The 133,649-nt window shown below is 55.7% G+C and overlaps 8 protein-coding genes across 20 annotated transcripts; 6 read left to right on the top strand and 2 right to left on the bottom strand.

Moving 5' to 3' along the window:
• The first annotated feature begins 1,468 nt into the window (after positions 1 to 1,468).
• On the top strand, positions 1,469 to 31,186 carry SEMA4G (semaphorin 4G). Of its 6 annotated transcripts, none has more exons than XM_064663164.1 (17): positions 1,469 to 1,586; positions 22,421 to 22,661; positions 23,834 to 23,982; positions 24,541 to 24,603; positions 24,682 to 24,780; positions 25,972 to 26,065; positions 26,300 to 26,413; positions 26,606 to 26,772; positions 26,921 to 27,090; positions 27,259 to 27,403; positions 27,481 to 27,703; positions 27,790 to 27,905; positions 28,202 to 28,353; positions 28,568 to 28,629; positions 28,724 to 29,988; positions 30,198 to 30,316; positions 30,399 to 31,186. In XM_064663164.1, exons 2-15 carry the CDS (start codon positions 22,535 to 22,537, stop codon positions 29,569 to 29,571), a joined length of 2,529 nt encoding a protein of 842 aa, XP_064519234.1. In that variant the 5' UTR covers positions 1,469 to 1,586; positions 22,421 to 22,534; the 3' UTR covers positions 29,572 to 29,988; positions 30,198 to 30,316; positions 30,399 to 31,186. The 6 variants fall into 6 exon arrangements, with proteins under 6 accessions (XP_064519234.1, XP_064519233.1, XP_064519230.1 ...); XM_064663163.1 differs by lacking the exon at positions 1,469 to 1,586 and adding an exon at positions 18,325 to 19,587; XM_064663160.1 differs by lacking the exon at positions 1,469 to 1,586 and having other exon boundaries at positions 21,508 to 22,661.
• A 55-nt stretch (positions 31,187 to 31,241) lies between these two features.
• Positions 31,242 to 32,327, bottom strand: MRPL43 (mitochondrial ribosomal protein L43). Its single transcript, XM_064663172.1, has 3 exons — positions 32,149 to 32,327; positions 31,661 to 31,767; positions 31,242 to 31,474 (listed from the first exon to the last, which is right to left on the bottom strand). Exons 1-3 carry the CDS (start codon positions 32,277 to 32,279, stop codon positions 31,260 to 31,262), a joined length of 453 nt encoding a protein of 150 aa, XP_064519242.1. The 5' UTR covers positions 32,280 to 32,327; the 3' UTR covers positions 31,242 to 31,259.
• Positions 32,328 to 32,379: 52 nt separating this feature from the next.
• TWNK (twinkle mtDNA helicase) lies at positions 32,380 to 37,501 on the top strand. The gene is made up of 5 exons (XM_064663167.1): positions 32,380 to 33,758; positions 34,271 to 34,511; positions 35,159 to 35,266; positions 35,621 to 35,762; positions 36,358 to 37,501. Exons 1-5 carry the CDS (start codon positions 32,504 to 32,506, stop codon positions 36,610 to 36,612), a joined length of 2,001 nt encoding a protein of 666 aa, XP_064519237.1. The 5' UTR covers positions 32,380 to 32,503; the 3' UTR covers positions 36,613 to 37,501.
• A 1,103-nt stretch (positions 37,502 to 38,604) lies between these two features.
• On the top strand, positions 38,605 to 45,058 carry LZTS2 (leucine zipper tumor suppressor 2). 2 transcript variants are annotated; one of them, XM_064663146.1, is made up of 6 exons: positions 38,605 to 38,629; positions 40,145 to 40,213; positions 41,271 to 41,717; positions 42,074 to 42,589; positions 43,074 to 43,343; positions 43,434 to 45,058. In XM_064663146.1, the coding sequence occupies exons 3-6, from the start codon at positions 41,310 to 41,312 to the stop codon at positions 44,106 to 44,108; spliced, it is 1,869 nt and encodes a 622-aa protein (XP_064519216.1). In that variant the 5' UTR covers positions 38,605 to 38,629; positions 40,145 to 40,213; positions 41,271 to 41,309; the 3' UTR covers positions 44,109 to 45,058. The 2 variants fall into 2 exon arrangements, with proteins under 2 accessions (XP_064519216.1, XP_064519215.1); XM_064663145.1 differs by lacking the exon at positions 38,605 to 38,629 and adding an exon at positions 39,294 to 39,359.
• Positions 44,923 to 52,947, bottom strand: PDZD7 (PDZ domain containing 7). 3 transcript variants are annotated; one of them, XM_064663141.1, is made up of 17 exons: positions 52,811 to 52,947; positions 51,761 to 52,168; positions 51,446 to 51,586; positions 50,867 to 51,041; positions 50,362 to 50,538; positions 49,994 to 50,141; positions 49,705 to 49,765; positions 48,839 to 49,264; positions 48,160 to 48,363; positions 47,931 to 47,972; positions 47,585 to 47,742; positions 47,317 to 47,408; positions 47,077 to 47,168; positions 46,908 to 46,979; positions 45,962 to 46,453; positions 45,589 to 45,689; positions 44,923 to 45,436 (listed from the first exon to the last, which is right to left on the bottom strand). In XM_064663141.1, the coding sequence occupies exons 2-17, from the start codon at positions 51,951 to 51,953 to the stop codon at positions 45,287 to 45,289; spliced, it is 2,724 nt and encodes a 907-aa protein (XP_064519211.1). In that variant the 5' UTR covers positions 51,954 to 52,168; positions 52,811 to 52,947; the 3' UTR covers positions 44,923 to 45,286. The 3 variants fall into 3 exon arrangements, with proteins under 3 accessions (XP_064519211.1, XP_064519213.1, XP_064519214.1); XM_064663143.1 differs by lacking the exon at positions 47,931 to 47,972; XM_064663144.1 differs by lacking the exons at positions 51,761 to 52,168; positions 52,811 to 52,947 and having other exon boundaries at positions 50,867 to 51,036; positions 51,446 to 51,527.
• A 263-nt stretch (positions 52,948 to 53,210) lies between these two features.
• Positions 53,211 to 59,078, top strand: SFXN3 (sideroflexin 3). 5 transcript variants are annotated; one of them, XM_064663151.1, is made up of 11 exons: positions 53,211 to 53,342; positions 54,708 to 54,874; positions 55,093 to 55,263; positions 55,419 to 55,517; positions 55,788 to 55,863; positions 56,320 to 56,405; positions 56,746 to 56,873; positions 56,999 to 57,048; positions 57,198 to 57,247; positions 57,737 to 57,784; positions 58,075 to 59,078. In XM_064663151.1, the coding sequence occupies exons 1-11, from the start codon at positions 53,211 to 53,213 to the stop codon at positions 58,169 to 58,171; spliced, it is 1,104 nt and encodes a 367-aa protein (XP_064519221.1). In that variant the 3' UTR covers positions 58,172 to 59,078. The 5 variants fall into 5 exon arrangements, with proteins under 5 accessions (XP_064519221.1, XP_064519218.1, XP_064519219.1 ...); XM_064663148.1 differs by having other exon boundaries at positions 53,214 to 53,342; positions 54,694 to 54,874; XM_064663149.1 differs by lacking the exon at positions 53,211 to 53,342 and adding an exon at positions 53,852 to 53,937 and having other exon boundaries at positions 54,694 to 54,874.
• A 6,043-nt stretch (positions 59,079 to 65,121) lies between these two features.
• Positions 65,122 to 70,133, top strand: KAZALD1 (Kazal type serine peptidase inhibitor domain 1). The gene is made up of 5 exons (XM_064663140.1): positions 65,122 to 65,227; positions 66,734 to 67,334; positions 68,406 to 68,566; positions 69,572 to 69,719; positions 69,934 to 70,133. Exons 2-5 carry the CDS (start codon positions 66,827 to 66,829, stop codon positions 70,017 to 70,019), a joined length of 903 nt encoding a protein of 300 aa, XP_064519210.1. The 5' UTR covers positions 65,122 to 65,227; positions 66,734 to 66,826; the 3' UTR covers positions 70,020 to 70,133.
• A 38,831-nt stretch (positions 70,134 to 108,964) lies between these two features.
• On the top strand, positions 108,965 to 115,103 carry TLX1 (T cell leukemia homeobox 1). Its single transcript, XM_064663853.1, has 3 exons — positions 108,965 to 109,433; positions 111,071 to 111,272; positions 114,756 to 115,103. Exons 1-3 carry the CDS (start codon positions 108,965 to 108,967, stop codon positions 114,976 to 114,978), a joined length of 894 nt encoding a protein of 297 aa, XP_064519923.1. The 3' UTR covers positions 114,979 to 115,103.
• Positions 115,104 to 133,649: the final 18,546 nt, after the last annotated feature.

Here is a 133,649-nt window from a genome sequence, read left to right as displayed (position 1 = left end):
TACCTTCATGTTTTGCCTTGTGGATGTTTTGCCAGCTTTACTGCTGGGGCCTCTTCTTATCTCATGTTGAAAAGGGCTTTCAGTGCTGGAGAATGGCGTGGGCTGCTGATGGGGAGGATCCTAGAGGAAGTATATTCCTCGAAGGGCTTCTCCTTGTAGAGATGCTTTTAGTTTTGCCTAACTGATGCTTTTTTCAGCCAGTGCTTCCTCGCCTTTGCAGTCAGGAATTTGAAAAGGAGTGTTTTATCTGGTATCAAAAGCAGGGCTGGGTGGTAAGAGAAGAAAAACATTTGCATTTTCCCATCGTGATATTTTGGTCTGGATGGTGAAAACCAGTCCCAATGCTTTCAGGCTGCTTTTAAGTGGCATTCGGTTATGTTGTACTTTTTTCATGCCTCCCATGTCTTCCTGAGGTGAGCTGCTGCTAATGTTTCACCTCCTTCAGCTTTCCTGATGCCTCCCAGTTCCTTGTAGGGAGCTCATAGGGGAGGGGATGGAAACTCCACTGGAATTGCTCCCTTCCTTGTCATCAAGGCAATGTTGCCACCAGCCTGGAGGAAAACCTAAAGCTTTTCAAGGCAGGTTTAGCCCGTATGGTGTGTTAGGGTGGATAAAGGGGCCATTTTCACAAACCCTCCTCCCAGTGCTTCCATTTGGGTTTGCATTTGCGGCTGCAGCTGTTCTGAAGCTGGGTGAGTGATGCTCCTTCTCTCTTGCAGAGAGAAGCAAAAAGGGTAAATGGATTTATGCTGCTTTTGTGCTACGGGGCGAGTCTTCCACCTGAGCAGTGAGTGAGCTGCAGGCTCAGTGACTGTGCCTCTGGGTCTCAGGCACTCTTCTCTCGAAGCCTGCTTGAAGAAGAGGCAGGAGCAGAGGGTCCCTTTCCTCTCCAGACTGACCAACAGGCTGCAGCTGGAATAAAAACAATAGCTTAAAGCTGCCAGGCACAGCGGTGGGGAGAGGGTGGCTAGGCGTTGTTTCATGCTTTATTGACACTGCTGGCTTTTATAAAGGCAGTGTAAATCATGCAGGGCAGTCACGGGCTCTTCAGACAGCATCATTCAGGCTCTCAGACATATGGATCTGCTTGCTGGAAACTAAGCCTGTCCCATTTGCCCTAAGCCAGGCTGCAGGGACAGGCCTGCCAGGTGAGGATGCCGAGATGCTGCACTGCATATCAGCTCTTCTCCACATTTGTGGAGCGTTGCCTGCCTCCCATGTGTACTAACCCATTTTTTTCCCCCTGTATTTTAGGCTCCAGCATTGTTATGGTAAGCTTTGCACAGCACAACATGTTTTTCTCTCCAGTTGATTTTCTCTTATTAGCCCATTTTTCCTCTTGCCCTCATTCTGTTTTTCCCTGCAGTATGTGAACGCCGTTTGCTGAAAAACTGTGTCAGCCTTCCTCTAATTAAGAGTCTGGCAGGAGCCAGCGCAACAGTAATTTTGGAGATGACGCTTCCAGTTTGGAGCTGACACTAAGCTGAGGTGCTGCAGCAGGGGCTTGTGCTGGGGATGCAGGAATGTTCTCCGGCTGAGCAGGGCAGCGGGACAGGGGGACCCACGAGGAGCCCGGTGCAGGAGCAGTGAGTACCTTGTGTACATCTCAGCTGGGGTATTTAAACTGTGTCCTCTTGAAAAGCAGCTTTGGGAATGGTTAAATCCCAGGCTATATCACAGGTTTATCCCTTTGTGAGGGTGTCTGTATGTGTGTGTAAAGGACAGGAATAAATTGCAGTGGCCCTAAGTTGGCTGCATCTCTTGGAAATAGTTGTCATGTTGGAAAGTAAGATGGAGAGCTCGACAATCAAATGGCCTGAAAAAGGGCAAATAAGGAGAAGCTATTCAATGGCACTCTGTAATATGGCTTCAGACTCCGTAGTTCTTTTATTAGCAAGAAAGCTCAAAGCAAACAAAAGGAGACAGGAACTGGGGATCTGCTTGCCTCAGGATGTTGTGGATGCTAAAAGCTTAGAGGTTCAAAGAGCATTTTGTGGCAGAAAAATGCAGCAGGGGTCTATGAAATGAAAGCAGCTCTCCCTGGCTGAGAAGGCTTCAGGCTGCTGATCCCTGGAGGGTGGAGTGTGTGCTGGGGAGATATCCTAGATGTCCATCCTGTTCCTGCATCCCCTGCAAGGTGCTAGGACTTCGGTCCAGCGTGGTGTGCTGCCTGTATGCTTTATGTGAACAGCTGAGGGATTTCATGTCAAGTCATCTCATAGTTTCCAAATTGTCTGTCGTGTCCACGGTTGTGTCTCTCCTTCCACTCCTGAGACAGAAGTTGCTGTTGAAGGTGGTGCCAGCCCTTGCTCTGAAGGAGCCTAGTGAGGTGTATGGGATCAAATGTCTCGTGGCTGAAGAAAACTCAGCAATATTTTTTTATCTTTCTAATGACCCTGTGAGCGAGACTAGGAAGATGAGTTGTGTGGTTCAGGAGCTCCAGCAGAACACAGCCAACCACATGCCAAAGCTGACCTCCTTCCTCTCCCCTCCCATCCCATCTATAGGTATTTGCAGCTGGAGAGAAGTACAAATAAGAGCAGATGAGGTGACTTTTTTAAAAAAATCCTTCCTATGTAGTTGGTACCTTTAGAGCAGAATTCAGCATTTTGCCTCTCTACTTGCTGTGTCAGATTTGCCTCTTGGGGGCAACCTCACCCTACTCCTGCTGAGACCAAAGGGAGTTCAAGCGCTTGGGGGGCGATGACTCACTGCACATCTCTCGCTGCCATTGCATTATCTGATCATTTTTAGCAGTCGAGGTCATTATTTGCTGAAAGGATTTCAGGATTTAAGGCATCTAGGTTGATTGTTCATGGCTTTTCAGAAATGATGCGATTGGTTCTTGAAGGTCCCTTTCCAGACTTGGAGTCCTTCAAAGTTTTTTCCTGCCCTAGTGTCCTTCGGAGAGAGGAGGACAGCATGGAAGGACGTGTGTTTTGTGGTTCTGGTTTAATGGATAGAGCATAAATCTCCGTGAGGAAGATTTACAGCGTTCTCCTGGCTCTTTCGCCTGGGATCGCTTGAGCTGTCACTAAGCCTGTTAGTGCTGCGGATGTTCTGACCTGTGATAGGGAAGAGAGCAAACTTACTGCTCCAGCTCTGCTTCAGCCCTGTGTTCCTGAGCAGGCGTCTTGTACAAACCTCGTCCACACATAACCATTTGCATTTATTTAAGGGGCGTTGAGGTATATGATGGAATAAAGGAAGTATTATTCATGCTTCGTGTTGTGGTTCCTAATGGTACTTTACACGCTGATATGACCTACAAAGCTTGTTGTTTCGTGCCTGCAGTGCTCTGATGTTCCTCCTACCCTGAGGGTCAGAAATGACAAGAATAAACGACTGTGATGAGTGTCTTGCAATTTCCTGCTCTCTTACCTTGGAAGTGTCCTTGCCAGGGCGCAGCTCAGTGACCTTGCCGGCGCAGGCAGCAGAGGAGGCAGTGCTTTTGTCCGGCCGTGGGAGCGAACGGGGAGGCCTTTGCATGAGACGTGAGGACAGATGGATTTATCCACACTCGTGTTTCACCTTCTCTCCAAAGCACAGGGATTCAGCTGGGGCTGGGCACAGGGATTGGCCCAAGTCCAACACACAGGACCCCTCCACAGGATTGGTGGAAAATACCAGTGGATGAGGCTGGAGCAAGAGGGGTTAACCATGGACCCCAGAGCACAGGGACTACATGAAAGAGGGGTGCAGGACACTGCAGTGTGTTTCTGCCCAGTGAAGGAGTGAGTCAGTCCTGCTGGGACAGCAGTTCCTGGCTCCAGCCAGCCTGGGTGCTTGGACAGCAGCAACCATGCAACTCATTAACCCAGCCCTCTGGCACTCGCTCTGCTGGCCTTGACACTGTCCTTCTTAATAGCTCCTCTTCTTTCCTTTTTTTTTCTTAATATTTAATAAAGGTAAATTAGCTATATGGATATGCAGGCACATGAATCAAAGGAATTCAGCTGACTCTTGAACATACTGTTTGTACAGAGATGGGCTAAAGCACCAGGACGTGATGGACGCAGCCTGCTCAGAAAACACCTAAGGACGAAAACCGCTTGTAAGGCATCTCACTGCAGCTTCCCAAAATCTGATTATGTAGGGGGAGGGGAAAAAAAAATCAGATTTTGGAATACATTAACTTAGGTGAACAGCACAGGGAGAAGGTACCAGCAAGAAGTAAATCAATTCCCAAGGGCTGCTGGGAAATTTCACTGACTCGGAGCTTCAGAGAGAGGCTGGCTGCACTTAGAAGAGTTATGTTTCACCTGAAATATTTAACATTGGACATTTGAAATGCTTCGTGTATCTAAAGAGCCCACCAAAAATATGCTTACAATGAGCTTTTAGAGGAACCTTGGGCCCATGCCATGCTGTCGATGGATTAACCTAGATTTGGCTTGTTTGGTTTTGTTGGTTTTTTTTTTAAGGAAAAGCATGGGAAGGATAAGTTTCTGGCCTCCATCATAGGGAAGCAAAAATTACCATGTAATGAATGCTGGGCTGCTTTTGGGACATGTGCTGATAGATCTGTTGTTAGGAGGGATATGTTTCCATGGCAAAACCATCATCCTAAATGGCACTGTAACTCATCAGAGATGCTGTGGTGGCCCCAGGGACCATCTTCCCCGTCCATTCAGAGCATCCTTCAAGGGAATATGGGAGTGCAATGATGGGGGGGGGAACAGGGCAGCTCATGGTGATGCTCCCCACAGTACTGCTGCAGCACTAGGGCTATGCTGGTGAGGCTGTCAGCTCAGCGTTTTTCAGTCCTTTCTGACTTTAAAAGAAAACTACAACAAAAGGCAAGCTTGAAATAGCTCATTTTACCTCAGCAGACAAACAGCTTGCTTTGAGCATCATTGTCACTCAGGCTAAATTACTTTTAGATGTTTTTAATGACCGGGTAACGTTTTTCAGCTGTTCATTCTGCAGCACCCTGCTGGGGGACAGTCCATCTATAAAGACCAAGGACTCCAATATTGCAGTTGTTCTTCCTGACATTTGTTTGGGTTTATTATTTGATATGTGATTCTCTGTGGCAGGGATGTTTTTAGCTAAATTTACAGCTACAAGCTCTTTTATTTGCACAAAGGGGATCTGTTTCCAAAAGGGTTGGGATGCTGGATATGCATGTAGCAGTGCAAGGTCACAAATGTAGAGGAGAAACTCTGGGAGACTGAAGGTGACAGTCCAAATCCTGTTTGCTCTGAGGGTGACATTACCTTTGGGCTGGAGGGATTTTTACCCATCATTTGTTACTCCTACCTTTCATTTCACTTGTAATGCACGGCACGGAGAGCTGTGACTTGCAAAATGATCCCAACGGGAACACAGTTTGCGACATCAACCATGCAGGTCTCCCAGATCCCTCTTTCAGAAGCAGGCATAGCTTTTGCATTCATTCCTGAAGGCAACTTTTAAGCCACTCGCCTTCGCCATCTCCGGGTTTTGCATTGCTTCTAGGAGATGTATTTTTAAATCCAAGCTCATAAATTTTGGAAGCTCCTCTCCTTCCCCCACCCCCTCACCCCTATCAAAGTGTCAGAGCTGAAGAAAAACTGTGAGAATGATGGATGCGCCCAGCACTGCTTGCCAGTGCTCTGCCTGTGTGTGGGGGGGTTATTTACTGCACTGCTGAGTTGTTTCTTCTCTGGTGGCAGTGATGGCAGCATTGGGGTTTGGTGCCTGGGAAGGACAGGCAGGATGCCCGTGGGTCTGGCTGAGCTTTGTGCTGGAGCAGGCAGGGCTGGGGAGGTCACTTGGGCACAGGGACACAGAGGACCAAAAGGTCCCTGGGGACATGGATCCTGGCTGGTGGCTTGGTCCAGAGGGTGGATGCTGGGGGCCATAACACCTTACTGGCTTTAGCTCTGGGTGGTGCAGGTTAGCTCACCCAAAAGAGCAGCTTTTAAAAGCCACAAATCTTATCCCAGCCCTCATGCAATCCCAGGGATGTATGTTGCTATTCTAGGCAGTTTGTGGCAGGGACCTGACCTGCCGTGCAGGGGAAAACATAAGGCACTGTGCCCCACTGCAGAAACAAGAGAGACACCCCTGTGCTCCCTGACCAGGCTGGAGCCCGTCTGCTTTTACTGGGAGCAGCTGGGATGATGGGCAGAGGGGTTGCCTATGTCTAGCTGAGCCAGTCACTTCTCCTGGACCCGGAACTGGAGCTGTGTCTGTGCCTCCTCCCTCCCTGCAGCCACCTTAGTCCTGCTCCTGCCCCAGAGCTGGGACAAGACCCCATGTTGAGCCCCAAAACTCCACTCTCCTATAGGATTTCCAGTGGTTGCTGGCATTTGACCCCCATTCTTCCAGGAGCATCCCAAAGCAGCTCTGCCAGTTGAAAGGCAGGTCAGGACCCTTCCCTACCACAGTCTCACCAGCCCTTCCCTTCGGGCATGCTGCCGACAGATCCTGAGCCAGGAAGATGCTTTCCACTGGCTCAGAGAGTTTTGCAGACAAGCAAACCAAATCCTGCCAGCTCCCTGTGTGAGCGCCTGTCCTCTGTGAACTCCCGTGCATCTCTTGCAGCCGGGCTTGTGGGAACGGATCGGAGGCTGCTGTGACTCAGCTGCTTCTCCCTTGAGAAAATCTGCCCTGGCACCGTGCTTGGCTCTGCGGCTGGGGCTGCCGACACCTGGCAGCCTTCATCAACAAATGGCCTTGGGCAAAACATCCCAGTTTCCACTGCCAAACATTTACTGAGGGGAAATGCAGCATCTGATCTTGCAGGAAGTTGAGGCAGCAACTCTGTTGCTGTACTGAACTGAGGGGAAAAGTCCCATCCCTACCTGAAGCTGAGCCCTGGGCTGGATGGGCTGTAGCATGGTCTGGCTGTTCTGGTCTGCCCCTGTCTTTTTCCATCTCCTTATAACTTTCTCAGACAAATTCTTCTGCAATTGTAATTTTCCCTGCTGGCTCTCAGCCTGAAGAAACAGTGGTTTGGAAAGTTTGCTCAATGACTTGAAGGGAAGAGGCTCCCAAGCCTTTCATGCTCTGTGCCCACTGGAATATTTTTTTCTCCAGGGCTAATCTGTGGAGCATCACGCTTGGCTTGACGAGTCCATGACGCTCTCAAGGAACAAAGCCAAGCTTGATGAGCGTGTACTCAGCTGCTGCAAAGCCCCAAGTGCTGTTAGACTCCAGTCACCACCATCAGATCTTTTCTGCTCCTCCGCTCCACACAACACTGCTGGCCTAGAGTCCGTGCAGGCTGATCCTGGGGCAGGCAAAGGGGACTGACGAGATAGCGAGTGCTGGAGCAGTGAGATTGACCCCATGGTGTGGGGCTGGTGTGCTCCCTGCTGGGCTTTTTTTCCATGGAGGCAGGTAAAGCAGTGATGTAGGTCTCACAGCATAGTTGATGGATGGAGGAGCCTGGAGAAAGGCAGGTTTGCTTATTGCTTTCTCATGTCGAAAGGGAAAAGTACCCGTTTTTCCGCTGGTGGTTTTGACTTTATAACACGCCTCTCATCATGGTGCGAGCTGGCACGGCTTTAGCATGAGTTTCACAACTCTTTTGTGGGTTTCATAAATCCCCAGCTGGAGTGCTATGATTGTAACTCCCAACTGGCTTTTAGACCAGTCTGGAGAGCAGCTTGAAACGGTCAGATGCCTGCTGCCTCTTGGACCACAGAGGCCAGCAAACCAAATCTCAGATCTGGGGCTTTATCTCACTTTTCTGGCTTGGTGCAAGGGAAAGGCAGGCTGCAGGCACTGCTGAGCAGAAGCCGGGCCTGCCTTGGGAAGCAGTTTCCTACCAAAGGCTGGAGATCCTGGTCAACCCCATGGGTTTGATAGGTGATGACATCCCATCGGTGCTGCAACCCCCAAACTGGGCCCTTTGTGACATAGTGCTCTTGTGTTGTGCACCCCTGCCAGTGTATTTCTAATTTAATTCTGGCTGCTATTTGATCCTGCTAAGTTGTTTGTATTTACACCTCTGTGATCCATAATGAAATCCTCTGTCTGACCAAGCCTGGTTCCCAGCAGTGGGGGAGGGGACATACAGCAATGGGGAGGGCAGGGGTCTTCTGCCAGTCACCCAGGACACCCCTGTGTATGGGATATCCCCTAAGGTCTTGACTGTGCAGCATAAACTTGAGAGGGAGCAGGGGGGCTGGAGCCTGGGAGCTGGCATGTTTTGGGGCTGCAGGCAGAGTGGGGGTCCCTTGGAGTCTAGGGTGACAATGGGCGCTGAGTTACAACCAAACCAGACAATGCTGCATCCCCAGCAGAGCCTGAGGCACAGTGGTGTTGTGCATTAAGCACCTAAAATCCTGTTGTGTGCTCTGACTGGGTCCCCATGTCCCTCCAGGAAGGCTGCATGCTGGCGGTGGCTGAGAAGTGTCTCTGGCAGGGAGCACCTGGCAGCGCTGCAGCCCCAGGCACTAAGCTGCAACCTGAGTGCACGCAGGTTGCTGTCTCCCAGGCTCGAGGGAAGTGCAGCATGTGCGCTGGGAGAGCTGATCCGTGCTAATCCCATCAATATTTCACGGTGTTGTGGCCCTGTTATAATTCCTCGCATCATTTGGGATGCTGGCTGGGACGTGGGTGCGGTGCCAAGTGAAACATGAGAGCTGCCATTGCTTTGCCCTGGCTCCCTGGGCATCAGAGGGGTGAAAGGGGCTGTCTGTGGTCATTTCTACCTGCTGCTGTGGGTAGAGTTGTGTAGTAGAGACAAGTGAACCCAAACGTGCCGGTTGAGCGTGGGCATCCGCCTGGTTTTGCCATGTGTTGGAGTGATGGGGCTGTGCTCTGACGGGCAGCTGGCCCTGACATGGATGAGGCCGTGACATGGGAAGAGCCTGCTCTGCCTGGCCCTCTCTCTGTGGAACAGGGTGTTTAAGAAGAAATTAAACAGTAACCAGTCTCTGGGCTGGTGATCAGAGCACAAAAACATTTCCTTTTCCTTAAGGCTGTTTGGAGTAACAGGGAGAGAGTATTACAGATAAAATCTTGCGTGGTTTTGGGGAGGGTGGTTTCCCAAGATGCCATGTCATGACCCGTGGGGTCCCCTGCTCTGGGCTGTTTTCTGGGCTAGGACAGGGGTTATAGGGCTGTAAGTCATATGAGGAGTGGTTGAGGGACCTGGTGTTGTTTAATCTGGAGAAAAGGAGGTTCCAAGGAGACCCTATTGCTCTTTACAACTACCTGAAAGGAGGTTGTAGCAAGGTGAGGGTCAGGCTCTTCTCCCAGGCAACCAGTGAGGACAAGAGGAAATGGCCTCAAGCTGCACCAGGGGAGGTTCAGGCTGGACATCGGGAACAATTTGTTCTTTGTAAGGGTGGTTAAATATTGGAACTGGCTGCCCAGGGAAGTGGTGGAGGCACCATCCCTGTAAGTGTTCAAGAAACAACTGGATGTGGCACTTAGTGCTACGATTTAGTTGACCGGGTGTTGTTTGGTCAAAGTTTGGACTCAATGATCTTGAAGGTCTTTTCCAACCTTAATGATTCTATGATTCTAGGCTGCTCCAATAGGATATTTCTCTTCCAGCCCCCTGCTGGCTCTGGGGTGAGGTTGAAGCAGAAGCCAGACCTCCACAATCGACAGCATGATCGCCTCCGTGGGGCAGAGGGATGCAGGTGCGAGAGATGGCTGGGTCTGGAACCCACTCTGACTCTTGGGAAAGCTGTACAAATAAGAGGAAAGCCCTGGCCTTCAGCCTCGTGGAGCCCTAAATTCCTTCAGTTAATCTCATGGGGGCAGCAGAGCAGGCAAAGCTCTGAAAATAGATCTGTTTCCAGCTGCTGATGACTCGTGTTAATTAATTAAAGCTTCGCAAGCTTGGGCCTGTAAAAGCACACTGCTGGTCGCGCCAGGCTCAGCTTGCTCTGCACTCATGCACTAATTATCCCGCTGCCAGGCCAGCAGCTAATGAAGCTTCAATTTGTGCTGGGTTCGGCTTCCAGCCACGTGGGAGGCAGGGAGTGCTGTTGCAGGACAGGACAGACACAGCACCCTGGAAAAGGGGGGAGCCTTAGGGAGCCCCATCTCAGCCCTGGCACCCCCTTCTCCAGCACTCACGGACCAGTTCTCCCCATAATTGGCCCCGCAGCCTTCAGCTGCACCTCTGCTAAGGTAGGGAACGGGGTTCAGAGAGGGTGTGAGGGACCGGCTGCCTTGCAGCACCTGAACCCCCCAATCCCTGGGTAAGACAGGCTAGCCAAGAACATCCCTGCCTCACCATCCCTGCCTGGCTCTCAGTGCGTGGGCATCGCACTTCCGCAGGGTAGGCAGAGAGGCAAGGCGAGGTGAGGCGTGGAGGAGATGCTGGAGTTTTGCCCAAGGACAGGAGGAAATGCTAATTATTCTCTGGAGCATAGAGAAGGTGAGGGCGGGAAGACAGAGAGTACCAGAGTAGTTTGGTAGTGTCTCTGCTTTGTTCTTCTGGGGTCCCTGGGAGTGCGAATAGGTCTTGGCATATCGTACTGGGCAAGGGAATAGTGGCTGCTTGGTGAGTGTGTGCAAGGGTGACAGAGCCACCGGTCAGCAGGAGCACCCAGATGGGTCCCTCCTCAGCTGAGGACTGGGGGGGATTCAAACCTCTGCTACCCTCCTTCCCACCCACAGTGTTTGTAGGAGGCAGGCTCCTGACAGTTAGAGGCTTTGAAAACAGCATATGAGTCAGGTTCCCCCTGGGAACACCCTGGCCCTTCCACCTTTAGTGATGCTAAAGGGTCCAAGAGTGGTGGGAACACAACTGGGGCTGATCCTTATTCCCAGACTCCCAGTGCTCAGCAACTTCAGCACAGCCTACTCAACTCTAAGCCCTGTTGTAGGTCTGGCTCCAGGTCTGCAGGGTATGGGGTCAGGGTGGCCCTTCCTGGAGACCTCACCCCTTGGAGGGGTTGGTGTGGAGTGGAGGGGTTGAGCCAGGATGGTGCTGGGACTGGGCACCACATGGCTTTGTAACCATGGGCTGGCAGCACCCCACCACGCCACCAGCATGCACAGGTACAGCATCTCCCCACCTCCCACTCCAGCTGATTTCCAACTGCCCTAGATCCAACCTGCTGATTACACACAGCTTTCAGGAGGCCTGCTGAAGCTGTGAGGGGTGAGGAGGGAGGGTTGGCCAGGTGCTGGAAGCTTGCGAAAGGTAAGCAAACACAGGCCTGAACCTGGCAGCTCCTGCTTGTGGGGAGGAGCTACAGAAGCCACCCAGGATAAAAAGGCTCCACACAGGCCCCCAGAGAAACCATTACCTGCCTGTGTTTCCAAACAAGCTTCCACCATGGGTAAATGGGGAGACGCATACTGAGAACAGAGAGAAGATGGGGCATGGTGCCTGAGTCAGGCATGTGGTGCAGGATTGCCAGGGTGGCTTTGGGGAGCAAGGAACCTTGGCAAGCACCGTGGCACCAGCTGAGGGCTGCACTGTGCTGACACTGGTGGCACTGACTGGGGGTTGCAGTGTGATGGAACTGGTGGCATGTGCTGTGTTGCCAGAGCAGGATGATGCTTATCCTTGTTTGGTCACACTTTTTCATAGTCATCAGCCCACAATACCGGCCCTCTGCCTCCCAGGTCTCGCAAAGGGCTTGCACACAGACCTTTTTGGGGCTGCATCACCCAAACCACCCGTGCTGAGTGAGTCCCCAGCCCACCCCACGTGTTGGGTGCTGACCAGAGGCTGCACGGCAGCATCCCCTCCCTGTCTGCCGAGGGACATGCTGCCACCTGGTTCCACCCAGCGCAGGCAGGAGCAGCCCCGTCCCTCTTCCCTTCTTTTCCTCCTCCTCCTCCTCGGCGCGGCCCCGCGTCGGCGGCTGCGGGCCGGGCACGGCCGGCAGAGGGCGGTGCGGGGGCCCCGGCGCGGCTCGGTCCGGCTCGGCGGGGTCGCGCACAGCCGGGCTGCGCTGCCGAGCCGAGCCCTGTCGAGCCCTGTCGAGCCGTGTCGTGCCGCCGTACCGAGCCGCGCCGTGCCGCCCGCACCGCCCGCACCTGCTGCGCCACCGCAGCACCAGGCAAGTGCCGGGGAGACGCGAGCGGGGCCAGCCCGGCTGGTGCGGGTGCGGGGTGCGGGTCCGCAGGCCGGCAGTGCTGGGTTTGGGCGCCGTGTCCGCCGGCAGGATCCGGAAAGCTGGATCGTGCTGCGGGGTGCGGGTGCTGCGTGCACAGGGAAGGGGGCTGGGGCTCGTTGCTGAGTCCACAGGCGAGATCTGGAGTGCTGGGTGCGGGTGTTGAGTCCCTTAGTAAGGCCGGGGGTGCTGGTCTGGGTCTGCAGGCAGGGTTTGGGGTGCTAGATCCGAGTGCTGAGTCTGCAGGCAGGATCTGGGGTGCGGGGTACGGGTGCTGTGCACACAAGCAGGATCATGGGCGCCGAGTCTTGGTTCAGGTCCACAGGAGCATTAGGCGTGCTGGGTCCAGGTGCTGAATCCACAGGCAGGGTTGGGGGTGTTGGACCTGGAGTGCTGGGTCTCAGTCCGGGTCCACAGGCAGGATTGGAGGTGCTGGGTCTGCGTGCTCGGGTGCTGGGTTGGGGTGCTGAGTCCACAGGCAGAATCTGGGGTGCTGGATTTGGGGTGCTGGGTCAGGGTCCCTTGGTAGGACCTGAGGTTCTGTGTCTGGGTCTGCAGGCAGGGTTTGCAGTGCTGTATCTGGGTTCTGAGTCTGCAGGCAAGGTCTCAGTTCAGGGTGGTGGGTTTGGGGTGCTGGGTCTTGGTCTGGTTCCACAGGCAGGATTGGGGGTGCTGGGTCTGGGTTCTGAGTCCATAGGCAGAATCTGGGGTAGTGGATCCGGATGCTGAGTCCACAGGCAGGATGTAGGGTGCTGGGTGTGAGTGCTGCACGCACAGGTAGGGTCCGGAGAAGGAGGAGCAGGGTTCTGACCTGCAGAGGTTGAAGTTTATGCCTTGGGGAAAACAAGAGGGCAGAGCCTTGGAGACAGGATGGAGAGGGGTTCAGGGTAGGTCTGATGCAGAGTGAGGATTTGGGGGTTATGAGCGGGAGGGGAGGTGGGATATGCTGGATCTGGTGGCAGTGTGGGGAGTTTTCTCTGAGGACAGTTTGGGGTGTGGGGTGAGATGGGGCTGGGGGACCTGAGTGGGAGTGACAGGGGGACATGCTGAGGGTGTGAGGGAACACAGTGATGAGAACTGCAGACAGACAGGGCACCAGCTCCAGGAGGAGAGGGCTGGATACAGCCCTTCCCTTCCCCAGCCAGCTAGGGGGATCACGGGTCTGCAGGGAAGGGGACTACTGGGGAGGCTGAGTGTTACTTGGGGGCAGCTGGAGTTTCAGATGGCTGGGACAAGATACAAAACCGGTGCAGATGGTGCAGTGCAATCCCTGTCCCCCTCTGCTTCCTTTTGGGAATCAGGGGGTGATCATAGAATGTGGCTTGTCTGAGCCTTGACTCTTTGGGATTCATCTCCTTGGGTTGCACTGCTGTGGGGGCTGCAGATGCCCCTGGGTGAAGCAGACCAGCTTATGCTGGGGGCTTCTCTGCATTGGGGTTGAGCTGCATCTCTGTGCCAGTCTGAGGGTAGAAGGTGCCTGCTGTGCAGTCAGGCAGCTCTGGGATTTGGGGCTCTTGTTTCCCTTTCCATCCCTACCCACGTGGGCCGGTGACTTGCCCCTGGCCTTTAAAACCGAGAGCATGAAGTGGGAGGGGGAACCATGATAAGGCTCTTCAGGTGCCAAGAAAAACGGTCTCCAAAGACAAAGAGGCTTCCCAAAATGGATGAGGAGTGCAGATTCACTCAGATGGAGGGAAATTATTAATAACAACAGCGGTGTTTTTGGTGCTAGTTGTCCTGCCACTGTGGGCTCTGGCTGCTTTGCCTCCCCCTGCAGCGGGCACAGGCTGGGGCCCCCCCAACCTGAGCCCCAAACCTGGGGCAGGATGACCATCGCGGCTGCGGGGATGCTGCCCCGCAGGACAGGTCTCTCCTTCATCTCGGTTTGGCCAGGCTTGTTCTGCCCAGAGGGATGAGGGGCAGGGAGCTGCCCCCAGCAGGAAAGATCCCTATCATGTCTTTGTTTTTGTGTTGCAACCTGAGGGGAACAAAAAACCCCAAACCCCAACACCCTTTCGGTTCCTGCAGATGAGGCTTTGTGTTGTAGTTTTGTTCTCCCCCCCTGCCTTTTCCAACATCCATTTGAACCTTTCACCACTTTACCCACCAGGAATGCAGAGGGTTTGCCGGAGCTGGGAGGTTTATTCAGCAAATCTGGCAGGTCATGTGCTGGGAAAAAGCATCCAGGTGTGCTCAGCAGGGCTGGCAAGGGGGGCTCCTCCAGCAACCTGTGCAGGAGGGCAGCAGTGGGTGCATTGGAGACGTGGTGCCAGCCTCGCCTGGCCGCAGGTGGGGAATTTCCCTCCCTGTGCTTGCCCGCCGGCTCTGCTTGGCATCTTGACGAGACCTGTTGGGAAGCGGCTCATGTGATGGGCGGTTTTGTGGTGGGGGGAGCCTGTCCCGGGGGACCTGCTGCCTCTTGGAGGGGTGGGGATGATGCCCTCAGAGCTTTTTATGTATCCCTGCTGCGAAAGCCCCCTTCCCTCCCCCCCCTCCCCCCCCCCCCCCCCCCCCCCCCCCGGCAGTGGTGCGGCCCTGTTCCTGTTCAAAGGTGAGAGCTCCCTGCTGGGTTGGTGCTTCAGGAGGAAATGCTGCTGCCGTCATCCCTCCCTGCCTGGCTGTGCCACCAGCTCCTGGTGATTTACAAGCATGAGGGCTTTGCAATAACAAGGTCATCACCAAATCCACCCCTCCTTCTTCCCAGGGCCCGAGCTCTGCTGTTTGGAGATGAAGGAGGATGAGGATTTCAGGTACCAAGTTACCGACTGGTGCGGGGGCCGAGATGCAGCTTGTCGATTCAGGGTGTGCTCTGGGTTCTGCTTTTCTTGTTGCTTAAAAGCTCCCTCAAGGTACAATCCCTCCTCCGTTACCTGATGGAAGGATCTTTTTTGCCTGTTGCAAAGCCCAGCCCATGTAAATAATGTGGGGATTTGGTTTGGGGGCAGCAAAGCTGGTGGTATGCAAACGACTGTGGGAAAGGCCAGATACTACTGCTTTGTGCTGTGCAGTTTTGAATGCAAACTTGAATATCAAAATTGGGTTTGACCCCATATTGAAGCTTTGTTGGAGGAAAAGTGAAAGAAACAAGAAGAGGTTGATGAAGCTGGAAGCCCTAAAACTGCTCCCATCGTCTGGTTTTGCTGGATGTTGGAAAAGAAAACAGTTTATCTTTGGAATAAATAAAAGGCAGAGGGACAAACTTGCAGCAGAAAGCCCCACTTTCACGCCAGACAAGCTGGGTTGTGCTCCACCTCTTGCCCCCGCTTCCAAGGGGAACCTAGGTTGTGTATGATTTCTGAGCCTCTGTTTCCCCTTGGGAAAGCCCCACACCACACCACACCAGCGGTGGGAACCCCAGGCATTGCCAAGAAGTGTCTTTGAAACTCAAACCTGGCTTTGGAAAAAAAACTGGAAGACAAACCGGCTCTAAACAAACACCCGAGTTAATTCCGTGTCTTGCATTGTACGAGCCCAGTGAAATGAAACACAGTGCAGCCATAGGGACGAACAAATGGATTCAGATGCCTCAAAAAGCCCTGAAATCTGCTGGCTTTGAGTTGTCCTTTTACATTTAAGGTTGGGATTTTTCTCTCATTTTCTTTCTAATTGTTCCTGGGAATTTAATTCTACAATTATTTTGCTGCTTCTGCCGAGGAGACAATGTGCTTCAGCCACAAAGCCTTTGAAGGCTGAATTGCAGATTGCATACAGCACTGAGCCACTTGGATGCAGACGCCCCCTCGCTGGGAGAATTTGCTGTGATGTGGAGGGCTGTCTGTCTGTCTGTCCAGGCTGCTGGCAAGCGGTCATGCTGCAAATCAGGCAGGAAAGGATAGAAGATGTTGGGGTTTGGGGTGATGTTGTTAGCATTGAGCCTGCCTCTTCCTCACAGTGGAGGAGGTGGGACCCCCAGGGATGTGCACCCCACATACCAGGGCTTGCTAGCTACACTCTGCCTCCCCCCTGGCCTGGTGTGGAGGTGTGCTGGTGGTAGATGAAGTCAGAGCCAGGCCACTGAGTCTCGGCAGCATCTGGTTACACTTCCCATTTCCTGCACGACTCCCTGCTGGGCTCTCAGGTGCTCCCGCGCTGCAGGGTCACCCCAGGGCTCTGGTGTGGGGTTTCCACAGGGGAGATATGGGCTTTAAAGGAGGGAAAAGCCATGGGGACTGTGTCCTCCTTTCTGTCTTTCAAGAACCAAATGGCCTCCAGCATATGGGGAATTGCTCGGGTGAGGGGAGATTTGCTGCTCTGTCCGGGGGTTCTGTATCTAATCTGGCTGTGGCATTCTTTAGTGCTCTTGGTCCCACCACTGAGCTGCAAGGGTTTGGCCTTCAGCCTCCTCTCCTACCCTTCCCTCCGAGGCCAGCTCTGAGCAAGGGTTCTGGAGCTAGTCAAGGAACTGTTTCAACTAACAGCTGGTGTCGGTGGGTTTTCCATTAGGGTGAGCAGTGGAGGAGTGCTCTGTTCTGCCATCCTGGGCACTGTGCTCTTGCCATCTGCTTGTGGCATGTCAGGAGCAGCTGAAGTGAAGCCGTCCCCGTGCCTGGCAGGGACAGCTTTAGGCAGGTGATGCCTGCCCATGGCACAGGCTGGAGCAGCTTTCTTTATTTTCTCAGTTGGATTTTTTGGAATGGGTTTGGATGGGAATGGCTGGAGAACTGTCATGGAGACTTGGCTGTGAGCTCTGTTGCTGCCTGGCAGCCTCTTTGAACCTCCTGCTCCGCATCAGACTCGACCTGATGGAGGAGAGGAACAAGTTCTTGTGAGATTAGTGAAAACAGGGAGCCTGGGAGAAGCTAACACACCCCGATCCCTGCAGCCATGCAGAGGAGACAGAATCACTGGTCCCTGCACCTCGTTGGGTGGGCAGCATTCCCCAGAGGAATGCTGCAGGGGGATGTGGTGCTAGGGGCCAGGAGGGTGAATTTGTCGGAAATTGGGCTGTTGTTGTTTTTATTGCAGAGGGATCAGTTTGTCTTTTCAGGGTTGTTTAGATGTCTGGCTCCCATCAGCACTGGTGCCCCTTAAACTGGCCCACATCCCTGACTGTCCCTGCTCACTCTCCCATCCATCACTTTTCTCCTTCATGTGTCTCCTCCCTGCAGTGACGTTGCTGGGATCAGAGCTGGGTGCTCTCCTCTGCCGGATGTGCTGGGCTCTGCTGATGGCAGATGGGGGCTGTGCTGTGGAAATTCGGAGCCCGTTCCCATGGCCTGGAGCGTACCACCCGCCTCCCTGGCTCCGTGATGGCTGTGCTGTGCGTGGGGGCTTTGCGCAGGGAGCACGGCAGGATGCTCCGTGAGAAGAGCCGATGTTGCAGCTCTTCTTCCCTTCCTCTGTGCCCAAATCCCAAATTTGGGTAAAGGAGAGATATATATGCTTCCTAAATAGCGGAAGCTCTAGTGTGTGTCTGCTGAAGCACCTCAGGGTCAAGCATGGTTTTGTTTAAAGAAAGCAACTAAAATAAACCCAGTGAGGGGCTCCCAGGAGGTCACTGTGCTCCTTCCCTCCCCGACCCAGCATGGATCCCCTCTTCCTGGAGGGCTTTCAGCAAGTTCACATTTTTTTCTCGCTGTTGTTGACAAAAATCCTGGCTGGTTGAGAAATATCTGTGCAGCAGCGCCAGTCCAGTCCCACGGGTCAAATCCTGCCCCTGCAAATCTGTGCCGGGAACAGTGGTTCATCTCAGGCTTCGGGAATGCTGCCGGGGGGACCAATGTCCTTGCAGGGCAGCCCAGGCATGAGGCCATGAGCCTTGAATAGATGGATGGACAGATGGACACCACTGGCTTGAGGTGGATCTGATGTTTTATCATTTGCTGGTTGGGCTCTGCAGCAGAAGCAAAGTGCTGGAAGTTCGTCAAGGGCTGAATTAAAGTTGCCTGGCAACCTCCATCCCGTCTCCTCTTCCCGCATCTCGCAGGATTTCCCACCCAAGGTCTGCCGCCTCCGGGAAAGAGGGGCCCAAAACGCATTGCGCTTGCAGCCAGGCCGGTGCCAGGCTTGTCTCCCATCCCCGATGGCTCCTTTCCCATAACTCAATGGCTGTTCCCACGCCTGGGAGCTCTCCCCACCTCATCCCTTGGGGCTGGTGCCTTTCCCCCCACCCGTACCCGGAAGGAGTTGGGCTGTTTTGGCTGAACCTGAGGGCAATTCGTGCGGGTCCCTGGGGGGAGGTAAAATAGTGCAGGGCCAGTGGGAATGTGGCAGGGGGAGTGAGTGGTGGGGGAGCCGAGGGGGCTGCGGGGGCACGTGCCATGGTTGGCCCCAGTGAGTAAAGTTGAGTCAGCTACATGGGGTTTGGAGTGACTGGGCTGGGCTGCCATGAAAAAGCCAAGTGTAAGTGGTATCTTCTGGTGCAGTCCCTGATGGGTATTTTGTTAAGGCTGATTTGCAACCCCATAACCTGTAGGAGACCTACTGGAAATGTCTGGCTCCCACTGGGAAGCCAGCAGTGCTTGCTTGTGGTGGTCTGTGATGCTAAGAGGAGCAGCCCATGAGAGGGGAGAAATGTTCAGCAGCCATTCTGGGAGCTTACTTGGGCTTTACTAGATCTTTGTGGAGCAACCACGAGCTGTTTAGGGAGCGGTGGGATGGGAAAGACCGATCTCACTCTGCAAATCTCTGTCCTGCCATCCAGAATGGATGCTGAGGGTAAGCCGGAGAAATGCTGCTCCCACCCAACATTTCCACTCTTTCTCCTGAGTTCCTTTGAAATTAAAAAGCTGACATAATTTTTAGCTGTTCTGCCAAGGAAACAGCCATGGGGGTCCATAAGACCCCGTCTGAGGTTTCTCCATGTTTGCCAGCCCCACAGACAGTGCAGCTTCCCTGCACTGCAGCTTGCAGACTGCTTTTGCTCCTAGGTTTTGCTGCCTTTTGACTTTGGGGGCCACGGGGCAGTGGGAAGGGGCCACCATGTGCTGCAGAAGCTCCTGATGCAGTTGCTGTCGAGGCGTGTGGCAGCTTTGGCTGGTTTCCTTGGCCAGTTTCTTTGGTCAGATCCAGGTTGGCGAGACCTGCCACCGTGAAATTCACTCATCAAAAGCTTTTTACTCCTCCGGAGACACTGGTCATGGGGTTTTTAAGGAGGTGCCGGCTGGGCCAGCCCGTTTGGGTGTGCTGTGCCGGCTGGCTGCCGGTGGGAGGCTGATGCCGGCACAGTCATGCTCACACAGCTTCCGTCGTGACCCAGTAAACCCAGTCAGACCTGACCGGGGCTCGCTCGCTCCCCTGCGCGCTCGCCCACGCCGGCACGCCTCCGCCGCCCCGCTGCTTTCCTGGTGTTCCCAAGGGACCAGCAAACCCACCCCACTGGTGAGAGATGGTGCCTGGGTCTGGCTCCATGCTGGGAGCTGCGGCTGAATCCTGTAGAAGTACCGGTAGCCAGCCGTAGGAGGGTGAGCTTTTGCCTCCATGGATGTTACACGCTGCGACTAGAGTGGCTGGTTCCAGGCTGTGTCCTGCTTCCACCATCCTCCTTCAGTGTCGCCAGCCAGGGTGAGAGCTGAGGTCGGATTTGAGGTCCTATGTCGGCCCCCGCTGTTCTGGGAAGTAGGTGAGGTGCCAAGGGGCTTGGGAGCTCACTCCTGGGTGGGGGGGCTGGGCTTTTCTGGGCAGTTTTTCTCTGAACCCCCTGGTTTCGTTTGAGCTGCTGCTGCTTTTCAGCCTCTCCCTCTCTGCTTTTTGTTTCTCTCCGCTAGAAAAAACTCTGTGGCTTTTCCATTTCCAGCTTTTCTTGATTTCCCATTGAAGTGCTGTACTTGAGCAACTCAGCTGCCCCCAGCCCTACCAGTGTGTCCCATGGACCATGACCTCCTTTGCTTCCTGCCTGGGCCCTTGGCTTCACCCTGAGCTTAGAACTTGCATCCTGACAAGAGGGAAATGATGCATTTGGGGGTGTTTGGTGTGGGTGCAGCCCGGGGTGATGACCTGAGGGGAGCCAAGGATGGTTTCAGTTCCTTCTTGCTCTTTCTCCCCCACTCTAGGTATGAAAAATAAAAACTTGAAAATAAAAAAAATAGGGAAGCTTGGAACAGCCCTTCCCTTTGAGTAAAATATTAACTAGCTCTTACAACGTAACTGATTAAATGTTCTTTAGGACAAAGTTACATCTGATCTCGGGCAAAGGAGTCTTTGGAAATGGGTGTAGCTGCTTCTCCGAAAAAGCAGAGGATCCAGCCCTGGCCGCATGGGAGGCTGCTGCCCCCTGCCTGGCTAGGAATCCTGCACAGACCCCCAGCTTAATTTATTATTTTTCTTTTCCTCCCCCTGTGCTGGCTCGGTGCTCTCAATGGTTAAATGTTAGCCGGGGCTGGCTCACAGCACAGTGCTTGCCCTGCGATAAGCACCATCCCTGCCTCCCTGCCCAGCCCTGCTCCCAGCTCCAATCCCCACCGCATCAGGAGCCAAGCAGCAGGCAAAGTTCAGGGATTGTTTGTCCAGGGCAGATAGGGTGAGGACGCCTGGCAGCATGTAGGGTTGTTACTTGTTTATTAGAGATCATTGTTTGCCTTGTCATAAAAAGTTTCATACTACCCTCTACCTTCCCATCCCAGGTCCAGCAGCTGTTGTGGCTTATGCGTGATTCCAGGCTCCTCTCCCTGTGTGGGGTCCTGAGGAAGGGTCCCTGCAGCTGCCAGAGTGGTCCTCTGGTGGAATGGAGAGGTGTCAGCATAGGGCTGGCCAGTGGCTTTGGTGCTTCAGGTGTGACCCCACCACTTGTTTTGCTCACAAAGCCTGGTGGGTTTGGCTCATGCTAGACGTGATATCACCAAAGCAACTGCTTTCTCTTTGACCTCCATCTGCACTCACCTGCCTTGCATTGTCCTGCCAGGCCCATTGTTCATGGGCAGACCCTCGGTCTGGACAGGGCTTGTCCCAGAAACAGGAGTTACTTAGAGGGAGGATGCTCTGGGATCTGCTCTCCATGGAGCTCAGTCCCACAGGCAGCACCCTACCTGCACCCAGGGTGGGGTGCTCTTTGGGTACTCTGTGCTTGTCTGGTTCCTGGGGGGCAGGGAGGTAGCAGGGAGCAGGGGGACACATTTCCTGTCTGCCCCATTCCTGAAATGCTCTGGAGCAGTGGCCAGTGCAGGTGTGAGGTCTGGGTCTGAACCCACTTTGATGCAAGCTGCAGAACTATGACTGAATCCACATGCAGCCCTTTGCTTCTCCTTTTTGGCCCCAAAGCTCTTTTCACTTTGGTTTCACATTAGTTTTACCTCCCCTTTACCTGAGACACAGCAAAGTATTTGCTTCAGGGAAATCGTCTGCACTGAGCATGTTTGAGCAGCTTCTCTACAGGGCCAGGTATTTGGTTTTTATAAATATATAAATGTGTATATATATATATATATATATAAGCAAACATAGAGGTGCTTGTTGCTTCTGGGGAGCTCTGTCTCAGAGATACACAGTTGTCTTTTAATGCCTGCAAGATGAACTGGTGGCTTTGCTCAGTGCAGCTGGGAGAGGTGGGGGCTTATTTGTGAGGAATCAAAAATGCATGAAAGTGAGAGCCAAAGTAGATGCTGAGCTTGGGATGAAAGAGAAACTGAAATCTCATTGAAAAACACTGTGGGGGAAAAACTGTTTCAGCTTGAAAAGGCTTGATGGAGATGCCAAATAGTTCCTGTATGGGTTTTTCTTCACCTTGCGTCTCTGCATGCCTGAAGCGTCCTTCCCATGCCTCTGTCCTCGGGAGTCTCATCATTTCAGGAGGGGCAAAACTGGGGACAAGTATCTTGCATGGCAGGAGATGGCCAGCTGGCCTTTTGGGAAGGAATGGAGACCTTGGGCTTCCCAGGACCCCCACTGCTGCCCATCCTGCTGCAGCCACTCTGGGGAGCAGGACTTGGGGTACCCAAGTGTACCAATGACCCACAGAGGGGCTTGGCCCTGAGCTCCATTCTTTGCTTTTGGAGGGCAAATGTGCCTGCTGTTTGGGTGTGAAATGCAATGGGGGATCAGCCGGCTGTGCCAAAGCATATCCTTCTGTCAGGAGGAGCTGTAAAAGCAGAAGTTTGGGAGCAAAGGAGGGAGTAGCCTGGAGGAAAATGAGTCTCTGAGCAGCTGACCCAAGCAGTCAGTAAGCGACTGCCCCCACTGTGACAGAGGGGAGGGAGGTCATCCTCAGGGGGATGCTGCAGGAGGTCCCTCCACTCCAGCTCCCTTCCATGGCTTGTGCTGGCTGCAGGCTCGATGCCTTGTGCCATGCCTTTGTTTCCCCTTTGGCTAATGAGGGTTTGTTTCTCCCTGAAGCTGTCTCTGGTATGAGGCCATGCCTGGTCAAGCATCCATGCATCTATGCAGCTGGCTGCTTCTCAAGCCAGCTTGCTTGTGAGGTGCTGGGACAGCAAGAGTGTCTGACTTGGTGTTCTGTGTTTCAGGAGGGTTTGGTGGCCAGCCCTGTCCCAGGGAGCTGGAGAGCCTGTCCCGAGGATCAGCTGTGCCAACCTGCTGGCAGTGGCTGGGGCAGCTGCCCTTGCCACAAGAGCAGGAAGATGAATGGAGATACGGCACATGTCATGACAACTCTTGTCATGGCAGTGGTGGCAGCGATGGGATACCCATCACGGCGGTCTGCCACCGACCTGGATGCCACTCCCAGGACAACAGTCACCTTTGATGGTAAGGGGGTGCGGGTCCTGGTGGCAGCAGTGAGGTTTGGGATCTTGCTAGCACTGGCTTTGGTGCACCATGACTGCATCTAATCTTTGCCACCCTGCTGGAGTGGGGGGCTCAGCATGGACTGGTGGCTACAAGGGGTCCTCTGATCCCCTGTGCTCCAGAAATTGGAGACCACATGGCTGTCTAGCACTTGGTACCTCAAGTCATTTCCCCAAAAGCCAGAAGGGGACAAGGACATGCAGGGAGCCAGCCTTGGCCAGCCCCTGGCCCTGCCCAGCAGCCCTTGGAGGGTGTCCTTAGCTGGGCATCACACCTGGGCTGGGCTCTTATGGCCCAAATAGTTGGAGCTTTCTTCCTGATTTTCTCTAATTGCCATTGGGCTTTTGACATCCAGCCTGTGTGTTGTCAGTGAGCTCAGAAGTGTCATTGTCCCTTAGGCATCCACACAACTTCATTGACCTCGTTAGTGAAGCTCAACTCAACAATCAGTGGTGGGAGAGAGTTTCATTAGCAGTTGGGGTGCCCTTTTCTCTCCAGGCAATGCCTCCTTTTTTGGTGGGGGGTAGTAATTACCTTTGCAGCTGCCTCCAGAGTCCCAAGTCTCATGGGATTTTCTCTTCCTGCTGTGGGAGGGTCCAAGTCTTATTTGGGGTCCCTGTGGCCAGGGCTGAGTCCCACCTCACAATTCTCAGCACCTCAAATTTGGTGGTTTCTTTGGTTTGGTGGGCAGGAGTGCCCAGCCTCACTGCAGAAGCCCTCCTCTTCCATGGCAGTTTTGGTTCAGGTTTTTTTATCCTTCCCTTTGGGCTAGCTGGGCTCAGTTCAGAGCCAGGGGCACTGCCGGGATGTTTTTGCTTCCTTCAGCAATTCCCTGAACACCATGGCAGGTTCGTGCTGGGCATGGATATCGCAGCTCCCGCCTCTGAGCTGTGCTTTAATTAGTGGGGAGAAATTTCTGCAGTAAGCCTGAGCCCAATTAGTGCCTTTTGCCTCCTACCAAGCCTCCTCTCTTCCTTTCCTCCTGCTGTAACTGCTGGCACCAAGCACTGTCTACCTGATAACTTCAGCGGGTGCCTTCCCTCCCACTTCCAGCTCCGTCCTCTTGTCTTTTCCCAGTGGCTTGCGCCGTGCCTGCCCCGGGGTCCCCCCTCAGACCCCTGTTCCCTTTGCAGAGCTGTCGGACGTCCGGCGCTTCAACGCACACACCCTCAACTACAGCACCCTGCTGCTGGAGGACGACCGGGGCATCCTCTATGTGGGCGCCAGGGGAGCCATCTTCGCCCTCAACTCCAGTGACGTGGCTGACGGCTCCCACCGCACGGTGAGCCCGGCCTCTGCCTGCTGCTGGCTGGTTGTCCTCTCCTGTCCCACGCTACCCGATCCCTGTCTGAATCATGACCACTCTATCCCTGCTCATCCTCCCGCTCTCCATCTCAGGTCTTGCCTGAAGGGGATGTCTCCAGGTCTGTCCCCAGATCTCCTGTGGACTCCTGGTGCTTCTCCCCAGCCAGGCAGTGTGGGAACAGCGGTGGGAGACATCCCCAAGCTCAGAACTGCCTGCTTCAGGGATACCCCAGCAGAACATGAGGCAGGGGGAAAACTGCACCCCTTTGCTCCCCCAGGGAGGGACACCCCAAAATCCTCCAGGCTCCTACAGATGCTCTGGGGTGTCTGCCCACTGGTTGGGGGGTGGGACCACTCTCAACCTGGGCTGGTTGGATGTGTGCAGTGTCATCTTGTGCTCTGAGGAACCGTACCCTCTCTAAATAAAGGAGGATTTTGTCATTTCTGATGGCTCTGATAGAGGCTGGAGCCTGCAGAGACAGGGCACCACACAGCAATGGGGATCACACAATAGCAAACGCTCTTCCCCTTTTAGATCCACTGGGAAGCCTCCCCGGAGAAGCAGATGGACTGCCAGCAGAAGGGCAAAAACAACAAGGTAGAGCCAGTGGGTGGGTGCTGGGAGGGGCTGCTGTTGCTTTCCCTGGCTTGTAATGCCTGTGCTCCCCGTTCACAGACCGAGTGCTTCAACCACGTGCGGTTTCTGCAGCGTCTGAACAGCACCCACCTCTACGCCTGTGGGACCTACGCCTTCCACCCGCTCTGTGCTGCCATCGTGAGTACTGCTCAGCCCCACAGCTGTCACCTGTCCCCTGCCACGATGTCACCCTGGGGAGGTGCAGCCCCCTGTCCTCTCCTACTGTCTCATCCTGCAGCCCCACTCCCTTTCTGCCCCTGTCCCAGCCCCTCTCTGGCTCATGGGGGAGGCAAGTGATCCCCAGGCTAGCCTGAGCAGGTTTCAGGACACGGCCACCACAATGCAGATGCGCAAAGTCCCCACCTCGGCACTGAGGTTGGACTCTGACCCCATAATGAGAGAGCTGGGGGTGGATTGGTGCCATGGAGGACGCATGTGGGCTCAGCAGGATGGGCTGTGCCAGCCCTGGAGCTGGCTGGTCCCCAGCACCTGCTATTGCAGGGTCCCTCCTCAAAGCAGGGGCTGCAGAATGGCTGATAGCCAGTCATAAGCGTGCCCAGGAAGGGTGACAGTGGTGGGGCTGACTCAGAAGCCCCTCCCCAGGGATTTTCTGGGCCAGGCTGGGAATTCCCACATGGCTGTGACTCAGGGCAGAGTGTCCAAGAGCAGCCTTGTTCACTGGCAATGGGACTTTGACCCCCTTTCAGTAGATCCTTGAGTCAGTGGAGACTTAATTGCCCTTTGTTCACCTCCCTCCCTGGGTTGGGGGAGAAAGGGTCCTGGGGCCATGTCCCCAGTGTGTTCAGGGAGCCCTGGAGAGGCCATGCTTGTTCCCATGGCTGTGCTGCTGGTCCGGTTTGGCCATCGCGCATACTGGAAATCAGGTGGAGGAGCTACCAAGCTGGAAGGGCCCCATCATTATTTGACATGCTTTGAACTGCAAACCCCAAAGAAAATAACTCCTGCCATGACAGGGACAGCACCTGGGGGAGCCCAGCCTGTCTGAGCAGCGTCTGCCAGCCAGGCATAGCCTGGGAACATTGGCTGCGCTGACTGGCTCGTGCCCAGTGCCCACGTGATGCCTAAGTGGGGTGCCAGGTCTCCCCTCCCCTGCAGAGCCCTCTCCCTGCTGTTGGCTGGAGGCTCTGGCTGTTCATGTGGTTTCTGACCAGCTGGAGGGTGCGGGGGGGCATTTGTCTTGCCTGGACAAGGGCATGGCTGGTGGGCATTGCTTTGTCCCTGCTAGCAGCCTCTGCAAAGAGCGTGAGGCTGGCAGGTAAGGCGCGTCTGTCCCCTCCTGTTTAACCAGGTTCCCTTTCCCCCCCAAAGGATGCCAACAGGTTCATGTTGCCGTCTCACTTTGAGGAAGGCAAGGAGAAGTGCCCATATGACCCTGCCCGTGGCTACACCGGCCTCATTGTGGGTAAGTGGCACCTTTCCAGGGCTGGCGGGGACATGTGGGATGCCAACAAATCCTGGCCCCATCCCCAGCACCCCTGCAGGTGGTGCCAGCCAGGTAGGCCCTGCGTGCAGCGGCCTTACCAGGCCAGGACTTGATCCTCCTCTGCCTCATCTGCCTGGGGCATGGGGATGCTGGTGGCCTGTGGGGCTGTCCCCAGGGTGCAGGGCCATGCTGATGGGTACCTGCCCTGCTCAGACGGCGGCTTGTACACGGCCACGCGCTACGAGTTTCGGAGCCTTCCTGACATTCGGAGGAACCTGCACCAGCGACCACTGAAGACAGAGGAGTCCCCACTGCACTGGCTAAATGGTGAGATGTCCATGTCCCCCCCAGTCCTGTGACCAGCATCATGGGCTGGGGGATGCTTTGGAGCGTGTGGAGCAGGGGTGGGGAGTGGTCCTGGAGTCCTGTGTGGTTTGCAATGAGAGGAAATCGAGGCAGGGAGGGATTCCCCATCCTGTGGTTGGTCCCCAATCTCCACTTCTTGTTCCGTGTCCCCAGATGCCGAGTTCGTGGCATCTGTGCTGGTCCGGGAGAGCAGGGACAGCCCTGTAGGTGATGATGACAAAATCTACTACTTCTTCACGGAGAGGGCGGGAGAGGAGACCACATCCTTCTTTGACAAGAGTCATGTGGCCCGAGTGGCTCGGGTTGCCCGTGTCTGCAAGGTAGGCATGTTCCCAGCCAGAGGGAGCCAAGCACTGCTCCTCTTGGTGCAGGAGCAGCATGCCTCCATTTGGGGGGGAACTGAGGCATGGGTAGAGGGGAATGCACCCCCCACCAGCCTGTGCAAAAATGCTCCCCGCACCCTCCCAGAGTGATGTGGGGGGGAAGAAGATCCTTCAGCGCAAGTGGACGTCCTTCATGAAGGCGCGCCTGGTCTGCTACATCCCCTACTACGAGGTGCTGCGCAGCGTCTGCAGCCTGGATGGAGGTGGCTGGGCCAGCACTGTCTTCTATGCTGCTTTCACGCTCTCAGCACAGTGGTGAGTGCGGCAGCAGCCGAAACAACTGGGGCTACAAATCTACAGCACGGGGGGGATGGAACCAGAGATGCTTGAGGGCATACACAGGCATGTGCTGCACACCTGTGGGTGCATTAATTGGGAGCAGTCATGTGTCTGTCCAGACTCAGGTGAGGTTCTGCCCCTCAGGAGGACCATGGAGGCCTCGGCTGTGTGCCGCTACAGCATCTCGGCAGTGCAGCGTGCCTTTGAGGGCCCCTACATGGAGTACCAGGACTCGACTCGCAAGTGGGCCCGCTATGATGGTGCAGTGCCCGAGCCCCGGCCCGGCTCTGTGAGTGCCAGGGGGTGCAGAGCAGGGGGGGCACGGGGCAGCCACATTCCCCTCTGACCCCCATCTCCCCTGGGCAGTGCATCACGGACCACTCCCGCAGGAAGGGCTACAACTCCTCGCAGGACTTGCCCAACAGCGTCCTGGACTTTGTCAAGCTGCACCCGCTCATGTTTGAGGAGGTGAAGCCGGCTGGCGGGGAGCCGCTCCTGGTGAAGAAGAGCGTGGCGTACAGCCGGCTGGCCGTGGACAGAGTGCAGGCCCTGGATGGCCGCTCCTACGATGTGCTCTTCATGGGGACAGGTGAGTGTGGGGTAAGTTTGCCAGGTCTGTGCTGGACAGGGGGCACACCACACATTCCCTCCTGAACCCCCCGCTCTGCTCTCCAGGAGACGGCTGGCTTCACAAGGCTGTGGTGGTGGGCTCTGGCATCCACATCGTGGAGGAGGTGCAGGTGTTTAGGGACCTGCAGCCCGTGGAGAGCCTGGTGATCTCTCACGCCCAGGTGAGGGAGAAGAAGTAGGGGGCCATCACACATGGGGTATGCTTGTGCTGTGAAGCTGCCATTGGGCTCTTTGTGGGAGTGGGGGGATGTGACTCCTTGGTCAGCCCAGCTTGGGATATGTGCTGGAGTGCAGCAGGGCAGCCTGGCCTCCTTGCCAGCTCCACCCATTGGCACTGACTGTGATCTGGGGATCCTCTCGTGCATCCCCATCAAGGGAGAGCTCTGCTGGGGGGTCTCTGGGCACCATGGGGCACCCCATGGCCAGATCAATGCTGAGCCAGTCTTTTCCCCATCAGAGAAGCCTGTATGTGGGGGCAGCCAGTGGGATCGTGCAGGTGCCCCTGGCCACCTGTGCCAGGTACACCTCCTGCTATGACTGCATCCTCGCCCGGGACCCCTACTGTGCCTGGGATGGCAGGGCCTGCCGTGCCACCGCCACCACGGACAGGTAGGGATGGGTGCCTGTCCCCAGCCGGGTCCCCACAACCCTTCCACCTGCCCCATCCTATGCTGCTGTGCATCACTCCATGGCACAGTCACCCCAGAGCCACCCCCAAAGGTCTGGCCAGTGTCTGGTGGTAGGTCTTCTGGTGGCCATGACCTCGTAAAGGGTGGGCTGTATGCACCGAGGCTGTATGGCTGAAGCTCCCCCTGCCTTGCAGCACAGGGCTGGTGCAGGACATTCAGAGCGGCAACAAGGGATGCCGGAGCATCTCCGGGCGAGGTAAGTCTGCCACCCCTTGGGACCATGGGGATGCTGGTGTCCAGCGTCCCTTAGGGTGGCCAGGACAGGTGTGAGGCGTTGTGTGTCCCCACAGGCTCCCTGCCATGGAAGAACCGGACAGTGCTGCAGGGAGACGATGTGCTGCTGCCCTGCGACCAGCGCTCCAACCTGGCCCGAGCCGTGTGGCTGCTGAATGGCAGTGAGGTGCTGGGCATGGGGCAGGACCGGCTGCGTGTGGGGGTGGATGGGCTGCTGGTGACAGACACGCTGCCCCAGCACAGTGGCGAGTACCGCTGCTACGGGGAGGAGCGGGGTCTTCAGACGCTGCTGGCTGCCTACAGCCTCACTGTGCTGCCCGAGATACCCCGCAGCCCTACAGCTGCCACCCCACCCCACGCTGCCAGCCAGGCAGCCAACGACATGAAGGTGGCTTACATCTCTGCCATTGTCACCTTGGTGGTGCTCTGCGCTGTGCTCAGCACCGTCCTCCTCTACATGTCCTGCCTGGAGAAGCGCAAGGGCAAGTATGTGCTGGGGGAGCCACGGCCATCCAGCGTGGAGCTGCAGACCGTCTCAGCCAACTGCCTGCGCAAGGGCCACCGGGAGGAGGAGGAGGAGGAGGAAGAGCTCACGTACCCTGATGGCTGCCTGCGGATCATCCCTGGTGAGGCGCCCACGGCTGCCACTTCCCCCGTCAAGGAGCTGCCGGTTGCTGTGCCCCCGCTGCCGCCCCCGCTGCCGGCTGAGCTCACCAACGGCATGGGGGCTCTGCCCAACGTCCTCCGCAAGATGAACGGCAACAGCTACATGCTGCTACAGCAGCAGGAGGAGCCTCTAGTCTCCCCGCTCTACAGTGCATCTTTCACTGAGGAGCTCAGCAAGATTCTGGAGAAGCGGAAACACACACAGCTGGTGGAGAAGCTGGACGAGAGCTCCGTGTAGGGGCTGGGGAGGGGGGTTCTGCCAGCGGGACCCTCCTCCCCTTCAGCCCCTTCTCCCACCCCTTTGCCAGCAGTGTTACAAGACTCAGGCGAAACTACCTCCTGGATGGCAGAGCCGGGCCGGGCCCGGGCTCAGCCGTTCCTTTGGCTTTTACTCACTTTTGAGACTTGCTGTACAGAAAAAAAAAAAGAAAGAAGCATCTATTTAAATTTAGAAGCTCTATTTATGTATAAAAACCCACTGATGGTGGCCACAAACTGGAGATAGGAGCTGGCACCTGGCTGAAAGTGGACACTGGGAGGGAGGGCGAGTTTGTCTCTTCATCCAGGCGTGACAGAGACACTGTCATGGACGTGTGGACTTGGCTGGCCCTGCTGGGTGTCCCTCGGCACATGGGAGCTGGACAGCTGCTGAGAGGTGGGTGAGGAACAGGGAGGGGGGCTGGGGGCTGACGCACTGTGCCTGTGCCTCTTGCAGGGTGCAGGATCCCTTTCCGGCATGGGGCTGGCGGGTTTCTCCTGCTGCCCGCTCTCAGGCAGGAGAGGGGCAGTGGATACATCTCACATTGTGGGGGCTGGCCTCGGTGGCTGCCAGCCTCTGCCCGCTCTCCCACATCTGCCCCCCAGGGTTTCCTCTCTGGGAGAGGATGGTTTGGCAAGGAACAGAAACATGTCGAGGAGCTCGCTACCCGAATGCATTGGAGCAGCTGGTGAAGGGGTGTGTGCCCCCTGCAAAGAGGCCACAGGTGAAATATCTGGCTGGATGCCCTGGGGAGGTGGCATCCCCAGGCCCTCTGATCCTGACAGGGCTCTGCCCCCTCTCCCCAGGGCGCTGGATGCAGCAGGAGGCAGCAAGATGCACTAGCAGCAGGACTGGCAGCCACCACAGTGCCCTACAGCATGACAAGGGACCAGCGCAGCACCCACATCCCCTTGATGTCCACAGTGCCCCTGTGGCCCCAAGCACGTGTTTCTGCCCTCCTGTGTGGTGCCGTTGGAGAACTGGGGTTCAAGCACAGCCCTGTCACCTGTGAGACAATCCTTGGGTGGGGAAATGTCCTCATACAGTGAGGAAGAAGAGCCCTGGACAAGGGTCTGCCGGTCTGCCTCCCTCTGGAGCATCCTCCTCTTCATGGCACTTTCCAGGAGCAGCCATGGTCCCTAAATTCCCCCAGCTATTTCTGCTCCTGCCACCTCCTGGGGGAAGCTGAGAGACTGGTGACAAAAACATTTCATATGGTGACACAGGAGAAGCTGTGGAAGGAGAGACTTGCTGGGGTGTGTGTCCTCCCGTGTGTTCCTTGCTGGCACCTCTATGATCAGGACATTGCCAGCTCAGCCCTGCAGGGGAGACAAGAGGGGGGTGGCAGCCCCTGGGGTCCCTCATGGGCTACAGCCTAGGCCTCCTATTTCAGGAGAGCGATGCTTAGTGGGAAAAGGCAAGAATTGCACACCTGGCTTCTCCCATCCTGCCCCCACTGTTTTTGCTGCAAGAAGGGGACATGAGCCACCACCAAGGACCACCCCCACCCTCCAAGGAGGGGTATCACCCTGTGTCTGACACCCCTCGTGCACAGCTCCACGTCCCCTTGGCAATAAACATGGCTCTGTCTGGACATGGTGTGACGGTGTCTCTCTGCAGGCAAAAGAGATGGATGCAGACACATAGGGTTGCAGGTGGAAGAGGCTTTATTGGGGCTGCAGGCGTGGGCCTTGGACAGTGAGGATGGAAGGTTTGTTGGTGAGGGGGTGCCACTGGCCCTGGACACTGGGATTGTCGGTGTGGAAGGGCTTGCGGATGCGGATGATGTCCAGGCCGGACTGGTTGGCCAGCTTCGTGACCAGCTGCACGATCTCCTCACTTGTCTTGCTGGCGATGAGCTCCTCCCGCACTGTCCCGTTCACTGCAGCAGAGCGAGGGGGTCAGGCCAGGATCCCCCCACTCCACAGGCCTCCGGGGGGCAGCTGCTGATCCCCCATCCCACAGCAGCTGCCTCAGCACCGCCTGTGCCAGGCAGAGGTTGCGCAGAGCCAGGGCACGGCAGGGACAGCCCCATCCCCATTCTCTCCCCGTGTCCCCAAGCACTCACAGTACTCAGCCCGCACCAGCGGGGCCGTGCCCGAGCCGGGGCTCACGTAGAGAACAACATCGGGGTGCTGCCGAGCAAAGTCCTGTGCTGCCTCCTCTACGAACTGCCTGGGGAACAGGGGGACCGTGAGCCCCGGCCCGGCCAGAGATGGGGGAGGGTTGTAGCCCCCACCCCAGGGCGAAGGTCACAGGTGGGGTCACCCCTCCCATGCCCTGCCCACGGGAGGGGTCACAATGCAGAGGTTGGGGTGATGCCCCCTGTGCCAGGGCGGAGCTCAGGGGTCACCGGTGCCGCCTTCCAGCCCCAGTCCCGTCTCGCAGGAGGTTCGTCGTCCCACTCCGCCGCTCCACTGTGGTCATGGGGCTGCAGCCCCGTCCCCTCCCCACGCTGACAGGGCAGGGGGGAGAAGACCCCCCTCCCCTAGTTAAAGGGGCTACCCGGCTCCCCACTCCCAACCCAGGAAGGCGGACGGGCGCCTCCGGCGGTACCTGGCGCCGCGGGCGTCGGCTGCGGTGGGGCTGAAGAGGAACTGCAGGCGCTGGAGCTGCCGCACGTACCGACCCACGCCGTTGTGCAGGACGGCGGTGAGGAACCGGCTGGGCGACCCGCGGCCCGTCATGGTTCCGCGCTCACCCGGAGCCGGAACCGCCGGAGAGGCGGGACAGGGAACAGCCGCCCCCGCCCCGCCGGGAAGTGACGCTTGGGGAGCGGGACCAGGTAATGGCGGTGTCCGTGTGGCCCCACGTGGGGGCGGCGGCCTGAGCGGCTCTGCGGGGCCGGGGGCCGCGGGGTAGCCGCCCATGCGGAGCGGCAGCGGCGCGGGAGGGCGCAGGGGCGGTCAGGATGGCGCTGGTGCCCCTGCGGCCCGGCAGAGCCGCCGGCCGCCTCCTGCCGGTGTTCTGCGGGGGGACCAGGAGCAAGGGAGCCTCGCTGAGCCCTGGGGCGCCGGGCCGCCTCGGCCAGCGGCGCTACAAGAAGGACGTGCTGCCCTCCCCCGAGGGGCCCGCGCCCTCCGTCTCCGTCACCGAGATCCGGCAGTACCTGCGGGCCCACGACATCCCCTTCCACGACGGGTACAGCTGCCTGCACACCCCCAGCCTCTTCACCGCCGGCCACGCGGACCAGCCGCCGCAGAGAGCCGGCAGTGCCCCGTACACGCTTTTCATTGACAAGACCACGGGCAGCTTCCTGTGCACGGCCACCCTGGCCGAGGGCACCTGGCAGGACTTCCAGGCCAACGTGGAGCTGCAGCACCGTGGTATTCCCCCCGCCAGCTCGGAGGAGATGGAGGAGGACATGCGACAGGCTAGCGAAGATGCCCGCTGCATCTGGGACCGGGCTCTGCCGCTCTGGGAGCTGCTGGATGAGGAGGAGACCAACAAGACCAAGGCCATGTTTGGTATCTCCCTGGTGTCAAATGCCACCCTGAAACGCTTTGGGGTGCGTTATCTGAGGACTGCCAAGTCCCTGGTCTTCCCCTGGTTCAGCCCCCGCAATGCAACCCTGAAAGGCCTGAAGCTTGTGAGGGTGGAGAAAAAGGGGAACACAATAGCTTACTTGGAAGAGACTTTACCCCGCATCGATTCCTATCACAATCTTTTTGGGCTGCCCCTGATCGGCTGCCGAGACACAGAGCTGGTCTTAACTGGGTGGGAGCTGGATGCCCTGGCCTTGCACCAAGCAGGGGTGGCCAGCCTGGCCCTGCCGCGGGGGACCACCTGCCTGCCTCCCGCCCTCCTCCCCTACCTGGAGCAGTTCAAACGCATCACCCTGTGGCTCGGTGAGGACCTACGCTCCTGGGAAGCTGCCAAGCTCTTTGCCCGCAAGCTGAGCCTCAAGCGCTGCTCCCTGGTGCGCCCTGGGAACCTGCAGCCCCGGCCCTTGGAAGTTCTGAACCAGGGCCTGAACTTCACCAAGATCCTGCGTGCTGCCCTGCCCGCCAGCCACAAATCCATCATCTCCTTCCGGCAGCTGCGTGAGGAAGTGTTTGGGGAGCTAGCCAACACCGAGCAGGTGGCTGGCATCAAGTGGGTGCGCTTCCCCGAGCTCAACAAGCTCCTCAAAGGGCACCGCAGAGGGGAGCTTACCGTCTTCACAGGTAGGGGGCACAGTGGTAGACAAGGGGAGCAGAAGGCTCTTTGGTGGCTTCACCCTTCTGGGGTTGATGCCTCATGCGTCTTCCAAGTCTCTCAGCTCTTGGGTTTGGCTGAGCCTGTCTCGAAGGAGTGTGAGAGGCTGGGGTGCATTCCTCAGTTCGGTGGGACTGGGCATGCCGATGTGGTGATGGGCTCCCTGCCTGGGGCAGCACAGGAAGTCCTGGACTGTCCCTTACGCCTGCTCCCGCCTGCCACCTCCTGTCTGAGCCCTCCCTGTGCCCACCCACCGGCTGCCCAGCCCTCCCCAGGGACCCACAGGCTATGGGAGGCAATGTCCGTGCACCCAGGTGTGCAGTGTGGCATGAGACGTTGTTTATTTATGATGTGAGTACTGTGGATGGGCCTCTCTTATCCCACTCCCTGGCGCTTCCACCTCTCAACAGCCTGCCAGCACGTTCAGGATGGGTAGGATCATCTCCCCAGCTAATTCCTTCTGTTTCTGTTCTTGCACCAGGCCCGACGGGCAGCGGGAAGACCACCTTTATCAGTGAGTACGCGCTGGACCTGTGCATGCAGGGAGTGTGCACGCTGTGGGGCAGCTTTGAGATCAACAACGTCCGCCTGGCCAAGATCATGCTGACGCAGTTTGCGGGTCGGCGCCTGGAGGACCAGCTGGAGCTGTATGATGAGTGGGCCGATCGCTTTGAGGACCTCCCACTCTACTTCATGACCTTCCATGGCCAGCAGAACATCAAGTATGGTCCTGCACCTCCATCCCCAGTGGCATTTACCCCTCACGGCATGTGCTGCAGGGCCTTTGGGAACTGGGGCTCTTCCCCTTCAGTGAGTCACAGATTTGGGGCTGGCAGGAGGCATGTTGGGACTGTTCAAGTCCTGGAATTGGCTTGTGGGGACCTTATGGCTCAATCAGCTGCATTCCTCCTATTGTGGAAACTGTCACAGCCTCCCTCTGGGGTGGGGGTGAAAGGAGGATATGTGTCCCTGTGCTAGGATGTGACCCTCCACACCCTGCTCACCTGGCAGCACTGTCCTTTGCTGAAGAGGTAGGACAGGCACCTCCAGCTCCTTCTATTCATCAGGTGCTGCGGCACCTTCACATATCCTCGTGTGCTCTTAGGGTCTCTGTGGGCTGGGGGGATTGCAGGGCAGTGGGCAGGGGCTGTGTGGGCAGCAGCTCCTGATCCCAACTGCCTTTAATTGTGTGGATGGGGCTTTGCCTGTCCTGCAGTGGGGAAGATGCAGAGGTGGGATGGGCTCAGCGCTCATCAGGACCCAGCCTGGTACCTCCCAGCTCTGTTTCTCTGTGTCTCTGTGCCTGGTTCAGCATCCCCACCCCCACCTCTGCTAATCCCTGGGGCTGATCCTGGTCTCCTCTGTCCAGGACGGTGATTGACACCATGCAGCACGCTGTCTACATGTACGACATCACCCACGTGATCATCGACAACCTCCAGTTCATGATGGGACAGGACCACCTCTCTGTGGACAGGTAGCCCTTCTCCAGTCTGACCTCTCATTCCTCTGCCACCCTCACCTCTGGAGCTGTCCCTGTCAGGTGTCATGATAGGGGCTGGGGACCCACTCAGGGTGTTTCCTTTACTACTGTCTGGCCACCCTGTTTCTTTAAAGGGTGATCACTGCCCTAGGGAGGAAGAGATGGGAAAGGGTGAGCAGGTTACCAGCCATCCCTGCTGTGCCACATCCCTTTGCCTATGTGGGCTCGGCTGTCTCACAGAGAGTGATCCCACATTCCTGGGTGCTTCCTGCTGTGGGGATGAGGACCTTGCTGCACCCCGCCACCGAGCAGTGCCAGCCCCTAACCGTGTTCTTGCTGCTGTGGCAGGCTCATTGCCCAGGACTACGTTGTTGGTGCCTTCCGCAAGTTTGCCACGGACAACAACTGCCACATCACCCTGGTCATCCATCCCCGCAAGGAGGATGATGAGAAGGAGCTGCAGACAGCCTCCATCTTTGGCTCTGCCAAGGTGAGCTGGGCCAGTGTGTTCCCAGGAGGGGCTGGGATACTTTGGGCAGTTGTTCCCGGCTTCCATCAGCACCCTGAGTCATCACTGGGGACTTGAAAAGAGCTGAAAGGGATGGGATGTCCCCAGGAGTCCTCATGCAGGCAGGGAGCAAACCCATTGCCAGCTAAAGCTCTGTTGGGGCTTTAGGTGGAGTTAATTAATAGTCATTGACTGTGAGTGGGATGTACTAGAAGATAATTAAAGAAGGAGGCAGGGAGGGTGCAGGGATGGGCTCTCTGAGTACTCTGGTCTCTTCCGTGATGCTGAACAACCTGCAGTGGTGGGCAGGAGGTGCTGTCTGTGCACGGCCCTCGTGTGTTCCCATTTCCCCAAGATGTCCTGTGGCTTCAGCTCAAGCCTGTCTGCCTCGTGGGTCACTGGGGTGTCCCGGAGGAACACAAGGGGTTGGTTTTGGGGAAGTGCTGGAGTTGCTGTGGCCTGGAGTGCCCCATAACAGGGCTTGAAAGAGCTGGGCAGGCTGTCTGTGAGCAACTCTAAGCCCTGTGATTCTGGCTGTATCCCTGGCACTCTCCTGGAGATGTTTTCTTCTCCCCAGGCCAGCCAGGAGGCCGACAACGTCCTCATCCTGCAGGAGCGTAAGCTGACGTCAGGGCCCGGGAAGCGCTTCCTGCAGGTGTCCAAGAATCGCTTTGATGGGGACGTGGGCATCTTCCCTCTGGAGTTCAGCAAGACCTCGCTCACTTTCTCGTCCTCCAAAAGCAAGTCCAGGCTGAAGAAGGTGAAGGAGGAGAAGGAGCTTTTAGCCAAGAAAGCTCTGGAGGGAGGCGTAGGAGCCTCCAAGAAGCCATGAGCCCATCAGGTCTCTTCCTCTGTTCGTCTGGAGGGATGGGGACTAGTGCTGGCAGCACAGGGCTGGAGTATGCCAGCTCCTCTCCCTGGGAGCAGCAGCCACGTGCCACTGTGGCCCCTCTTCCTGCCTGAACCAACCTCTTGGCCACCAGCACAGTGTCTCTGAGTACTACTGTGAGAGGAGGAGTGGGCTAATCCTGGAAAAGAGTGACCTGGGGAAGGTGCTTTGACAAACACTGGCTGCTCCATACTGGTGCTAAGTGCTGGGAGCACAGTGGGAATGGAGTCAGCCTAGGCTGGATGATGGTGGGTATCACCTCTGGCCCAGGGACTTGGGTATCTCTGAACCTCTGACAGGTTGTTACATTGTGGATAAAATGGAGCCGAAATCATGAGTTGTTGCTAAGTGGGAGGGACTGAGGGGGGCAGCTGTGTAGAGGGACACATTCTGGAAAAACTCCCATCATGAGTGGGGTCTGAGGGCTCAGTCCTGGCTGGGATGGAGTCAGTGAAGGAAAGATGGTGAAGTGTGAGAGATGTGGATGGCTCATGCCCTGGAATTGTGTGCTCTTGGTGGGACATGGTGGGAGTGGGTGCGATGTGGCACTCTCCAGCTCTGCCCCCTCGGCTGGCACCTGACCTGGCTCCCTTTGCTCAGGATCTCCCAAGCCCCATTCTCCGGGCATCACCAGCAATAAAACCTCACAGGGAGCAGCCCTGCCTTGCTCTGCTGTGTTGGGGGAGCTGCCACCCCCCTGCCCTCTGGGCTGCAGGCAGCAAATACTGTGACCTGGCCAGTCCTTGCCTTGGTAGGATGAGTCCACAGCTGGATCTTGGTCTAATCCCTTCAATTTTTTTCCCTTCCTATTTTTATTAAAGAATAAATGTGAGTGCCTTTTCTGTCTCTCTGGCTGGAGGACCCTGGGGCTGAGGGGGGTACCCTGGCCAGGGGGTGCCCCCCCGAGGACATCTGTGCTGCACCCAGCATCCTGCCCCGGCCCTGGCACACGGGTTATTAGCAGCCTCCGTGCTGGGCATAGTTTTAACCTGAGCCATAATGAGGGGCTGGAGCAGGCAGGCGGTACACACCCAGCCCTGGGTTTCCGGGGTGCACCTGCTCTCCCAGAGAGCACCCCGGGTGCTGTCAGTGCAGGTGTGAGCACCTGCAGGGCAGGCTGGGGGCAATGGTTGAGGATGGTCCTGGGGAAGCGGAGGTAAGATGGGAGAGCAGAGCTGGGTCAGGATTTGCATGGCAGTGTGGAGTGGGGGGTGTGTGTGGGTGTACCTCCTCAACCCAAGGGCCCCCTCCAGCTCACTGGTCTCCTTTCTCCAGTCTTACTCAGGTCAGATGTTGTCACGGGGCTCTGGAGTGAAAGTGAAGCAGTGAGGTAGCCCAGGACCCCCATCTCCCACCCATCTCTCCTTGGGGCTGGGAGGGGATGGAGGAGCTGAGCCTGTGGGAGGACCCTGGGTGACCCCAGGCTTTGGAGGACAGGTGGGCACCCATGACTCCCTGAGGTGGGTGAGTTGGTGAGGGTTTATTTTATTCTCATTTTTCTCCCAGTTTGGGTCTCTCCAAAAGTTTGGGGGGTGGCATTACCTTTAACATCTCATGGAGAGGGGGGGTGCAACGTCAAGTGGAGCAGAGCCCCCCAGCCTCCTTAGCAGAGTGCTGAGCTCACCGAATAATTGGAGAAGAGTGAGAGGGGCATAAGCTCGAGAGCGACCTTCATCCCAAAGGCCTGGGGGTGCTTTGGAGGTGAAGAGCCCCGACCTGGGGGGCTTGGCTGGGGCAAAGAAGCAGATGAGCTCTGGGAATACCCCGGAACAGAGGTGACTGGGAATGTACCGGGCGAGGGTGGCCCGCGCGGGGGGTGCCCCACGTACCCCACTGTCCCCTCGGCCCCTTCCCGCGGGGGGCGGGGCCCGCAGGGGGGCGGGGCCTCGCAGGAGGGGCGGGCCCGCGGCGGGGCGGGGCCGGGGCGCGGCGCGGCGCGGGAGGCGGCGGCGGGGCCGCGGTGAGTGCGGGGGCCGGGCCGGGGCCGCCCGGGGGTCCCGCGGGGCCGGGGGGGCGCGGCGGCCGCGGCGGCGCTTCGGGGAGTTGGGTTGGAGGGCGCTTCGGGGGGAGCTGCCAGGACTTGGGGTCTTGTAGGGCCGGGCCCCCCGGGGCCGATTTGGAGGGGTCCGGGGCGCTCTGGGGGGCTGCGGGGGCGGCCCTGGGGCGCCGTGAGGTGCTTTGGGGGTGCTTCGGGGCATGTGGGGAGGCCCTGCGAGTGCAGAGGCCCAGAGGGTTTTTGGGGCAGTTGAGGGATTCTCGGGGCACTTTGGGGGTGCTTTAGGTGCGAGCTGTGGGGCAGTGAAGGCCCAGGCGCGCTGTGGGGCACTTTGGGGGTCTTTTGCAGCACTTTGGGGGTGGTTTAGGAGCACTTCGGGGAGGTGTGGGGCAGCAGAGGCCCAGGAGTGCCGTGGAGCATTTTGGGGGTGTCGTGAAACTTTGGGGACGGTTTATGGCACTGTGGGGGAGCTGTGGGGCAGCGGGGCTCACGGGCGCCTTGGGGCGGTTCAGGATGCTGTGGGGTTGGGGTGGGTGGAAGCACCGTGGGGCAGGCTGGGTGCTGTGGGGCTCAGTGGGGCGGGGTGGCTCCGAGCGAGCAAGGGGAGCAGCACCATCGAAGGAACCTCAGGATCCTGGGGGAACCAGAGAGGGGCACAGCTGGGCATGGAGGGTGTCCATCCCACATGTGCCAGGTGTGTGGGGAGGGATGAGGGGCTGATTCCCCCTGCTCTGGAGTGGTCCTTTGGTGCCGTCGAGTCATGGGGGTCCCTGGGGGCCTGGAACCCCCAGCTGCTCAGAGTGGGGATCTGGCTGAGCAGGGGCCGAGCCTTCCCTTGACATTTCGGGGTTGGAACGGTGGGATCCGGCAACGCTGTGGTCCAGCCGGAGTGGCTGGTGGTGACGCCACCCCAGTTGCTGACTGGTTTTACTGGGCGGCTGGGCAGCCCCTCCCTCCCCGGACAGTGGTGGGACCCTCTCGGCGGACCCGGGGGCTGGCGGGAGGGAGAAGATGGAGTCTGTTCCCACCACCTGCTTGGCAGGGCCCCGTCAGAGGCAGTGCCCCCTCCGGGCTCTGTGGGGCCCCACTGTCCCCGGGGGCGTCCGTCCCCCTGACCCGCACGTCCCAGGGGCGTTTCGCTGGGGTGGGGTACTGCGCCTTGGCTGGCTGCCGCTGGCGGGCCATGAGATGTCCCTCTGAGGGTCTTGATCCCTTATTCCTGCTCTTCCGGCAGCAGCAGGTCCCTATGGCGGGCTGTTGTCCCCACCCCCCTCCCGGGGTAACCGCAGCCCACCCGGGGTTCCACCCTGGAACAGCGGACCCGACGCCGGGCTCCCCTGCCACCCTCAGTGACACGCTGGCACCATCTGCCCTGGCCCCGCCAGCCGGGGGGGCTTGGACGGGGAGGCAGCGGGGACACAGGAACCCCTACTGCCGTTCTGTGCCCTGACCCCCTCCTCTTCCTCCTTCCTGCTCCAGGGGCCGGCGGAGCCGTGTTTATGGTGTGGAGGCCTGAGTGGACCGGACGGATGGGCAGCGGCTGGCGAGGTGAGCGGAGCCAGTGGTGGGGGTCACCCATCTTCCCACCCAAGGGTATCAGGAGCATGGTGTGAGGTCACGGTGCCTGGGGATGGCACGTGCCGGTGGGGGTGACGGTGGCGGGGGGGTGGCTCGCCGGCATCTCTCCGCTGCTCGCCCCTCCCCGGGCGCTGGCAGGCAGATTGATTTCAGGTGACAGCTCGGCGGGAGAGACCGTGCGGGCAGCGGCCCCCCCCGCCCTCGCCCTGTGCCAGCCGCAGCCCTGTGCGAGATGCAATGAGGCAGCGGGGGATGGATCTGGCCTGTCGGCCGGCTCCCGTCACGCAGGCGTATGGCATGGGTTGGAGCAGGGGGGGCACGGAGGTCACAGCAGAGCACTGGCAGAGCCCCCCAGCTGGAGGGGATGGGAACAAGCCCCCATGTGTTAGGGCTGGGAAAGAGCCTGGTGCCCACCAGACAACTTCCCCCTTGGTTGCCCTCTCCAGGGGACCCTGTGCCCCACTGTGGTTGGTTGGGGGTGGGGGGCACCCTCTATGGGGTCACTGCAGAGAGGTGAGGGTTGTGGGGCCGAGGAGGTGGCTGACACTGGAGTGTGAGTCTGTCCCTCACTCTCTGCAGGGCTGCACTGGTGAGTGCCATGGGGCAGGCAGGCAGCAGGCTGCACATGAGCTGGCTCTCTGCAGGCCTCTTGGGATTCGCCTCCAGTCTTGGCACTCTTCCCATGGCAGGGTCACGCCAGGGCATGGCAGGAGGCAGGACCGCATCACTGCTGCCCTACAGTGCTACCAGCACCCCACAGCCCCTGGCAGCCCCACGCTGCTCCACTGGGGTGCTGAGCACAACTTGGGGGGTGCTGGTACTGCTCCTCCAACTAATCCTGATTTTGTTCTGGCTCATTTGGCATCTCCTTCTGACTGCTTCCCCTTGGGCCAGCCCATGCCCACAAGTTAGGGGATGGTGGCTGGGAACCTGGGAGTGCCCTTGTGCCCAGCTGGGGATGCTGGCAGCTGGTGGGGCACGGCCGGTGGTGCCCACAGCTCTAATACCCTGTCTCCCTTGCCTGCAGGCTGCCCGTGTGCCCCTGCCTGCCGGGGGCCCCCCCGTCATGGCCATCGTGCAGACTCTGCCAGTGCCCCTTGAGGCCGCTGCCGAGGGAGCCACACAGCTCCGTGCCGCTGCCTGCTCGCCCCCTGCCACCATGGGCAGTGTGGGCAGCCTCCTGCCCGTCCGGCCTCGCCATGACCACACCAGCCAGCCCTGTGATGGGGATCCCTCCACCACCTTCTGCAAGCAGGAGGGGCTGCTCCAGGCCACTCCTGAGGAGCCCCGTGTGTCTGTGCCCATCGTCACCCACTCCTATGCCAACGGTGGCTTCTGTGGTGACTGGCTTGATGCCTCCTCTCCTGCCAGCCCCTGCAGTGACTCAGATGAGCTCCGTGATGACCAAGCACCGAGTGATCACCTTCGAGGGCCGCCCCCCAAGCTCATCCCCGTCTCTGGCAAGCTGGAAGAGGTGGGGGGGGCAGCAGCAGGGTGGGTGGGTGCTGGGGTCTTGACTTTACTCCCCATGCCATGCTGGGACTGTTGGCTCAGATGTATGAACTGGGGTCACATGGCCACACTTATGGTGTCCTTTGGGAAGTGGTGGTCCCCATGCTCTTAATGTCCTCTCTGTGCCAGGGGGTTTGGGGAACCCACTTGGGCACCCCATGGAAAAGGGATGGAGTGAGTGAGTGGTGACTGGCCTTTGTCTTCTTTGGGATGTGAAGGCATCTGGGCTGGGAGCACCCCTCATCACAGTCCAAGGCAGCCTTTCTTGAGGGTGGTGGGTCCTCCCCAACCCCTCGCTCTCCCCTGTTTTCCTGACAGAATGTGGAGAAAACCCTGATCCGCCCCATGGCCTTCAAGCCAGTGGTATCCAAGCTTCGGAGTGCCCAGCCAGGCACACGCTTGGGGCTCTCGGAGAGCCAGGTGAGCCTCACCCACTTGCTGAGTGTTGAAAAGCCTGGCTCTCTGAGCTGCCGTGCCAGCACCCTCTCAGACTCTGGGCGCAACTCCCTCTCCAGCCTGCCCACCTACAGCACGGGCTGCAGCCAGCACCCAGAGGTGGGTGCTCTGCCGACCACCCCCCATGGCCCCCTTGATCCACCGGTGGGCTGCCGCCCCTCCAACTCGGACAGCGGGCGCTCATCCTCCAGCAAGAGCACAGGCTCGCTGAGCGGCCGGGGCCGGCCCTCCTCAGAGAGTGGCTCCTGTGGGCGCTCGCCTCTGCCTGGTGAGGAGGCCATGCTGGTGCGGGAGCTGGAGGAAAAGCTGCGGGAGAGGGAGGCTGAGCTGCGGCTCCTGCGTGACAGCCTGGACGAGAATGAGGTGGCCATTTGCCAGGTATGTCCCTGATGTCCCCCTGTCCTGTTCTTGTCTCTCTCCCTGGGGCATGGGAATTCCCTTGGCTGGGAATAGGGACCCTTTACAAACTCTTGTAGGGGGTGCTTTTTCCTGTGGATCTGGGTTTTTCTCACCAGCTGAATGGTCCTATATAGTCCCTGGGAGGGTCTTGTATGGGGCCAGTTGTATAGACTGGCGTACTTTATCTTGGGGTGCCCTTTTTTGAATGAGCCTGAGATTTGTGGCTTCTCTCTGCTGGTGATGGGGTTGAGGGAGCCCTGTAGGCTCTGGGAGTGCTGACATGGGGGGCCCATCATGCAGAGGGATAGAGGGGCACAAGGAGGTGTGTACCACACTTCCTGGACCCTTCCTCCATCTGGGGGAGATGCACTGCCCCCTCTATGTGATGCCCATCTTGGAGAGGACAACAGAAGTGGGGGCATGCTGTGCTGCCTCTCCAGCACCTGTGCATCCTATGGCCCAGGTGTATGAGGAGAAGCAGCGTCGGTGTGAGCAGGAGCTGGAAGGGCTGCGGCAGCGCTGTGTGGCCCAGGCGCGGCAGGCGGCCCACGCGGCACAGCGGGGGCAACAGGTCCTGCAGCTCCAGGTGCTGCAGCTGCAGCAGGAGAAGAAGCAGCTGCAGGAGGACTTGGCCCAGCTTCTGCAGGAGCGGGAGCTGCTGGAGCGGCGCTGCGCCTCCTTCCAGCGGGAGCGCACTGAGCTGGCACCCCGGCTGGAGGAGACCAAGTGGGAGGTGAGTCATCTGGCAGCACCAGGCATGTCAGGGGGTGCAGGCTGTGGTCAGGGGTTCCTGGCCAGTGTCTGAGCCCCATTGTCCCCACAGGTGTGCCAGAAGTCGGGGGAGATCTCTCTGCTGAAGCAGCAGCTGAAGGAGGCGCAGGCGGAGCTGGCACAGCGGGGCGCAGAGCTGCTGGGGCTGCGGGCTCAGCTGCGGGAGGCACGGGCGCAGCTGCAGGCAGGCGAGCGGCGGGCACAGGGGCTGCAGGAGGCCGCCCGCCTCAAGGCGCTGGAGCTGGAGGTCTGCGCCAACGAACTGCAACGCCGCAAGAGCGAGGCCGACCTCTTCCGTGCCAAAGCTGGCCGGCTGGAGCAGGAGGTGGTGGGGCTGCGGGAAGCCGCCCGTGGGCGATGCCCCCCACCCAGCGAAGGGTGCCCCCCACCTGGCGAGGGATGCCCCCCACCTGGCGAGGAGCCTCGGGGCAGTGCGGGGCTGCGGCGGCAGCTGGAGCGGCTGCGTGCGGAGGTGGCCCTGGAGCGGCGGCGTGGACAGGAGCAGCGGGATGCCTTCGAGCAGGAACGTGGCACGTGGCAGGGTGAGAAAGAGCGGGTCATCCGCTACCAGAAGCAGCTGCAATACAGCTACATCCAGATGTACCGGCGCAACCGGCGGCTGGAGCAGCGGCTCCAGCATCTCCGGCTTCAGGGCGAGGACCCTCTGCCCGAACCCTGTGATCCCCCTGACCCACCCTTTGAGGAGATCACGGCCACCGAGATCTGAGATGCTGCCTGCCTTCACCCCATGTTTGGAGGGCTAGAGGGGCCTCCAGCCCCTGTGATTTTGGGAGCTGTTGGGCTGTGGAGGGCCCCTGCTCTCCTCTCAGCTCTGTAGACTGCTGGCACTGTGAAGAGGCAGAGGGGACTGCAGGTGCTGTCCCCTCCCCAGCATGGAGCTTTTGGGGTGAGGGTGCATCAGTGCTCACTGCAGTGAGGGGTGCCCGTGAGATGTGAGGTCAGGTGGGTGCCGAGTCCTGGCCTTGGGGCCGCCCGGAACTGGTTCCTGCTGATCCTCTTAGTGCCTGGGGATTAGTGGTGCTGGCTTCAGCCAGGGTCACCTTGGGTAGGGGGAGGGCTGGCTTGTCCCCTCCCTCTCGTCCCTGCTGGCACTGTCACCCAGTCACTTGGCATGTGCCCTGTCCCTGCCCATGCCAGCCTCCTTCGTGCCCCTCTGTGTGTTTGTCAGGGAATTCGTTTCTGTGCCATTTAAAAAAACTCTATTTTTATAGGACCTACCAAAACATATCACCCTCTCCCAGCTCACACTCCACCAGTCTGTGCCCCCTCACCCCTGCCACGGGGCAGTTTGCCCTCAGTGCCTTTCCCATGCCCTTGCCCCCAGAAGCCCTCTGTTTCCTGCCCCCCCAAAAGAGCCCATGCCCCTGTGATGCCCAGCCTGCCAGGGGAGAGAGGTGCAATGCTGCGTGTGCCAGCTGGGGACACTCTGGGGACACCCCCGGGGTGGGCAGAGGGGGGGGAGCCCAGCTGGGCACCGAGCAGGGATCAAACCAAAGGAAACGTCTGTCTGTGCCCCGCTGTGGCTTGGTCACCCCTGGCTCCAGGGGGGGATTTTTGTACTTTATTCCAGTCGTGTCTCGTTCCCAGAGCCTGGCTCGCCCATGTACCACCCAGAAACGGCGATTAAAAAACAAGCCCCTGGCTGTGTTTTTTTCAGGACTGTGTCTGTGTGTCCAGAGAGGGGTCAGGGGCCACCTGTCCATCTCCTGTGTTGCCAGTGGTGCTCTCCTTTGGGTCCTGCAGTGGGCAGCTGCTCTGTGCCCTTGAGGCGGGTCTGGCTCTCCCACCCTCTGGCTGTGCTGAGACCAGCCACAGCTCAGTGTAGAAATAAGCCATCTGGCTCTTCTTGAACATGGGATGGCTCCTTGAAGGGAAGGTACAGCATCAGTCTGAGGATGCTCCAGGCACCCGCACCACCAGCTCCATGGGCTCCTTGGCTTTGTTGCGGTAGGCCTGGCGGATGATGTCCACAGCCTTCTGGTGCGTGACGTTCTGCAGGCTCTCCCCGTCCACCGACACCAGCTCCTGTCCGGCCTGGCTCCCGCAAGGGAAGACAGCAGGGTGAAGTGCAGCTCCTTTCGGGGTGCCTGGGGACTGCCACCAACCCAGCAGTACCAAGGGATGGGGGTGTCTGGATGTCTTTCCACCCCATGGCATGTGCTGGGTCCCCCAAGGTTCCCCTGTACCTTGAGGATGCCACTGAGGAAGGCGGCTCCACCAGGGAAGATCTTCTCAATCTTCACCACTGGCTGTGCCCTTGACTCGATGCCACCGGAGATGCTGATCCCTGTGAAGGAGCCGCAAGATCCTCGCACCCGGGTAGGCTGGGACCCCCACCCGCTCACAGGCAGGGCACTGCCTTCCCCTGGGCAGCTGCACCTCCATCCTACCCTGTTTTGGTAGGTCCTACATGGATGAGGGGCTGGGGCAGCTTTTCCCCCCCTTCTAGTTTTGGAGGAGTTTTGACCCTTGTCAAGAGGGTGCCACCCATACCAGTGATGCTGGTGCCAGAAAAACGGTCCTTGTCCCACCCCTGGGGTCCCCTGGCATGCCACCCACCCAGCGAGTGCTTCAGCTTGGAGAGGGTGACAGTGAGCAGACGATACTCCTCCTCTTCTTCTTCCCTGCTGGCATCCTCGGGGCCATTGATGGCTGCTCCAGCCTCCGCCTCACCCCCTGTCCTCCCAAAAAGAGGGGAAAGAGAAGCCCGTGCCCGCCGGGGCTTCCCCAGCACCTCGGCCCCTCTGTCAGGTGCCGTCCCGGGGGACTCCTTGCGCCAGGTGGCCCGGGGGCTGCGTGAGCGCCCGTGCCTCTTGCCTGGGGGGGGCTCAGCCAGCAGCCAGTTGGGGGGCCCGGGGCCAAGGGTGGGCAGGGGGCGGCTGGTGCAGGCATAGGCATCCACTGGCACGTCGGGGAGCGGGGTGTAGGTGCGGGGATGAAGCCGGCGGGGGCTGGGGGATGCTCTTGGACGGGCTGGGCTTGCCTGCTGCTCCCCAGCTTCCTCTAGCTCTGGGGTTCCTGCCGGCTTCAGCAGGAATCCGCCCCGATAGTCTGAAACGAGAGGGGCTCAGGGATCTCTCCAGGACCCCACAGCCTTGCTCCCTGGGACCCCTGTCACCCAAGGATCCCCCTGGACCCCTGCAGCCCCACTCCCCATGACCCCTGCCACACAGGCATCCCCTGGGTACCCCAAATCTTCCTCATAGTCAGACTCCCCAGCTCCCCTCCCTAGGGCATCTGACATCCAGGGACCTCCAGACCCCAGCTCTCTCCAGGTACACCAGATTCTCCTCCCCAAGACTCCTTGACACCTAGGATCTACAGATAATGCTGCTCCAGGTCTTCCCAACACCCAGGGACACCAGGTACCCTCTTCCCTGGGACCCCCTGCACCCAGGCATCCCAGCTCCCTTTCTCCTCTCTTAAACTGCCCCTATATCCTTTCCATCCAGTAAGGGGCTCCACAGGCAGCCTGGTGTCCTGGCTGTCCATGGGTGGCACTCACCAGGCACTGGTGTGATGAGGTGTCTCTTGGGGGGGACATCATGGTGGGCTGGTCGGAGGGCAGGTGAGCGCACTGGGGTCAGGAAGAGCTCCCAGTCAACCCCCAAGCCGCACTCACCCCTGCCCACTACCTCCCCCCACTCAAGGTCCCTGGGGGGGCTGGGCTCCACCTGAGCGGCTCTTTAGGGCGTCGAAGGCTTCCAACTCCAAGGGCATCACCATGCTGTCAAACCGGCCCAGGTCTGTGGGGGCCACCACACTCCTGCCAAGGCAAAGAGGGAAGACAGGTTGTGGCAGCCTCTGGGATGGAGCATGATCAGAGCTGAGGAGTGTGTCTGAGAGTCTAGGTTGATCACACATCAGGCTGGGCAGTATTGGGGTACACTGAGATACTCCCCAGCAGCACTCACCTCACATCCCGCAGCAGCAGGACCTTCTCAGGCCGGTCCAGGATGGCCAGCAGTGGCCGCACCAAATCCTCCACACTGCCCTCGTGCAGGTACTGCGGGCACAGGAGGGGTGTCAGTGGATGGATGCCCTGCCCCCCCCCCTCAGTTTACCTCCCAGAGCTCAATGTGGGCACATAGTGCTCGCCGTGCCCCTGGGATGCAGGAGCTTCCCAGGGATGAGCCCAGGGTGGCAGCACTTCCCTGCCTGTGCTCTGCCTTTGGTGCGTACCCGGGAGCAGTGGCGGAGCACGGCTGTCACCTCGTCGGGGCTGAGGAGGCGTGTGGCGGTTTCCTGGATGTGCGGGAGCCGGGCCTCAGGATCGCTGCCATTGGGCTGCAGGGTGGTGATGCCCGTGGGGCCCAGGATGCTGGCACGCTGGCTTTTCTCTGGGGAGGCACATTAAGGAGGGGTGGCCAGCGGGGCAAGGACTGTCCCAGGCAGCCCAGAAAGCTCCCCATGCCCCCCACCCCAACAGCTTGCTCCACACCAGAGTGGGACAGACACACACAGCACAGGGTCAGGCACATGCAGAGCCTGCCCCACACCCCCCTGGGCACACGGGCACCCCCGTTACCCCGCTTCAGGCTCCGGATGACAAACTTCTGCACAGCACCTACTGCAAGGGAGATGGAGAGCGGTGAGCACCCAGGGGAGTCAGCAACATTGCTGCCCACTGTCAAAACTGCATGCCTGAGGAACCCCTCCCTATGCCCCCTCCATGCCAGGGATGCCACAACAGGCCCATACAAGGGGGGATCAGTCCCAGGTTGAGTCCCTCTCTGCCCTGTCACCCAGTCCAGTACCTCTGTCCCCATCGGAGCGCCCTGGGGACTTAGTGCGTGCCCGGCGGTCAGAGGCAGGGGCCTCCTGGCTTGGGAGGGCCCAGCTCTGGCTGGTGGCACGGCCCCCCTTGAAAAAGAGGTTGACAAGGGTCTTGGACCGGTGCAGCCCTGGGGGGGCCCCCCGTGCCCCTTGTCCGTCTGGCTTCTCCTTCTTCCGCTTCTCCTCTGTGGACAGAGAGAGGGGGTCTTTGGAGAGGCCAGGGGATGCCACCCCAAACCTTGTCTGGAGGCAGGGAACTTTGGGGGATTGGAGGGGCTACTGGGAGACATTGACGGGGAAAGAGTCCTGCTGTGGGGTGCAGTGGGGCTCCAGGGGACTTGGGGCTGGGCTTTGGGGTGCCTGGCAAGCCCCATTGACAGGGTTGCAGCTATGTGGGGCTATAGGATACCCAGGGTTAGTAGTCAGGGGTCCATATGGGCTATAGGGTGCTAGAGTAAGGACCAGAGAGTTTGTAGGAAGTCCAGGAGTAGGGTCCAGGTATCCATGTGGGTCAGGGACTACAGGATGCTTGAGCAGGAGACTCACTCCAAGTGGGGCAGGGGTTGAGCTGCGAGACTCCCAGGGCTGGGGGTGAAGGGTTGGAGGAGGACACCAGCCAGGGGTGAGTCCCATTGTGTGGGGCTATGCCCCAGTGCCTACCGGCAACGGTGAGGTCACTCTGGGAGCGTGTAATGGGCTGCCGTGGCCGGCTCAGCGCCAGCAGCAGTGCTGTCTTGGGTGAGTGGGTGAAGGTCCGGCGTGGGTGAGTGCTGGGGGTCTCGCGGGTGCCCTGGCCCCGGATGGCCGTGTCCCGCAGCAGCTCAGGGGGCCGCACCGTGCGCCGCGTCTCCGGCAGCCCCTCGGCAGCTGGCTCAGTCTGCATGGCCCGCTCAGCGCGCTCCCGCACCCAGCTCCGCCGCGGCCCATCCTCCGTGGAGATGGCCACATCCACGGTGCGGGCTGGGGGCCCTGGGGCAGCCATCCCCAGCCCGTTTACTGTCCCTGGTGCTGGCCCCGAGGAGTAGGAGGAGATGGAGGAGCTGGTTTCTGAGGTTTGAGACAACTGCTGCAGCTGCCCGTTGGTCACTGCAAAGGCATAGCGTGAACACAGTGTGACACACTGTGGGCCACCAAGGGTTCCACATCCCCCCCAAAACAGGGGACGTGTGGGGACTCATAGGGCCATGGGGATTGCAGGGCTGCTGGCAGGCACATGGGGAGTTCTGCGTTCTTGACAAGGGACATGTGGAGTCCCACAGAGTAATGGGGACCAGTGGGCTGCTGGCCACTGCATAGGGATCATCATGTCCTGTCCAAAGATGGGGACATGCAGGACCCTGCGAGATCGCAGGGCTGCTGGCTGTGGCATAGGGGGCCTTATGCCCTCTCCAAGGCCATGGGATCCCATGGCATGTGGATATTCTCCCTCCCCAGAGTGGCAAGACACCAGTTGCACGGGGGTCCCAACCACAGCCCTGCGCCCCAGCCCCGCGTCCCTGCCAGTACCCGCAAGGCACTGCCCTTACAGCGACTGAGCCAGCAGTACTCGGCCACCAACTCCTTGTAGGCAGGGAACCGGCCTGTCTCCTACACACAGGGGAAGAGGACAAGGGGGTCAGTGAATGCCGGCTGTCCCAGCGAACCCGATCCGGTGCCACCATGAATAATGCATCGCCCCTTCCCACCCACCTGAAACCCAACCAGCCGGCAGCTGCACCAGCCCCACGGGCACCGAGCCGAGCTGGGGCAGCGCCAGTATGGGGACACACCAACCCTTGCCTCACCCGAGCATCCCATAGGCCTGGGTGCAGGTACCTTGATGGTGAGCATGATGTGGGTCTGCCCCTTGAGCACCTCCACTGCCTTGCTATGGCTTATGTCTTCAAACTTGACTCCATTGGCTGCAAGGACTTGGTCTCCCACCCGAATGCCATTCTGCTCTGCCAGCCCCCCAGGGTCCACCCTAGGCACAGAGGGAACAGCATGGGATCAACCCTTGTCAGAGTTCTGCTCCTGCCCCGCACCTCCACGTGGGAGGCCCCTTGCCCCAGCACCCTCAGTGGTGGTGCCCACAGTCTTTTGAGGGTGGGGAGCTCAGCCACGGAGGCGGTGCTGAGCCCCAGTGTGGGCACAGCACAGATTGGGGCGCTGTGTCCCCCTTGTGCCCCCTGGGTCAGCCGTACTTGGAGACATAGATGCCGAGGCCAAACTCCCTGCCACCACGGATGTTGAAGCCCAGGCAGTAGTCATCAGAGGTGGTGTAGAGGTGGACAATGCGCCGCAGCCCATCCTCGGAGCCGCTCTCCGATGGCGTTGAGCCGCTTTTCTCCACCACCAGGCGTCTGTTTACCACATCCACCCTGGAGAATGGGCACAGTGTAGGGGGGCTTGGGGATCATCTGGCTCTCATCTTCTAGCAGGATGGGGCCATTGGTGTTACCCAGTGGAAGAGAGTGATGGGGATGGGGGATGTTTACGATGGGGCTTGCACCCACCCCGCCTGCTCCAGACCTTCCTATCTCATCCTGCACCTCACCCTGGTCTCTCCCCACCTTTGCTAGAGAGTTCTGATGCCCCCCACCCTGGGGTTCCCCTAGCTCTGGATCCTTCTGTCATCCAGCATCCCCCACCAGGCCCTTCTGCCATGCCCTCCAAGGGGTTGGGTTTTGGGGTGCTGGCCCCACTCACCATGCTGTCTTCTCCTTGGAGAACTTGATTCCTGGCACACGGCCCATCCGCCGGACCACCATGCGGAGGCGGTTGTTGCCGGTGAGGACCTTGACAGCACTGCTCATGGTGATGTTCTCCAGGCTCACGCTGTTCACCTCTGTGATCTTGTCACCAACACACAGCCCAGCCTGCTCTGCGAGGGGCACACAGCTCAGGTGGGCACCTGACTGGCACTGATGTCCTTGTTTGGCAACCCCTCCCTAAATGTGTCCTTGACCTCATTTGAACCCCATGGGAACAGAGGTGGGGATGCCTGAAAATCACACTGAGACAATGGCAGGCATGGGTGGCTTGCCACCTCGCTGTGGCTTGGGGATGGAGCTCAGAGCAATTGGCACACAGCTGCCTACTCCTGTTTCCTGCTCTTCTCAGTGGGCAGCCTGAAAACCTCATGGCCAAAAGGCAGTAGGGAGCAGATGGTGGCTTTCCACCGTGAAGGGTGGCATTGTTGCTGCGCCACCATGTCAATGTGACCTCGAGAGGGTCTTGCTGGCACATACCTATCCCCACCGGTGTCTCTTGCCCTGTCCCTCTTACCAGCAGCACTGCCCTCCTCCACTTTGCTGACAAAGATGCCCAACCCATGCTCGGAGCCACCACGGACACTGAAGCCCAGTTTGCCATCTGCACTCTTCTCCACCGTGATGGCATTGATGATGTCACTCTCGTTGCTGCTGGCTGTGGGGACACGGGAATGGATGAGTCACCCAGGCTCAGTGTGAGCAATGGCTCTTTCTTACTGGGGATATCCCCAGTCCCTGGACAGCCCTCCCTGCCCCCAGACCCATGAATCCTGCCGTCCCAGCCCTCCTGGCCATAGGGGTGGGTGGAGGGCTGGGATACGCCACGCACCTTCGATGGGGGCATTGATGAGGATGACACGGCCCATGGGGGAGGTGGCGCGGGTGCTCCGGGTGGTCCCATTGAGCAGGCGGCTCTGCTTGCTGAGGAGAAAGCGAGGAGCCAGGCTGGCCTCGCTGCTGGAGCTCCGCGACCGGCTGCCCGCCGTCATCCCCGACAGCACCGCCTCCCAGTCCTGGGCCATGGTGGTGCTGGGCACTCCGGCGTCCCGGCGTCTGGCTCAGGGCTGGCTGTGTCCTCACGGGGCCAGGGCTGCCCGTCAGCCAGCGGGGGACATGGCATAGTCCAGCAGCACATGCCCAGGCTTGGGCACCACTCTCTTTTAGCAGCGTGATGCTGGGGACAGCTGGTGTGGGTGCTTGGTGCTGGCAGGACAGGTCCCAGGTCCAGCAGCACAGCCTGGAAGGAGAAGGAGCTTCGTGACCTCCTCTCCAGCCCAATCCCCTCCTGTCCTATAGTGTCCTCGGGGTCGAACTGTTGCATGACTCCTGGGTAGCACCATGGGGGTGTGGGAACAGGCTGCCCTGCCCTGGAGCGAGGATGCTGGGGTGCAAAGGGGCTCTACCTAGCAATGCAAATCCAGAACAGGGGGTGCAAAGGGGCTTTACTTGGCAGTATAAATCCAGAAAGGCTCTGGAGAGGGGACACGGGGACATCAGCTTTACACCAGAAAGTGGGACCTGACCCCTCCGGCCACTCCCCACCCTCCCTAGGGCTCCTCTAGATTCCCAGTGCCGTAGGGCAAGAGATGGGTGCACTGCTCCCTATGGCAGTTCCTGCGGGGATTTTCCAGGCGTGGGTGAAACGCCATCACGGTGCACCCCCCCCCGCTTCGTCCCCCGCTCGCCCCAGCCTGACCTCAATAAATAAGTGATGGCCCCGGCTTAGGGGACACTCTGGTGTCCCCACTGCTGCCAGCCCCCCACGGCACCCACCCGCTGCCCCTCTCGAGCATCAGCCGCCGGTCCCCCCTCCTCGAAGGGGTGCAGGGGACCCCCCTACCGCCGTCGCTCCCTCCCCCTCGTCCCGTGCCCTCCTCACCTGTCCCCATGGTGCCACCTGCGAAAGAGACACCTGGCAGCAGCGCGGGGGGGATGGCGAGGCCGGGGGGCAGCACCGCCTCCGGCCCCCCCGCCCGCGGGGATTGGCTTTCCCAGCGGGACCGGCGCGGCCATCGGGTGCGGGAGCTGTCAATCGAGAGCGGCCGGGGCCGGCCTTGCAGCTGGCGGGGTGGGGCAGCCCCGTGCGTATCCCCCGCCGCGGGCAGGGCGTGGGGGTGCCCCGGGGGCGCGTCCCCCCACGAGGCTGCGTGGGGCAAGGAATGTGGTGTTCCCCCTCACCTCCTCCCTTTGCGCGGAGCATGCCAGAGCCACACAGGGGAAACTGAGGCACGGCCAGGGGAGGAGAGGTGTAGTGTCCCCCCGCTCCACTAACTCCGGTGATGCGAGCCGGTGTCCCCCCGCGTCCCCCTCCCCGGGGGGGAACGCTTCCACCCCCGATCGGCCGTGACCCCCCGGACCTCCCGGAGGGGCCCGGCCCCTCCAGCGCGAACCCGACACCGCGGCGGTTTCAGGTGATACGCGGCGGCCGGGGGGGCTGCGGGAGGGCGGCGGGGGGGCGGCGGGGGCGGGGGCCGGCGCGGGGGGGCCGCCCCGGGGCAGCGCCCCCCGACAACGCCGGAGTGAGGGGCTGGGGGGGCACGGCCGGCGTGGGGACACGCACCCACAGGCACACGCACCCCATGCACTCGCACCTCCACGGCATGCGTGTTCGTGCCCTGCCACGCACTCACAGACCCCGCGGAGCGCCGCCCGCGCGTGGACACGGCCCCGCTCACACACACGCGTGTGCCCGCACGCACCGCCCAGCGCTCGGGCCGGCGCCCACTCCTGCGGAGGCGCGGCCCCGCGCGCGCTTCCGCGCAGCCGCCGCGCCACGCGTGGACGCCAACGCGGCGGGTGCGAGCGCGGCGCTACGGGCACGCGCGGGGCGCAGGCATCGAAACCCGCGCGAGCCCGCGAACACGCGCGCGCGCGGCTGCTGAAACGAGGACGCGCGGAGACCGCACGTGAACACCCACGTGCGAAGACGCGCACACGCGAGCACCCGAGCGAGCGCGGAGGCGCCGACGTGAGCGCGCACACGCGCGCGCGGCCACGGGCATGCACGTGAGCGCCCACGGACACGCCCACGCGCGAGCGCTCCCGCGCGTGGGCGCCGCGTGCGGCTCGGCACGTACCGCTCCCCCCGCCGCCGGCCCCGGTCACGCGTGGTCCCCGCCGCCCCCCGCGCCCGCCCCGCCCCGCCTCGCCCGCCGCGGGGCCGCCCCCCCGTGACGAGACCGAACGTCACCGCGCGCCGGGCGGGAGCAGGGCGGTGGCGGCAGCGCGGGCACGGCGGGCGCTGCCCCGGGAGCCGTGAGTGCGGGGGGTGCCCCGGGTCCTTACGCGCGGGATGTCACGCGTGGCGGGAGGGATGCTCGGCGCGGGGTGTGAGGCTGCTGAGCGCTGCTTCTCTCGGGGAGGGGCGGCCGCGGAAATAGCGCCGTGCGGGGTGTGGCGGTGCATTCCCCGGGGGATATTCCTCCGTCCCGTGCCCTGCCGTGCTCTCCTGCTGCTGGCAGCAGCTCTAGCCCCGAAGTGGTGGGTCCCCGTCCCCCACCGGTGACCGGGGTGGGGGGGTGTCCGTGACTTCTGGTGGCCGTTCGGGGGGTTCCCACTGACAGATCGCAGTGTGCCGTGGTGGGGTCGCACCACGCACGAGCTGCCCCATCTGGTGGGTGGCCTCGGGGGTCCCTGCTGAGCTCCATTACAAAGAGGCTCCCTGTTCACCCCTTTGTCCCCCCAGGCTGGGGGAGCTCCAGCGCTGCCCCAACAGGGCTGTCGGGGGATTCACAGGCACCACATCCCACATAATCCTTTCAGCCCCACCCTGCCAGAAGATGCCACCATCCTTGCCTGCCACCATCAACATCCGTGAGCCCCGATGGGACCAGAGCACCTTTCAGGGCCGGGCCAAGCACTTTTTCATGGTGACAGACCCCCGAAACCTGCTGCTCTCGGGGGCCACACTGGAGGAAGCCCGACGGGTGGTGGAGGACTACAGGTACCCGGGGAGAGGGTGGGTGTACCCTCGGCACTGCTCCTGGGCAGGATACAACCTTGGGGCCATCCCCAGAGGTGGGAATGAAAGCTATAATGACCGTCCCCCCAGCCAAAGCCAGCCCCCCAAACTGCCTGGCTGGTCCCTAAGGTTGTGGGGGACCAAGTAGGGCACGTATGCTGGCAGAGGGTCTTTCAACAGGTACTACCCTTACCTGGCAGGGCGGGCACAGTACCCCCAGGGCTGACAGAGGATCAGCTTTGGCGGGCAAAGTACATCTACGATTCAGCTTTCCACCCTGACACGGGTGAGAAGATGCTCCTTGTGGGACGCATGTCTGCTCAGGTCCCCATGAACATGACCATCACCGGTTGCATGTTGACCTTCTACAGGTACCCGTCCCTTCCTCACCCCAGGGCCAGGAGGATGCCCCTCCCAGGCCCTGGGGTGAGGAGGGGACACGTGTCCCATACCCCACGGTGCACTAGTGCTGTAGGAGCACAGGTGGCATCCCCCAATGCCACCAGCACCCTTCTCTCTCTGGCAGGACCACACCGGCTGTGCTGTTCTGGCAGTGGGTCAACCAGTCCTTCAATGCCGTTGTCAACTACACCAACCGCAGTGGGGATGCACCCATTACCCCCAGGTAAGCATCCCTCTGACCAGGTTCTTGGGATACCCCAAAATGCCAGGGATGTGCCTTGAACAGTTCCTTGAATAGTAGGGAGCTGTGAGAGAGGATGATGGGGACCTGGCACAGCCAGAGTTGGACACCAGTGGGGCTGTCAGAGTTAGTGGTAGAGCTGGGAAAGGAACTCAGGTTTCCTGGTGCTCTTGAAGGGCATGCTGTCCCCTTTGGAGGGGGAACTGGGATGAGGGGATCCTGGCTTATGGGTGTCACTTCCTGCTTTTGCAGCCAGCTGGGGACAGCCTATGTGAGTGCGACCACGGGGGCAGTTGTCACAGCACTGGGGCTCAAATCTCTCACCAAGGTAAGGTGACCCTTGGCCATCATGGGTGGGGCACCTGGACCCTTCCCATGGATCTCCCTGAGCTCTGATCTGCTGATCAGCAGATTCACCCCATCACCTGGGGTGGGGAAGAAGATGGAGAAAAGGGCCTTGATGGGGTCACCCACACAAGACAACTGCTCTCCTGAGTGAAGGCTGTGGAGATGGCCTGTCCCTCCAGCCTTGCTCCAGTTGCATCTCTCCAGGCTTCTTTCACCAGTCAGCCTCTGTCCAGGCCTGGGGTGGGATGTGGGACCCCCCCCACACCCTTTGGGCTGTGCAGCTTTTACTGGCTGGGAGTTCCAGGGGAGGAGGGAATGTTTTTCTCCAGTGGGACTGGGACACCACAGGGTCTTTCAGGAGGATGGTTGCAGACCTGGGAACAGCCAGCTCTGCCCCCAGACCCTCTGCATTACGTCCTCCTGCTTTTCCCCCCAGCACTTGCCAGCCATCATCGGCCGGTACGTGCCTTTTGCGGCTGTGGCAGCTGCCAACTGCATCAACATCCCACTAATGAGGCAGAGGTGAGCCCCTGGGCTGGGCTGGGGTGCTTGGGGTCATGTCAGGGGTCACCAGGCACTGGCAGGGAACTCAGGGACTTCCCTTGCTGGCCCTGCTCTCATCCCTTAGCCTGGGGGGTTGGCTTGAGGGTACAAACACCTGGTTGCATCCCCATACAGCCCTCTTGAGGACCACTCCCAAGTGTGAATGTGAGTCCAGCTGAGATCTCCCACAGTTTATTATGCAGGCAGTGGATGGGGATACAGGAGGATGCCAGCTTCCCTTGGAGACATGCACCTACACTGTCTCCTGATCCCCCCACCCTTGTGCCCTGGGGCCCCTTCACTGCCTCTCTCCCTGCAGAGAGCTCAAGCTGGGGATCCCAGTCACAGATGAGAATGGGAACCGCCTAGGAGAATCCACAGCTGCAGCCCAGAAGGCCATTTTCCAGGTGGTGGTGTCCCGCATTGGCATGGCAGCCCCAGCCATGGGTGAGTGTTCTCTCCTCCATCTGTGCTGGGGGACTACAGCTGGTCCCTGGCAGCATGGGATGGGGTCCCACTGCTGCTGGGGGCCTGTGAGCTCTGAGGGATCATCTATTTCCCCTTTGCCTCAGCCATCCCGCCAGTGATCATGAACATGCTGGAGAAGAGAGCTTTCCTGAAGGTACTAGGGGTCCTGGGATGGGAGGGTGAGCATAGGAGCACCCCTCAAGCTTGTCACATCGCTGGCACCCCTTGGAGCTGGCACACCATCAGAAAATAGGCACCTTCCCACCCTGTTTGCCACACTGACACAAAGCCTCTCCTTGGCAGCGGTACCCGTACCTGAACGCTCCCCTGCAGGTCGGCCTGGTGGGATTATGGTAAGTCACTCTCCACCCATGGGTGGCACTGCCCTGGGCACAGACTGAGCCCAGGTATAGGGGACAGTGCTGGTGGGGTCTCTGCTTGGCAGGCGGGGTGAGAACTGCCCCAGAGTTTCTTGGGGGAATGCCAGAGCTCAGTCACGCTGGTAGCTCCCCAGCAGATAGGATGGGATATGAGGTCCTGGAGCCGGGAGCTGTTTTGCTCCAGCTTAATGTCTCTCAAGCTTGCCATGGGCTCAGGCTCAGCATTGCTGTTCTCCCACACTGATGGGACAGACTTGTCCCACTTCGGGAGCCAAATGCAGGGGCTGGAGCTTGGAGAGGGCATCTCCATATCCATTTCCTGGCTGAGCATCTGGCACAGTTCTGGGCTGCCTTCCTGCTGCTGTGGGACCAGGACATGGGTGGGTGTGGGAGATTTATGCAGCCCAGCTTCTCCTTTCATTGTCTTTCCCAGCTTCTCCTTTCATTGTCTTTCCCTTCCAGTTTGGTGTTCGCCACCCCGCTGTGCTGCGCACTCTTCCCACAGAAAAGGTACAGACAAACACCTTGCCTACACGTGTGGCTCCCATGGGGCAGGGCTGGGGTGTAGGCAGGGGGTGCGTGGGCTCCTTGTGCTTTCTGAGTCCCAAGAGATTGTTTTGCTTCTGTGAGTGGTCAGAGGCTTGAACCCGTGCACACGTCTCTGTGCACACACAGCAGTGCAGACCCAAGGGTCTGTGCCGTGCCATGGGAACAGCATCCTCAAGAGGTACAGCAGGTGGTTTTCCAAGCTGAGGCCACTAGTATCCCCTCCATCCTCTGTATCTGTGTCCCCTTGGCAGCTCCATGGCCGTGAGCAGCTTGGAGCCTGATGTCCAAGATCAGATACGGAAGAAAGACCCATGGTTGGAGACGGTCTACTTCAACAAAGGGCTCTGAATGGGGGTCCTGGGGCGGCCGAGATGTGTACCACGGAGCTGCCGGGCCAGCGAATTGCCGAGCTTCGCCCTTCGGATCCCTTTGGGGTTGCCGCCGCTTTCCCTTGGCTGTTGCGTTTCCATAGGTTCCAGGTGCTCAGCCCTGCTTCCCAGGGTGCCGGCAGCCATGCAGCACCACACCAAACCCTGTCCCCATGCCTGGGTCAGCCCTGCTCTGGGGACCTCCTGGCTGGCACCCCGGTGCATTCCTCCTGTGCTTACCCTCTGTGTGCCTGTAGCTGTGTGCAGTGCACAGGGGAACGTGGGCAGCAGCACCAGGGACCTCGTGAGCTGTGGTAGACGAAAAATTGTGGAGTAAGGAAGAAAATGGTGCTCCCCAGCTTTAGGATGCAGTAGACAATCACAGCAATTGAAGGTAGAACCCCTATATAAGCACCCTGTGGTCCCCAGTGGTTTAGCAGCTGGTGCTTGGGCATGGCAGAGCAGCTTTCAGAGAGGAAAACTCCCCATACCCAAAATAGCTGTGGGTGAGCGATGAAGTGCACATAGTGGCTTGAACTCGGGGCGGGGGCAGCTCTCCCAGCCCAGGCGTGTGCTCCCAGCTCACCTTCTGCTCTCCTCCAGGCTGCTCTGGGGATTTAATCTGGCTTTCTGCTCCTTCCATCCCTGGAGCAAATGGCACATTTTAATCCCAGCAGAGTCTCCATTTTTATTCTCATTTTAATGCCATCTCTGTTCAGGGCTGGGCTCCCCCCAATGGGTTACTCTACCCTCTCCTGGACTGCTTGCTTTCAGGTGGACCTTCTCAAATAGCTTTAAATGCACTGTAGTTTCCTCTAGGTTTTTTGATATACATATAATGTACCTATATATACACCAAACAATAAAGAGAGATTGTTTATACAAAACACCAACAGCAAAGAGAAGCATGTTGCTGCCAGTTTCTATGTGGTGGAAAGGAACTGCCACTGGGGCGAGGATGGGAGCAGGAGGGAGGGGCAGGTTGGCTTATTGGGTGCCCCTGTGCCCCCCAGGGTTGTACTCTGCTCCCTGTTTTCTGGTCCACTGCCTTTGCAGTGGCTCTGGCTGGCCCGGCATGTGTTTAAGCTTATCCAGCTGTCAGGAGGGCTTTTTTTAGTACAGTCGGCTTTGGACTTTGCTGCTGTGCAGAGAGCTTTGCTAAGCTGCTGCCCTGGATGTCGCTGGTTTGAAGAGGCCAGAGCGTCACCCTGGCTCTGCCCACACTCACACCCCCTCTTCCAGCCCGCTCATAGAGCGCTATCCTTCAATGCTGGCCCTGGTCCTATGCTTGCCTCTCCTGTGGGGCTATTTTTATCCCGCTTTCTATGCATGGCTATCAGAGAGCACATTGGAGAGCACATCGCTGCTGTCGCAGGACCCTGGCAAGGCTGCGGGCAGCAGCTGCCTCCCCCCTCAGCTTTCTGTCTGACCTGAGCAGTCAGAAGGAGTGATGGATGTCCATGCAGGGAGAGGAGGGATGGAGGCAACCATGCTCTGCAGTGCCCTGTGCTGAAGGATGGAGGAGTGAGAGCCACTGCTAAGCCCAAGATGGGCAGATGCAGCAGTGGTGAGATAAGAGCCAGGCAGCCCAGAGCCACCCTGTGCCACAGCTTTCCCAGCGGGCAGGGACTGGTAGAGGCCAGGCTGTGGGTGCTCCCTTCAAGGGGCAGCCAGGAGAACATCTGCACAAAGCACCCACTCGAGGTGGGGGAGTGGATTGGGAAAGGCACGTCAGGGGTCTGTCCCCCTCCTTCTCCCAGCTCCAGAATATTGCAAATATCTCCCCCGAGCCAGCCATTGGCGGCTTATAAATAATGCAGCCCCTCGCCGTGCAATAAGGGCTTGTCAGTAGCTATTCTGCTCTCATAAATTAAAAATGAAAAGGTACAAGGCTCTTGCCAGAAAAATGAAGACAAATTTTTAATAGCTTGCCAAGACACAGGGAGATGGAGCGCACAGGAAAAATGAATTACGTTTTTATTATGTGTTTTATTGTGGTGTAATTGAACGGGATTATCTGAGAACACAATATATTTCCAGAGCAGTGCAAAGAAAACAAAAATAATGATGACACCTGCCTCGTCCCACACACACCACTAGGCTGCGTGGGGACACCCTCCATGTGTGCACTGGCTGGGAGCTGGCCCTGAGCTGCTTGTGGCCACAAGAGGCAGAGATGGGAATGGGAGGGACATGGGACGAGAGGCAGAGGGGATTGGGGTGGCTGGGTCTGAGTGAATGGCCAGGCAGGGGCTGGGCTCAGCCCAAGAGCCCCCAGAACTGTGGGGATGGGATACATGGCAGGGTGGCATGGCAGTACTTGGCCACACGGAGCCACTGCATGTCTTTCACCAGTCCCCATACTCCCAGCTGCTTTTACCCCATCCCTGAGATCCCCTTGGTCTGTACCCCACCTGCATAAGCTGGCGTTGCTAGGCTGAGACATGACAAATTTATGTCTGGTGGGCTGCAGGTCTGGCATGCTGCCCTGCAAACCAGCCGTGGTGTCTGTCTTCTCCTGGAACTGGCAGCACTGCAGTGAGCGCCCACAGACTCAGTCACTTCACTGTGCCAGGAGGGACCTGTTTCCATGGGTGTCCTGGTTGGGGGCAGAGAAAACTCACTTGGCCAGTGAGTTCTGGGAGGCTGACAAGCCCAAAGGTGACAGCGCTGCCTCTGCAGGGGAGCCCAGGATGCAGCAGTGGATGCAGGGGAGCAAGGATGCTCAGTCCTTTCCCAAGATGGCTCATCACAGAGGTCAAGGGCCAGTCCCAGAAAGGCAGCAGCTGGATGTCACCAGGGGTGCTGGGGGTGTTGGGTGGCGCTGGGCTAGGGACATTGATTGGTCCCTGGCATCTTTAATGAGCTGCCCGACCACAAGCTTTAACCTTGCCCATAATGAGGGCAAGCAGCAGCAATTCCTACCGCCTCAGCCGGCTCCCCCAGCCTTAATGAGCTAATCAATACTTGTTCTCAGCTTAATTTCCAGCTAATTGCTCTTTAATGACGCCTGGAAATGGGCAGCCTCTTGTAGGGGGGGAGCGGGCAGGCTCCCCCTCCCCAGTGCCCATCCCCAGTGGCAGGGGGTGCTGGGGCACTGGTGGTGGGTCACCTTCCCTGGCTGCATCCCAGCCCTGCTGGCACTGCTGGAGGCTGGGGAAAGGGAGGGTGGCAAAGAGAACAGCGGGCACGGTGCCACTGAGCTGGCAGCACCCTCTGGAGCAACCCGCTTGGGGGGTCCATAGAGCCCTGAGCATACAGGGCAGCCTGAACAGAGGATCCCCACATCCCAGGAGGGTACCCAAACCCCTCAGGACACTACATTGCGGTGGGGGCTTCCAGGCTCTGCTCCTGGCGGGGCTTTTAGCGTTCAGGGGAATGGGGTGGTGGAGCTGAGGTGTCCATGCATTGCCCCAGGATCTGCAGCCTCCAGCTACAGGGTCAGTGTCACTGCAAGGGGACGAGGCCGAGGCCAGCAGTGCCCTGGAGGTGGCAGCAGAGACCCCGCAGCCTCTTGCCCGCACCGCCTGCCCGCACCCCTGTGCGGGGTAGCGCAGCGGGCAGGAGCGGGGGGAGGCAGGGACTGCGGGGAGTGCTGCGGAGTCGGGGTGCGGGGGGAGCCAGGCGGGTCACGGGGCGGTGGGATCCGCTCTTACGTAGCACTGTGCCAGCACGGGGATATCCCCCGGGAATGCAGCCCCCGCCGCCTCTTCGGTTCCAGACCCCGAGTTATATGACCTGCTCTTAGATGGGGCTCATCGGAAAGCCCCACGAAAGCGGCGGCATTCCTCCGGGGATAGAGCTGATAGAGCTGGCCGGGAACGCTGGGCAGACTGGGGACCGGAGTGTCCCTTACCACTTCGCCATCGCGCCTCGGGGCCGCCTGAGAGCCCCCGACCCCTGCACACAGCTGCAACTGCTTCCCCAAGAATTTGCTGACGGATTAGTTCTTCAGAGGAATTCGCTCTGGAAAAGCCTAGAGAAACCTGAGCCTGGCTGCTTCTCAGCGCGGGTTTGGCCTGGCATGCAGATGGGGGGGACCTGCCTGCTGCCCATCCCTTGTCCCTGCAGTGGAGCCCCAGAACGTGGCTTGGGACCCCTCGAGAGCTGCGCAGCCTTGGTGTGGGCTGGCCAGAACCCGGCTGTGTCAGGCTGCTCCAGATGGCAGGAAACAGAGAGGAGCAGCAGCGTTTGACGCAAAATGAGAGAGATTTGGTGTATTATCAGAAGGAGACCCCCTTGGCCCCAGGCAGTGTGCTGGCAGCATTCTGTCCCAGCATCTCCGGTGACATTTGCTTCTGGCGTGACACAGGCCACATTCTCATCCCCACCAGCCCAGCTCTGATGCTGCTCACCAGCCCTGCCTGACATGACGTGCATTGAGTCACTTGGCCCAGAGCTTTTTTTCCACAGTGGATTTTTTTCCTTGGCTTCATCCACCGTAAGCCCCAGATCCCTGTGGGGTGGTCTGGGAGATCAGCCCAAAGCTGGGGGAGAGCCATGAGCAGTGTGGTACCCCTGATTGGCCGTGATGGCTCTGTCATCAGTGTGTCAATCTGATGACAGAGGTCTGGAGGGATGCCATGGATGTTGGTCTGCCAGGAGCATCCATGGACTCCTGGCTTCAATGGAACCATCACGAGATGGGAAAACAGTGGTATGGAGTAACCCAGCAGGGAGAAGGAGGAGGCTTTGGTGCTTGAGGCTTAATCTTCAAAGCCCAGTTTCAGGAGCTTCACTGGGCTCAGGAAAAGGGAGGAGAAAGGAGAAATAGATAGCTAGCACAGGTGGGGAGCCAGTAATGCAATTTATCCTGGTGCCTGGCCATACAGGGCTGTGACCACACTTTTCACCAGAAAGCTGTGCCAAGCAACACAAGCCCCAAACCCCATTTGCAGCCAGGGGCTGCGTTGGTGGACTCAAGGTGTGATTGAGCAGAACTTGTTAAGCACAGGTTTAGACCTTCCACCCCTCATTCATACCTGCTACTGTTCATTAGCACATTCAATAGTCTCATCAAGCAGCAGGTTTAATTACCTGCCAGGTTTGAGCTCCATCTTGTTGAGTTGAGGTGAGCTGAGGTGCCCATGGCTTTCAGGCTGTGGGTTGTGTTGCTCCATGGCTGGAGATGTTCCTGCTCAGATCTGAGTTTGGATTTCACCTCTGGCCAGGGAATCTACATCTGGAGACTTGGCCTCTCCCCACCTTGTGAGCAGCTGATGCTGCAGTGATGCTCAGATGAATCCAGCCACCCAGAGGTCTTCATGGTGACCCCATGAAGACAGGGACACACCAGGTGCTCGAGCCATGGCACATGGCAGAAGGTCCTTCCCCACATGTGTGGAGAAGGACAGCAACATCAGGGCCTGCTCCCCTTGCCCTCCTGCCAAGGGCAAGAGACACAAATAACCAGGGACCATTGATGGCCTTTTTTTCAGTGGTGCCTGGGATTTAAGCACTGGCTCTATTTCTGTGCCAACCAGGAGCTTTGTGGGCAGAAGGTGGGGCCAGGCTTGCCCCACTGCTTTGCCCCCTGGATGGAGCAGGGACAGGTGAGGGTGTGTTTGGTGCAGGGATGCCTGAATGTGCAGGCAGTGCTTCACCCCAAGGTGGGAAAGGTGGCATGGTAGGGATAGCCCTGGAGGCTCAGCACCCCTGTCTGGGTCACCTCCAGTCTGTCTCCTCTCTGCTAAGGCTCTGACCCAGCTCTGGGGGTGCATGTAGGAAAACGTCAGCTCTTTCTGACTTTTTTCCTGCTCCCAAAACAGCTGCAGCCCCAGCTGCTCAGCAACTCATGGATGCCGGACCTGAAAACTTGTGGCATGTGGGGACCGAACTCCATAGGCTGGGCAAGGGGAGCCAGAGAGGGAGGCAGCTCTGAGCCAAGGGGCTGGGGGCCACAGAGGGGGAGTGGGATGTGAGACTGAAGGCAGAGCTGCCAGGAAACCCCCCTCTGCAGTAGGGGCCTGGAGGGGGGGTTTGGCTGGCAAAGGCGGATTTAGGGGGGCTGAAGCCTGGCGCATTTTCCATCGTTAGACACGGCTGGATTCACAACATGACTGAGCGAAAGCCCTGGAACTCGGAATGAATTTGCAGGAGGGTGTTGGAAAGCAAAAGCAGATTTTTGCAGCGTGGTGAAGGAAACCAGATCCTTAGAGGAGTCCTTCTTTGCTTGAGCTTCACTGGGGAAGTAAATCCTACAAATTCCTTGCTGGTGGAGAAGAGCTGGCTGTGTGATCCCCCAGCATGGCATGTGGAGCAATATGCAAATGTACAGCTTGTTTGTGCTGTAAAGTCACATACTGGCTCCCCCATTCCTCAGAGCCAGGGAAACTGAGGCAGGGAGCAGCAAAGCAGCTTGCCAGGGAGGTCTGGAGCCCCAGCCCTGTGCATGAGGGTTTTGCACTGCTGTGGTGTGCAACATTCCCACCGTTGCTCCCAATAGCTCTGCTCCAGCCAAGGTAATGCCATTGTTTGCTCCCCTATAGCCTCTTCATACCTGGTTCCTGAAATGGGGCAAGTGCAGATACCCCCAGGAATTATCCTCCATTTACTTACAGCAGCTGCTCAGCCTGTCTTTCCCAACCAAATTACAGGTTGAGAGGTGCTTTTGACCACTTCCTTAGCCATGCTCACCCCTCCCATTCACTTGTCCCCAAGGACCCCTGCAAAGTTGGTTTCTGCCCCCCATCCCATCCCCTACTGCCCCTTGGATGGAGCTGAGCATTAGCCCAGCTCCCGCACACGGCCAGGGGTGACTCTTGCGTGGGGGTCCGCGGGGAGGTGCCGGGGGGCTGAAGCGGCAGAGCCCCAGGGTCAGGGTGCGGTGCGTGTCGGGACCCCGGCAGGGAAGGGGTGCCGGCCAGCCCGTGTCCCGGTCCAGGGACGGGCTGCGGGCCCGGAGAGGGGCGGGGGGATTCACGTTTCGCTGACATCACGGCGGTGCTGGAGCGGCCGGGGGCCAGCAGCCCCGGGGGCCAGCAGCCCCGCCGCCACGGCCACTGCGCACCCGCGGCCACAGGCACCGGCGCCTCCGGTAAGTGGCGGCTGATGGCGGGGTGGCTCCCGGGGGACCCCAGGGGACGCCGTGCCCCTTCCCAGTACTTATCCAGGACCGCCAGTGTCTGCACTCCCAACGTGGGGATCCAGAGACCAACTCTGCAGTTACTCACCACCCTTTCTCTGGCCCCCCACATCCACCGGGGGATGCAGCCTTGCTTCGTACAGACTGGGGTAGAGTGGGACGGGGGGGCCTCCAGCACAAGGACTCCCTGCCCCTTTCCACCCCTGGGGGGCTCGGTGGTCTCAGGTAAACGGGTCAGATCTTCCGGGGGGGTGCATGTACGCAAGCCACTGTCCGGGCCATCCTCCCCACCCCACTCCAGCTCTGGGCTGCGTTAGTGGGGGGTGGTGCAGCTGGGAGAGCTGCAGCCTACTCCTCGGTGCTGTTCCCAGCAGGAGGGAGGGGCTAGCCCGTCCACCTGGGTCCCCTCCTCAGCCCCGCTCGCTTATGGTGGGTCACCCTGGGGCAGGGGACTATAATTTCACCTCGTCTTAGGGAAGGCAGCCAGGGTGTAACTGAGAGCAGCGGAAGGATGTTCACAAAGGGGTTTGGTTCATTGTCACCCTCTCTGGGGACAGGCTCTGAGACTCCACATGTCCCCCCCAGCAGAGATGAGAAGCCTGGGGCAGATCAGCCCCTGCTTACCCTGGGTAGGTAATGCAGGGTTGGGGTTTGGGGACAGGGACCCCGCCATGCTAGTACAGGCTGACCACACTGGGCGCTGGATCTGCTGTCAGTCCACTGGCTGCCCATCTGTGCACTGAGCTCCTCCATGCTCAGCCTCAGTTGCCTGTGTGATGACTGACAGGGTCACAAAGCCTTCCTAGGGGGATGTTTTTTCCCCTGCTCAAGTGGGTGATGCCTATAAAGAGGGGTTACAGTGCAGGGAGGGAAGGAGAACAAAAGCCAGGCATGATTGGGAGCATACTCCTGGCTTGGCTGCATCCAGCACAGACAGAGCACCTTGTCTGCAGGATCAGCCACTCCGTTGTGCTTGTATGGATGGCAAGGGACAGAAAAAGGGCTTGTGACTCTTGAAAACTGATGGGTAAAGAAAAGGGGTATGAGAGCAGCTTCCTGAGAGCAGTGAGCAGGGGAGGAACAGGATACAAACCAGCTGAGCCATAATGATGTAGAACAGCCTGTTCAGTGCCCTGCCAGCCCTGTGGCTCCTCAGGCCATGCTGGGGTCAGAGCAGTCTGGACTTTGCACGCTGGTCTGCCAGGGAAGAAGAATGAAACCTGGTGGGGCTGGGGTCAGCAACCTCATCCGATCAGAAGTTGTACAGCATCTCAGGGCAGGAGCTGGTTGGGGAGCTCCAGGGTGTGAAGGATGTGGCTGCGGTGCTGGGGGTGAGAGAGGTGGGACCAACCCTCCCCTGCACATCAAGCATCACTGCCACTCAGGGCAAGACAGCCAAGAGCCAAAGGGGTGGGAGACTCTTCCTGCACCAGTAACACACCTCCTCCCTCCTCACAGGCCAGAATGGCTCCTCAGATCTAGACAGGGAGGCCAGAAAAGTGCCAGAGATACCCATCCAAGTGACAGTGGGACTGGGATAGCGGAGCTATCATGAGGATGTCTGAAGCCAAGCCCCTCAGCTCCTCTTGCCTCGTGCTTTCCTTGCTCTCCTTGCACTGGGCTTTGCTCCAGCTGGGCCAGGCTTTTCCCAGCACCTCTGACTACCTCCAGCGGGGCTGGCAGCGGCTGCTGGAGGAAGGGGAGGGCTGCGCTGAGTGCCAGCCGGAGGAGTGCCCGACACCGCGTGGGTGCCTGGCTGGCACGGTGCGGGATGCCTGTGACTGCTGCTGGGAATGTGCCAACCTGGAGGGACAGATCTGCGACCTGGACAACACCAACCACTTCTACGGCAAGTGTGGGGAGCACATGGAGTGCCGGCTGGATGCTGGGGACTTGCATCATGGAGAGGTGCCTGAGCCCCAATGTGCCTGCCTCTCCCACCTGGCCCTCTGCGGCTCCGATGGAAAAACCTATGCCCAGATCTGCAGGTTCCTGGAGGTTGCCCATGCCCACCCTGATGCCAACCTCACCGTGGCCCACGAGGGTCCCTGCGAGTCAGGTAGTGCCCCTGGAGCTGCAGGATGGATGGAGGCTTGTACCTCTGGGGAATAGACGAGCAAGGGGGTCTGGCTTAACTGTTTCTCCTGACAGCAAACCCACAGCGTCCACAGGGATATGGCAGCACTGGGGGCTGCTCCATACAGTGTCAGGGCTCCCCTAGTCCTCCCATCCTGCTGCTCCAGGGCAGCCCTTGTGGATCAAGCTCTTGGAGAGGTCTGGGAGCAGCTTTGCCAAGAGGGAGTGGGGTTTATGGGAAGCAATGAATCCTGCTGGAGCAGATGGGGAAGTTCCAGGGAATTGTTAGCGAATTCTTGGCGGCAGTGCTGGGTTCACACTGGCCCGTTGCTCCCGAGAAATGCTCCTGCCTCCTGCAAATGGAAACCTGGGTCTGTTTGACTTGGCTGTGTGATTTCCATCTCCCATTTAAGACTTAGCTGGGGGCTGAGAGGGACAGATTGGTAGGGAGGCTGTGTCCCAGCCTGCCCAGTCTGGCACAAGTCACCCAGTGCTGTCACCACAGCCTGAGGGGTGTCAAGGTTGACTTTATTTTCTGTAGATCATCATATTCTTGAGTTTTTTCCCAGGTGTATTTGGAGGGGAAGACTTCCCTTGACCTCTGGCTCATGCTATGGGCCAGATTGTGGAACAGATGTGGGTTGGAAGGGTAGTCCTCACTCTATCTCTCCAGGGAAGGGATGTGGAACCTAGAGATGTTGGCTTTATCCAGCAGCTGGGGACCTGCTGACTCCCTTCATTGCTGGCATTAGCCCTGTGTCAGAGCAGAGGCCTTATTTGGCTGGAAGCTGCCATCCCCAGCTGCCTTGGGCTGGATGAGCACCCCAATGGGCTGGGGAGGGAGTCCCCAGTCCTAGCTGTGAGGAGCGACCATATTTTGGGGAATGGTGAGAGTCTGCCATGGGTGGGAGAGGAGGGGCATGGGAAGGGTCCCAGCATCTCTACGTGAACCAAATGCTGCTGCCCAAGAGATCAGCCCAGGAGAGCCCATGGAACCTGCCAAGGGTGGAACCTCTTCTGAGCCCACCTTGCTCTCCTGTACCCCCCTCCCCAGAGCCCCAGATCACCTCTCCTCCCTATGACACATGGAACATCACTGGGCAGGACGTCATCTTTGGCTGCGAGGTCTTCGCCTACCCCATGGCATCCATCGAGTGGAGGAAGGATGGCACAGACATGCTGCTGCCTGGAGATGACCCCCACATCTCTGTCCAGGTGAGTGGTGTGCCTAGGGCATTGAACACGGGCCAGGGGTGACCCAGTGCTTCTCAGAGCTCATGGACAACCGGACCTGACAGTGCTTGGTCATACTCAGGGGATGGCCAAGCCTGGCTGCCTGGGAATGGGAAGGGGTGACTGGAGGCTGCATACAAAGAGGACTGGCTGAGCAAGGGCTAGTGTCTTGGTGATAGGAGCCATCAGCATAGCTCTCTTCTGCAATTTCCTCTAGTAGTTTTTGAACTTGTTCATATTTTTTAGGACCTGCAGAGTCCTGCAGCAGGTAGTTTCCCACCTCCCTGCCTTTAGTTTGCTCTGCTTGTTGGCTTCATTTGCAACCCTACTGGAAGGGCTAGAGGAGAGGCCCTCCTGAGTGCCTTCCAGCCTGGGTTATCCTCTAGTCCTACAAGCATATCCAGGCAGTCCCTGCCCTTTTTTTCACATCAGCAGGACTCCCCTCCCAGAGCTGATAGGCCAGAGGTCAGCATCCTGCCTGTGGCCAGCCCCAAATATAGTGCCCAGCTGGGCACACCTAGCTATTAGAGGGTGTGGGCAGAGGCATAGGGGCTGTCCACCTCAGCCAGGCACCAATGGGGAGGAAACTATGGTGGGATGGATGTGGGAAACCAGGAGAGCTGGTGGAACCTGGCACCATTGTGGTGTGACGTGCTGGTCCCCTTCCATCTTTCTGCCCCCACAGCCTGTTGCAGGGTCCGACCAAGGATCTCCACCCCAGCAGGGCTACCCTGTCTGGTTGGAGGAGACTCTACTATCCTCCACCCCTGACCACTGCACCATAATAGCAGCCTGCAAACACAGCTGCAGCACAGCTGGGTCAGGAAAAGCCTATTTATTCCTGTGGATAAACAGAAAATAGCATGGTTGCTGCCAGAGCAATCCTGGGACCTCACTGCCTGCCGAAACAGGGGACTCTGGACTCTGTGGCACAGATGCCCTCTTGTTTCTGCCACAAGAGCTCACCGAAATCCCTCCTTCTTGCAGTTCAGAGGTGGCCCTCAGAAATATGAAGTGACAGGCTGGCTCCAGATTCAGGGTGTGCGGGTCACGGACGAGGGCACATACCGGTGCTTTGCCAGGAACAGCGTCGGGGAGGTGGTGGCAGTTGCCAGCCTGACTGTCTTCACACCGGGTGAGCACCGTGTCCTTGTCCCCATGCTCTTATGGGGACGAGGGAAGGGATGTCTGGGCCGAGTGCAGCAGTACAGCGGGAGCTGTTGGAGCACAGGGCTGTGCTGGGGATGCCCCAGCAAGCTGCTATGCATGGTTTGGCTCTGGTCCTTGTGGGGAAGGGGACAGGTACTGTAGGGCGGCAATGTCACATTGTCCCCATGCTGCTGTTTCAGACCAACTCAACCTGACAAGCTTTTCCCTGCCGAAGGCCCATGTGACACCCGAGGACTACGGGGACAGTGAGGAGGACTACTACTAGCCCAGAGACAGGATGTCTGGCTGCAGGGATCACCTTGCCCACAATCACAGTTCCTGTGTGTTGGAGACATCTCTGGAGCAAGCACCCTCTAGCCCAAAACTTCTTCTCAAACAATCCTGGCACACCAGCCTGTTTTTTAGGGTGGGGGATAGGGTGACACATCGTTTCAGGGTGCTTGGGGAGGGGATACTGGCTGGTTGGTAGCACAGGGCTGGGACCAGGGGCAGCTCTGCCTGGAGCAGGGTGGGTCTGTCCTCTGGCACTGAGTGGAGACACGGTGGCAGTTGGGACACTGCGGGGACAGCTGTGCCATGTGTGATGAGGACTTGGTGCCGGGGGTGGAGACAGCTCCCTTTGGGAGAGTGAGGGCAAGGCAGGGGCATCACTGCCCTGTAAAAAGCATTTTTGGGGAAGCTGGAGCAGAGGGTTAGGACCTGGCTGTGGTATCCAGTGTGTCATCCCCATGTCTGTTCTGTATTCCTTGAGCACAGAGACAGCCCAGCTTCTCCCCAGGATTTAAGGAACCTGCTGCCAAAACATCCTTCTCTTCCGTTTTGTTTTTAACCAGAAAAGTAGTGATTTGAGGAAACCAGACACTTGTGGCTTTCAGTGCTGTCTGTTCTCCAGCCCAACTACCCTTGTGGTCAGAAACACTTTGGCTTTTTTTGACTGACTTCATGCTTTCCCTTCCATGAAGCTCTTTTCTTTGCTGTTTCAGTTAATGTTATTTAAAATATACACGTAGGTCAAAGCCAAGAGGCCAGTTGGCTGTCCTACATCCACAGAGATGATTATGGGGGTGAGGGAAGGTGCAAACACTGTGGATGCTACCTTGTCCATTGCAGGGGTGCTTGAGGCGAGGAGCCCTCCTGCCCATTCTGGTGCTCACAGCGGGTCCTGGTGTGGGTCCTGCCCTTCTCACCCCACATGGGGATGGGGGTGCCATCTCCTGTGCAGTGGGGATGCATCAAGCCATGTAATTGTACCCCCATCAGTTTGGATCCTATTCCACTGCTTTCATCTTGGGGTCCTAGGTTCTGTGACACTGGGGCTTCCATCAAGGTGACCACAGCCCTGTCAGTATGGAGCAGCTCTGTGCCTAAGTGGGGAAGAACAGGGAGGCACCAGTTTCTACTGGAAATGCTATCTTTAAAAAAAAATATCCCACCTACCTCCCAGAGCTGGTGATTTAGAGCAAACTTTCATTTGTGGGAAGCATGGAAAGGAAGCTCAGAGCTGCACTGTGCTGCTCTGTGCCCAGAAAGGGCTGTCAGGACCACTTCCATGGGCATTCTGGGGCTGAACTCAGACTCAAGGGATGCTTTTCCCCCCAAACCAGCAGCATATACAGGACTTCTGGGGCTCAAAACCTCCATATGGACCAAACCACTCCCAGTTACTCAGTCCCCGCTCCAGGGAGGTCCAGAGCTGTGGGCTGAGGCAGGAAGCCAGATCCCATGAGGAAGGAGTTGGCCAGTCCTCAGGCAGGAGCAGGCAGGATGCAATGAGGCTGGTGGCTAGGGCACCACACTACTCTCCTTCACTTGTTTTTTCTTTTCTTTTCTTCCTCTTTCTCTTGAGAGCTGGCTCAGACGACTCAATTACAGCACTGAAACCTGAACAAGCAAATAAAAGGGATTTGTCTGGAGTTGGCAGCAGAGCAAAAATTCCTGCAGATAGTGAGGCTGGGCCAGCCCTGGCCCCTGCACCACAGCTTGACAGGGCACAGCCGTCAGCATTGCTGCCCTGCCTGCTGGAGTGCCTGCCCTCTCTGGTAGCAAATCCTTTTTCAGCTGGGGAAATGCAAAAGCCGCCCATATCTCAGTTTCGCCTTCCCTCTAACAGCGTAACAGCATCCTCCTGGGGCTGCTATGTCAGAGCCAGAGGGTGTTCAGGAAGGACCAGGGACACTAATGTGCCATTGATTTTTATTTTGCTTTTTTTGGGTGTAAAATCTGCTTTTGGAGAAGCTGGGACAGTTTTACCCATCCTGACCTCCTCCCTGTTTCGCACACAAATCAGCTGGTGGAAGTGGGCCATGCTCAGGCTGAGGCTGCCATGGGGAAATCTGAGAGTGTCCCAGAGCTTCAGCAGGCAGGAGCTACTCACTGGGCTCCCCGCCGGTGCCTGGGGCTGGCACCTGGCCAAGGCTGCCATGCCAACCCTCCTCAGGGCCAGGCTCACCCTGTCCGTGTCGGCACAAATCCAGGTCGTGCAGGGTGTGGATGCAGCAGTGGGCTGGCTGGGGAGTGTCATATGGGCCGTGCCCCCATCCCAGCTCTCCATATGCTCTGCAGGATGATGCCATGCATGGGCATCTGCATTTTGTTCTCAGTCCTTGCCACTCTCAGCTTCACACCTTGTCCCTGTGGTACCCTGGCAGGGAATGCTGTTGGCTCCTGCAGGAAGGGCAACAGGGATGTGGTGACTGAGAGAGGGGGAAACTTGAGCAAGAGCCCTTGGCCAAAATTAACCAAAACAGGGGCTGTGTCTCCCTGTTTCCTCAGATCCCAGTCTGGGAAAGGGCTGTCTGACTGGCAGGCTGGAGCTCAGCCAGTATCTGGGCTCTGCTCCCTCCAGGATGAGGGGCAGCAAAGTGGCTCCAGGGGCAGAGAGGGGGCTGGTGTCCTCTCATCCCAGCTCCCAGTCTTGCCATTTCCAGCCACTTAAAAATTAAAGGAGCCAATATTGCTGCACGGCTGGAATCGGTCACTGCCACAGAGCTTAATTGAGGTTATTTGTTGGCTCTAGAACATTTGGTCACCTCTGCTGCTGTCTGCTCGAATGTTTCCTGCAGCCCCTGCCCCAGCGAGGGTGTCTGCCCAGGCTCTGCAGATGCTGTCCTCAGCTCCAGGAATGTGGAGGGTCCTGTGGACCTGACCAAACCTAGTGTCCATGTGGGGACAGAGGGTGTGCCCCAACAGGATGCAGCACCAAATTCCTTTGCAGGCCGATTTTTGGGGTGGTTGCTTTCTGGGGGCAGAGAGGGCTGAGTGGCTCCTGCCAGCCCAGTGCCTGCACTCAGCCCAGGGACAAGGTCAGGTGGACTGGGAAGTGCTACCATGACCACAGGATCAGAGCACACAGCCACACAGGCACCTCCTGGGATAAGCAGGTTGTGGGTACCTCCCAGGGCACCACAGGTCACTGTGAGCCTGTGTACAAAGAAAGAGGGGCTTATCCTGCCAGCACCTGAAACACCCTGAAGACATGCATTAATGGAGCCAAAACCATGTGGTTAAAAACTGCCCTGCCACCATCAAGCATTTTGGCCACCCCCATTGTGGATTCACAGCTCTGGGTGCTTGGGGGAAATTCAGGTAAAACAGCCCCCCAGCCTCCAAAACAGCTGCTTTCTGCCCCAAAGCTGCAGTTGGGTTGCACCCAGCCCCTGCTCCAGGCTGGTGGGGCTTCAGCACTTCCCACCACTCCAGCCTTCAGTGCAGGGGTGCCATCCAGGACCCCAGATCACTCCAGAAACCATCATGGGCCAGAAGATGTTTGGTGGCTGACCCAGAGATGGATGACCTGACACACCTGGTGCCTTCCTCATCTTTACACCCCCTCAGTGCTGCCCAGCACTCACCTGGAAGAAGGAACTCTGAGCAGTCACCAAGCCACAGGGTTTTGTGGTCTGCAGGGAAACTCCACCAAGTTTGGCAGGTAAATATACTCCAGTAGCAAACACAGGCTGTCTTGTTCTTCCCTTTCCTTGGGGGTGCTAAGACCTGCCCCTGTCTGGGCCTGGGCAGGGGGCACACAGAATAATAGCATGGTTTGGGTTGTAAGGGACCCACCTAGTTCCAACCCTCCTGCCATGGGCAGGGACACCTTCCACTAGACCAGGTTGCTCAGGGCCCCATCCAGATTGGTCTTGAACACTTCCAGGAATGGGGAGTCCACAGACTGTTTCCAGTCCTCTGAGCATCTTCATGGCCCTCCTCTGGACTCACTCCAAAAGGTCCACGTCCTTCTTATGTTGAGAGCTGCAGAGCTGGATGCAGGACTCCAGCTGGGATCTTGTAAGAGCAGAGTAGAGGGGTAGAATCACCTCCCTGGACCTGCTGGTCACACTTCCTGTGGTGCATCCAACCCTCCATCCCAGAGTCCAGATTTGGGCCACCACTGTGATTAGCCGTCAAACAGTGCCATCTCCTGGCAAAGCCACCGGCCATGCCGAGCCCTGTCACCGTGCTGGGCAGCCAGCAAAGGTATGTGGGGCCTTGGGCATCCCTGGAGCACCCCAACCACCCAAATCCAGCCCTGCCTGATCCATGCCCTGCCCTGCCCCAGCAGCATCTCTGCATTGCTGGGAGGGGTGATGCCACTGGAGTATGAAACTCTCTCTTGGGATGATCACCAGAGCCAGAGCATCCTCTTGACACTGGCTTTGGGTAGCTTCAGCAGGCACAGCTGGAATGGGGCAGAGCCTGGAGATGTTCAGCTGCAGTCCTTGGGTATCTGCTTTGAACTAGGCTTGCAAAAGGGTCAACACCCCTTGTGGCCACCCTGACAGTCCCTCTGTGCCATGGGCATCTCCCATGAGAGATCAGTGGCTTCTGGCAGAGGCTTGTCCAGCCTGAGCTGATCACTGGTTGTGCCTGGATGGAAGCTGGCAGCACTGCAATCTTGCTCTGCAAAGGGGTAAACTGCAATCTTGCTCTGCAAAGGAGCAACCAAGTGTGAGGAGCTCAACCAGAGCCAGAGACCTTCAGGGCAGAGCGGCAGCTACCCACAGGACTTCTGTCCCCAACCTGTCCCCAGCCTGTCCCCATCCCTGTGGTAGGGTGGTGTTTTCCCTTGTGCTCTCTGCACAGCACCTCTTCACCCTGCTGTAGTGGCTCAGGGAGAAAATAAAAACAGCAAGACAGCTTCCCTGCCTCCACCCAGCACTTATGCCACCTGATAAACAAAATGGAAATAAATCCTCCTGCATTTGCAGCAAATAGGTCTCCATGGGGGGTTGCTTTCAATAATTCAAATGCTGTTGCAGAGCAGAGCAGAGCCCACGCCAATGGGTTTTAATAAACACAGCCATAATGTGACATGCAATTTATTATTAAGCTTAAAACGGGAAGGAAAGAGTTTAATAAAAGCACCAGGTTCCCTGTATCAGTCACAGTAAGTGGCGGGGTGCTAGCTGTGGGGGGAGGTTGGCCAAGCTTGCTGCAGGGGCATGCAGAGCCGTGTTTGCTTTTCCACACGCCCCTCAAGCTGGAACTGCAGGAACCCCAGGCAGCGCATGGAGATGTGAGCCAGACTGGGGGGAAATGGGGATCATTACATGGACAAGGGTAAGGTGTGAAATGCTGCATCCCATGCAGCTTCCCGGCCATCCAGGGAAGAGCTCTGCCCTGGCATCGCAGCATGTTTGCAATGGCAGATTAAAGCCTCAGGTTTAGTCCCTCTCCTCAAAACTTTCTCACCCACAACCCTTCCTAACTCAGCTCCACCTGCGCAGCCCCATCCTGCTCTCCCCTTACCACCCCTGGGCTGCCTTTAAAGGCAGGCAGAGGGGACAGCTGACTCTCCTGGGGATAGTGAGGCTGTGTAAGGTGAGGTGCTGCAAGGCATGGGGAGTAGATGGTAGCTGGCCCTGCAGCGTGTGTGCTGCCTACTGGGCTGCATGGCTGGCCTTTCAAACCATGGATTTGCTCAAGGGCTGGTGGAAAGCAGGAACTCATGAGGGAGGTGGCTTTGCTGAGGGATAAAAGTGGTCCAGCTACGTCTGGAGGCACCTCTGTGTACGGGTGAGGGGTGAAGGAGGTTGCAGCATTCCATATTCATCACCTAGCAGGAGCGGTATGCTGCTTTCTCACTGTGCCTGCTGTAGGCTTCCCTGGACACTTGAATGTTGACACTTTCCCTAGGGATGTGGCTTTTTTTGCCTCCTCTCCTTGGTCTTGCATCCTGGTAGTGCCCTGTCTGTTTGGGAAGGATCCTGGCAAACTCCAGTACCCATTCCTGCAGAGATTAGCACAGCAGCTGGAAGAGATGTGATAAGTGGTGCAGGGACTGCCCATACTGTTTCTGCATGAAAATGGGGTTTGTGTGATTGCCCCATGCTCTGGTTTGGGGGAATGGCCTCAAGGAGGAGCAGTTTCCTGGATGAAAGCTCTGCTTGTGTTATATTAGACAACAGATAGTCCCTTCTCTGCCAAGGCTGTGGGAGATGGGGACCTTTATCCCATTCCAGTTAAATGACAGCCAGGGGCTCCAGGGCACCTGCAGCTCCTTGCAGCAGAGCAAGCAGTCTCCTATCTTAAGGAGGGCTTTCCAGCCAGATAAGACCATGCAGGCAGCCTGTGTCCTCCAGTTTGGCTGAAGTGCTGGCAGGGCTATGCGTGGGGCAGCTTTTGTGGGCTCTTTAGCTGGTGTTGACAGCAGAGGGTTTACGCTAGGATTGATGCAGGGTAACACCCTCCAGTTCTGCCAGCCCTGGTGCCTGCTGGAGCCTGTAAAAGATTTTAACTTGAGACTGTTTTGTTTTTCTCAGCTGTGTTTGCTGAAAGCTCCATTGCTTCTGGCTTTAAAAGCCCAAGAGTTGCTGACATGACTCTATCCATGACCACTGCTATCAGTGTGAACAGTATCAGTCTTGCATAACTTTGTTTCCATTAAAAGCATCAGAAATTATGATTTTTTTTTTTGTTGTTGTCCCTTGTAAGAGATGAAGGTCTGAGACTGTGAGTGGGAACCTGGATCCAGTGGAGGGACACAGTGTCTCGCCTGTCCCCTTCAGGTGATGATCCCTGTGCAGATCCACCAGGAGCAGCACCAGCTCAAGGAGGGCTGGAGGGCCCTCACAATGGAGTCTCCTTGCGTTGCAGGTTACTTTTTGACCTTCACCTATGGTCAGCTGGGGGAAAGACCGACCCTTGGTGGTGTGTGGGGATGGTGTGGAGATGGTCCTAGTTATCCCTCTGCTTGTGTGCTCATCTAATGTCCTGAGCCTGCTCCCCTTGGGCTGGGCTTTCCCCTCTGCATGAGGCTGGAGTTCCTCACTGCTCCCCACTGGAGGGACAGTGGGATGAGCTGGAGCAGGCAATAGACTGTGTGAGGGCACAACCTGCAGAGAGCACAGGTATCCTTCAGAGAGCGCCTGGGGCACGTTATCTCAGAGGCAAGGAGGTGCTCAGCAGGGACTTGCCTTATCAGAGCGCTGGTTGCTGTCTCTCCTCGAAGCCCTTTCTGCCCCGGGGCTGCTCTCTGTCACTTCTCTGCTCTGTAACAGCCAGAGGCAGGCGGAAATGGGAGCCCCTGTGCCTGGTCCCTGCCGGAGCGCACTGCTTCGGAAGTGTGGGGGTATCTGGCTTGCAATTACTGTGCCTTTGGCTTGGCAGGCCTGAATGTGTGAGTGATGGGGTCTCTGCAGAGCAGCCCCTGAGCCCTGGAGGGTTGGGGAGTGCTCATACCCATCTGCAGCTTCCCCAGCTGCCTGAGCTCAGCCAGCTTGAGAATGTGGGAGGGGAGCATGGGAGAACAACTTTGGGCTACTAGTGAGAACCCCAAATACTCACCTGGTTGAATGTCCAAAAGCATAGCCTGAACCCTCCTCTTTAATAACCTCCCTCTCCCAGCTATGGCTGGGAGGAGAGGGAGAAGCAGCAACTCACATCTCCCATTCCCATCCACCCTTCCCACTTTGCAGCCATATGTTGCTATATGTGGTGAAGGGCTGGAGTGGCTGTTCTGCATCTCTCCAGGACATTTGCTGGAGAAGAGCTCAGGTAGGGAGGATAAAACAGAAAAAAATTCTGGTTTTGCACCCTGGGTGGTGTCAGTGGGATCAGGAAGGCCCAGGGAACCCTGGTCTGGCGTGTCCTGCAAGTACAGCTGCAGTCAGTGGATTGAAGTCCTTCATGTCTTCAGATAACAAACCATCAGCCACCAGGATGCTGTGGTTCTAGGATGGGAGCGGCAATTCCTCTGCAAGCATTTTGGGAGGGAGGATGCTGCCTTCCCTGCCCAAGGATGGAGGAGCTAGAGACGAGCGATTCCAGCTCAACAGGGTTCACTTTAAACATGAGGAGAGATCCAAAAGCACTGAGCACATTAGGATGGTGTCCTCAGGAGTTGTCCCAAGCTCCAGCTCTCTCTCACTGCCAGCATGCTCTGGCCTTGGGGAAGGAAGGGTTAAACTACAGGTCTCAGCAAAACAAGTGCTCTCTGAAAAGTCAGCCAAGCTACCCAAATGCTGGCCTCCCCTCTACCCCCACCGTTATCCATCTCTCTTATCTGCCCTGGGCAAGGGCAGGGCATTTCCCCTCCTCTGCTGATGAGGACCAGAGCTGGTGACAGGCGGAAGCCTGCGCTAACTGCGCGCGGGGCTCAGGGAGGCCGTGGCCGTGGCATCCCAGCTGCGGGGTGGCCTCTGTAGCTGCGGGTCAGAGATGTGGAGCAGTGGTATGGTCCACCATGGGGCTGGATCCACCGAGGTCTTCCCTATCCCTGGCTGTCTCACACCCGAGTACTCCAGTGGCACCTCATTTCTGTAGTAAGCATGCAGTGAGATGCTGAGTTTCAGCAACTCTGGAGAGCCCGGCTCACATCAAGGAGGTTATCAGCTCTACAAGGGCTAAGTAGTTCTGGGCACTGATATTTTAGCCCAGTTTAGGGTGGAATCATGCAGGCCAGGCAAGCCGGGACACAGCTCTGTCCATGCTGGGAGTGAAGATGGAAGGGGGCAGAGGTGTTTTACCCAGTGAGGGCTGCAGTGGGATCAAGGTGCCAGGGCATCTCTGGCAGCGCGTGAGCTCTGCCAACAAGAGGCAGGCGTGGATGGGCTGTTTAATTAAATGTGAAGGGCTCTCACACTTCACAAGCTGCAGTCCTCGCTGCAGCCTGAGCGACTTGGAAAAGAGACCTTTTATTAAAAGAGAGAGAGACTCTGGCTCCGCCAGGCAGCCATCAAATGGCACATTTAATTGTCTCGGCTCGTTTAGCTGTCACATGGGGAGGGATGTGCTCTGAGCTCTTCAGCCTTCACTATACATCCTCCCCAGCAGGCACACATGCTGCCTGCATCCTGGGTGCTCCTGCTGCCCTGCAGGAGGGCTGCCAAGGAGTAGGTGGGAGATGAGACTTCATCCAAGGTCAGCACTGTGGGCTTACTTGGTGCACTGATGGTCCAGCCTGCTCAGGGCTGAGCACCGGGGCTCAAAAGGGCTTGGGAAAGCAACCGGGGAGATGGGAGCATCCTAGGGAGATGGGAGCTGTCTGGAAGGCACTGGGTAGTTAAATGGCACCTTAAAAGTATCTTCTCATTTATTCCCATGGTATAAATGAGGCAGAAGACTTCTGTCTCTGAAGAGGCTGTCCTACTCTGGTTTCAATGTGACAACCTTAGTGTATAAACCACAGGGCGGGCTGGCAGTGGGTTGGTATAGTTGTGCTGCTCCTTTCCTCTAGGAACTGAAGTGCTTGAAAATATCTTCTGGGCTCTGCACTATCCCAGCAGCAGGGAGCTGGCCTGTTCAGAGTGCACTTGGAGGGAGAAAGGACCTCTGGGTGGTTCTGCTTTAAATCCACTGGGTGGCATGGAGAGACTGAACTTGGGTTCAGCTGCTGGTACCCAAGCCCATCATCCTGTGGGAGAGGCTGTTTGGCTGAGTGAGGGGACGAGTCCCTGGAAGGGGAGTTGCAGCTTTTCCAGTGGCTGTGCGGGAGCAGCCACACCAAAGCTCACCATTCGGAGAGGAGAGGAGGAAGAAAAAAAGATCAAGACGGGGAGGAAATACAGATTTTTATCAAAACCTCCTACTTCAAAGCTGTCCAGCTGAAGTGCTCCCCGTTGGTTTAATTTGAAGTGATGTTTCCTTCAGTAACTGCAGCTAAATGGTATCAAGCAAGGCTAAAACAGCCGGAAAGCCTGGAAAGGAAAGTCACTGTTCGGGAACGGCTCAAGGCAGACCTTCCCCTTAGGGTCAGGCTTGAAGACCTTTCCATAGCGATGAAAATTTCCAGTGCTTGTGTTTCTCATCCATCAGCTAATGGCATGGATAAAATCCAAACCCTTTTTGTGAATGGGAACAGGGTAATTTCTCATCCTGGGTGCCTTTTCTCACCCCTGGGTGCTGGGGATTGCTCTACCTCTCTGAACTGGCTGCAGGGTCTGCACTCAGGAGCAAGGGGAAGGCAAGAGATGGAGACCTCAGTGGTGCTCTGTGCATCTCCCAGGCTTGTGGTTTCCAGCCTGCAGCCTCCCTGAAGATGTCTTGGCATCTCACCCCAGCACATGGGTGAGAGCTAAACCAGATTGCAGGAGGCATCAGGGGAAGGGTCATGAATCTGTCGTCCTGACGAATCCCTTCAAATCTTCTTGGAGCAGAAGAGGATGGCCACTGCTCCCAATGCCTAGGGAATTTGTATGGGGGGGCAGTGGGGAAAACCAGCAACAGCGGGGCATGTGCTGCCCTGTTACAGCATCCCTGAACTATTAAAAAAACTGCCTGGGAGGCAAAGCAGCTGGCTTTTCCTGGGAGAGTCTGATGTTCTCCTGTCTGCTGCATAGAAACTGATTTTCCCCATCTGGCTTGAAAATGGAGAGAGATACTTTGAAGGCAGCTGTGTCCTGTCCCTGCTGGGGGCAGCAAGGCTGGGTACTTCCTGGGCAGTGGCTCTGGTCACTGGGAGGACAAAGGTGGTCAAAGTAGGCCAGCTGCTCTGGAGAGAGGGAGAAGGACATGTCCTGGGAAACAGAAAGGTCATGGTCATCTCTTTAACCTCCAGTGGCCTAAACAAGATTTTAATGGCAATGACTGTTAGCACTAAAGCCACTGGCCTGGAAGGAAAGTGAAGGACAAGTCACCACTTGCTGCATGTGGAAAAGGGATTCTCAGAGATGTCTATCTGCTGGGGACTGCTCATAACCCTGTCTGCAAATCTTCTTCCACTCAAAAGACCTGAGTGTTGTTCCAGCCAGAGGCTGCTTTAAGGAATGGGACTTCAGAGATCTGTGATGGTGGCAGAGCTGGGACCCTGATCCCAGACTTTCTTACATTAAATCTCAAGGGGGAGATGCTCAAATACGTGTTTGTGCTTGCAGTGATGGGAGCTGACCATGTGCTCTTTCTCATGCTCCCCATGACATTTAGGGAAAGGTCTCTGCCAATCTCAAATGGAGTTTTGAAGCTGTATGAAGAGGCAAGGAGGGAAAAATAAAATCCTTCTTCCATAAGACTGGGGTGAAAGAAGCTGTAATTTCTCTTCTCCCAGTCCAGCAACCCCACGTCCCCCGCAGCAGATCCATTCCAGCACTGGTATGGTTGCTGCTTTCTTAACTCTCCCTCCTCCTCGCTCCCTCCTCTGCCTCCCCCTAGCTCCACTCCACGTGCTCCCAGCTGCTCTAGGATGATACAGGCAGGCGCAGAGTTCATGGGAGCCGTACCTGTGCTTTGTCTTCATCTGTCACCCCTCCTGACAGTCAGATCTATCTTAAACTGGGAGCGAGAGGGGAAGAGAGGGAAGCAATAATTAACCTCTGTGCAGGCCGCTCCCGAAATGCTGCGGTCTGCTGATGCACTAGGAGACATCCCTGACACTTTTATTGCTACTCCAGCGCCGTGCTGTGTCTGTAGGAGGTGATTTGGCCGGGCTGGGATACCGGAGACTTTCATTACAGTTGAAGAGCTGCTGGCACCCGCAGCCTTTCTCTGCTGGGTGCATTAGCGGGGTCTCCCCACCACCCTCGCTGGTGAAGCTGAGGGGAAAACTCATTTTGGGGTGTTGGCAGGCAGACTGAGCTGGGGTTTTCATGGTGCAGTCCTTGGGGTGGGTGGTGGGTGCAAGGTGTGAGTTGGATTTAGGGGTTGAAGTTGTTTTTCGTGTGGGTGGAATATACAAGTTTTTCATGTGGGTGCAGAAGAAGAGCTAGTGTGTCATCCAGGATAGGTAGTCCCAGTCCCAGGAGGAGCTGCCATGATGTGCCTGAGATCTAGGGCAGGATCCCAGGTGTTACAGAGCCTGAGCTTCCACTACCTGTGACAGATCCTTGATGGCAACCTTGTCCTGGGCTGGAAAGTTTCCTTGATGGGGATATGAAGTGAGGATAGGGGCTGGGGTCTTTCAGGCTCCCTTGTGGTGCTGTGCTGGGCTTTAATGCCATCTTGGCAAGGGACAATACTGAACATCCCCCTGGGTCCCTGCAGCTTCCTGCCCTGGGTGCCTGTGGGTCCCTGTGCTGGCACTCTTGGGGTTGGGTGGCTCCACAGCCACCTCTCAGCAATGCTGGGACAGCAGTGACACTGCACAGCTGACAAATGTCAGCTATGCACCTGCCTGATTAGGGCCTGGTAGCAAAGGAGCCCAGCAATTAAAGCAGCATCAGTGGCCAAGAAGCATGAGATGCAAAGACAACAGTTATTCTTGTAAACCCACTGGAGTCCGGGGACAAACACAGTCTGACCCTGCATGGAAATCAGGAAAAGCCAGCTAGGAGTTGGTGTCTGTCTTGGATCTTCTGCAGGATTGCTGGGCTGTCAATCGGAGCAGTGACCATGTTTCATTACATGCTGATTCCTGTTCAGCAGATGTTGCAACCTCACCTCATAGGAGAGCTAGAGAAAATCAGTGCCAAAAGCACTTGGCAGTCAAACCCTGATCCAAGGTGGCACATGGTCAGGCTGGTGATGTATCAAACTCCTGGTCCTCCATGTGGGTGTGCAGAGGCTGGGGAAGGATGGGGCAGCACTAGTCAGAGCTGGAGACCAGGTGTAGGTCCAGATCCTGGTATGGGATGTGCTGTTGTGCAGTGTCTTGCAGTGTTCTGGACATGAAAGGTCCTCTGTGAGGGGAGATGAGCAGAAAGGACTCCTTGGGATGTGTCTTTGGGATAGCATTGGCATGTCCTGCTTGCCCATGAGATGAGTTGCAGCAGCTGTCCCTCCCCAAAAACAGTCTTAAGCAACCAGGACTGTGAGCAGGTGGGAACATGGCATCAGGTCCCACTGATGCCCCCCTGGTTTGCAGCAAGGGGCAGCCATCCAAGGGCTGTGAGCCTCCTGGACTGGAGGGTCAATGAGTCAGTGCCATCTCCTAGATGGGAGGATGGAGGTGCCACTGGAGCTGGAACAGGGAAGAGCTACCACAGGATTCTGAGCCTTGTAGGGTCTGGTGGATTGAATTTATCAAAATGAACATGAGGGCCCCGGTCCCTTTGTGAGGGGGAATCACCAAGTGCTGAAGGACTGGATCATGAAACTGAGTAAGGGAAAACACAAATCTGTATCCAAGTTCAAACTAAGATAAAAACATGTAAAATTAAGATCCATTCTGTTTTTCAGGTTTTTTAGCAGTGAGAGGGGCTTAAATAAGCCCATCCACCAAGATCAGAGGTGGCTTAGCCTGCTCCTGGGGTCTGCAGAGCAAACTGGCATCCTTTTCCATGTGCTTTTGTCATAGGAATTCTTTAAACGAAGACAAGTTAGAGCTGTCAGTGTTTGCAGGCAGGTTGCTATGATCTGGTCTGAGAAATTTCTGAGGCAACTGCAGAGGATCCTGGCATCTCTCCTAGCCCAGAGTTCTCTATTTGCAACCTTGGTCCTGGCAGATTTCTTACTCCAAGTACTGGCACACATGCCTTAAGAACTGTCAGCCCCATAGGTGTCCCCAGGCTGTTTCTAAGAGGTCTATGAAAAGCCATCAAGAAAGACAGAGGTAGCTTCTGCCATTTGGGACGCATTCTTAGTGGAAGACAGTCTCTGCTTAAAAGAAAACAGTCTTTGGATGTAAGAAAATGTTGTTCATATCAGTTGGAAATGTGGAAACTGAGGCAAGGAGGATGAGACTGATTTTTCCCAGCTGAGGCAGGAACCTGGTAGCAAGCCCAGAGATAACTCAGAAGTCTCATAAATATTCCCCTTTCTAGCTGTAAAAGCATCCATTGGGAACAGGTCAACGCATTGAAGAAAACCAGCCCCAAACTTTCCATCTCAGCCTTCAGGGGGTAGTTTGCCAGGGGTAAAGGGGGAAAATGCTCCTGAGCACCTGAAATGTCCAAACAGACTGCAGATGAGGCCACGCACAAGTGCTGCCAGCTCCCTGCCTTTTGAGAAGCAGGAAGACTCGGCCTTTGCCTGCACAGATGGGGGTTTAATCAGGCACAGTTTAAGCACATGGGTGTTCAGCACTAATCCAATTTCCCTCCATTCATTAGGGTGGTTATTCATCACTTGGGAATGATGAAAGGCTGAGAGTCCACGTGGATGCTGGAGAGTTGCAGCACTGCTCAATGCCGGCGTGTGACTCTTCCCTTGCTGCTGCGCCCGACTGCCAGTGGGGATGGCAAGTGAGCTGCTGGATGAGCCCAGTCCCTTCACAACATCAGATTGCAGGCCAGACTTGCTGCACCAAGCTCTGGGGATCAAGCCATCTTAGATTTTGTCCAGCAATCATATGGGAAACTGGCTGAAGCACCAGGTAACACATGCAGACAAGGAGCTGCTGGGTTAGAAGAGGATCTGAAGCAATGGAAACCTGTAGTCCTGCTGTGCTCCACCAGACACTTGCATTGCTCCTGGTGGTTGATTGAACAGTAAGCTTGCAGGGCAAAGCCCATCTCCGAGATCTTGGTGAGCCCACAAAACAGTGTGTTCATCAAGCTGGTCCCAACCCTACAGAGAAAAGCCTCATCCTGTGAGAGCAGAGCTATGGGGAGTGGGTGAAGGAACAGACATCCCTCCAGGCTGGTCAGAGCTCAGGTATAACATCAGCTAGAACAGCCACTGCTGAGGCTGCACGGGGAAGGCAGTTGCCTTGCGTGCATGTTTGCTTCTTCCAAGGTTTTGGCAGATGCATTTCAACCTCTGTCACATGGTGTCTGGGCAGACAGGTCAGGAGGCTGCCAGATCATGTCATGGCTGTGCTCTGAGACCCTGGCATCCAAGGAAAAGACAAGAGATGCTTCTCTCTGTTCCTTTCCCCCAATATGTGAAGCTCAACAGACCTTTGCCTTCCAGACAAATAGCAAAGTTTGCACAAATGTCTAAGATGTTCTCTCCTGATTCCCAGTTCCTGTAATCCCTCTGAATATTCTGGCCACTAAAGGTAAAAAAGTAAATTACCCTCCATGGTTGGTGTGATGTGAATGAAGGGTCTGCAAACACTGTACAGGAAGAATCAAAGGCTGTCAAATGGATGCAAGTTGTGAGTGTTTTCCTGCTGCATTTCTTCCCTGGTGCTAGTAAATGGCCCTTGTAGCATGGCTCACAGGGATGAGAATTACTGCCCTGCCCCAGGGAGCTAAAGGGTAACTACCAATTAGCAGCTGCAGAGATATTGGATAATTCTGATTATCATGAAGTGTCTGGGGACCTCCAGGTCATCGCCACAGGGCACCTGGGTTCTGAGCAACTATTTAACTGTGTTCTGAAGTGAACCAAACTGGTTCTTACATCCTGGACAGAATCTGGTCCTGCAGAGCCCACATGGGGGTCTCTGCACAGAGCCCAGGAGGGGCAGGAGGTGAGAGCTGCTTACCACACATGGAGCTGAGCTCCCAAGCTTCTGGCCCGTCTGTCTATCCTGTGCCCTCCTTTGCTGGGTGCTGGGTATTAATGCATCTGAGATGCTGTGTCCCCCTCAGCATAGAAGGTCAACACACGTTTGGGGCCCTGAAATTACCTACAGGCTGCTTGGTGGCACGAGATCTCCTTGCCTCTTCACTCAGCCCTTTCCTTTCCTCTGAAGGATTTTTCCTCCAAAGAGGAGGAAACCTGAACACCTCATTCATTTAGTTTCCAGCTCATGGCTTCTTCCAAAACCTCCCTGTCATCCCTGCAGGCCCCTGCCCTACCTAAGCCCATCTCCCCTCCTTCTGCAGCACCCCACTTCCCAAACCCCAGATGAGCAGCAAGGCACTAACACCAGCACCCCTCTACCTTCTGAAAGGGGCTGGTGGTTGTGTTTGATGGGAGCAATCCATCTCCATCATTGTAATGACCGTTCCCATTAATCGGCCATAAACTAATAAAGTAAGCACTTTCCCCTCCACACCCCCCCTCAACTTCATTAAGTCTTTAGTACATTAATATGTCTTACTTAGTGTCGGCTTTGGCCTCTGGTCTGATGGTTGGATTTGGGTTTTTAGGTTTTGTTTTTAGCGGTTTTTTAAATTTTTTTTCCTGTGGGTAACATGGGTTTACCTGCTGATGTTATTCCCTGCAGCCTCGAGGAAGCTTTGACAGCCCAGGTCATCCTCACAGCAGCAGAAGTATCATGTGTGTTGATGAGCCGAGAAAAAAGGGACAGGGACAGGGATTAGGGTGGGGGAAGGAGGGAGGGAGGGAGGAATAAAAGATCCCGTACACCTCCAAATTAAATTTGTGATGCCTGGCATCAGATGGGCCCGCAGCCAGAGATTAATTCGACTGATCAAGTTATAAAGAGTGCTGAGGCGGGTAATCAATCTTGGAGCTGTCAGGCGAATAGGCAGCAGTATTAACCTGGCAGGACTCGCACACACATACACACACACACACACACACACACGCAGAAGCCTTTTTAATTCCTATCACATTGACTGTTATTTCCCAGGCCTGTTTATTTTGGAAGGGCTGAGGGGGGGGGCAGTGGGGGGTAGCGGCTCTTTGCTCTCTCCTCCTCCATCACCTGCAGCAATAGCCCCATTCAAGTGGAGCATCGTTCTCCCCCCGTGCACCCGCCACCTTGACATGCAAAGGGGAAGCCCTTGGACATGAAGTTAGAAGGCTTTAGCACCAGTTTTTCAACTGGGTTTCCTCCTGGATACTGAGAAGACTCAGGCTGGGTTTCCTCCACTTTCCAGTGGTGGTGGTGTTATTCTTCCCCACCAGCTGCCTGGCTGGGATGGGCCCCAGGCTTGTGATTCTCAGCCCCAGGCATGCACAGCCCCCATGTGTTCCTGTAGTTTCATAGAGCCACTGTTCCACCCTGGATCAGCTGCAGACTGGAACTTTTTGGAGCTGAGTCTACAGAGCCCATAGCAGTTGAATGCCAAGAGCTCTCTTTGGAGGTCTTCCTTGGGAATGGGTTGCAAGCAGATTAGCAGAGGTGGAAGCTGGGCAGCTCCCTGCTTGTTCTGAGTCTTGGGAGCGACAACCCCACTGGCAACGGAGGAGAGTTCTACCTTTATGAGTTGGAGACCCCTGTGCTGGCCAGGTGCTGGGAGAGACCTCATCTGGTCCAGACTCGCAGGTGGACTGGGCAGATCCTACAGGCTCAGAGGTGGGAGTCTAAAGAGCGTTAAATCAGCTTCACAGAGAGAAGGAGCCTTGCAGGTGAGAGCAGGGACAAGACTAGCCAGGGAAGCAGGAATGGGTTGTTTCCAGAGGGAGCTAAACTTGGGACAATTGGAAAGATGACAGAAGAAGCAAGAATTTGGGGCACTCAGACAGCAGACAGCACTGCAGTGTGTCTGGGAGACTACCAGTGCCCCCCCCATGGGGATCATTATAGGCACCCAGTTGCTGGCAGTTCATAGCAAACCACCACATTAGGAGGCAGTGGGACGGAGCTCCTTATATGAGGAGAGCAGGATGCCATCCCCTGCTAACTCCTCTCAGGCTGGGGACATCTTCTCAGGGGATGTAGTCAATGAGCAATGTCTCCACACAGAAGTCACTGCTGGCAGCTACCAAAAGCTGTTGGTATTTTTTTGCCAGGCCAAGCACACAGTGCCCCATGTGGCATCCTCCAGGAGCTGGAAGGGGACCTGGACAGGTGAACTAGTTTGCATTGGTGCTGAATGCTGAGCATAGCCCAAATGCATGGGGACTGGGAGCTGGCTCTGCAGAGCCCTACTCCTAATGGCTGGTGGCCGTGCTGACCCCAACTGAGTGTGAGTGCTTGTTTACTGAAAGGGCTCAGGTAGGAGCCATCCCTATACTGCAGCCCTTCTGGTTGTCCCATCTGGCTGAGGGATGAGAGAGCCCTTGCTGAGCCCCCCAAGTTGGTAGCCCTTTGGCTCAGAGCCATACTGCCCCATGTCCAGGCAGGTTGGAATTTTGCAGTGGTCCTACAGTACTTTCCAAGGGCCAAAGCTGCAAGCTGTCAGCGTGACACATGGCTCGGGCTGCTGGGAACGCTGTGGCCTTTCCGAGATGTTCAAGTGGGTCCTTTCAGGCTGGAACAAATTGCGTGGGCAGCTGAGGGGTCTCTGAGAAATGCTCTGTGGTGGGAGCTGGTGTCTCTGCAAGAGGAGTTGCTTTCCATGCAAGGTCCCCCGGTCAAACTTTTCAAAATCCTTTCACTCCCACAGTTTTCCTGCATATTCCCTTCAGGGGCTGTCAGTCAGGTTGTGACGGCCCCGCTGGGAGACAGGGCATCCAGCATGGCTGCAGCTTGCAGCCAGCTCCTTCATCTCTGCATCCAGCACATGTGTTTGTGCAAGGGCTGTGTCAAGGGCTGATGGGGGCACTCAGCTCCAAGGTGCTTGGGGTAGGTCCTGAAAAGGGGACAGAGTTTGGGGAAGGATTGCTGGGTGATGTGCTCAGCACCAGCACTCAATCCTCTGTGTCTCTCCCTCTCTGAAGGAGATGTGGGGATGGATGCTGTGTGCCCCAGGGGTGTCCACATCCTCCTTCATGTCCCCCATAAAGCAGAACAGAGGTGCTGTTACTGCTCCTCTCTCTGTGCTGGGCAGGTGTCCTCTTCCCCCTGCTCAGAATAAGCAGTTGCAGCCATTCCCCCATTTCCTGTCCCCATGGCCCCATTCCTGCCATCCTGTGGCACCCTGATTGATGTCATGGCTCCCTCCACCAGATCCACCAGCAAACACCTGTATCCTCTGCTGGCTGTGCCGACCCTGCCAGCTCACAGGGCTGCAGGCAAGAGGGCTTCGTCCTGGTGCCAAACTGCTCCTGCTCAGCTCATGCCAGCAGATTTTGGAGCTGTTCAGTGCCAACGTCTTCTCCAATTAATCTTCTTCCTCCCTGGCTCCCTCCTCTCCTCGCTGGGCCACATCTTGGGGAGGATCCATCGATCTAAGAAGTGCCCAACAAAGCATCTGGAGCTCAGATTAGACTGTGTTTCCCAGCACCTTCTCCAGGTTGGTGGGTACCAGTGCGGATGCTGTCTTCATATTTGATGGTATTATTAACACAGGGAAAGGAGGAGGGGGGGGAAACAAAGCACTAATTGATCTGGTAATAAAGTTAATAGAAGCTCTTATGAGCTTGCCCATTAAGAATAATTAAGGAAGGGTGAGTGAGGGGAGGAGGGTGAAGGGAAATCCACCAAGTCTGGGGTGGGCTCGCTTGGTGAGGATTTACTGAAGCTCCTCCACTTCACACCTTTTTGCCCTTGGCCTTCACCCCCAACCACTCTTCTGTCCCTGCTCCCAAGGTCCCAGGCAGGTCTGACTTCTCTAGCTGGAACTGGGACAGCTGAGAGCATAAGTCACTCAGGCCTGGGAGGTGTGGGGTTGGGACCTTCCCTGTCAGTACCAAATAAGGTGGTGGTCCAATACGAACTTGGTGGGGACGGTGACCACAGAAAGAGGGGAAGCTTCTTCCAAAGATCTCCCAGAAGAATGTGAGCACCAGTTTTTGCCATACTTTTCAGGGATGCCAGGACTGCCCTGGCTCAGAGGCTGGTTTGGCAGGAGCAGCATCCCTGTGCCAGGCTATGGCCACTACGGACTCTCCAAGCTGGGAAAGGCTATGAGGCATCCTGGGCTGGAGACAGGATGGCTGAGCTCTGGCATAGAGAAAAAAAGACAGCCTCCAAGCCCTTCGTAAACACAATTGCTGAAAGAAGAAAAGAGCAGCTCGGTGGGGTCAGGGGTTAATACAGACAGGGCTGCTGCTACAAATGGCAGGGAAAACAGGTGGGATTTCAGTGGCTGATAAGAGGAGGCAGCAGGGACAGGTGGGGCTGTGAGTTGGCAGAGGCAGGATCAGTCTGGCTGTGGGGTAGGGGGCTGTAGGGTACCTGGAGGCAATGGAGAGTAAACCTCCTGTTCCTTCCCTGCTCTTGTGACTGCGGGCAGTGTGGCATAGGCTGCCCATGGCATGCCCTCCCTGAACTCCTGGAGACACTATTCCCTGCTTACCCCACCTTGCAGGGCTCCCTGTAAGTGTATGTTTGGCTTGGTTGATGCTGCCAGCTACCAGCACTTAGCTGGATTCCAGGGAGCTGGGCAGCATGTGCCAAATAAACGAGGAATTCAGAGGATGAATGTGATGCTGCAGCTCTGTCTACAGCAAACAGCTATCGCCAGGTGCTGGGCAGTGAGAATATCCGGGGACCCTCGGCCGTGCTGGCCCCAGCTGCTGCCAGATGTGAGATGGGGCTGGAGGCAGCAAGTAAGGACCTGCCTTCCTTCGTGGCCCTGTCCCGCAGCAGTACATCAGTACCCCAGGTTTGCTCTGCCTGCGAACTGCCCCAAAGAAGGACAAAGTCCCCCCAGCACCCAGCAACTCAGTCTGCTCCTGGCCTGCTCCCAGTCCATCCATCTGCAACCAGCTGGAACATGCAGCCGGAGTAGGCCTGCAGGGCAGGCGGATGTGCGGTTATTTTGAGTGGCAGGTGGATTTTGCTGCAGGTGCTGAAAAGCAGATACCAGGTAGTGGGGCTGGACTGGCTCCCCTCCCACCACTGCATGGCAGCTCTCCCCAGCACTGACCCCCAGCCCAGACACCTACACATGCCCCTGCTCTTGGCTTTTCATCTCGGCTCTGTCCCTCTCTGCCCATCCCTTGATCACTCTGTGGATGCAGTGCCGTACATGTGGGTCTCTGGGCAGCCCTGCCAAACCCATGCATGACATTGACTTCTGTCCTGCCTGTACTACATAAAGGGTGGCTTCATCCTCATGTGAGCAGCATGGCAGCCCTGAGACCCCTGGTCACAGGAAGAAATGGGCTGGCTTCTCCTGCCAGTGAGGTGCAAGGAGGAGCTGGTGCCCAGGCTGAGTATGGGGATGTGGTGGGTGCACCCAACCCAGCTCAGGACTGGCTGCATGCAGCGTCCATGGGAGGATGAAGCCTGCCTGCCTGCCCTGGTGCTCCCCAGGCTGACATAGCAGGTGACTCTGTGTTTGTTTGCTTTGAGAAAAGGAGTGAAACCAGATCCAGCCATGCTGCTGTTTGTGGTGATGCCCTGACCCAAACACGGAGGACATGGTAAACAGAGGCAGGATTCCAGTGCTCATGGAGAGACCATGTCCCTTCTGTGAGTGCCTTGGCCACAGGGAAACATCTCCAAGCCACTTCTCAGGGTGTCCATCTCTGTCCCTCCTACCCCCACCTGCAGCCCTTCAGTCTGGAGCAGAAAATCCTTTTTTTTTGCAATTTTGTAGCACTGCCATGTGATGTGCTGGATACCAACAGGCATGAGGTCCAGGCTGGTCATGTGACCGTGGAGAGGTTCCTGGATGCCCCTGCCACTTCAGCCTACGTGACTGGCAGAGAGTCCCCGTGAGGAGATCAGTGACATCTTAAAAGCTGCTGCAACACTAGCCGGTGGCTTTGAAACACCCATATGCTCTACCAAGCCCTGGGGAGGGCAGCCAGGGCCAGCAGGCTCCAAATATTGATCATGGCCGGGATATTCACAGAACATCTTTCAAGCCCTGCCATTGGGGAGACCCATGGCCAGATGTCACTGTTTTAAACACCCCCGTGTGTAGGAAGAAGTGGTACCTGTTCCTTGGAGCCTAAATAACTCAAATCAGCCCCCTGTGTCACCCATGGGTGACAGAGCCACCCCTTGCCATGGCAGACTGGGCATGTCCTGTGCAACTGTGAATCACCTCTGCACAGGGGTGACACCTTTTCTCCCTTGTGAATACAGGCTAACTAATGGGGCTTGGGATCCTTTGTGAGGGTAATCTCGAGCAGTGATTTACATTTAATTAGCCAAATGAATATGGAAATAGACTCTGCCCAAGAGCCTACTAATAACTTTCTGTGTTAATGGCTTGGGCTAACATAACTCCTCCCTGGAAGATCAGTGTGCTGTGCTGTAGGAAACAAGGGCCCGGCCAGGCTGCAGGGGGAACTGGAGTTGGACATCAGTGAGCAGGGTTTTTGCTGCTAAGCAGTCTGACCACGGACTGTCCCCTTCTTTTCAATGGGTGCTGCGGGTGTGATGTGATCAAGGCTCTAAAATATGTAGTTACAGCCATGTGGATACGGCTTAGTGGTGGCTTTCCTGGTCCTAACTATGTTGTTGCATTGATTAGTAAGATCTAGAACTGAAAAAACAGGCATTTTCTTATTGAGGTCCATAACACAAGAGGAAGGAGTCCAGTATGACTACAGCAGGAAGATCAAACAGCGAAAAATAGCCTCTGTGCAGAGTCAGCCCAGGAGCTGGATTCAAACCACGTCACATCTGACACCTGAGAGCTTGGTAAGGGCTTGGCTACAAACCCCCACTCTTTGGACCCTCTAGAAAATGTTAGGCTATTGGTTGTTGGAAACAAACCAGGTGGTACTCACAGAGCACAGGGGGAACCCTGCCCCAAAAGGGCAAAGCTCCCAGGCCAGCCTGGAAGTAAATGTGTCACAAGCAGCGGTCCTGGACAGGGTGAAAAAAGGGCATTCAGAGTCAGGTGTTATCAAGGAAGTAAAATAACATTCAGCTTGTTAACTAATGTTAATGAATTGTTAGTTATCTAATGGTAATCAAGCCAGATGTTGCACTTTTTTTTAATTTAGTTTTAAAATGGCTTCTGCAGCCCAAGCTAGTCTGCTCCCAGGGCATCAGAGGGCTGGTCTGACAAACCTGCAGACTTGTGTGATGGATGTGACCTAAGAACCAGCTTTGATGGCTTTGCACTAAAACATAAATGCATGGGGGTGTCAGATGATGCCTGATTTTTGTGTGTGTTTGGTTTCTTAACCTGTCTGAACCCCATTAAACCTGATAAAGGCTAATATGGGTTGGATCCACTTAAAATGTCTTACAGTGGCTTGGGGTCTCCCCAGTCAGTCTTGTCTCTGATTTCTTGCTGCCCAGGAGCCCCCCAGCATCTGTAATCGAATGTGAGGGCTTCTGTCCACAGGAGCAGTGCTGCGTTAATCACTGCAACCTGATGGAGCCAGGCCGATAGATCTTCCCAGCATGTAAAATAACTCACTGCTTGTGATTTATCCTTTTCTCTGTCTCATACACGAATTATTCAGGATGATGCTGGGGGAAACTGGGGCAAGGAAAGCCACGAGAAAGTCCCATGGCTGGTGTGGGTGGCCCCACTCACCCAGCTGGGAGGGTAGAGCGGGATTCAGTGGGGTTCTCCCTCTGGTCCTGGGCACATCCAGGTTGGGGAGGTGCTTGGCTGGGGTCTTCACTCTCACGGGGGCCACTGGAAATTAATTGCACAGTTGACAGCTGTGTGCTGAACTCTTTGGGCTTCTCCACCTGGGCTTCTCAGGACAGGCTCTCCTCCCATCTGTCTTTGTGCTGGCTGCAGGGCTGTGTCCATCATTGGCGCCGCATTTGTTTTACTGTGGATATTTTTCTTTAGCCCCAATTACACTCAGGCTTACACCAAAACAAACAAGCCCTGGGATGTGGAGGTACCTGGCTGGCTCAGACAGGCTGGTGCCGCGGCTGCCCCAGGGCTGATAAAGGACTCGTGGTGTCACTGCGCTGGAGTCTGGGCTTGAAAAACGTGACGTGTTTTTTCTTGACAATTAATCACTGGGGAGTGAGCGGCATCAATTAATGGGTAATTGACCTGATTTTAGGTCAGGGTTTCCAGGCTGGACTCCTTTTGGCCCTCTCTCCACAACAAGGATGGGCATCCCCATTGCGGCACCTGGATGCAAAGCCTCGAGAGACAAGGTGGACGGAGGTGTGGGTCGATCCACCAGTGGTGGCAGCCAAGGAGCAAGTGGGAACATTAACAGCAAACCCTGGCATGCAGAATACAGACCCAGCTGGGGTGAGGATGTGACTGGCCCTTCTCTCACCACTGCCATCTGTGCCCCAGCCAGGCTGGCAGCACATGTCCGGTCTGAGCCATGGGGTGTTTTGGGACCTGGATATTTTCAGAGATTCAGTTCTCTGCGTGGCCCTGTGTGGGGTCAGAAGTAAGGGCTGCTGGCTTTAGATTTAAGGGTGAATGGAGATGCCTCTAATCCCAGGAAATACAGATGCTTCTGGTCCATGCTTGCTTTAGGAAAGGCTGCAGTGAGGTGGCTGCTTGCAACACTTAGCAGGGAAACTGAGGCACAAAAGCAGCTTTCCTAAGACTGAAACCCCCCTGATAAAACAACACAGTTGTAGCCACCCTATGTGGCACAGGCGACAGCTCCTGGGACACCCTCAGCTCTCTCCAGCAAAGAGGGTTGAAGGATGGAGATGCACATTTGTCTGCCAGTGGCAAGAGCCCATCCCTTTGGCCACTGACTACATTCTGCTGCATTATCGCTGCCTGGTGTCTCCAGTGAGAGCCAGTCTGGGAGCTCTGAAACAGTTCAGAGGAGTGGAGTTCAGTTCAGTTCAGTTCAGTGGAGGAGTACAGGATGAGAGAGTAATTTGATGCTCTGAGTGTCCAGAAGAGATCCTGCTAGAAATACCCATCTGACACTGCTTGAGATAAAGCAGGGGAGGCGGGTTCACTTTGCCTTATCAGACACATTTCCTCTAGAGAGATCTCCATCAGCTCAGAGAGGAAACTACTGAATTTTTGTGTTTTGGTGGCTTTTTTACATTTGAAATTTTTCAAGAGGGACAAAGATAGCCAGGAAAAAAATGTTGCACTTGGTCCTTATTTTGTTGGTGAGGAAGTTTGAAGTTGGAAAGTTCCTATCTCTGTTTTCTTTTCTTACCAGAAATTTTAATTTTTTTTTCCACAATTGAGATGAAGTAAAAAATACTGCCTGGAGAGCAAGGCAGAAAAGAAATTTTTAAGCTGAAGAAAAGCAAGTGACACTCTTGGAAAGCTGTATTTTTCATAATTATCCAATGGAGACAAAGTGAAGCACAAGCACAACGTGGGAATTTTGCACACTACTTGAAAGCTAATTTAATGAAATTCTATTTTTCAGGGACAGAAGCAGCTCGTTAGAAAGCATTTGCAGACATCCCTATCCTCAGGACCCAACCCCCTGCCTCTTGCTTGGACTCTCCACATGCTGGGGAAGCATAAAAGGACATTGTTGATGCCCTTATCCTTTGAAGACATGCAGCGCCTTTGCTTGGCCTTGCCTGCCATGCAAACTGCTTCATTCCCTGTGTCTGCTGTCACCAGACCTTGCTGGGGAGGTTTTGGGGTCTCAGAGCTGTGCTGCTCCCCCAGTTCCATTGCTGGAGGAGAGAAATGGCTACCAGCCTGATCCTCTTCCCCAGGGCCCCATCCAGGCACTTCGTGGAGACTTCTCCTCCAGGGCATCTCCTCCTGGGGAGGTGGATACCCTCATCTCCCCCCCCTTCCAGCACCCCTCTGCCCCTCTCCAGCACCAGAGGTGCAGGTAGCAGGGTATGTGAGCGGGATTATGCAGTGCCAAGCAGGATGGCTGCTCACCTGGCACAAGCCCAGGGAGCTGTCGTCTCACCACTGCTGTGCTGCTAAGCATCAGGCATTCAGCATCACCGCCCCAAAACCCATCGGCAGCTTCAGAGGATCCATCCTACAAGCTTCAAGCATGAGCAAATGCATTGTGGTGCACCGGTGTCCCATAAATCTTCTGCAAGGCTGTGAGCACGTTAAATACCAGTTTTCGTGCAGCAGCACACCCGGACCAGACCCTGGGGAACACATCCAGCCCTCAGGAGCTGGAAGTGCCTTCATCCATTTGACTTTCCAGCTCCTTTTATCATGGAATTTGAAAACTTATCACTCACCAGCATTTTGCAAGTGCCCTTTTGTGCCTTTGGTCTTGGAAATGCGGCCCTGGGACATATGATGAACCACTTTCATTCATTTTCGTTCAAATTTTTTCACCAAATCCCTGATCTGATTCAGTGAGGAGACACTCCTCTAGCCTTCCAGGTTCTCAGTGCTCACTTTTAGCTCTGTGTTAACCTGTCCCAATCATCACTGAATATGAGGTTTGGGTTTGCTGGTAGTCAGGGCATTGCCCCAGGGCCCAGGTCTCAGGACCATGATGGCCTCAGGGGTTCCTATGGGCAACAGGCAGGTAAAACAGGCACCGGTCAGACACAGCAGCCTGGAGAGAGGTATCAGCCCACAGCCATTGCTGCAGTGTGGATATGCTGGCCCAATGGTGGTCTGGGCCCCTTGCCAGCCTGGCAGCAGCATTAGGTCCCTGGAAAGTGAAGTTTCCAGGATCCCAGTGACCAGCAGTGCTGAGTGTGTGGCCAGAGTGGGTAGTGCATTAAGTAGCTGATTGGGATGGTGATGGATGGGCAAGGTGTTTGGGGCTCATTAATTTCCTGGCAGGGATTGGCTTGTCACGTCCTGTAATGCAATTGAAGTGGGTACACATCTCACTCAGGGACAACAAGGAGCACTCAGAGCGCTTCCTTGCAACATCCCCAGCTGCACTGTGAGAGTTTAGTCCTGCTAAATGCTGGGCATGGCTCAGCCTTGGCTCTATAACCCTCAGCAGGGGCACTGCTCCCATTTGGCTGATTTCTTGCAGCTGCCCAGCAAAAGCTGGCTGTGCAGGGGATGTTAGAGCTTAGCTTAGTGCTCCCTTGAAACCCCACCATCCCTAGGTTGCAGGTGTCCTGGGAAGCCTCTGTCCTCTGGAAGTCTAGATGGGCTGAACCACAGACCACAGCACAGGCTGCGGTCACATTTCCTTCTCCTCATCTCGCCGCAGCAAACTTTGGGGCTTGCTGGGGTCCCTAGAGTGGGGTTTTAGGTGTTCTGCAGGGGTGATCTCCCTGGTCCAGAGGTACACTGTGTGCAGCTGGGCTCCCAGGAGCGTGTGACAGGTTACAGCCAGCACTGCTGCAGCTGGAGGACGCTGTGGGACAGGGTTGCAGTGGGAGGTCAGGACAGATGAGCTTGTGCTCCCTCCCAGCCTGAAACTCCCCAAATCCCCAACCTCCTCTCAAAGAAGCTGCTACTTCCCGTCCTCTAAAGGACTGGGAGAGTGCGGAAACCTAAAGATTTAAAAAAAGAAAAAAGCCCCTGTGGTGACAAACAGGAGCAGCATGGCTGTGAGCCAAAGCACCGCTCCTCTACCCTGGGGACAAACTTGGGGGGACATACACAGCCCTTCCCGCTGGGCCTCGGGTGGGAGACTTGTTTTTCCGGCTGCAGCATTGTTCTGCAGAACCTGAATAAACACCCAGCCTGGGGCACCCAGGCAAAGGGCACATTTCCCTCCCAGTGCCTGGAGCCTTCAAGGAAATCCCTTTTGTGTCTGCTTTTGGCTGACCCTTGGAAACTAACTCCACTCCTTGCAGTCAGCAGTGCCTGCAGCCGCACCACCAGTCCCTTGCTCTTGGAGAGGATGGGACAGGACTGTACTCCAACTCCTGTGCAGACATCTGGTGCATGGTCTCCTCTGAGAGTCAAGATCCTTCATCTGCTTCCTCAGAGCCTAAACTCAACACGTGTGCTTGAGAAGCACTTTAATTTAGCCTTTTAATACAAATAATATTCAATAGAAATGAATTGATAACTATTTAGTTATTCATACAGCTTGTTTGCTACTATTGATTGGTTTGGTTTGATGCTACTTGCAGACAACAGGGAGCTGAGGGAAGGCTCAGCTGCCCGACAGTGAGCTGCAGCACTCTGAATGAGGAGAGAGATACTTGGTGATGGATGTCCCCAGGTGGGACAGGATGGGGAAAATGCCACTCTCTGGACTCATGCCAATGGACAAGGTTTGAAACTTGCTGGTTTTGTGGCCAGCTGCATCTAAGGAGCTGTGGCTGACCTACAGAGTTGTACCTCTCTGCTTTGGGGAAATTTTCTGTCTCTGAGTCCACCCATTAGCCACTCAAGGGGGTCCAGGGCTTGGCTGGGATCTAACAGGCTCTCTTATCCTGGGTATGTTCTAATAGCAGAGAGGGCACTTGCATGGGGAAGCTGCCTGTTTGTGCTGGGCATGGAGCCTGGAGCTGGCACATTCCCCAGCTCAGCACGGGGCTCTGGCTTTGACTGTCGAAGCTCTCGCAGGTGCAACAGCATCTGATGGGCTCAGGACAGGACCTGAGTCGCTCTGAGAGGGCAATGGCACCAGTATACTGAAATGTCCAGGGACAATGCTGTTCTACAGGGCAGCAAAGGACTTGTGTGACCAGCTCTAGGGGCACCAGCAAGCAGGAACTGCCAGGCCAGAAATAATGTCAGGGGTATAATTTTCCCATGCCATTCATGATTTTTAACCTGGGTGTGCCAGTATTTGGAAGCGTGCATTTTCCTCATTTCATTCCATGCTGAATTGGATCTTGCCTCTGTGTAGGAAAGAGCTGCTGCCTGCCAAGCCTGCTTTGCAGTACTGGTATTGCCCAGAGAAGGCAACACACTTCTCCATGGCATAGGAGTCGGGGAGTGCAGGCTACTGTCCAGGGAGCAGGTTAGCAGCCCACTTTGTGTCTGTTATCCAAAGCACTGAAAGGGCTGCAGATGAACTAAGTGAGAGACTAAGTAAATAAAGGATTGACCTTCAACCCCAGGGGCCAGAGGGCAGCTGCAAACTAGTGCTAATGTGAAATAGAGAACCAAACTTTTAAGACTCTGGAGGAATTTGCCCTGGAAGCATCAAAGAAGGCAGAGGACTCTTGTATCACCCTGTCTGTATCAACATGGGGATGATGACCCTGCCACCCAGAGGACCAAGCTCTGGCCAGTAGCTCTGAGAGGGATGCTGTGTCAGTTCAAGGGCTGAAGCAGAAAAAGGCTGGAGAGAAATCCCTGACTTTGATGCTTGGGGCTGCTCACACTTTCAGCGTGATGCCCTGTGGGCAGCTCAGCTCAAGCAATTTGCTATGTATCCCAGTGTCCTCCAAAGATATTTTGAGGCTGCTGTGTGCCCTGCAGGTGGATCAACCTGGGAACTGGTGCTTTTATGTTAACCCATGGGGTGCTGGGAGTGGGGACTGCTGGAAAAGCTTGGGTTGTGCAGGACTTTTCAAAGGACTTCCTAAAAAGGGGTCACATCTAAATGTCTGAAGCTGGGCAGCCAACATTCCCAGTTACTTTTCACCATATGCAAATGGACACATGGCTGAGAGTTATATGACAGAGGCAGAAGACCACAACGGATGGATGGGTCAATAGGACCTGGCAGATGGACACGGCCACAGGAGAGAGGAAAAGACAAGCAGATAAAGGTGAGAGCTGGAGATCAGCAGAGGAGAGCTTTGATGGGAATATTTTGACTGAGGTATTCCAACTGAGGGAAGTGGAACCAAGGGATGTTTTTTGTTATTGCTTTTCTTGTCTTGGTCTTGTCTTGGCCAGGGAGAGAGGTGAGGGTCTGCTGTTATTAACAGCTTGAGATGTGGGCTGGCACAGAGCACTTCTGATGAGCCCACAGGATCCCCAAATACTGATAGTCAGGCACTAATTCATTCACAGGATCCTGGTCATGTGCACAAACCTCCCTAGGCCTGTCGCATTTTGAAGGGCTGTGAGTGATTTACACCCTGTTAGCAGTCAACTGGTCTGTGTGTTACCTACAGCACAAGCACAGCCCTCTGGACTACTCACAGCTCCACTTGCTATTTCAGTTATCCCAGAAATTGTTCTTTCTCTCCTGCAATTGATGCCACGGTACTGTGTTTGCTTTCCCCTTGGTGCAAAAAAAACCCCAAAACCCCCCAAAAAACCAAAACCAAAAAACTAAACAAACCCAATCCCCCAAAGCGCCCTGTAAAGAACTTCCACATCTCATTGAGCTGTTATTAATAGGGGGATTGTCTGGTGTCACAGCACAGGCATAAAATACATTAGCACATAATCTTATTTAGCAAACCCTTGTGTCGCTTCACCCTTGATAATTGCATTTGGGAGATGCAATATTTATGAAAGGGGAGAAGGAAATGTCTTGACTCATCTCCTCTGAGCAGTAAAAGTCCTGGGAAAAAGTGGGGGAAATACCCTAGGGGGGATGAAGGGGATGTCAGAACTGCTGTTTCATTTCCAGCGGGTTCAGTGCTCTGTCTAAACTTCAGCTCTGCCACTGAGCTGCTCCTGGAACTGAGCGAGGCTGGGGAATGAATCCGGGTTTTGCATTGAGCTGTGTCGGACCCCAGCGCTCTCCTGGCATCTCTCTGCAAATCCTGCTGCGAGCGAGCTCGCTGCCTTGCGTTATCTCTTACTCTTAGTTGCACCTGCGAGGCTCTCCGGTGATGCTGTACTCGGGGCTCGGCTCCAAGCATGCTGCCCGCTAAACAGGAAGGTGGATCAGGATTTCTCCTAGGACTGAAATCCCCCCAACCAGCCCGCATTTCTGTGTCGGACCTCACAGCACAAGATCAGGAGCCGAGGAGCAGAGTTTTGCCCTGGGTACAGCATCCCGACCCTAGGAGCTCAGGTCTGTGTGTGCACCTTCCCCCTCACCTTTGAAGCCTCAGCTCCTGACACTTCCAGTTTTGGGGGAAATTTGCGGCACGAGATGAGCTGCTGGAAGATGCCCCTGTTTCTCAGGGCATGCTGTAGGGAAAGGAGAGAACTGTCTTGGAAGGTTCTGTAATGCCTCGGATAGCTCCATTCTCTCGGAGCGTTGAAATATTTGTCCCCAGAAATCAAAGCTCATTTCCCCACCTACAACCACCCACGTTCCTCCGTACCCCCAGTGTCCGTGTTCTTGACTTTCCGGCGACGCACTGTGGCCTCTCTTGGGGTCCCACAAGCTCCCGCTCCGGAAAGTCGTGGAGGGAGCAGTGATAGGAAATAGCGCCTTTCCCCAAATCCCGACCCTGTCGGCACTGGCAATTCAAAGCCGCTGGTGATGTGCACGGAACTGGTGTCACCTACTTTTCTCCCTGGATTTTGTTTACACACCGTGTTAAATCTGTTTGTTTTCTGTCGTCCTTCTCTAAGCTGTTTTCGGGATTCCACATGGGTGGTTAGAAACGTCATCCGCAAAACCTTTGGGATGGAGCTGGCTCTGCCTTCTCCCCGTCCTCGCTTGGCGAATCGCGAGGCTGCAGCATTGGCTATTACAACGAATTACGGGTGGAAGATACAATTAACACAATAGTGGGAAATGCAATAAATTGACTAAATTTACAAGTGTGGAGACTGCTCTTCGCATCAATGGCCAATCGCGTTCAAATCCAGATAATGCCTTGAGGTGCCCATCCCCGGCGCATCGGTCCCCGGGCGGAGCTCGCTTGGTGTTTTAGCCCGCGGGGACCGAGCTGTGCCACGAGGGGAGGATTAGGGTTTGGAAATCCTGATGATTTGCTATTTCTAGATCACTTCCCCAGTTTTATGTCACTGTTAATACCAAATATCCTGTTCCTCCGCATGTCCTGTACTGCAAACGACATGTAGCGAGTTTTGTAAGTGCCCTGACAAAATTTGGATGTATTCTTAAACGTTAGCAATGAGTTGAGGAGAAAAATTAGTTAAATGATGAACAGGGTGGTCGTTTGCTAGAAAACTTTCTCCTACCAAGTGTTAGTTCCAAAAGTCACGTTTCAAAATGTCATAAAATAAATGGTACAAAACTTCATAACCGTTAATTTCGGTTATATACAGTATGCACATGGCAGGGAAAAATCCTTACGTCAATAGTGACTATAAGTCATAATCTATAGCTCTGGAATTTGTCAGTGTCTTTTGTAGGTACAAAAGTATTTTTCTTTTATATTTATTTACAGATATTTCAGCCCATATATTAATAACTTGTAAAAAGACAGGTGTAAATAAGGAAAAGCGCCTGAACCCGCCGGAGTCCCTTGACTTCGGGGACCAAAGGGACCCGTGGGGACGGCAAAGGCTCGTCCCCGCAGCCGCCCACCTGTACGGCAGCTGCCTTGGGGTGGGAGGGGGCTGCCCCCCTCGCCGGCCCTCCTCTCCAAAGGCTAATGCAAACAGCAGCAAATTAGACTTAAGTTTACCCATCGGTTCTGCCATAATTTGTGTTTGCTTTTTGCGTGCTAATTGAGCTCTGGGAGGGGAGGGGGGGGGAATAAACAAACAAACGGGAGGATTTACAGAGAAGGGTTTTGAGGTTTTCATAGATAAGTCCGTATCAATGTTTGCAATAATTAAGACTATTCTTATTGGATCTTCTCGTTCATTAGTGAAAGCTACTCTGTTAGCGGAGCCGGCAGGGTGGGCTGCTCCCCGCCCGCCCGGCGTTGGAAGCTGCTTGCGCTCCTGCCCCCGAGGGCGCCTTTTAGGAATGGGAGAGTCGGGGAAGGGAGAGACAAAATCTGTTGACAAAGCAGGACTTTGTGTGATGCGGAAAAGGCCTAGGGCTCGGGGCGGGCGGGAGACAAAGCAGTCCTCGCTCCCCCGGCGAGCGAACAAACAAGGCAGCTGCCGGCAGCCGCGGCCGAGGGCGGCGAGCAGACCCCATGGGCACGGGGGAGTCGCAGGATCGGGGCCATGTCACGACTGCCACCCTCTGTGTCGCGACAGGCCTGGCTGTCGCAGGTGTCAACGTTTATCAGAGCGGGGGAGACCAGGGGTAGATGATGAAGGGACGCGGGTGACCAGCCCACGTCTGCTCCTTGCTGTCACGGAAAGTGTAATTAAACTGTGAGTTAATAACGGGGCAGAGCCCCCGGTGTCCCCCACTGCCGTCGATGCCCTCGGGGGTGGCGGCCAGACGCCGTTCATTAGCGGCGCTGGTGCGGGGCGGGTGGCCAAGAGGACGGGGCTAATGGGATTACACGCATTTCTACACGGTGGAGAGAGGGGCTGGTGCCGCAGGACCAATAATTTATTGGCAGATGCTCCTCCGGCAACCGGCGACATTGAATATTCATGGGGCGCCGCCGGGCACCGCAGGCCCCATCGACCACCACCCCCTTCCCTCCCCTCCCGCGGGTACCTCCGGCTGGGGAGGCCCGTAAGGACGAGAGACCTCCGGCCTGTTGCATGGAGCTGGTCAGTCCCGGGGCAGCGGGAGGTGGGAGGCAATCGGCGGGCGCAGATCACTTTGGGATTCCACGGCACCCGCGTTGCGTGCGCCCGCGGGTGCGATGACCGTGTTCTTCCCTCTCCTGAAGCTCTTTTCTCCAGGAAGCCAGCGGCTACAGGGAGACGAGGGGATAGTTTGCAGACTGCTCTAAATACTTATTTTTAGTAGATAACTACTGCCCCGGGAGATGTCGTTGACAGAGCGCGGAGCCGGCCCTGCTCCCCGGCCCCGCCGCTCCTTCCCCGCCGTATTAACTCATAGCCCCTCGGTCGTTTGTAACCATAAAGGGGAGAAATATTGTTGCGGGCGAAGTTCGTGCGATGCTGCGGCTCCCGCTGCGCCGGGCACTTTATACTCATTAAGTGCAGCGGCGCTAAGTCATTACTGTAATAAGGAGTTATGCTGAATGCACGGGGCCACGTTTCCAAAGCCATAAATTACAACTGTCAGTGCGTATTCGAGGGATCAACAGAGCTGGGAGTAATTATTTACAGCGTGCTTTATAGAGCAATTAAAAATTCCCAAATTGTGTTAATTGCTTTTAACGCGCAGGAAGCGCGGGCCACCTTTCCCGCGGACCCCGAGCCGGGGAAAAGCCGCCGCTGTCCGTGCGGGCTCGGTCTCGGTGGGAACTGCGGGAAACGAGATTTCCCGTTGGGAAGCTCGCACCCCCGCGGGAGCCCGGCTGGTTGGTGCGAGGGTCGCCCTGCTTCGCTATCGGCCACACTTGTGGCATAAATTAGTGGGGCGGCAGCGCTGAGAGGCAGAGCCCCGACGGCAGCGGAGACCGCGACCCACTCCCCCGGTCAAGGGAGAGTCGAGGGACGCCCGACAGGGTGGTCTTGGCCCCGGAGCTCTCCGGCCAGCTCCGTGAGCAGCCCAGGCCCGCACGGCCTCGCGTGGGCACCGGCGCCTTTGCTGTAATTGATTTCACAGGGGCCGAGCCGGGACGGGAGAGCTGCGGGAGGCGATGGACGTGTGGAAGGGTGGGTAATACCCGAGCTGGGGGAGCCACGACCTCAACGAACTAAGAAGAGAGGGAAGGAAGGAGTCGGGGTGCAGCCGTCTGCTGAGGGGGTGTTTCTCACCGCGCACCTGCCCGCGGCAGACTCGTTCACTCTCAGCAATGTGGGAGGATTTTACACGTTCCGAAAAGCACCGCTCGAAGTGCAGTTTTCGGAGCGAGCCCGATGCGCTTTGCTGGGATCTTGCCAAGGTCCCAGGCACACCACTTTTGTCCCCGGGTCCCCTCAGGAGGGCTTGTATTTCGCAGCAGTGTCCCGGCCAGCAGCTGCGAGGCAGGGAGGCAGCTTGCGATGCCGAGCTCCTGGGAGCCCCGAGCTGTAAAGGAGCTCAGGGGCCAAGGGGAACTGTGGCAAGCCAGTAAGGCAGAAGAAAAGGGGAGTGGAGGGTGGAGGTCAGGCCCTGGCTGGGCTGCTCCTGTCTGCTAGCAGGAGGCAGATGCACCCGATCAATGAGAGAACCCGAGAAAAGATCCCTGGGCCTTCCTGGGGAGAGAGAGGGGAGCCTTATGCATCAGGAAGAGCCCCTGTCTCAATTACCATTTCCTAGCATGGATATACTGGGCCCCCAACCCTCAGCTGGGCAGGATTGAACCACCGTTTTGGAAATGAGCTTGTTCCAGCAGCAGCTCAGGGCAGGTGAAAGGGGACAAAAGTTTCAGGTCTGGCTGGAATATGTAAGTGGCCATGGATACTTGAAGGAGGTGAGATGCTCTGGAGAAGGAGAGACCAAGAGCACTGGGCTTCCTCAGTGTACTGATTTTGCAGCAACTTAGTGCACGTGTCAGCTCCTGCACTGGAGGTTTTCGTCCAAGTCCAAAGAGGTCTGTCTTATGCAGCTTGTTGGTGTTTCCTGTAGAAAAAGGATTTCTCTGTCTAAAGAAACTCTACTGCCCTAAACAGCTTTTTGGGCAAACACTTGTGAATGTCTATCTCCCCAAGCTCTGCCTAGAGTATGATATCTGAATTATTTTTTGCAGGGCCTGACATTCAAAGCCCTACCAAAGACAGACAAACCCAGCCCTCAGCAGGTGGGAGCATACTGGCTGGGGATCCAGAAAGAGCCAGCTGGGCTGGAATGCCTCTGCCCCCCACTCGAGAGATCCATTTGTAGGATCATTGGGTGCACCTCACAGTGAGTGCTGACCCTCGTAAATTCTCCTGTTGGGATGCGAACCTGAAAGCACCAAGACTGGCCCTGATGTGTTTTAGTGTGTGAGCTTGCAGCACTGCCTCTTTAGCCCCAGAATTAGGGAGTTGACCCTGAGATTAGCTCAGTTAGTTAAAGCATGTTGCAAATAAAGCCAAGGTTGTGGGTTTGTTCTCTGTATGGGCCATTCACTTATGAGTGGGGATTGATGATCCCCGTGGGTCCCCTCCAATTCAGAATATTCTGTGAAAAGCTATATATGTCCTGCCCTAATGAGGCAGGACATTTCCAGAGCCTTGTGCTTTACAGTACTGCTCAGGCCACAGGCCCAGAGAGCCCAAGGGGAAACCGAGGCCAGGAGCAATTTGAACTGGAACATCTGAACTGGGTGTTGTCCTGGAGCTTAGACATGCAGTGCCCAAACTTCCCATGCCAGGAGCTGTGTGGCTTTCCCAAGGATGCAGGTGAGGTCTGTGGCTTGTGTGTGGATTAAATCCTGGGACTGTGCATCATTCTAAACCCATTCATAATTCCGATTGACTTACAGAAGTTTTGAATCCCAGTCAGGACCCAGCCCTGCCTGCCCTTCTCTTTTGTCCTCACTGGGTGCTGTGCAGAGGAAGTTCTGACTTGCCTGTAATCTGTCTCCTGGCAGGTTTTATTGCCCAAAAGCAACTACCTTGGGCTCAGCAGCTGGAGGCTGTGACCCTCACTATCCAACCTGGCTCCCTGGTGATAACCTTGTAATTTCTCAGGGCCAGTCCCTCTGGGACCCTCCACATCTGCTCAGCCTGGGGGATCTCTGGCACAGGGGAGGCCGAAGGCTTTGCCCAGCGCCAAGTGGGGCCTTTGGGATGTGCAAGTAGCATTGGAGAGCTGTGTTATTTACTAGAGAGAGGGCCCCTCCCCGATCTCTAGTCTTGGCAGCAGATCTGGATCCCTCTGGATGTCAGAGCTCACTGTCAGGGGACTCTGTGGCACTGTGCAGGACTGGCGTGGCACACTTTATTGCTTCCCTGTGGAGACAGCCTGACATAGGGCTGGTGAGCAGGCTCTGCCCCACATCTCCCCTCTGGGAAGGGGTTGGAGAAGAAGCCTAGGCAGGTACTGGAGAAAGGCAAAGGCAGCTGCAGCCCTGGGGGATGAGGCGGCCTCCTGCCCGAGGGCAGCCTCCTGGCCCTGGCTGGCCCCAGCCCTTGCTCGCTCCCTCCCTCCTCTCCCAGCTCCTCCTAACCACAAGGACTTTGGTTGATGGAGCTGGCGCCAGTGAGTTCCCTGAAGAGTTCAGAAGTCAAGAACTGAGGCAGGTATGGGGAGGGGGGGAAACCCGACCCCAGTGGGCAGGCAGGGCTGGGCAGTGCAGGGGGGGACGGATGGGGGGCAAGCTGGCTGGGCACCGGCCTGGCATGGAGCAGGAGGGTGGCTGTGGGTTGCTGCTGCTACTGCCTGCTGTCTGCACAGTCTTCCTGATGTGGGGCTGTGGTGGTGGTGCAGTGATAGTGATGGGGCTTTGGGGTGTCACAGCGGGGTTGTGGCTGGCGTAAGGATGGTAGGAAGCCACAAGCACTGGTGTGTCAGTGTGTGTGTGTGTCTGGGGGCATCTGAATGCACAGGTACCAGGGTGTATTATTGTGTGTTGTGAGAGTGAATGTGAGTGTGTGAAAACACACAGTTCTGAAGGTGTGGGCGAGAACATGTCTGAATTTGCGTGGGTGCAGGGAGGGTTGTAACTGTCTGTGGGTATGGGGGGATGTCTGAATAAGTGTGCACAAATATAGGTGTGTGTAAGTGCAAATATATGGGACTGTGAGCATGGGTGCCTGTGGGCTCATGAGGGTGTGTGTGAACTTGTGCATCTTTGAGAGTGTGGACTATGTGAGTGGGGGTGTGTGTGAGGATTTGGATGGGATATGTCTGGTGGGGGGTGAGGAGGTGTACCTGAGTGCAAGGGCACAACTTTCTATGCCAGCGCATTGGTTTTGCATGGGGGACAACCCAAAACCGGCTGTCTTATGGGATCTCCACGGCCTCAGGTGGGCATTAAATCACAGGCACGTTTAAGACATAAAGGGCAGCCTTTGGCCCAGTCGGAGAGGAGGGGGCCTGGAGGGCCCGTCCCAGCCAGGAGCGGCGAGGATGGGGCGGGCAGAGCACAAACCAGCGGCAAAACCTCGGCGCCGCGGTCGGGGCCGCTGGGTTGCGCTGGGCAGCGCCGGTCGGCAGCGGCGGGGGGACGGGAGGAAGGAGGCGGCCGTGCCTCTGCCCCGCCGGCGGCTCTGCCCTCTGCCCGGCTGCGCGCAGCAGTCACCGACGGACAAGGGCCACAACAAGTTTTGCAGCAAATTGCGATACCGACCTTCATTTTCATTTTGTATAAAACATTTTAAATAACTTTCGGGGGGGGGGTTGTTTCGTTTTGCCTTTTTTTTTTTAGTTTTTGTTTTGTTTGTTTGGGTTTTTTTTTTTTTTTTTTTTACTAAAACACTCATCTCCCGCGGGCAGGCACGGGAAAGAACGACGGTGGCAGACGGCGGGCCCGGCAGCAGCGGGTGCCCCATCAGCCCTCGCCCCGCCGCGGTGTGCGACGCTGTCCCGTGGGGAACAGCTGGGGCCGGCCATCGTCCCGGGGGAATGAGCCCCGCCCCGGTTCTCCGGGGGGAGGTGTGCACCAGCCCATCGCCTTCTCCCATCGCCTTCTCCCATCGCCTTCTCGCTTCCGCTCCGGGATCTGGGGATGGGAGAGCCCCTCCTGCTCCGCACCTTTTTGAGAGGTGCTGACTTTTGAAATTGAGAACAACCTTTCGGAACAAAGGGGCACAGTGGATCTGGGACCCCACCAGGATAAGATCCCCCAGCTTCAGCCCTTGCTCGGGATAAGCTGCAGCCCACGGGGATCACGGCCCACGCCTGATTCCCCGGCGGGGCCTAGCTGCCAAGACCCCTCTTCCCAGCAGCCTACAGCCACAAACTCTGGGACCAGACGTTCCCACTCTGTCACCCAGTACTTGCCACTCATTCACCCCCACAGTGTCCTGCGTGCACCCAGTGCTCACTTTATAAGGCCAGGCCGGACGGTGATATTTTTTTTTTTCCGGGGGTTGGGGGTGCGGGGGGGGCTAAGCTGGAGAAGAAGAAACTCCTTTTCTTGTGTGCTCTTCTCTGCTGTCATTCACTGAGCTGCTTTCAGCATCCAGCCAATGGAGAGTGAGGGCCTGCAGCAGTAGGCCCTGGGTAGGGTGATTGATGGGCAAGCGGGGCGGTGGACGATCGCACTCGCGCTTCGCCGCGCTCTGCTCCGCTCCGCGGGGCTCTCGGCTCCCCACCGCCCGCCGCGGCGAGGGGTCCCCGGGGCACCCTCGTGTGTGTGTGCCTTGGGTGAGTGGCTCCTGAAGTGAGGTGGTTGTGTCTTAGTGCCTGGCGGCGCTGGGTCTTATCGAAACGGGACCCGTGTGCGTGGGTGGGGATATCGTGTCTCCGCTCCTGGAAGCTGTTGGGTAGTGGGTGTGTGTGGCGTGGTTGTGTCTCCAGTGTGTGGGTCCTGTGCCTCGCTGGGCACGGCTGCCGTGTCCTGGGCTGCGGGGTTGTTTCGCTCTTGTGCCTGGGTTGCGCATGGCTCTGCTGGTGGGTCTTCGTGCTGAGCGTGTGGCTGCCGTGTCCCGGCCGTGCGTGGCTCTGCTGGGGTTTCCTGAGGTGTGCGACCGTCGTGCTATGGGACTGAGCTCGTAGCCGGCTGTGCGCGGCCCCGTTGCCGGTTTCGGGGCGCTGCGGGGCTGTGCTGCCGTGCCCGGGGCGGAGGTCCGGCTCCCGGGCGGCGGCATGGAGCACCTCGGCGCTCACCACCTGCACCAAGGCCAAGCCGAGCCCATCAGCTTCGGCATCGACCAGATTCTCAACACGTCGGAGCCGGGCAGCTGCATGGTGTCGCACCCGCGGCTGCAGGACTCGGCGGACTACGGGCTGGGCTGCATCGTGGGCAGCGCCTATAACACGGTCACGGGTGGCTACGGGGCGAGCGGCGGCGCGGCCGGCGCCTACAGCGGCACCTCCTGCAGCATGGGCGGCCTGCCCGGCTCCTACAACGTGAACATGGCGGTGAGCATGAACGGCAACACCTTGAGCTCGGCCGGGGGGGTGATCCGCGTCCCGGCCCATCGCCCCGTGGCCGGCGGCGTCCACCAGCCTCTCTCCGCCGCCGTGCCGGCGGTGAACGGCATGAACAGTCTCACGGGTCTCACCTTTCCCTGGATGGAGAGCAACAGGCGGTACACAAAAGACAGGTTCACAGGTGAGTCGGGCCACCGGGACACCCCCTTCCCTCCCTGCACCCACCGTTCCGCTCCGTTCCCCGCCGCCCGGCCTCGGCGCGGCAGCCGGTGCTCACCGGGGCACGCAGGATCCGCCCGGGGATCTCTCTGGCCGGGTGGAGAAAGCGGCCTGGATGGTCCTGGGAAGTCGGTCCCGGAGGAGGCCAGAAGCAAGACGGTGTGGGAAATCAGGCGCATTCAGTCCCCACTAAATGCGTTGTGTTTCTTTTTGTTTGTTTGCCTTGATTTTTTGGTTGGTTTGATTGTTTCTGTGTGTGGTTGGGCGTTTGTTTTATTTGTTTGGTTGGTTTTTTGGCTTGTGTATTTTTCTATTAGTTAAGTTTGGTGTGGTTTTTTAAATTATTTTTAAGTTGAGTTTTTTGTGTTTTGTTTTGGGGTTTTTTTTTGTTGGGTTTTTTTTCGTGATGCGGCTCGGGAAAGGCGGGCAAAGGAAAAGGGATAGCAGACTCGGCACACCATCTCCCGTGAGTCCCGGCCACGGCTGCCGGCTCCCTGCCATCGAGCTAAAAGCCGGAGAAACTTTCCTTTAAAATCAGGGGTTATTTGGGAGGCACATTGCGGCCGGCGGCCCCGGCCCTCGCCCGCCCGGGAAGGCCGACTCGGTGCGTACCGTAACCCGTCTGGTTTTCCCCGGCTGCGGGTTTCGGCTCAGCCTTTTCCCCTATCAAAAAGGACTCTCTGCAGTCCCGAGCAGAGCTGGGTTCGGGCTAGAGCCGCTTCCCGGACTGGCCGCCTTTTCCAGGTGTAGTTGGGCTTGTCTTTCGGCGCTAACAAAGCAAAACACTCGAACAACGAAAATAAATAAAGACGCCAACAAAAAAAAAAAAAAAGCAACGAAATTGCAACGGGGAAAAATCAGCGCCCCAATCGGCCCCTCTTCTCGAGGGCGGAAACCGAGGCCCGATTTTTGGAAGTTCCCGTTTAATTTCGACCCGATGGCGCTGGGTTCCGGCGCGGCCGCGGGCGGACGAACGGGCCGTTCCCCTGGCAGGCACCGGGCTGGATTTCACGCAGCCTTTTCCTGGCTGAGACACAACGCAACTTTTCACTAATTATTTTTCATAGGGTTAGGGGAAAAAAAAAACAAACCGTATACATTTATTTAAAACAACAACAACAAAAAAGCAAACAAAACAACGAATAGGAACTCCCGGGACGTTACTTTCCACGTACGAGGCGCCGGGGCCGGCGGGTTACCGCCGCACCCAAACGAAATTAGCCCCAGCCCGGTTGGCACGGAGCGCGGAGCCCCGTCCCGGCGCCAGGACCGCCTGTCGCTGCTGACCCCCCGCTCTCCGCCAGGCGCTTCGCTGGACAAGCGGCCGCATTCCTCGCCGCCGGAGCCGAGCGGTGCCCGGCGGGTGCCCGCAGCACCCAGGGAAGGCGCCGGGGCCGCCGCCGAATTTTTGCAGCCCGTGCGTGTTTGTCGGCGGGGAAGCGGCGGCTTCGCAGCGGGGGGTGGGTGTCCCCAGCCCAGCACCCGGGAGCCGGAGCCCCTCTGCTGATGTGTCGCTGCTTGCTTCTTTGCCTCTCATCCCCCCTCCTCCCGTGTCCCCCCCAGTGGCCCTCTCACCCTTCACTGTAACACGCCGTATAGGTCACCCCTACCAGAACCGCACGCCCCCCAAGAAGAAGAAGCCGCGCACCTCCTTCACCCGCCTGCAGATTTGCGAGCTGGAGAAGCGCTTCCATCGGCAGAAATACCTGGCCTCGGCCGAGCGCGCTGCCCTTGCCAAGGCCCTCAAGATGACAGATGCCCAAGTGAAGACCTGGTTCCAGAACCGGCGCACCAAGTGGAGGTGAGGGACTGGGGGTCTTGGTGGACTGGGGTGCTGGGGCAGCCCGGGGTGAGCAGGCCTGGCTGCCACCAGCTCTGGAGGGGCAGTGGTGGCCTCACATGGGCTTGCAAGCCCTGTGTGTGTGTGGATGTGAAAGTGCGTGTACACGTGCATGTGCATGCACAGCCGAGTGTGTGCAGCATCTGTGGCTACGAATGTGCGGGTGGTGTGTACGTGTAGTCTGTGTGTGCGCACCAGTGGGTGGGTGTGCGAGCAGGGCACGTGTGCGTAGCTGCACAGTGAGTGTGAATGCTTTTGCGTGAGGACCACGTGCGCCCAGGTGTGCCCGCGTACAGTGTGTGTGTGTGTGTGTGTGTGAACGTGCACGGGGGTGTGAGTGCGCTGCAGGGCAGGCCGTGCGTGTGCAATGTGCGGGTACGAGCACACCGGACCTGCGAGCGAGGTGTGCACGTATGCAGCGTGCGTGAATGTGTGTGCGCACACACACGTGCGTGGAGGTGTTTGCAGTGTGCCGTGCAGTGGGTGCAGTCAGTTTCACCAGTTTTCACCAGTGGGTGCAGGGTGTTCGTGCCTCTTTCCCTGGCAGCGGCATGTGGGAGTCCCCAGCCCGGGGCTGCTGGAGTACCAGGCTCTGTGTAGAGTGGAGATTTTTATCCCCGGGGGATGAAAATTTCATCCTTCGTGGCGCCTCCTTGCCCAAACGCTTTCTTTTTGTTCTGCTGCCGGGTGCGCCGGTAAAGCCGGAGAGGAAGAGGAGGCTGGGCTCACGCGGACCCTCCCGGGCTCAGTCGCTGTAACCCTGCCCCTCCCAAGCTGCACCTTCCCGGGATGTCCCCGGGGGAGGCACTCCAGCCCTGAGAACATACCCTGCCCTGGGTGCAGGCAGCCCACGGCAGGGTGCTGGGCAAGGGCGAGCTCGAACAGAGAAGGGGGGTGTTGCTGGGTACTGCACACTGGGTGCTGGAGTGCAGACAGGCAGCAGCTTCTTCAAAATGGGGGAAAAGGGCTTTCTTGACATCTCCCCGAGACTTAATAGGACAGTGAGGATTCTGGGGTTGGGTAAGAAACGGGGGACAGGGAATTTGAAACCAAGCGTGTATGTGAATCCCCAACCCCAGTGAGTCCTTCCCTAGAGAGGCCATGGAAGAGTAGTTTCCCAGGTGTTAGGAAGTCTCTGACTGGAGTGATCTCTGTTGGCCAGGAGCAGAACACTGGAGGAGGAATAGCCCTGCCGTGGCCTTCAAAACAGGGTCAGCTATGTCTTCTAACCAGGTTTCCTAAGGAAGTGAGGCAAATCCATCTGTCAATACTCTTTGCGTCTGTTGGCTAAATTCAACCTCCTTTGGCAGAGGCGCAGAGGATATAAACCTGTTCACGTTTTACGAAAAATAACTGGGTAAAGAAAAACAAAATCCCGGTTCTGCCTAAGGGGAAGGCTGTAGCCAGACCTCAGCTACAGTGCTGGACATGGGAGAGTCCCCACCGGCCTGAGCCAGAGAGACACAGGCACGTAAACTTTGTTTGTATGCATCTGTGCGTGTTGGGTGCTGCGATGGAGATGTGGGTGCCCCTGGGTGATAGCACACCCAGCTCACTGCCCCAGGCCCCTGTGCTGGGTAGTGGGCTCTGAGCAGTGCCTGGAGCACTGGGTGCTGAAAGGAGCCACTACCGACTCAGCTTGAACTCAACAGCAGGAAGTAACTGAGAGAGTTGGTTTAAACCTTCTGATGGATTTAACTGCTTAACTGCAGACTGAGGGAGAAGAGTTTTGCCTTTGCCTCTTGCCTGGATGTCTCTGCTGGAGCAAGGTGGCTGTGTGATCCCCTCCTCAGATTTGGGCTCTTGTTTTATACACAGTTACTTCCAGGCAGATTTGAACCTGCAAATCCCAGCCTGAAATGAATGCATGACTAGGCCAGCTGCTTGCAGCAGGGAGATGCTTGGGAGCCAGGTGCTTACAGCCGCAGTTCTCCTGACCACCCTGGATATGGGGCTCCCTCCCTCCTCCCTGAGAATCTCTTCATTGTGCAGGGATTCATTAAATATTCATTGAGGCAGAGATAGAACTGCTGTGGGGTTGCAGGGGGATGGCTGGTGCTGCTTTGAGCCCCCTCTCCCCGGGATGTCTCACATGAGATGTTGACACAGTGATTAAAATAGAGACTGAGCCCCAAACTACCTGCTCCCAGGCGGGAGCACTGGCCACACACCTGGAGGCTTGGGTGCCCAGAGGCCCATCGCTGGCATCTAGCCCTGGCCTGCTTCCCCACTGGGAGCCAGGGGCCCCCTGCCCTGTGCTCTAAGATGTCACTGTGGAGATCAGAGCTGCCACTTCCAATTCTCGCAGCCAAAGAGAATGAGACATCTCACATCCCTCCTGAGTTGCTAAATTAAAAACTGCCATTTCCTGTGTCACAAGTCCACTGAAGCTGCTGGGAGAGTGTCAGCTGGGCCTGAGGGTGTGAGCGGGGGAGGGCATGATTTGGGAATCATCCTGAGACCAGCACTGTGAGTTGCTCCCAGGTTTTCCCAGCAGCATCAATGGAGGTGCCAGGTGATGTTCAAAGGTAGTTGCAGGCTGCAGACTGCAGACTGATCTGCCATCCAAACAAGTGAGAGTGGGATTTTTGTTGTGGCTATAAGTGCATTCAGGCCATTTCTACCTATCCTGTTTTCGCCTCCCAGGTAGCCCAGAGCCAGGACCCTATCAACACTGGAAAGAACCCCTGCTGGCCCCCTAACCCCCCTTCCTCAGCAGGATCAACTCTGCTGGTGTCATTCCAGACAGACACATGTCCAAATTGTTCTTAAAAATATTGTCCTTCACCCTGTCCATGTAGTATATTCTGTGCTTTGATTTTTCTCACTGCTAAAAAATGTGTTTCTAGTGTTTAACTGACGTCTTGCTGATTTTTGTCGTGCCTGCCCTGGGTGTGTTTTTGCCTTCATCCAGACTTTCAATAGCTGGTCACTACAGCTCACCAGATGAGGTGGCAGACCTGGGTGCTGGAAGGAGATGCCCAAGGTGATGCTGCCCATCTCCCAGCTGTGTGGCACTGCCAGTCACTGTTCCACCTCATCCTGCTCCATGCTCCTCACTGGGACGCTGTATGCTTGGCTCTTGCTGTTGGTCCCAGAGCATGTTTGCAGGGGATTGCACCTTTTGCAATGCCGTTGTGTGACCCTTTCCATGTTTTGTCTCTGCTTGTTTTTTTTCGCCGTGGACAGAGAATAATCCAGAGAGAGCTCCCAGCTCTCTTTCATCAGAGCAATTTTTATTGAGGCCAGTAAGATAGACAGACCCAGTCCCCAGATTATGGGATTTACTCGCAGTTTGTGCAGGGGATGTGGGATCACGCCATGGCTAGGGATCTTCTTTTCCTTACCCCCACCCCCGAGTCCTGAGCACCCAGCACAAGTTATTCTCTTGGAAAATACCCCTTCTTTTCTCCCCCGGCCCCTCTAACACTCCCTCTCTCCTAGGAGGCAGACAGCGGAGGAGCGGGAGGCTGAGCGGCAGCAAGCAAATCGCATCCTCATGCAGTTGCAGCAGGAGGCCTTCCAAAAAACCATCAACCAGCCCATCCAAGCAGACCCTATCTGTGTCCACAACTCCTCTCTCTTCGCCCTCCAGAACCTCCAGCCTTGGTCTGATGACTCCACCAAGATCACCAGTGTCACCACTGTTGCCTCCGCTTGTGAATAAGCCTGGCGACCACCAGTGGCACGTACACCTTCTGCTAGCAGGGCTGTCTCCACGGGGACACATGGCATCCTTGATGGGACATGTAGTCACTCTGTTTCTCCCCAGGGAAGGCTGGCACCCCCCTGTCGTCCAACCACATGTGCAACCCACTTGTCCAGCTGGGGAAACCCACCACAAGGACTGAAAGGAAGGGAAGCCACCACAAAATCTCTTCCCAGTCGTGGGGTTACTGGAGCAGCAGTACTATCTCACCTCCCCCCAGCCTTTTTGTTCTCTTGAAAGTCTCCAGTGTCGACCCTGAACTTGCTGACGTGCTGCCAGACAAAAGCCCAGCCCTGACAGGCACAGCCGCCGCCGGCGTTCACCCAGCTAGGGGAGAGGAAAACTTCCTTTGGATATTTCTGGCGGCAGTACAAAGCCTGGGGTCACCCTTATATGTTCATATGTGTGTGTATGTGTGTGTGTATATATATATAAAAAAGTATATATATATATATATATATATATACACACACATATATATACACACATTGGACTGATGGCTTAAAACAAAAGGAGGACTCCCTGGGAAGCACTGCTCTGCTCTGAGCCTTCTCGGGTTGTCTACAGTGGAGACGTTCGGGGATGCAACAAATGGAGGAAACAGCAGCAATTTCTGCTTGTGCCAGATGGGAACCCTTCAGATCTCACCTCGCTGTCTCTCCTCCCCTTTTTCATTAATTTTTTCTTGCAAGGGGGGAACAAGAGAAGGATCTGACAGACTCCTGAGGATGGTAAATGTGATATCTCAATTGTATGAAGAGCCCAAATTGTCGCTGGCTGCCACGGACTCTGTGCCCATCAGTGTGTATTTTAATAATGAGAAGACCTGGGTGGCATTTTGCGGGGGTAATGCAGTTTCTTTCCATGGATTATTTCCATATAATTTCCAAAATGTTGTCCAGTGTTTTATTTTACCTGTTTTCTTTAGAAGGCAGTTTCTGATAGCAAAATATTGATTTCACTCTCAGCTGTTTAACTTAGTTGTTCCTTTAATTGTACCAAAAGAATGAGACACAATTAAACAAAGCACTTCTAGCAAATGCCAGGAATATATAGGTATATATATATATACAGTATATATTTTCCAGTTACTTATAAACTAAAACAACACTGCCAGTTTAAGCAGTTAGTACAAACAAGCAATCAGAAAACCTATTTTCAGTGACATTTTTAAAGGCATTGGTTTGTTTGGTTTGAGCATTGGGTTTCTTTTGTTTGTTTGTTTTGTTTTGTTTTAGTTTTTTAAGTTATGCACTTACAAGGTGTTTTACGTGTATTCACTTTATAAAGTGCTTGTGTAATTTATGTGGAAACGAAAAAGAAAATAAAAAATTTCCAGGGTACTGAATAAATCATTTAAAGCCTTGCTGTTCCCTGTCTATTAGTTCTGCAAGAGGAGACAGCATATCACAACTACTGCTGAAGCCTGTGCAGTTGTTTTTGTTTTTTTTTTTTAATGAAAATAGAGTTAGTGTTTCCATTTGACTTTGCTCAGGTCTACTTGGCTTTGGAGGCTCCAGATGTAATATGCTGTGTTTTAAACCCTGATCCTGTAAACATTTTCAGGCTTCAACCCAGCAGTGCATTTAGCATGTGCTTTAATTGAAGCCCTTCTGGGAGGGTTGCTGGGGGTGGCAGGAACTGCACAGGGTCTTGGGCTTAAACTCATGTGGAATAATATCTTGAATAAGACCTTGGAGTGAGGTCTCACCTGGGCTGAGGGGGGTCTAGAGACATTCATGTCTGAAATATGGATATGTATATGGAAAGGGGGATTTCAGTATAAAGAAATGTGCAAGAGTACATTTTAGAGACAATCTTGCAGGGAATTATTCTAGGGACATTGTTTTCCATTCATGCTCAACCTTGTTGCAGGACATCATTCCCAGCTTGGCAAGCCTTTCTCAGAGGAAAATCAAACTGGTGGGAAAACTCTCATCAGCTTCCTTGGGGGAGACTCCAAGCCCAATGGCCAGGAAAGCTGGACTGACTTCAGCCTGGTATTTCCTTCCAGCACTGGGAATTACTGAGTAAAGGATGTTGCAGGATAGGACCTAAAAGGGTGGCAAGCCACGAGTGGCAGGGACTCCCTGATGTGGTCCTGGGGTCCACGCTGCCTGTGAGACATCTGTGACGAAGTACCCCAAGCCTTTGATACCTGGTGGTTGATAGTGCTCCTGGAAGCTGAGTCCTCTGGGTGCAGCACAGCATTTTTCAGAATTTGTTAAGGGAGCGTATGAATAGTCTGCTTTATCCAAAACCTACTATTGTAGTGGGCTAAGAATTTATCGTGCTGCACAATTTTCCCACTTGTGCTAGCAAACACAGAGAAGCATTTGCAGCAATGGAGAGACAAGAAGCCAAAAAAGAAAAAAACTATAAAAAAAGATAAAACACAGTAAAATAAGTAACTACAGAGAACAGGCATTTTTGGAGGTATCTTTAAAAGATATTGATTACCCCTAGAAAACTACTAAAATAAAATAATTTGTATTTTTTTCCAACATAAATTTCAGAGAACTCTTTTGTTTGAATTTTGTTTTATGCTACAGACAGATTTTTTAGATGCTGATTAAGCTAATTATTTAACATATGCCTAACTTTGTCTACAAAGATAATGTTGGGGTTAGGGCTTACTCCTTCAGGAGGCATTGCTGTGTACAAATTTTTAATGGTTTACAGTTCATTGCAGTGTGCACTTTTGTTTTCAGGCTTTCTGCAGAGGAAAAAATACTAACCACAAAATAATAATAAAAAAGGATGATAAAACTCACTGTTGATATTAAAAGTGTTTTCTATTTTATTATTATGACACATCAATATTGTAAAATTTAATTCCAAGACAGCCATTTTATAATATCCACATTATTCAGTTCATAATCCAAAATGTTCCCCAGCAAAGTCAAATGTATGATAATGCACATTCAAGGGCATGTGTTTAGGTAGACTGTTTAGCTACACCTTGTTCTTAAAACTGTTGACTTCCTCCTTTTCTTATCAATCTTTCCTGATTAAAAAACAAACAAACAAAAAAGACATTATATGTGACACTGGAACCAGAAAAATAGTTGCCCGGTCTTTCTTGTCCCTGGAACGATTGTTTCTGGAGGAGGTTTCTCTTAAAATATTTCTGTTGGATTCATTTTTAAAATCGGTTTAGTGGCAGGAGGTGTTTTTGATATCTGCATACATGCTTCCAGTTATTAGTATGATGATCTGTACCTAGACAATAAAAGTTGCCTGAAATATGATGGAATTAAATCAATAAGTAATGACATGAAACACTGACACGTAATGTTATGTTTTGTAGACTGACATCACCTCAGCCATATCCCGGGGCCATCCATACCACACTGAAGGCTGATTTAATTTTTTGTATTATACTTGTTTGGTAACAGGAATAAAATTGCATTAAGATGCCTTGAAAGTCATTTCCCCCTTCTCTTGCTCTCAAAATAAAGCGAATCCCAAACGTGAAATGGCAGTCAGGGAGAAATGTTTGTCCACTGTTTGTCTGTATGTAGGAAATATGGATCAAGATAGAGTGACCTTGGTCTGGAGGGGAAGAGCCTGTGTGATGCCTGCAGCTGAGAGCTATGGGCATCGTAGGGAAGTGCACTGTGGTCATCCACGCCTCTGTCACCCGCAACACTGCCAGGGATTAAGAGCTATCATTCATGTTGGGTTGGCTATGGATGTGCCGAGCTTTTGAAGGCAAAATCCAGGGGGAGAAAAAGCAGTCTTTGCAAGAGCAAGCAGAGCATTAAACATCTGTGTGGAGCTGGAAGAGACGAAGCCCAGCTGTATGGGCTGCGGTTGTCTGGGTTTAGTCCCAGCTCAGCAAACTATGTAGGCAGGAGGGAACCAGAGGTATGGCCCCCATTTAGTCAATTAGTTGAGCACATGAGTCATCCAAACGAGGATCAGTTGGTTTATCTCTGCTGAGGGATGGCCCAGGGAAAGGTTGAAGGGTCTTTGCTGGAGCCTTGTGCCTTGAGCGGAGCCTGCAGTTGTGCTTTTTCCTGGGCGCGGGCCAGCGTGTTTGATCCTTGCCCCAGTTTCTACATGAATACTTGTAAAGACCACATATAGCTTTTCTTGGGCTGCATTATCCCATCTATGGGGCACTTTTTATATATTTAAAGTTATTTTTCCTGCAGCAGCATCAGTGAGAGTCACCTGTATGTGGCGTTTGCTGGGGGAAGACCCAGGCGAGCGTATGTGTTCTCTAACATGGTTTCTATAAATGGTAATGAAAGGAGGCTCTGACTCCAGAAACACCATATATAGGATCATTTTAATTATCTCACTGGGACTGTTGACAAGTATTTTTGAATGTGCTCCCGATTAACCAACGCACCAAAAGAAAGCTTAAAACTGGGACTAGTGCCTCAGCACGGCGGCAGTGGGAGCCCATCCCTGTGGGAGGCAGCCAAGGCCAGCTTACACACACTTGGGGGCTAAATGGGGTAGAAAAGCCAAACCAATTTACTGACAAAACTGAAAATGGCTTTGCTGAAAACGGCTTTGCTGAAAACTGTTTGGGTTACAGTAAAAAGCCATCCCTCTCTGGGGTTCTGGGACAGCTGGAATTTTTTGAATTAATCTTTTTTTTCTCCTCTTCCAGAAGCAGACTGGCTGAGTGACACTGATTTTTTTGTGCAACAGTCAGCTTTGATGGCCACTTGTTTGAAAACCATTTGTGAAATAACATTTGGAATTATCAAATTATCCCAGGTGGAAATTTTCTAAATGAAAAGGTCTTAATTTGTGAAAAAGGTTAGATTTATTTTTTTAAAAAAATAAGTATTAAGGGAAGAAAAAAAGCACACCAAGCTTTAGATTATCACAACAAATCTCTGCTGGAGTCAAACTAGATTGTCTGCTTTTTTCAGATCTTTTGTTTGTGCAGCTAGCTGGGACTTTGATTTTTTTTTTTTAATTATTGTTATTATCATTGTCTCCATTACAGTAGGAAATTTATTTGATGTGTCAGTGCTTGCCCACAATTAGGACAAAGGTTTTTTCTCCTATTCCTCTCCATTAGTCAGAAACTCTTTATTATTGGTAGTTTTAAAATTAATTCTGTAAATTTATACAAGTAAAAACTAAAACTGTATTCAAAGAGTTGTGTTAGGTTTCTTTTCTGAAGGCACTGGAAAAATCTTGATTTTTCCAAGTCTAGAAATTAATTTTTGGCTTCCCTCTGGCATGTTTGTTTGTTTGTTTGTTTTTTGTTTGCTTGTGTTTTTGTTTTGTTTTTTGTTTGTTTTGGTTTGTTTTGTTTGTTTGTTTTGGTTGGTTGGTTGGTTGGTTTTTTTGTTGTTGTTACAGCTAGTTGTGGTAAGCATGGGGCCAGGTCTGGCAGCTCTCAAACTCCAGGTCACACACCAGCCTGCAACCAAAACCCTGCACACTGAAGGTGTGTAATCCCCTACTGCAGACAGCTGCAAACCCCTGCCCTGCACTTCCTTGGGGCTGGAAGTTCAGTACTTACCCTCAGCTCAGCCGCCCTTTTCCTTTCTACTTCTGAGGCAAAAATAGAATGAGCAGAAATGGGGAGTCCCTGCTCTGATTTTTGAGTAGGAACAAGCAAAGCTTGAGAAAACTCGTTTTCTCATTGCCTGAAAAGAATGTGAACCCGCTGGTCTGAGAGCTGCGGTTAAGTGTCTGTCTTTTCTAGACTGCAACTGCCTAAAAATAACAAAGCAGCGATTAAAAAGTATCAATCAATATTTCCTTTTTTTAACTACAGTTGCGAAGCGGTACAAAGGCGGAGATAGATGAAAACATGAAGAAAAGCTTCGTTTCCCAGGGTCCTTCCTGTCTCAGCAAGCGGAAATTTTTGGGATGTTTGGTGATTGGTACCTGCTGTTGTCAATACTCAGCTTTAGACATGTGCCAGGGCTTAACAGGCTCTTCCTCTCTGGGTTTTCATCTAGAATGCATCTAGTTTGTGATGCCAGTGCTCAGCAGGAGTTGGACTGAGCCTTGGCTACCAGGTATGTTGGATGTAAATGTGCTAGAAGTCAGGGCTTGACCCATGTAAGGTGGCAAAGGGGAAAAAAAGGTATAGGTGGAAATGAGGTTTGCTCAGGGTTGTGGTGAGGAAGCGATCACAAGTGCACTGAGTTGTGGCCAGGCCTCTGCACAGCTCTCCCTCTCTCAGAGGTAAGAGCTTTCCCAGCTGTTTTTGAAGGAGAGCCCCGAGAGCCTGGAGAGAAAGGAATGTCCTCCACAGTCAGGCTGGAGGAGAAGTGGATAAAGGCTAGCAGGTCCTGGGGAGCCATGAAGTACCAGTAGGATGCTCTTTTTAGAGCTGTATAAAAAAGGCACCGACTCTCTGCAGGCCAGTGGGGTTTGAGGGTGAGCGGTGAGAGGCACCTGGGACGTGGGGTCTTGGTCCAGTGGAAACCTGGGTTGGGCAGAGGAGGGTTGTTCCCCAGCCAGGACTATACCCAGCCTACCTGGCCCTGTGCCGGTGGCATGCCAGGTCTGGAGATGTCACATCATGGGACTGCTGCTGAAATGTAGGTCCTATCTACAGCATCCCGTAGCGACACAGTCACGCAGTAGTTGCTGAGCTGTATCCAGGGCACTTCCCTCTTTCCAGGATTAAGCTCCAGAAAGTTTTTAATGCATTTTACAGCACTGTTGGGTTTCTGCCACTGCCAGGTTGTGCTCCCCTGCCATTGGAGGAACACCTGCAACCTCAGAGGGATGTGTCCCAGGCACCCTGCCCACTGACATAGACATTCGCAGAGGCAAATGAGGGAGCTGTGGCAGGGTTATTTCCCACCACCCCCCATTTGCACAGAAATGCTTGAAAAGATCTGGCTTTCATTGTGGGATGGAGTGAAAACAAACATTTAAACCCTATCAATTGTTATGACAGGTCTGAAACCAACCTTGGCTGTGGCTCATACCACCACATCCAGAGGTGGGAGGTGGGACACGGAGTGGAGTGTGCTCTCCATGGAGCAAGGCATCAGACATTTTTTGGTGGACCCACCACTGTTCCCATGCAGTCTCCCTCCAGACCTGGTCCTTTGAGGATCTGAGAGTCTTTCAGGATCCGAGGATCTGAGCAGAGCCAAGTCACACATCACAGGCAGAAGCTAGACTTGTAGCAGTCAAGTGAGGAAATGCAGATCCTATGCTGGGATCCCAGGGTGCATGTGTGTGTGTGTGCCAGCCCCTGGGGAAACACACCACAGCTGTGGCAGAGAAACTGAGGAGACAGGCAGAGAGAGACACACCTGTAATGTTATACAGCGGAAAGGATTTCCTGAGAGCCCTTGTGGCCACAGATCCTGCCAAAAGAGGCGAGGAGTGAGGAGTGGTGTCCTGTTGCTGAACATCCGTGTCTCAGGAGCTGTTTTCTCCTCCTTCCCTGCCAGCAAGAGGGATTGCAGAAGGCAAGTCCTAACTCCAGCCTCGGTCACCTTCCTGGAGGAAACCCCGACTGTGGCTGACAGCTTGACCGAAAGTGACTCTGGTTTGATAAGGGGAGTGGAGAGCCCTGCACACGGGAGATGGGGTGAGGGGAACTGGGTGAATATTGCCTGGCACTGCTATAGATGCTGCCTTGTGTGGCACTGGCCCCATGGTCCTTCTTTCCTTCCTTGTGCTTCACTCCCCTTTCAGCAACCTCCCCTAATTTGCTGTTATTTTAAGGGCCTACGGGTGTTTTCTGGGTGGGAGCTAGGGGACCTCAGGCCTCTCTGCAGGAGATGGAGAGGAACGCTTGGCTGTCTGGTTTCCTCCACAGGATGGAGTCTAGGGCAAGATAACCCCTAACACAAGTGCCTTGAGGCGAATAGAGGTCAAAGCTATGGGTGTTCCCCCCAAAATGCATGGCACTGCCCCTTCACGGGTGACCCTGGTGCACTGTGACCCACAGAGCTGGCCAGAGCTGCAAATGTGAAACACTGTGCCAGTGGCCACCTCTCCGGCCAGGGATCAGTATCCGTGGGCGAATTAGATAGGCGGGACCGGGATGGACACCCTGCCCTTCTGTTCGCCCGTGTGCTGTGCTGGAGGGGATCATCCCTGCCCACAGGGATGCAGCTACAGCCCTTGGGCCGACCGGGAGCGATCGGTGGGCACCGAGCTCCATCTAGGGGCCAGGGAGCGCCTGGCGCCCGCTCCACAGGTCCCCACCGGCACCGGCCACACGCCGGTCCTCCCGCCCACCGCCACGGGTGGGGATGCCCACGGGCCGCCAAGCTCCAGGCTAACCAGAGAGTGCCTCAGATCGGGAGCACTCAGGATGAGAGGCAGCGAAGCCCAGCCCCGAGCTCGTCCTTCGGGACACAGCCAGTCCATGAAGGGGCTCACAGAATAATTAAGGTTGGAAAAGACCTCAAAGGTCATGTAGTCAAACCATTAACATAACACTGCCAGGTCCACCACTAAACCTTGTCCAGAAGAACCACATCTACATGCTTTTTTATTGGATAAAGCCAGCCCTGAGAAATTCAAGGGATGGATTTCCCTGAATTCAGTATTTCCCACTGGGATTAGAAAGTAAGACTTTCCATGGGATATCCCATCTGCTGATGCTTCATGTGGTGGATGTTACACAATGTCTGGGTGCACTGGACAGTGTCAGGATGGTGTGTGTGAATTGTGCCAGGCCACTGCCTGGGGGGCTGCAGCCACACCAAGAACACAAAGGTGAGGCCCCAGACTCCATGACTCCAGCAAGGCATGGAGAAAGGGATCTGGCTCCATCCCTCTCCTGGCTATGCACCCCTACCCCCTGGCTCATGGGATGCAGTAAGTAGGGGCAAGCAGCTGGGATTTTTAAGCACTGAGGGATGAGCTTTGATCAAAGCAGGCAGCTGCAACAGCTCTCAAGGACAGCCAAGAGACTGCTTGCATTAATCAAAAGAGAAAAAAATATAAACCCATGAAATGCTAAAGGAGATAAATAAGGAAGCAATGATTTTTCTCTTCATGGCATACAAAGTCAATAAAGCTCAAGGAAACCACCTGTATTTTATTATCACATATTCATATGTATAATGCTATTAAAACAAGAGTCTGGGGTGAGCTGCAGGAAATCAAAGCGCTTAATGGTGCAGACACAAACCCTCTCTCCTCCCTCCCCAAAGGTGATTTGAACCAGTTTAAGCAAATGTGTCTTTGTCTCTTAAAATAATTATGTGATTTAGAGGCACTTCTCCCTGGCTCACATCAAATGACTTTAATGGAATCTGCTTCTGTGTGTCTGTGTGTGTTGGTTTAACAAGTTACTGCTTTTTAAAGCTGCATTTATTCCCCAGTATTTACCAAAAAAGTAATTCTCTTCAAGAAGGGATTATTTGTGTTCCACCATCACTTGGCATTTATTCTATGGAGCATTTAGTAGTGAAATGGTGCCCAGAGGGCAGAGGCCAAAATGTGATCTAAAGTGATATGTTGAAATTTGGGATAAACATCCTCTGGATGGTCTACCAGCTGTGAACTTTCCCTTCTTTGCCTAATAAGTTCTGTCCTCTCTGGCGCAGTCTTGGCCACTCTCTTGGCCCTCCTCAAGGTCAGGCGGAGCTCTCTCCTCCCTGCCTGTGTTCTCCTCGTGGCCCTGCCCCAGATGGGATTTCCTGGGGTAGAAGAGAGCTGACAGCAATCCCTGCCAGACTGGGATGGGGATCTAAAGGTGAGTTTCACACCTGCCAACACCTGAGTGGCAGATGCCCTGAGTGGGTCCTCAGAGGTGACCCTGCTCTCCTAGTCCCACAAAGACTTCTCAGTGTTGAGGAGAAAAGGACTGTTTTGGGGGCTAGGTAAGCATACAGGAGCACAGCAGGAGCCAGGCTCCATTTCCACCCCACACTCCAACCATAGCTGGGACAGACAAGGAGTGGTCTGCCCGGATGCTGGGCTGATGCTGAGACTGCTCACTAATGTACAAAATGGAAAAAAAAAAAGCTGGGAAGAGTCAGAAACAGTTTGAGTTTGGTAGGAAGGAGGCAAGGGGAATGCACAGCAAACCTACTGTAGTGCATCATTTCCTGCAGTGAGGAGAAAGCATTAACACTGTGAGATAAAGCCCCGGTGAGCCCCGCTTGACACAGTCCTCAGTTCTGGTAGGAAGGCTGGAGAGGCAGAGCACTGAGCCATGCTCCTCTGGGAAGACACTTGCTGAGTGAGCTACTTCATTTACCCGTTGTGCTGGAGGCACTGGGAATCTCCTAAGCAACTGAGCTCTGTCACTGAAGCAGCTAATTTCTTCTCACAGGTGTACTTGGCTGCTTCAGGTGAGGGTAAAATGAAGTCTCATGCATGAATTATTAGAGCAGTCTGAGGACCAAGGGGGACAGTGGCAGCTCAGCGGTAACCAATATGTATTTCTTGGAGAGAAATATTATCAGCACAAACAGCAAGAGGTGCAAGAGAGAGGGCTCAGTAGTTAAAGCATCAGGCTGTTTGTGGCATAAAACTTGTGTTAACGGGCTGAAGAGATGGTCTCAGCATGATGTCTCCAACCCTTCTTGCTGATAGAAGGGAAGAGATGTGTACTAACAAGTGGGGAACCAGGAGGATGAGTGAGATGGTACTGCAGGGTGCCTTTGTCTGGCTGCATCCCTCATCAGCCATGGGATCATGGAGCTGAGCTGGCTCCAACAGCAGCAGCAGGACAATCTCCTCCGTGGGATGCTGGTGCAAAGCCACTGGCTCTCTGGTGCTCTGCTGGCTGTTGCCCATGGGAGACTCCTCATATGCCTGCAATAGGAGCCCAGGGAACACTACCCCTGCAGTAGGATGAAGTTGCTCCATCAAAGCAGGCACCAGCATTGCGAAGAAGTGTTCAGGGATGCAATCAAGAAAGCCTGGTCTTTTTATCTGTACAAGGGCACCGACTTTGGTTAGAATTATTCATTTTAGTGGGCTGAAGTGGGTTTTCTGAACCTGTCAATCTGATTCAGAGAACTCACCTGTGTGGCCAGCCTGACATGGATACGAGCACCTGGACATCTTGAAGCACATCATAGTGAATGGGATGAGGCACATTTCCCCCTGGAGTTGGGCATCTGGTCATTTCTGCATCCCTCTAAGGAGTTTGTTCTGAGGCCCTCATGATGTCTGCCTAAATGGCATAAGTGGCTGCCCAGATCTGAGCCCCCTTTGCCCATCTCCTGGCTAGAGGGAGGGAGGGAATGCTGTGGGCTATAGAGGTAAGGAAGCAACACCTGGACTGCAGCAATCCCTAACTGGTTAAGCAATACCCATGTTTACATCTGGGAAAAGCCCTGGTCCCTTCCCTACACCTACATGCTGGCCTGCAAGCTGCTTGTCATGATGATTTCCCAGGACATTTCTGCTGCAGCTTTCCAGGTGGTGAGAGGCTGGTGATAAAAGCCTAGGTTCTCCCCGTGTTCCAACCTGAGGAATGTCCTGGCAGGGAGAGTCTGACCCTGTCCTTGGAGTGCCAGCCTTGTCCTCTTCTCCTTCCCTGCCCTGCTACAACACATTCTCTCAGAAAAATCATAACTTATCTTAATCTTGCAGACAGCATCACTCAGGGATAAGGTAACTAATTTGGGAAATTATCCTGGTCGTCGATTCCCTGAGTGATTGGTGGGAGAGGCTTTGAATGATCAGCCAAGCCTCACGCATGCTCCCTGCTGTTCACTTGGGCTCAAATTACCCTTTTATTTTACTTCCTCCTTGTTCTCATTGCCACACCACTCAAACTAAAATTATTCGCCTACAACCACAAATGCAGGGATATATCACTGGGAGTGCTGTAGGGCTGTCGCCATATATAATTCTCTGAGCTCAATATTTATAGAGCTACACACGGCACAAATCATACCCAGAAAGCCCGTTGAGCTGGAGAGCTAGGTATAAACTCCAGAAATATCGCAAGCCATCGCTCACAAGAGACTGCCCGCCAGACCCGCTGGCCGTACATCACGCTGTAACGCCATCCGAGTCCGCGCTTGGTGCTGGAGTGGATCAGAGGTCACTGCCAAGCTTTTCTTCCATAAATCCCGGGAGCTGGCCCTCAGCAAGGTTAGGGGCTGGGAGAGCCCTGGTCCGAGTGCTCCTTCCTCCTGCTTGCTGTCGCTGACACCCAGCTGTTCCAGCACTGTGTGTGGGCATTTATCTCTGGGGTCTTGTCCTGCCTTCTCCCCCTCTGCTATAGGAACCAGAGGGGGAAGGGAGAAGACGTGTGCTGGATCTTACAGTTCTGAGCCCCTCTTCTTACCCTCTGGGTCACATTCTCCCACCTCACCCTGCCCTGTGCAGGGATATGGACATCTGGAGAAAATTTGTGGTTAAGGGCACTCATTAACCTGCCTACCCACGAAGCAAAGGCACGGTCATCAGTCCCAAGACAGTCCAGGTCCCTCACTCACTGCTTTCTCTCCTTCTCTCCTCTTTTCTCCTTTTTGAAGTTTCTCCATGGCTTGGGTGGAGGTGATGCCTCCCTAGGAATGGGGAATGGTTTCTGACCAGGGCAGGCCCTGGTGTTCACAGGGGCTATTCCCTTGCATTTGAAGTCAATCCAAAGAATAAAGCACAGGTAAAATGAGGGCTCTGCAGGTGAAGACTAATCCTTCACCAGCTTTTCCCAGCACCGACAGCATCCACCTTCATGTGCTGGTGGTCCAAAGTGTACCACAAGAGATGGAGAACATCCAGATGAGACCCGATGCAATGAGCAGGTAAAGATTCTCTGAAGCAGAGGAGCAGTGATGTGGTGCTTTCTGGACAAATTAGCACTGGGGGTTTTCCTGAGAAATCACCAGCCAGACAGTCACCATAATTTCTAAGCTGAGTATGATGGACTTTATCTAACCAGTCTCTGCTTCTCCCCTTTCCCCCAGCAGCGTGGCAGACAGACTCTGACATTTAAGCAAAATAAAATCCAGCCCTTAGCATTAAGTAAAACTTGCAGTGTGATGATTTTGTGGCTTGCAGCAACATCTCAGCAGGGGCGTGTTAAAGCTGGTCTCCAGCGAGTGGAAGAATGAAGCTTTGCAAAACCCTGACGAGGCAAAGCTCCTAAAATAACAATTGAATTAAACTTAATTCATTTTCACTTAATACCCTTACAGTGCCTTTAGTAAATGAGGCTGTTATTATTTTGAGGAGGAAAATGGAGAGGCACAGTCTGGATGCAACTCATATCTACTTACTGAAAGAAAGAAAACTTTAGTGGAAATAAAAAAAAATATGGGAAGAAATGCAAACAGTTCAGATTTTCCATTTTGGATGAATTACCCGGAAATCCACTCAGTCTCACATTCTTCAAGATGTGCCCCAGACTCTAGAGTTTGCAAACCCACCTCTTTTTTTGCCAGATGTTGGGGGTTTGCTGGGTTTGCCAGGATTACATACCTGGTCACATCCAGCATCTGTGGATGCCAAACCCTTCCTTCCCATCTATTCTCTTGCAGCTTTTTGAGCTTCTCTGTGTCGTTTGAACCCCAAATACCCTCTACTTGCTCTGCCCCTCACCAGCCCAGTATGAAGGGTTTGAAGTACTGTGCTCACTTTGTTTCTGTGGATGATGTGTCGGAGTGAGCCCTTCCCTGGGGAAGGCTGAGTTAGCTCCCTGACACTGGCCCTGACTCAGGGGGACGTTCAAACACAAGCTCAGGGTGACCCTACACCATACCAGCCCTGGACACTCATCCCTATTCAGGACAACCTTTGTCTACATGCCTAATTTCCATCCATGTCTCCTGTTTGCTTGGGAGGTGGGATTTAGCAAGCCACTCACTACCAAGACTGTGTTTCTCTGCCGAGGATGCAGAACAGCATCCCAGAAAGGGCATCCTGCAGCTCTTCCCCTCAGATGCCCCAGCAAAGAGCAAACATATCATGGTCCCACACTTCAGAGAGGGATGGTCAACTGATGCAAGGAGCAAAGGGACCCAAGGAGCCATCCCAACCTTGCCCCACAGAATTCCTTGCTCTCAAACCTCAGGCTCTGCAAAGCAGAGGGAGCAGAGGCTGCTCTGAAATGGCCATGCAGGCACTGAACTACACTTCCCAGTAGGCCACAGAGCAAGGGTAAGGGCCCTCCTGGTACGGCAAAGTCTCCATTTGACTTGCTTGTGCTCCATGGGGATGGGGACATCTGGGGATTTTAGGATTTTAGGGCTAGAGGCAGCCTTTGTTCATCGCTGCATAAGCAGAGGCAACAGCAGGCATTACAGCAAAATTAATTTCCTCTCTGAATGCAGCTCTCCTCTGTCACTACTGGCTTTACAGTCTTCTTTCCAGAGCTCTAGAAAATAGCCCAGACAGGCTTTGCAAGGTTGCCTCGCCCTCTGTCTTGCTCGGAGGCAGGCTCTGCTCCAGCTAATCCTCTTCTGACAGACCCTTTTGTCTCTCTTCTCATAGAAACCTTTCTTCACCTGCCCTGGCTAGGGCAAGAAGCTCCTCAACTTTAAGAAAATGAGAATAAACTTTCTCATTAAGACACAGCTTTTCAAAACTCTCTGCTCTTCCCATCAATTAGAACTGGATAATTTTAGGCTTATACTAACAAAACTGAATGAGAAGGTCCATGAGACAGTAAGCATGCATCTTTCCCGGTTGCATCCCCTCTACTGCCAACAGATGCTGCTGCTGCTCTCTCTTGCTGCCAGGCAGGGACAAACAATATTCAGAGCCTGTGTCTGCAGCAGGGACAAGAGGCAGGTGAGAAGTAACTTCACTGGGACATTTTCCAATAGCACAAAAAGTTAGCATATACCTGTCATCTATTCCTCTGCACCTTCCTGCTCCTAGTGAGCCACACCTCTTGACCCTGATAGACTTTCAGAGCTATTTCAGCTAAAATCCAGCTCTGCTTTCAAAAACAAAGATTAATGGGAAAACAACTATCAGTCATGGGGAGTACTTCATCAAAATCAGATCATTAGAGTTTTCCTTTTTTTTAAAGCATTGCAGATGAAGAAAAATATGAGATGTAGGGAGTGAGCTGCATGAGCTCTGGGGCTGCCATGAGCTATTTGCCTTCTGCATTGCCGGCTAAGAAATTATTTGGGAAGGGCATTATTCCTTTGAAGGGAGATTCCTAACTTGGATAAGGGTCAAGACTTGTAAAAAACCCAAAGGTCTAAGTAGTCATTTGCCTGAGCCTTGCTTTGGGGATGCCAGCTAAGAGAGGAGCAAGGCTTAGCCCATACTGTGCACACAGGCTCCAATCATGCTTGCAGGTAGTGGAATACCTGCTTCCTTTTCCTCCCCAAAGTTTTCCTGTCCAACCCCTTTCTTTCCAGACGTGTCTCTGGAACATAATTATCATCCTTCCTGCTGTAGATGGGAGCCTAGAGAAGGTACCAAAATCAAGGGCTGCAGCACAGCAGAAAGAGGGCAGGAGGGCTGGGAAGTCCCCAGGGAATCCGTCACCACTTCTTCAATTTTCTAACCACCAAACCCATTACAAAAGAGTTTTGAGGAGGAGACTCGTCACCAATCCAAAGTGAGGTGCTTCAGAGCCAAGCCCTGCCTATCTCACTCCAGACATCGTTTACGTAAAATAAGTGGTCCTGGTGGCAGCCCTAAGTTATCAATTGATTATTATTTCTTCTCACATTGTGGTGTTTCTATCTGTCTTTACATCTGGTAGTGCTAATTATCCTTTTGCTTTCCCTTGAAAAGTTCATAGATCAAATAGGGCAGATTCCCTCTGCCCTTGGCCATGGTATCTGTAGCCTGGTCTGGGCAGAGCACAAGGAATGAGGGCAGAAGCTGTTTTGCAACCTTGCTCATGAGTGTCATAGCTGATTCCCCCTGCAGGGCAAAAAAAGAGAGAAGGAAGTGAGAGAAATGAAAGCTATTAGTATCAAACAATTAAGGGCTATGGTTGAATTAGAGACTATTTGGGAAAAACATTAGTGGATAATAAAATAATATCTTTTTAAGAAATGAGAAATAGCATCTGATTACAGGTTGTGTGACACCAGCTTTATGTTGTTTTTTGTGCTGATGGACTTGAAAGTTGCCTGGCTGCTCCAGTTCATTTTGCTGTGCTGGAAAGCACTGATGGATGAAGGGGATACAGGAGCAGCAGCTGGGGATTTTTTTGCTTCTTCGTTGAATCATAGCATAATTCAGGTTGGCAGTGACCTCAGGAAGTCTCTGATCCAGCCCTCTCTCTGAATAAGGCTCAATGCTGCTAGGTCAGGTTGCTTAGTTCAGTAACCCTTTGAATGTTTCTATAATTGGTGACCCCAAAGTCAGATCTTTGGTCCAGTATTTGACTACCCTTCATGTGGAAAGTTTTTCTTATAACTAGTTGTAGTTTTCCTTGATTCAATTTGTATTTGTTGTTCTTTGTGTCCATTGCCCCTTAGTCTTTCCCTGTACTCCAAGCAGAGTCTGGGTCCACCTTCTCTAACACCCCACCAAGCACCTCTGGCATGGATGAGGGTGTTTGTGAAAATGATGTGCAAGCACAAGACAGTGGGGGGAGCTGTCAGCATGAGCATAAAGGAATGTGACTTGTGATACTCCCTACTCTCAAAGCTTAAATACTTCCACAGGAAAAAAAAACACACCAAAGTAACCCTGCCGTGAATTGCGATATTTTCCTTCAAGTTATTATTTTTCTGAAACGTCTCATGGGAAGTAAAGTGGCTATAATGCTCATTTGTGTGATCCAGAGGCAGAGCTCATACCTGGGGAGTGATTGTTGCCCATGAAAGTGAGAGCAGAAAATAATCTGGGGACTGTCCATCAACACAGGTGTAGCACTTCATGCTGGCAGCTCCACTACCCTCAGAACAGGGCGCAGAGGATCCCATGACACTGGCTCAAGCAGCTGGTAGGTTTTGGGACAGGCCATATACAAGGAAGGGCTCGTTCTGAGTGTGAAGTCCTGTCAGTTGACAGGCAGTGACCCAGGGACTCTGCAACCCTCTCAGCAGCTGGTTCTGGGGATGAAGCAGGAGGCAGGAGAGTTTCTGGTGGGGGTGACCCTGGCTGCAATGGAGCTGTATGAATGCAGCAGGGAGTGCTCCAAAGATCAGCTCCTAAGGGCGGCAGGATTTGAAACACCCAAGGACTGAATTTACTTGTTGTGTCTCTTGTCACATACTGACTGAAATGCAACAAGACATGTAAATTGGGGAGGACAGAGAGTGAGAGTTATGCATGATGTGCTCACTGGATCAACTAGGAAGAGCTGAGTGTTGCTTCCCTGCCACCCCACTATTTCTGAGATGGGTGAGGCCATGTCTAACCCCCTGTGCCTGGTTTTGACCTTCCCTCCTCTCCCTGAGACCTGTGGCACCAGCATCACTTTGTTTTTTAGTGGCAATCCTCTCTGAAATCACTGTGAAGCAGGGGATGGGTTTCACCTTTCTGACTGCACTACTGTGGTAGCATCCTGCTTCTTCAGCTCTTGGTACGGAGCTTCTTCACATGGAGTCCGATATTGGTAGTTTCACAAACCCTGGGAAAATATGACTTGATTTCTCTGGGGGGTGCAAAGTAGCTGCTCCCATTACAGGGGAAGGAATGCCACGGGAGGTTTTGCTCGTGAAACCCTTCTTCTTTTCAGCTTTTAACCTTTGCAAGGAGTTTTCCCCTTACTAAAAATGCTTGTCAGGAGGCAGCACGCCCTGCTGAGGTCCCACTTGAGTTTGGGGGGCCGGGCGGCGGTGCTGCCTGCAGAGGTCCCCCTCGCCTAAGCTTTGAGCGCCGGGCGGCAGCGCCGGGCGAGGAGGTGGCTCCGGCGTCTCCGGCAGGACAGTGACCCCTCTCGCCCCCCTCGTCCTGGCTCCCTCATCCGCCGTCCAGGGCAAAGAAGGGGCGGGATTCCCACGGGTGTGTGGCGAGGTGAGCTCGGAGAAGCGGTGGCCTCGAAGTGGGACCCCGGGAAGGCAGGACAATTAGCAGCCTGGGCTAATACACCGTAATTGCGGGCAGCCGGAACTAGAGGTCTTGCAGTTCGGTCTGCCCTGCCGAGGAGGCACCTGGAGCAGGACAGCGGCTCTTTGGATCTTGCCGAGAGCAGAGGCCAACCCTTGGCAGAGCTGAGGAGAGAGGCAGTGGGACCGGGCAGCCCATCTCTCTTCTCCAGCTGTTAATGGATCCAGCTTTTGCTCTGGATTTGGAGCTCTCCAGTTTGTGCCCATGTCAGTACTGTGGCTGCTCCATCTTTGGCAGTGTATAGGATTTTGGGGAGCAATGAGTGGCCCCAGCTGCTTGAAAAAGTAGTACCTACCGGAGACACACCAGAGGAAACAAAGCATTCCTTTGCTCAGTGGTAGCAAAAGCAGGAGTAGTACTACAAGCAGCTGGAAGGGACCTCCATGCCTAGCCAAGGCTGTACCCCTGCAGGGTACATGCTGCTAACCTCTGGTCTCACTGCAAAGCCAGTCCAGCCAAGTCAGGGGTGTGCAGGCTGCCCTGGGTCCCCACCACAGCTTTTCTGTTAATGCTCCCCTTGCCCTCGGTGCATGGGCAGTGGTAACCCTGCCCTGAGCGGCTGCTGGAGTGCTTTGGTTTGACGTCTGGGGTTTGGGGGTGGGGACAGTGCTGCACAGCCTTCTTATCCCCTGCTTTACAATAACCACCCCCCAACAAATAGTAGACAAGATGATCCATCCACCCACATGCCAGTACCTGCAATTTTTACTGTGGGGGATAGG

The sequence above is a fragment of the Pseudopipra pipra genome, chromosome 8, assembly GCF_036250125.1.
Source record: "Pseudopipra pipra isolate bDixPip1 chromosome 8, bDixPip1.hap1, whole genome shotgun sequence".
Taxonomy (NCBI): Eukaryota; Metazoa; Chordata; class Aves; order Passeriformes; family Pipridae; genus Pseudopipra; species Pseudopipra pipra.
This window is presented reverse-complemented; position numbering and strand designations above follow the sequence as displayed.

Excerpts from the sequence above, each read along its gene's own strand:
- SFXN3 (XM_064663151.1), top strand. The coding sequence starts at position 53,211 with ATGCGAGCCGGTGTCCCCCCGCGTCCCCCTCCCCGGGGGGGAACGCTT. Across the intron at positions 56,406-56,745 it reads ATCCCACTAATGAGGCAGAG|AGAGCTCAAGCTGGGGATCC; the intron begins GTGAGCCCCTGG and ends CTCTCCCTGCAG. Across the intron at positions 57,785-58,074 it reads GCACTCTTCCCACAGAAAAG|CTCCATGGCCGTGAGCAGCT; the intron begins GTACAGACAAAC and ends TCCCCTTGGCAG.
- MRPL43 (XM_064663172.1), bottom strand. The coding sequence starts at position 32,279 with ATGACGGGCCGCGGGTCGCCCAGCCGGTTCCTCACCGCCGTCCTGCAC. Across the intron at positions 31,768-32,148 it reads GCCGACGCCCGCGGCGCCAG|GCAGTTCGTAGAGGAGGCAG; the intron begins GTACCGCCGGAG and ends CCTGTTCCCCAG. Across the intron at positions 31,475-31,660 it reads GCTGGTGCGGGCTGAGTACT|TGAACGGGACAGTGCGGGAG; the intron begins GTGAGTGCTTGG and ends GCTCTGCTGCAG.
- SEMA4G (XM_064663162.1), top strand. The coding sequence starts at position 22,172 with ATGCTGCAGGAGGTCCCTCCACTCCAGCTCCCTTCCATGGCTTGTGCT. Across the intron at positions 26,066-26,299 it reads CTACACCGGCCTCATTGTGG|ACGGCGGCTTGTACACGGCC; the intron begins GTAAGTGGCACC and ends TGCCCTGCTCAG. Across the intron at positions 27,091-27,258 it reads TTCACGCTCTCAGCACAGTG|GAGGACCATGGAGGCCTCGG; the intron begins GTGAGTGCGGCA and ends TCTGCCCCTCAG.
- LZTS2 (XM_064663145.1), top strand. Across the intron at positions 40,214-41,270 it reads GATGGGCAGCGGCTGGCGAG|GCTGCCCGTGTGCCCCTGCC; the intron begins GTGAGCGGAGCC and ends CCTTGCCTGCAG. Across the intron at positions 41,718-42,073 it reads TCTCTGGCAAGCTGGAAGAG|AATGTGGAGAAAACCCTGAT; the intron begins GTGGGGGGGGCA and ends TTTTCCTGACAG.
- TWNK (XM_064663167.1), top strand. The coding sequence starts at position 32,504 with ATGGCGCTGGTGCCCCTGCGGCCCGGCAGAGCCGCCGGCCGCCTCCTG. Across the intron at positions 34,512-35,158 it reads CATGGCCAGCAGAACATCAA|GACGGTGATTGACACCATGC; the intron begins GTATGGTCCTGC and ends TCCTCTGTCCAG. Across the intron at positions 35,763-36,357 it reads CCATCTTTGGCTCTGCCAAG|GCCAGCCAGGAGGCCGACAA; the intron begins GTGAGCTGGGCC and ends TCTTCTCCCCAG.
- PDZD7 (XM_064663141.1), bottom strand. The coding sequence starts at position 51,953 with ATGGCCCAGGACTGGGAGGCGGTGCTGTCGGGGATGACGGCGGGCAGC. Across the intron at positions 46,980-47,076 it reads CGCCCTAAAGAGCCGCTCAG|TGCGCTCACCTGCCCTCCGA; the intron begins GTGGAGCCCAGC and ends TCCTGACCCCAG. Across the intron at positions 46,454-46,907 it reads CCTCATCACACCAGTGCCTG|ACTATCGGGGCGGATTCCTG; the intron begins GTGAGTGCCACC and ends CTCTCGTTTCAG.
- KAZALD1 (XM_064663140.1), top strand. The coding sequence starts at position 66,827 with ATGAGGATGTCTGAAGCCAAGCCCCTCAGCTCCTCTTGCCTCGTGCTT. Across the intron at positions 68,567-69,571 it reads ACCCCCACATCTCTGTCCAG|TTCAGAGGTGGCCCTCAGAA; the intron begins GTGAGTGGTGTG and ends TCCTTCTTGCAG. Across the intron at positions 69,720-69,933 it reads CCTGACTGTCTTCACACCGG|ACCAACTCAACCTGACAAGC; the intron begins GTGAGCACCGTG and ends CTGCTGTTTCAG.
- TLX1 (XM_064663853.1), top strand. The coding sequence starts at position 108,965 with ATGGAGCACCTCGGCGCTCACCACCTGCACCAAGGCCAAGCCGAGCCC. Across the intron at positions 109,434-111,070 it reads CACAAAAGACAGGTTCACAG|GTCACCCCTACCAGAACCGC; the intron begins GTGAGTCGGGCC and ends CACGCCGTATAG. Across the intron at positions 111,273-114,755 it reads AACCGGCGCACCAAGTGGAG|GAGGCAGACAGCGGAGGAGC; the intron begins GTGAGGGACTGG and ends CCTCTCTCCTAG.